Source organism: Dermacentor albipictus, chromosome 10 (assembly GCF_038994185.2).
Source record: "Dermacentor albipictus isolate Rhodes 1998 colony chromosome 10, USDA_Dalb.pri_finalv2, whole genome shotgun sequence".
Lineage (NCBI taxonomy): Eukaryota > Metazoa > Arthropoda > Arachnida > Ixodida > Ixodidae > Dermacentor > Dermacentor albipictus.
In genome coordinates this window covers 96,681,514-96,821,695 of record NC_091830.1, presented here as the reverse complement: position 1 = coordinate 96,821,695, position 140,182 = coordinate 96,681,514, and the positions used below count along the sequence as shown (strand labels likewise).

At 48.0% G+C, this 140,182-nt stretch overlaps 3 protein-coding genes and 46 non-coding genes across 49 annotated transcripts; 32 read left to right on the top strand and 17 right to left on the bottom strand.

Moving 5' to 3' along the window:
* The first annotated feature begins 446 nt into the window (after positions 1-446).
* Positions 447-518, top strand: TRNAG-UCC (transfer RNA glycine (anticodon UCC)). Its single transcript has one exon. It is a non-coding gene; the product is annotated as a tRNA-Gly (tRNA).
* Positions 519-18,763: 18,245 nt separating this feature from the next.
* Positions 18,764-18,835, bottom strand: TRNAD-GUC (transfer RNA aspartic acid (anticodon GUC)). The gene has a single exon. It is a non-coding gene; the product is annotated as a tRNA-Asp (tRNA).
* A 5,086-nt stretch (positions 18,836-23,921) lies between these two features.
* Positions 23,922-23,993, bottom strand: TRNAD-GUC (transfer RNA aspartic acid (anticodon GUC)). The gene has a single exon. It is a non-coding gene; the product is annotated as a tRNA-Asp (tRNA).
* Positions 23,994-24,162: 169 nt separating this feature from the next.
* On the bottom strand, positions 24,163-24,234 carry TRNAD-GUC (transfer RNA aspartic acid (anticodon GUC)). Its single transcript has one exon. It is a non-coding gene; the product is annotated as a tRNA-Asp (tRNA).
* Positions 24,235-24,650: 416 nt separating this feature from the next.
* Positions 24,651-24,722, bottom strand: TRNAD-GUC (transfer RNA aspartic acid (anticodon GUC)). The gene has a single exon. It is a non-coding gene; the product is annotated as a tRNA-Asp (tRNA).
* A 413-nt stretch (positions 24,723-25,135) lies between these two features.
* On the bottom strand, positions 25,136-25,207 carry TRNAD-GUC (transfer RNA aspartic acid (anticodon GUC)). The gene has a single exon. It is a non-coding gene; the product is annotated as a tRNA-Asp (tRNA).
* A 409-nt stretch (positions 25,208-25,616) lies between these two features.
* TRNAD-GUC (transfer RNA aspartic acid (anticodon GUC)) lies at positions 25,617-25,688 on the bottom strand. The gene has a single exon. It is a non-coding gene; the product is annotated as a tRNA-Asp (tRNA).
* A 170-nt stretch (positions 25,689-25,858) lies between these two features.
* On the bottom strand, positions 25,859-25,930 carry TRNAD-GUC (transfer RNA aspartic acid (anticodon GUC)). Its single transcript has one exon. It is a non-coding gene; the product is annotated as a tRNA-Asp (tRNA).
* A 168-nt stretch (positions 25,931-26,098) lies between these two features.
* Positions 26,099-26,170, bottom strand: TRNAD-GUC (transfer RNA aspartic acid (anticodon GUC)). Its single transcript has one exon. It is a non-coding gene; the product is annotated as a tRNA-Asp (tRNA).
* A 10,529-nt stretch (positions 26,171-36,699) lies between these two features.
* On the bottom strand, positions 36,700-36,771 carry TRNAD-GUC (transfer RNA aspartic acid (anticodon GUC)). The gene has a single exon. It is a non-coding gene; the product is annotated as a tRNA-Asp (tRNA).
* Positions 36,772-36,949: 178 nt separating this feature from the next.
* On the top strand, positions 36,950-38,166 carry LOC135921440 (uncharacterized). The gene has a single exon (XM_065455803.2). The coding sequence runs from the start codon at positions 36,961-36,963 to the stop codon at positions 38,164-38,166; it is 1,206 nt and encodes a 401-aa protein (XP_065311875.2). The 5' UTR covers positions 36,950-36,960.
* Positions 38,167-40,634: 2,468 nt separating this feature from the next.
* Positions 40,635-41,868, top strand: LOC135921446 (uncharacterized). The gene has a single exon (XM_065455808.2). The coding sequence runs from the start codon at positions 40,727-40,729 to the stop codon at positions 41,774-41,776; it is 1,050 nt and encodes a 349-aa protein (XP_065311880.2). The 5' UTR covers positions 40,635-40,726; the 3' UTR covers positions 41,777-41,868.
* A 10,263-nt stretch (positions 41,869-52,131) lies between these two features.
* On the bottom strand, positions 52,132-52,203 carry TRNAD-GUC (transfer RNA aspartic acid (anticodon GUC)). Its single transcript has one exon. It is a non-coding gene; the product is annotated as a tRNA-Asp (tRNA).
* A 169-nt stretch (positions 52,204-52,372) lies between these two features.
* Positions 52,373-52,444, bottom strand: TRNAD-GUC (transfer RNA aspartic acid (anticodon GUC)). The gene has a single exon. It is a non-coding gene; the product is annotated as a tRNA-Asp (tRNA).
* Positions 52,445-56,341: 3,897 nt separating this feature from the next.
* On the bottom strand, positions 56,342-57,597 carry LOC135921444 (uncharacterized). The gene has a single exon (XM_065455807.2). The coding sequence runs from the start codon at positions 57,587-57,589 to the stop codon at positions 56,384-56,386; it is 1,206 nt and encodes a 401-aa protein (XP_065311879.1). The 5' UTR covers positions 57,590-57,597; the 3' UTR covers positions 56,342-56,383.
* Positions 57,598-57,814: 217 nt separating this feature from the next.
* On the bottom strand, positions 57,815-57,886 carry TRNAD-GUC (transfer RNA aspartic acid (anticodon GUC)). The gene has a single exon. It is a non-coding gene; the product is annotated as a tRNA-Asp (tRNA).
* Positions 57,887-58,053: 167 nt separating this feature from the next.
* Positions 58,054-58,125, bottom strand: TRNAD-GUC (transfer RNA aspartic acid (anticodon GUC)). Its single transcript has one exon. It is a non-coding gene; the product is annotated as a tRNA-Asp (tRNA).
* A 5,610-nt stretch (positions 58,126-63,735) lies between these two features.
* On the bottom strand, positions 63,736-63,807 carry TRNAD-GUC (transfer RNA aspartic acid (anticodon GUC)). The gene has a single exon. It is a non-coding gene; the product is annotated as a tRNA-Asp (tRNA).
* A 167-nt stretch (positions 63,808-63,974) lies between these two features.
* On the bottom strand, positions 63,975-64,046 carry TRNAD-GUC (transfer RNA aspartic acid (anticodon GUC)). The gene has a single exon. It is a non-coding gene; the product is annotated as a tRNA-Asp (tRNA).
* Positions 64,047-67,702: 3,656 nt separating this feature from the next.
* TRNAD-GUC (transfer RNA aspartic acid (anticodon GUC)) lies at positions 67,703-67,774 on the bottom strand. Its single transcript has one exon. It is a non-coding gene; the product is annotated as a tRNA-Asp (tRNA).
* Positions 67,775-72,938: 5,164 nt separating this feature from the next.
* On the top strand, positions 72,939-73,010 carry TRNAG-UCC (transfer RNA glycine (anticodon UCC)). Its single transcript has one exon. It is a non-coding gene; the product is annotated as a tRNA-Gly (tRNA).
* A 10,697-nt stretch (positions 73,011-83,707) lies between these two features.
* On the top strand, positions 83,708-83,779 carry TRNAG-UCC (transfer RNA glycine (anticodon UCC)). The gene has a single exon. It is a non-coding gene; the product is annotated as a tRNA-Gly (tRNA).
* A 275-nt stretch (positions 83,780-84,054) lies between these two features.
* Positions 84,055-84,126, top strand: TRNAG-UCC (transfer RNA glycine (anticodon UCC)). The gene has a single exon. It is a non-coding gene; the product is annotated as a tRNA-Gly (tRNA).
* A 276-nt stretch (positions 84,127-84,402) lies between these two features.
* Positions 84,403-84,474, top strand: TRNAG-UCC (transfer RNA glycine (anticodon UCC)). The gene has a single exon. It is a non-coding gene; the product is annotated as a tRNA-Gly (tRNA).
* Positions 84,475-84,750: 276 nt separating this feature from the next.
* On the top strand, positions 84,751-84,822 carry TRNAG-UCC (transfer RNA glycine (anticodon UCC)). Its single transcript has one exon. It is a non-coding gene; the product is annotated as a tRNA-Gly (tRNA).
* Positions 84,823-85,098: 276 nt separating this feature from the next.
* On the top strand, positions 85,099-85,170 carry TRNAG-UCC (transfer RNA glycine (anticodon UCC)). The gene has a single exon. It is a non-coding gene; the product is annotated as a tRNA-Gly (tRNA).
* Positions 85,171-85,446: 276 nt separating this feature from the next.
* On the top strand, positions 85,447-85,518 carry TRNAG-UCC (transfer RNA glycine (anticodon UCC)). The gene has a single exon. It is a non-coding gene; the product is annotated as a tRNA-Gly (tRNA).
* Positions 85,519-85,794: 276 nt separating this feature from the next.
* TRNAG-UCC (transfer RNA glycine (anticodon UCC)) lies at positions 85,795-85,866 on the top strand. The gene has a single exon. It is a non-coding gene; the product is annotated as a tRNA-Gly (tRNA).
* A 278-nt stretch (positions 85,867-86,144) lies between these two features.
* Positions 86,145-86,216, top strand: TRNAG-UCC (transfer RNA glycine (anticodon UCC)). The gene has a single exon. It is a non-coding gene; the product is annotated as a tRNA-Gly (tRNA).
* A 626-nt stretch (positions 86,217-86,842) lies between these two features.
* TRNAG-UCC (transfer RNA glycine (anticodon UCC)) lies at positions 86,843-86,914 on the top strand. Its single transcript has one exon. It is a non-coding gene; the product is annotated as a tRNA-Gly (tRNA).
* A 276-nt stretch (positions 86,915-87,190) lies between these two features.
* TRNAG-UCC (transfer RNA glycine (anticodon UCC)) lies at positions 87,191-87,262 on the top strand. Its single transcript has one exon. It is a non-coding gene; the product is annotated as a tRNA-Gly (tRNA).
* A 278-nt stretch (positions 87,263-87,540) lies between these two features.
* On the top strand, positions 87,541-87,612 carry TRNAG-UCC (transfer RNA glycine (anticodon UCC)). The gene has a single exon. It is a non-coding gene; the product is annotated as a tRNA-Gly (tRNA).
* A 276-nt stretch (positions 87,613-87,888) lies between these two features.
* TRNAG-UCC (transfer RNA glycine (anticodon UCC)) lies at positions 87,889-87,960 on the top strand. Its single transcript has one exon. It is a non-coding gene; the product is annotated as a tRNA-Gly (tRNA).
* Positions 87,961-88,236: 276 nt separating this feature from the next.
* Positions 88,237-88,308, top strand: TRNAG-UCC (transfer RNA glycine (anticodon UCC)). The gene has a single exon. It is a non-coding gene; the product is annotated as a tRNA-Gly (tRNA).
* Positions 88,309-88,586: 278 nt separating this feature from the next.
* On the top strand, positions 88,587-88,658 carry TRNAG-UCC (transfer RNA glycine (anticodon UCC)). Its single transcript has one exon. It is a non-coding gene; the product is annotated as a tRNA-Gly (tRNA).
* Positions 88,659-88,936: 278 nt separating this feature from the next.
* TRNAG-UCC (transfer RNA glycine (anticodon UCC)) lies at positions 88,937-89,008 on the top strand. The gene has a single exon. It is a non-coding gene; the product is annotated as a tRNA-Gly (tRNA).
* Positions 89,009-89,284: 276 nt separating this feature from the next.
* On the top strand, positions 89,285-89,356 carry TRNAG-UCC (transfer RNA glycine (anticodon UCC)). Its single transcript has one exon. It is a non-coding gene; the product is annotated as a tRNA-Gly (tRNA).
* Positions 89,357-89,631: 275 nt separating this feature from the next.
* Positions 89,632-89,703, top strand: TRNAG-UCC (transfer RNA glycine (anticodon UCC)). Its single transcript has one exon. It is a non-coding gene; the product is annotated as a tRNA-Gly (tRNA).
* Positions 89,704-94,882: 5,179 nt separating this feature from the next.
* Positions 94,883-94,954, top strand: TRNAG-UCC (transfer RNA glycine (anticodon UCC)). The gene has a single exon. It is a non-coding gene; the product is annotated as a tRNA-Gly (tRNA).
* A 278-nt stretch (positions 94,955-95,232) lies between these two features.
* On the top strand, positions 95,233-95,304 carry TRNAG-UCC (transfer RNA glycine (anticodon UCC)). The gene has a single exon. It is a non-coding gene; the product is annotated as a tRNA-Gly (tRNA).
* A 276-nt stretch (positions 95,305-95,580) lies between these two features.
* TRNAG-UCC (transfer RNA glycine (anticodon UCC)) lies at positions 95,581-95,652 on the top strand. The gene has a single exon. It is a non-coding gene; the product is annotated as a tRNA-Gly (tRNA).
* A 6,606-nt stretch (positions 95,653-102,258) lies between these two features.
* On the top strand, positions 102,259-102,330 carry TRNAG-UCC (transfer RNA glycine (anticodon UCC)). Its single transcript has one exon. It is a non-coding gene; the product is annotated as a tRNA-Gly (tRNA).
* A 278-nt stretch (positions 102,331-102,608) lies between these two features.
* TRNAG-UCC (transfer RNA glycine (anticodon UCC)) lies at positions 102,609-102,680 on the top strand. Its single transcript has one exon. It is a non-coding gene; the product is annotated as a tRNA-Gly (tRNA).
* Positions 102,681-102,955: 275 nt separating this feature from the next.
* On the top strand, positions 102,956-103,027 carry TRNAG-UCC (transfer RNA glycine (anticodon UCC)). Its single transcript has one exon. It is a non-coding gene; the product is annotated as a tRNA-Gly (tRNA).
* Positions 103,028-112,158: 9,131 nt separating this feature from the next.
* Positions 112,159-112,230, top strand: TRNAG-UCC (transfer RNA glycine (anticodon UCC)). The gene has a single exon. It is a non-coding gene; the product is annotated as a tRNA-Gly (tRNA).
* Positions 112,231-112,510: 280 nt separating this feature from the next.
* On the top strand, positions 112,511-112,582 carry TRNAG-UCC (transfer RNA glycine (anticodon UCC)). Its single transcript has one exon. It is a non-coding gene; the product is annotated as a tRNA-Gly (tRNA).
* A 279-nt stretch (positions 112,583-112,861) lies between these two features.
* On the top strand, positions 112,862-112,933 carry TRNAG-UCC (transfer RNA glycine (anticodon UCC)). The gene has a single exon. It is a non-coding gene; the product is annotated as a tRNA-Gly (tRNA).
* A 279-nt stretch (positions 112,934-113,212) lies between these two features.
* On the top strand, positions 113,213-113,284 carry TRNAG-UCC (transfer RNA glycine (anticodon UCC)). The gene has a single exon. It is a non-coding gene; the product is annotated as a tRNA-Gly (tRNA).
* A 278-nt stretch (positions 113,285-113,562) lies between these two features.
* On the top strand, positions 113,563-113,634 carry TRNAR-UCU (transfer RNA arginine (anticodon UCU)). The gene has a single exon. It is a non-coding gene; the product is annotated as a tRNA-Arg (tRNA).
* The last annotated feature ends 26,548 nt before the right edge of the window (positions 113,635-140,182 follow it).

Here is a 140,182-nt window from a genome sequence, read left to right as displayed (position 1 = left end):
TATGATCACATTTTTTTGGACTGTTGGGATGCCGTATTCTACTGGGACATCCTTCAGCGAACATTAAAGAAAGACCTCCCTATAACACCATACGATATTCGTTTCCTACCGGTTCAGTGTAAAAGTGAGATACCGTATGATATGTTTATGTTGTTGGGTATGCACGCAATTTGGAAGACACGTATGGCGGGACGCATGCGAATGCAAACGCACGCCCACCCAGAGAATACTTCATAGCAAGAATAGCTCACACCAGGGATGTATATTGTGCAGGCGAAGATCAGCCGGAATGGCTACCCGTTCTGAATGACCTCATTTCATTATAATCATCGCATGCCAAACAGTGTTTGACATTTCTAAACATTACTCAGTGCCATTTTTTCTGTGAATGAGTTTGGTTCTTCCGTTGTTCTTTGCACGTGATGTGCCATTCAGCGAAAAAAAAAGTGTCGGTGGTGTAGTGGTTAGCATAGCTGCCTTCCAAGCAGTTCACCCGGGTTCGATTCCCGGCCGACGCAAGCAATTTTTGCACCTACCCATATGCCGGCTCCCCGCATCTCTATAGATAATCAGTGGAAAAATGTGAAATCGGCCTTTTCTTTTATTCCTGCTGTGCGGAACATTCTTCCATGAAAATGAAGAAAAACACACCTATTTTACTATACTGCGAAATCACTACATCTGACTATTAAGAGCACTCCATGCGCTGGGCGTCGTTACATTGTAGCAGTCTCGGCTCTCTGGTTGCAATTAACAACTGAAGTAGGACTGGTTTAAGCACCTGGAAACACGCGTCGGTGGTATAGTGGTTAGCATCGCTGCATTCTGCATCCGGCAGCCGAGCTGTTCGGATCGTAGGGTCATGGCCTCTTCCGGGGCAGTGACAGCGGCCACTTTTGGTCGCGGAAACAGGATCACCGACGACCATAAGGATTATCCGTTTATTTTGCCTCAGCTGCCGAAAGGACGAGTTGCATTTAACACCGTGTTTTTACACGGTGATTTTCGCACCAGACCTTACAAGGAAGAAGATTTTAGAGACGCCCTACAGCCGACGGGACTGCTGCCGGACGTGGTATGCATAGGGGCGTACCAGATAAACCACGTCTGGGCGGTGACCCTGTCTGACGCCACTGCGACGAAGCGCCTCATGGCCCTTAAAGAACTGCAAGAGAAGGGAAGACGGTGTGTCATCGTGGACCCGCAAGACCAGTAGGTGAAGCTTAGGCTTCACTGGCTGCTCTATGGCGTTGCAGACGAGGACATACGGACGGCATTCATGGCTTTCGGCAAGGTGGAGGAGGTAAGCCGGCAAAGGTGGCGCGTCCATGGCCTGGGCGACAAGACGTCGACAACCAGGACTGTGCTTCTAAAGATGAAAAGCGGCGTGAAAATGGAAGACCTTCCTTATCAGGTCCGCGTCGGCGGAGAGCTGGCCTTGGTGGTCGTCCCTGGTCGACCCATGCAATGTCTGCGCTGCCAAGGCACAGGGCACGTCCGGCGGGAGTGTAAAGTTCCGCGCTGCTCTCGCTGCAGACGGTTCGGTCATGTTGACGACGACTGCGTCAAATCCTACGCCGCCGTGACAGGCCCAGCAGTGAACGACGTGGCCGCAGAGCACGTCATGGACGTGGTCGAGACGGAGGACGCCGCTACAGGCATCGGAGACCTGGTAGCGACAGCGGCAGTCAGCGAGACGTCGACCGTCGGCGCAGAAGGCACGGTTGCTCAAGGTACTGAGAAGCGGAGTGGGAATGCGCAGGGCGCGACTGTTGTGGGCCCCGCGACGGGAACCATTAGTGAAGACCCGCCCGACAAAGGTATGACGACAATGTAGCAGGACGAGGCCGTGAAAGACGGCGACCGGACTGAGACTCTCGGCGGCCCGGTCAAACGCCCCCACGACCAGACCAAGGACCAGGGCGAGGGTGCGACCAGCACCACCGAGGGACCACCGACAAAGACGCCCCAGGGAAGGCGGATGGGCTTCAAACCAAAGCCGAATGTGCCGCCTGAAAGAAAGCCTGTGATCAAAGTGGCGACGACAAACAATGCCGGGAAGCCGGATGGCCCCAGAGGCGGCTAGCCAAGGGCTGGCCGTGAAGGGTAAGCACCATGCTCCGGGCCTACTTTTCTCGCTAGATGAAGATGGCTGAAATACCGTCTCTTAGTATTGCCACACTAAATGTGCTAGGGTTGGCGGCTAGTCGTTGGCAATGTCAGGTCCTACGGTTGGTAACGGACCATGAGATAGACGTACTAGCCGTCCAGGAAACCAAGGTTGACGGAAAGGAAGAGACCGGGAGCATGGTGCGACGATTCACGACTAGGTATATTGTGGTGGTCAGTCATGCGGTAGGCACCTCCGGGGGGTGCATTCTTTCGGTGAAGAAGCTGCCGGGTTTACCTATGCAAAGTGTGTGGTCCTGTCTGGCTGGAAGGATTGTTTTATGTGACTTTACGATCTCTGACTTTGAGTTTCGCGTCATTCGCGTCTATGCGCCGAATTCTGTAGACGAGCGTGTCCTCTTTTTTTCGACCGACCGACCAAACAATGCCGGCGTGCGTGATAGAAGTAGTGACGTTTTATCAAAATTAGTTAATGAAAATGAACTTGATGATGTTTTTCAATGTCTGGAAGGGGGGCGTCAAGTGACATTTACGCGTTTTCAAGGCAGTTTTCATGCGCGACTGGATCGCATGTACATTTCGTTGGACATGATTCCAAGATGCCATGGTTATGGGCACGTTGCAAGTGCTAGGCGGTGCCCTGTCTTTCCGACCCCTAGCGCCATCTGACGAATAGTTGCACGAATGTGGTAGGATTACTCGCGGCGTCAGTAGCCCACGCTGCGTGTTTGGCGCCTTGTCAAACGGTAGCGATGGCGCGAAACAGCGTGCCGATATTAACTTTAACCGGGTTTCCAGAATTACAAGATGTCCACAGCTTTTTTCGTGAAAAGAATTTAGCGAAAGAAGTCGCCTATTTGAAGTGGGGCACGTCTACGACGTGAGAGAAGTGTTGAACTCGCACTGATCGGAAGTGACTGCTTGGTGTAGTCCGCAAACGAAAAATAACGCACCAGCGAGATGCGTGCAGCTCAGCGTGAGTTACTTCGTTATCTACGGTGTGGACGCATGAAATTATAGGCGACATTGATTCTTGGAGATCAGCGACAGCAGAGAAATCCTATCGGGGAGCTGCGATTGCCGTGCTGGCATCGCAGGGAAGTGCAAGGACGCCGCGGTAGTTTCCCTATACATACTAGGACGGCAAATACAAATCCAAAACATCTCATCCAAGAACGTGGGGCGTACGAACGACTCGTAATACCTACCCGAGGTATCCTACCGTTACTCTCCCCGAGCACACAAAAAAGGGGAGGACCTTACCAGTTGTGTTAGACTACATTGGGAAAATATTTTCGCCCAAGTTACTGCAAGTGCGATACTTTTATGTTGCGATTTTCCAGTGCGTGCAAAGGAGGCTCCAATAAACCACGCCGTTAAAAATTTTGGTGATCTCAACTGCCCCTTAGATGATATGCTGGTTGGAGAAGGGTTTATGCCAGCTCAAACAGCTGCAACCCCTCCTCAAATCTCTCGGCAAGCCCCAGCGCTCTTTGAATGGGAGAGGATTGGGAAAGAGTTCCACTGCTTTACTGCCGTACAGTGTGGGCACAAACTACTTTGTTTGCTGTATATCCTGGTACGCACTGCAGGTGTCCCGTTGCTGCCATCATTGCTGTAGAAGCAAAGAATTCAGCGTTAACGCGCTTGGTATAACGCCGGAACATAAAACGGCTTATGCCGTCGGATGAGCGCTATCCAGTGTTGACGCCCTTCTGCTTCATACGGTCGGCTTACAAACCTGTAAAACTTTGTTCCTCGTGAGTTGGTGTACGTGCTGTTGCAGCCCACTACGCAACACATCGTGTTGCGCTTCACCATTGCTCCGAAAAGGCAACAGCTACGTGCGAAACAGTGCGCAGACAGGCTTTCCGAACGCAAGCGGGCCGGTCGTATCCTGCCGGTTCCGCGCTCGTCGCCGCGAGGGGCGCCCTTGTAGGCGTGGGAACTACGTTCGCAACCTGCCTATTGCGTTGAACCCGTTTCAATTTCGGATCACTGCCTGGTAAAATGTAACGTAGGTATAAGGAAAAGGGAACATGCTTTTAATTGGCATCTATGGAAACTCAATGACTTGTTATTAAATGATGTATCTTTTGTAAAGGCAGTACGGGATGCGGTTAATGAAATACGCGAACACGCGGCTGATACAACAGCAGAAAAGTGGGAATGTTTTAAACAAAAAGTTAAAATGATAGCCTTAGAAAGGTCAAGCTGCCTCAAATTTGAGAGAGAATATAAAGAAAAGGGTTTGCAAACACTACTTCAGCAGCTGATAACGCTTGAGTGCAGAGAGTCTGGTCTGTGCAAAGACGATGTGCGGAGCGTCAAGGAAAAGCTTGAACAGTTCGACTAAGAACGTTACCAAGGTGTCATCGTGCGAGCAAGAGCAGATGCACTAGCGGCAGGGGAGACGCCCACTAAAAGGGCGCTCGGTTTAGAGAAGGCACACGGACGACGAAACCATGTGGATCACCTTTTAATGAAGGGAGCTGTTGTTGACGACAACGAGAGCATAGCACACGCCTTTTTCCAGTACTATCAGTCGCTCTTTGCATTTCAGGAAGCAAATTTAGAGGGTTTCAAAGCAGACTTACCGAATGCCGCGTTTGAGTGATGAAGCTAAGGAGCGATTAGAAGGGAAAATAACGGAGAGGGAAGTCGAAAAGGCAATCGACGATTTAAACTTGGGCAAGTCACCGGGACCAGATGGACTCAGCGCCGCCTTATATAAGACATTGAAAAGAGAACTGGCCCCTTTATTAGTAGAAGTATTTAATGAAGCGTACGAGCACAAATCATTGCCACCTTCTTTTGGGAAAGCGCACACCATTCTAATTCCGAAAAACGATAAATTAGATAAACTGAGATTCGTATCATCCTATAGGCCCATATCACTAATAAATGTGGATTACAAGATATTTATGAAGATTTTAGTGACCAGACTTCAAAGCGTCATAAAGGAAATCGTCGCAGACCATCAAACTTGTGGAATCAAAGGGCGAACAATTTTTTCTAACATCCATAAGATGAGGTGTGTGCTCGAATGCTGTGACGTCACCAGTGGCGGCGTTGCAGTTCTTCAGCTTGATCTTGAGAAAGCGTTCGATTGCGTCGCTCATGTTATTTTGTTCTCCATATGGGATCATGTTAATGTAGGTACCATCATCACTGAGGGTGTGGCCTTGGCGTACCAGAACTGCACTACGAGGTTAATTGTTAATAAGTCACGGGGGGCCCCCATTAACAACATGCGGTCAGTGCGCCAAGGCTGCCCCCTCAGTCCTCTGTTATTTGCTATCTACATAGAAGCAATGTGTGTGGCCATTACCGCAAATAACAATATACGTGGTTTTAAATTAGCAGAATCCAAAGTGAAGCTGCTAGCGTATGCGGATGACGTTGCAGTGTGTTGCACAGACGAACCAAGTGTGACTGAAACAATTGCAGTAGTAAAACATTTCTGTGATGTCACGGGCAGCAAAGTCAATTGGGGCAAATCCCTCGGGCTGTGGCACGGGGAGTGGTTTTCGGCACCGGAATACTTCGCGAATGTCAACTGGGTGAAAACTCCGACGAAGTATCTGGGTGTTCCCCTCGACAGGTACAAGAGCAGCGAGGAGTACTGGAGGAACCGAACTAATGAAACGAAAGAAAAAGTGGACAGATGGACAAGCACTAACCAGTCTATTTTTTCAAGGGCAACAACTTGTAATATGTTTTTTATAGCGAAGTTATATTATATTATGCAAGTGTTGCATTGTTCCAGGGCAAATGTGCAAAGGCTGCACGGAGTGTTTGCGGTCTTCATCCGGGGATCAGCATGGGAGAGAGCTAGCCGAACCAATTTGTTTAGAAAAGTGAAGGACGGGGGTGTTGGCTTGGCACATCTTCTTGTTCGACAACTTGTCAACCGCTTTTTTTTTACCCGCCGTGGTTGCTCGGTGGCTATGGTGTTAGGCTGCTGAGCACGATGTCGTGGGATCGAATCCCGGCCACGGCGGCCACATTTCGATGGGGGCGAAATGCGAAAACACCCGTGTACTTAGATTTAGGTGCACGTTGAAGAACCCCAGGTGGTCGAAATTTCCGGAGTCTTCCACTGCGGCGTGCCTCATAATCAGAAAGTGGTTTTGGCACGTAAAACCCCATAATTCATTCATTCAACCGCTTTTTGTTTTTTCGAGATGTGCGCGATCCTTTTCTGCGCACCGTATGTCAACTCAGGTTGAGCGACGCATTGCCGGCGCATATTGTTAGTACGGCAAGCATGACCGGAAAACTTCGGGGTTACCTTAAAGAAGTGGTCGACAGTGTGCGATTCCTTTCAGTTCGTTTTTCAAACGATTATCTGTGTCAAGTGAAAAGGAAAACACTGTATAATGATGTTTGCAACATTGTGTTCGCAGTGCCGTTATACAGAGCCATATACAGTGGAGGGCCAGGACAAGACGTCCTTAAACGGGTGAAACGCATGCAGGTGCCACCAGGGGTTAAAACCTTCTTTTTTAAGCTCCACACTGGAACACTTTCCGTGAAGACGTTTATGGAAGAGCGAGGCTGTCTTGTGTTGTGGGGATCACACTGCTTGATCTGCAAGAAGCCCGAAACCATCGATCACGTGTTCTTGCACTGCTGGGCGGCTGTGTTCTTATGGGACGTTTTGAAGCGTCTTGGGACGTCTTGAAAAAACTGTGTTTAACACGATGCGTCCGGTAGGTAGCCGAGGCAAAATAATCTGGAAATCCTTATCTTCCTCCGTCGAAAGCCTGTTGCCGCGGCTAACAGCCGGATATGCCGCTCCATTGGAGCCCATGATCCCGCGATCCGTTTAGCTCGGGAGCCGGAAGCAGAATGTCACTATACCACCGACGCGTGTTTCCAGTTGCTTAAAAAGTCCTACTTCAGTTGTTACTTGCAACCAGAGAGGCGACACTGCTACAATGTAACGACGCCCAGAGCACGGAGTGCTCTTAATAGTCAGATGTAGTGATTTCGCATTACAGTAAAAAAGGTGTGTTTTTCTTCATATTCATGGAAGAATGTTCCGCATGGCAGGAATAAAAGAAAAGGCCAATTTCACACTTGCACACCGATTATCTATAGAGATGCGGGGAGCCAGCATGTGGGCAGGTGCAAAAATTGCGTGCGTCGGCCGGGAATCGAACCCGGGTCAACTGCTTGGAAGGCAGCTATGCTAACCACTTTTTTTTATTTAATGCCGGTCTTCGACACAACACTGAATATACAAATACTACACACATGGCAGGAATACACGCTTGCGGGGAAGAAAATAAAAGGAGAAAAAAAATTGCAATAATGCCGACTGTCCGTATGGGACCGGCGTCGTCAAATTAAAATTCCTTCATGGCTGTCAGAGCTTCTAGCCTCGACAGCCAATCCGGTGCACATTCTTGCAATTTCTGTACATAAACGAACCGCGACATACATTCTCTAAAATATATGTGAACCGGGCGGGCGTCGGCATCGCAATGGTACCCTGCCATGCGAGCCCGCCATATACAGTGGAGTGCATTCAACATAATAAAGTCGTATGGAACTCCCTCTTCATCCTTAATTGGCAGATACCGGATTCCTTGGGGGTCTACAGGTAATTATTTTTTCAGGGTTCGCTTCAAGACGTCCCATAAGAACACAGCCGCCCAGCAGTGCAAGAACACGTGATCGATGGTTTCGGGCTTCTTGCAGATCAAGCAGTGTGATCCCCAAAACACAAGACAGCCTCGCTCTTCCATAAACGTCTTCACGGAAAGTGTTCCAGTGTGGAGCTTAAAAAAGAAGGTTTTAACCCCTGGTGGCACCTGCATGCGTTTCACCCGTTTAAGGACGTCTTGTCCTGGCCCTCCACTGTATATGGCTCTGTATAACGGCACTGGGAACACAATGTCGCAAACATCATTAAACAGTGTTATCCTTTTCACTTGACACAGATAATCGTTTGAAAAACGAACTGAAAGGAATCGCACACTGTCAACCACTTCTTTAAGATAACCCCGAAGTTTTCCGGTCATGCTTGCCGTACTAACAATATGCGCCGGCAATGCGTCGCTAAACCTGAGTTGACATACGGTGCGCAGAAAAGGATCGCGCACATCTCGAAAAAACAAAAAGCGGTTGAATGAATGAATTATGGGGTTTTACGTGCCAAAACCACTTTCTGATTATGAGGCACGCCGCAGTGGAAGACTCCGGAAATTTCGACCACCTGGGGTTCTTCAACGTGCACCTAAATCTAAGTACACGGGTGTTTTCGCATTTCGCCCCCATCGAAATGCGGCCGCCGTGGCCGGGATTCGATCCCGTGACATCGTGCTCAGCAGCCTAACACCATAGCCACCGAGCAACCACGGCGGGTAAAAAAAAAGCGGTTGACAAGTTGTCGAACAAGAAGATGTGCCAAGCCAACACCCCCGTCCTTCACTTTTCTCAACAAATTGGTACGGCTAGCTCTCTCCCATGCTGATCCCCGGATGAAGACCGCAAACACTCTGTGCAGCCTTTGCACATTTGCCCTGGAACAATGCAACACTTGCATAATATAATATAACTTCGCTATAAAAAACATATTACAAGTTGTTGCCCTTGAAAAAATAGACTGGTTAGTGCTTGTCCATCTGTCCACTTTTTCTTTCGTTTCATTAGTTCGGTTCCTCCAGTACTCCTCGCTGCTCTTGTACCTGTCGAGGGGAACACCCAGTTACTTCGTCGGAGTTTTCACCCAGTTGACATTCGCGAAGTATTCCGGTGCCGAAAACCACTCCCCGTGCCACAGCCCGAGGGATTTGCCCCAATTGACTTTGCTGCCCGTGACGTCACAGAAATGTTTTACTACAGCAATTGTTTCAGTCACACTTGGTTCGTCTGTGCAACACACTACAACGTCATCCGCATACGCTAGCAGCTTCACTTTGGATTCTGCTTATTTAAAACCACGTATATTGTTATTTGCGGTAATGGCCACACACATTGCTTCTATGTAGATAGCAAATAACAGAGGACTGAGGGGGCAGCTTTGGCGCACTGACCGCATGATGTTAATGGGGGCCCCCAGTGACTTATTAACAATTAACCTTGTAGTGCAGTTCTGGTACGCCAAGGCCACACCCTCAGTGATGATGGTACCTACATTAACATGATCCCATATGGAGAACAAAATAACATGAGCGACGCAATCGAACGCTTTCTCAAGATCAAGCTGAAGAACTGCAACGCCGCCACTGGTAACGTCAAAGCATTCGAGCACACACCTCATCTTATGGATGTTAGAAAAAATTGTTCGCCCTTTGATTCCACAAGTTTGATGGTCTGCGACGATTTCCTTTATGACGCTTTGAAGTCTGGTCACTAAAATCTTCATAAATATCTTGTAATCCACATTTGTTAGTGATATGGGCCTATAGGATGATACGAATCTCAGTTTATCTAATTTATCGTTTTTCGGAATTAGAATGGTGTGCGCTTTCCCAAAAGAAGGTGGCAATGATTTGTGCTCGTACGCTTCATTAAATACTTCTACTAATAAAGGGGCCAGTTCTCTTTTCAATGTCTTATATAAGGCGGCGCTGAGTCCATCTGGTCCCGGTGACTTGCCCAAGTTTAAATCGTCGATTGCCTTTTCGACTTCCCTCTCCGTTATTTTCCCTTCTAATCGCTCCTTAGCTTCATCACTCAAACGCGGCATTCGGTAAGTCTGCTTTGAAACCCTCTAAATTTGCTTCCTGAAATGCAAAGAGCGACTGATAGTACTGGAAAAAGGCGTGTGCTATGCTCTCGTTGTCGTCAACAACAGCTCCCTTCATTAAAAGGTGATCCACATGGTTTCGTCGTCCGTGTGCCTTCTCTAAACCGGGCGCCCTTTTAGTGGGCGTCTCCCCTGCCGCTAGTGCATCTGCTCTTGCTCGCACGATGACACCTTGGTAACGTTCTTTGTCGAACTGTTCAAGCTTTTCCTTGACGCTCCGCACATCGTCTTTGCACAGACCAGACTCTCTGCACTCAAGCGTTATCAGCTGCTGAAGTAGTGTTTGCAAACCCTTTTCTTTATATTCCCTCTCAAATTTGAGGCAGCTTGACCTTTCTAAGGCTATCATTTTAACTTTTTGTTTAAAACATTCCCACTTTTCTGCTGTTGTATCAGCCGCGTGTTCGCGTATTTCATTAACCGCATCCCGTACTGCCTTTACAAAAGATACATCATTTAATAACAAGTCATTGAGTTTCCATAGATGCCAATTAAAAGCATGTTCCCTTTTCCTTATACCTACGTTACATTTTACCAGGCAGTGATCCGAAATTGAAACGGGTTCAACGCAATAGGCAGGTTGCGAACGTAGTTCCCACGCCTACAAGGGCGCCCCTCGCGGCGACGAGCGCGGAACCGGCAGGATACGACCGGCCCGCTTGCGTTCGGAAAGCCTGTCTGCGCACTGTTTCGCACGTAGCGGTTGCCTTTTCTGAGCAATGGTGAAGCGCAACACGATGTGTTGCGTAGTGGGCTGCAACAGCACGTACACCAACTCACGAGGAACAAAGTTTTACAGGTTTGTAAGCCGACCGTATGAAGCAGAAGGGCGTCAACACTGGATAGCGCTCGTCCGACGGCATAAGCCGTTTTATGTTCCGGCGTTATACCAAGCGCGTTAACGCTGAATTCTTTGCTTCTACAGCAATGATGGCAGCAACGGGACACCTGCAGTGCGTACCAGGATATACAGCAAACAAAGTAGTTTGTGCCCACACTGTACCGCAGTAAAGCAGTGGAACTCTTTCCCAATCCTCTCCCATTCAAAGAGCGCTGGGGCTTGCTGAGAGATTTGAGGAGGGGTTGCAGCTGTTTGAGCTGGCATAAACCCTTCTCCGCCCAGCATATCATCTAAGGGGCAGTTGAGATCACCAAAATTTTTAACGGCGTGGTTTATTGGAGCCTCCTTTGCACGCACTGGAAAATCGCAACATAAAAGTATCGCACTTGCAGTAACTTGGGCGAAAATATTTTCCCAATGTAGTCTAACACAACTGGTAAGGTCCTCCCCTTTTTTGTGTGCTCGGGGAGAGTAACGGTAGAATACCTCGGGTAGGTATTACGAGTCGTTCGTACGCCCCACGTTCTTGGATGGGATGTTTTGGATTTGTATTTGCCATCCTGTATGTATAGGGAAACTACCGCGGCGTCCTTGCACTTCCCTGCGATGCCAGCACGGCAATCGCAGCTCCCCGCTATGATTTGTCTGCTGTCGCCGATCTCCAAGAATCAATGTCGCCTATAATTTCATGCGTCCACACCGTAGATAACGAAGTAACTTACGCTGAGCTTCACGCATCTCGCTGGTGCGTTATTTTTCGTTTGCGGACTACGCCAAGCAGTCACTTCCGATCAGTGCGAGTTCAACACTTCTCTCACGTCGTAGACGTGCCCCACTTCAAATAGGCGACTTCCTTTCGCTAAATTCTTTTCACGAAAAAAGCTGTGGAGATCTTGTAATTCCGGAAACCCGGTTAAAATTAATATCGGCACGCTGTTTCGCGCCATCGCTACCGTTTGACAGGGCGCCAAACACGCAGCGTGGGCTACTGACGCCGCGAGTAATCCTACCACATTCGTGCAACTATTCGTCAGATGGCGCTAGGGGTCGGAAAGACAGGGCGCCGCCTAGCACTTGCAACGTGCCCATAACCGTGGCATCTTGGAATCATGTCCAACGAAATGTACATGCGATCCAGTCGCGCATGAAAACTGCCTTGAAAACGCGTAAATGTCACTTGACGCCCCCCTTCCAGACATTGAAAAACATCATCAAGTTCATTTTCATTAACTAATTTTGATAAAACGTCACTACTTCTATCACGCACGCCGGCATTGTTTGCTCGGTCGGTCGAAAAAAAGAGGACACGCTCGTCTACAGAATTCGGCGCATAGACGCATATGACGCGAAACTCAAAGTCAGAGATCGTAAAGTCACATAAAACAATCCTTCCAGCCAGACAGGACCACACACTTTGAATATGTAAACCCGGCAGCTTCTTCACCAAAAGAATGCACCCCCCGGAGGTGCCTACCGCATGACTGACCACCACAAAATACCTAGTCGTGAAACGTCGCATCATGCTCCCGGTCTCCTCCTCTCCGTCAACCTTGGTTTCCTGGACGGCTAGTACGTCTATCTCATGGTCCGTTACCAACCGTAGGACCTGACATTGCCAACGACTAGCCGCCAACCCTCGCACATTTAGTGTGGCAATACTAAGAGACGGTATTTCAGCCATCTTCATCTAGCGAGAAAAGTAGGCCAGGAGCATGGTGCTTACCCTTCACGACCAGCCCTTGGCTAGCCGCCTCCGGGGCCATCCGGCTTCCCGGCATTGTTTGTCGTCGCCACTTTGATCACAGGCTTTCTTTCAGGCGGCACATTCAGCTTTGGTTTGAAGCCCATCCGCCTCCCCTGGGGCGTCTTTGTCCGTGGTCCCTCGGTGGTGCTGGTCGCACCCTCAACCTGGTCCTTGGTCTGGCCGTGGGGGCGTTTGACCGGGCCGCCAAGAGTCTCAGTCCGGTCGCCGTCTTTCACGGCCTCGTCCTGCTGCATTGTCGTCATATCATTGTCGGGCGGGTCTTCACTAATGGCTCCCGTCGCGGGGTCCACAGCAGTCGCGCGCTGCGCATTTCCACTCCGCTTCTCAGTACCTTGACCAACCGTGCCTTCTGCGCCGACGGTCGACGTTTCGCTGACTGCCGCTGTCGGTACCAGGTCTCCGGTGCCTGTAGCGGCGTCCTCCGTCTCGACCACGTCCATGACATGCTCTGCGGCCACGTCGTTCACTGCTGGGCCTGTCACGGCGGCGTAGGATTTGACGCAGTCGGCGTCAACATGACCGAACCGTCTGCAGCGAGAACAGCACGGAACTTTACACTCCCGCCGGACGTGCCCTGTGCCTTGGCAGCGCAGACATTGCATGGGTCGACCAGGGACGACCACCAAGGCCAGCTCTCCGCCGACGCGGACCTGATGAGGAAGGTCTTCCATTTTCACGCCGCTTTTCAGCTTTAGAAGCACAGTCCTGGTTGTCGACGTCTTGTCGCCCAGGCCATGGACGCGCCACCTTTCCCGGCTTACCTCCTCCACCTTGCCGAAAGCCATGAATGCCGTCCGTATGTCCTCGTCTGCAACGCCTTAGAGCAGCCAGTGAAGCCTAAGCTTCACCTGCTGGTCTTGCGGGTCCACGATGACACACCGTCTTCCCTTCACTTGCAGTTCTTTAAGGGCTATGAGGCGCTTCGTCGCAGTGGCGACAGACAGGGTCACCTCCCAGACCTGGTTTATCTGGTACTCCACTATGCATACCACGTCCGGCAGCAGTCCCGTCGGCTGTAGGGCGTCTCTAAAATCTTCTTCCTTGTAAGGTCTGGCGCGTACATCACCGTGTAAAAACACGGTGTTAAATGCAACTCGTCCTTTCGGCAGCTGAGGCAAAATAAACGGATAATCCTTATCGTCGTCGGTGATCCTGTTTCCGCGACCAAAAGTGGCCGCTGTCACTGCCCCGGAAGAGGCCATGACCCTACGATCCGAACAGTTCGGCTGCCGGATGCAGAATGCAGCTATGCTAACCACTATACCACCGACGCGTGTTTCCAGGTGCTTAAACCAGTCCAACTTCAGTTGTTAATTGCAACCAGAGAGCCGACACTGCTACAATGTAAAGACGCCCAGTGCACGGAGTGCTCCTAATAGTCAGATGTAGTGATTTCGCAGTATAGTAAAATAGGTGTGTTTTTCTTCATTTTCATGGAAGAATGTTCCGCACAGCAGGAATAAAAGAAAAGGCCGATTTCACACTTGCCCACTGATTATCTATAGAGATGCGGGGAGCCGGCATATGGGTAGGTGCAAAAATTGCTTGCGTCGGCCGCGAATTGAACCCGGGTCAATTGCTTGGAAGGCAGCTATGCTAACCACTACACCACCGACACTTTTTTTTCGCTGAATGGCACATCACGTGCAAAGAACAACGGAAGAACCAAACTCATTCACAGAAAAAAATGGCACTGAGTAATGTTTAGAAATGTCAAACACTGTTTGGCATGCGATGATTATAATGAAATGAGGTCATTCAGAACGGGTAGCCATTCCGGCTGGTCTTCGCCTGCACAATATACGTCCCTGGTGTGAGCTATACTTGCTATAAAGTATTCTCTGGGATGGCGTGCGTTTACATGCGCATGCCTCCCGCCATACGTGTCTTCCGAATTGCGTGCATACTCAACAACATAAACATATCATACGGTATCTCACTTTCACACTGAACCGGTAGGAAACGAATACCGTATGGTGTTATAGGGAGGTCTTTCTTTAATGTTCGCTGAAGGATGTCCCAGTAGAATACGGCATCCCAACAGTCCAAAAAAAATGTGATCATACTTTCCGGCTTGCGGCACAAGATGCAATTAGTGCTCCACGGAGCAAATAGGCCCTTTTCCTCTAGCCATGGCTTCACGGGCAACGTACCAGTGCGTAGTTGAAAAAAAAAAGGTCTTGGCTGATGGTCGTACTAACATTCTTTTGATTCTTTTATAGGCATCTTTTCTGGGCCGGATTGCATACAAGGTGCGATACAAGGGCTCTGGCATCGTTACGTCGATAAAATCTTTATACAGCCGTTTTTTCTTAACTTCGCACAACTACTGCAGAGGAAAACGAACGTTTATTATACCGAAAGCCGATACTACTTCGCGAAGATAACCACATATACCCATTCGCCCTGCGCGAGAAGTTGATACGATGAATTCAGGTAAATAACAGCATAATCTAACTTGTAACATGGTGCGCAAGAATGGATGACTCTGATCTCGCAGAAAAATAGGCCTCGACACGATCTGTCGTAAAAAAAAATGGGCCAATCCCAGCCCACCAGCTTCGACTGATCGAAAAAGATTTGTACGACTCGTACGTTCCCATTGGGATCCCCAAATAAAAGTGGGAAAGATTCTGTGTATCATCTGAATGTTTAGCCCATTCATGCAAAGCACCTGAAGCCAGTACCAAGCTTTCGCTACTAAGAAGTATTTAAGAAGTTTTTACCTCCCCACTTATTCACTTTCTCTCTCAACATTTCTCTTTTGTCCTTCCAATATTCGTATCTTTATATCCCCCTAGTGGCACACCCAGATATTTTGTGGGCACCGTGCCTCCATTTTATATACTCGAAAAACTCTGGCATTGCCTCCCAGGTGCCATGCCACAGACCTACACACTTATCCCAGTTTATTGCACTACCGGACCACTTGCAGTACTTGTCGGCTACTCTCGCAGCTTCACTAATATTTTCTCTGTTCACAGAAAACGGCAATTACAGTCTGCAGCCTTTTGGCTAGCACTTTCATGAACACCTTGTAATCTACATTGGTGAGGCTTATAGGACGATAAGCACTCACCGATAAAACCTTCACTGGATCATCGCTTTTGCGTATCAATACAACATTCGACCTTCTAAAGGTTGACGGTGCATCCTTTATTTCGTACGCTTCAGCGAAGAGCCGCGAAAGAGCCTTCGAGAGGTCATGCTTAAACGCCTTGTAAAAAGCAGCACAAAGTTCATCTGGGCCCAGCGTTTTCCCTTCACTTAGATCTTATATTGAGCTTTCTATTTCAGTTAAGCCAATTGGCATTTCAAGGCGTACTTTGGTTTCGTAATCTAATTTAGGCATTAGCATAAAAAATTCGTCTAAAGAGGCCTGCCTTTTACCGCTGCATCACAGCAATCCTTTGTAGTATTCGGCAAACGCCTGTTGGATCATCAATTTGTACCTTGTAATCTCTTCACCGTACGTTATCTGTGTTATTTCCTTACGTGAAGCGTACCGCTTGTCCTCGCTCAAGGATCGTTTCGTCGGTGTTTCGCCGAGCCAGAGGTGTTCTGCGCGTGCGCGTATAACTGCGCCTCTGTATTTTTCTATATCCAATATTTCAAGTTGACTCTTTATTTTTCTTATTTCTTCATGGAAAGTGCCTGACTGCGTGGTCTCGACTGTCAACAAGAATTCCAACTGACACTGTAGTTCCCTTTCTTTTCTTTTTTTCATTCTGGTGTAAAATGGAAGATCTCTCGATAGCGCTAATTTTTACTTCTTCCTTAAACCGCTCCCACGCATCAACAAATCTCCCCGATTCAAACAAGTGCATTCTTTCTATAGGCAATTTCACATTGTCTACAAAGCCTTTATCATTAAGTAATTTGTTGTTGAGATTCCACAACTTCCACGAAAAATTTGACCTAATTTTTTTCACGCCTATTGAAAACATTACGACACTGTGGTTAGTAAACGCTACCAGTTTAACCTCATAACTGTTGCAAAGTGGTACGAGCACATCTGCCGTGCATGCTCTGTCTAAACGGGAGTGGCAGTCACGTTGGAAATGTGTATAGACAGTGCCACTTCCGTTTTGCAGTACATTTCCGACATCATCTAGGCCACACTCTTGCGTAATCGCTGATAAAAACAAAGCACTTTGATCCCGAACTGGCAGTCGCTTGCTCCTATCTTCCTTCAGGCATACGCAGTTAAAATCCCCGAGCAGTATCACTTTTCTTCCACATTTTAAATACGGTCCAACACTTGCAAAAAACCTAAGACGATCTTTAACGCTATTTGGTGCATATGCAGAAATGACGCGCCATTTCTGAAACGTAAACAGAAAATCACAAACGACAATTCCGCCGCCTTCACTATTATAAACATATTCTTCCAGAAGGCCTAAAGAACTACGCAATAAATTGCACATCCTCCACAAGTGCCAAGGGAATGACATACGCAAACGTTGTACAAAAACCTAAAAGGTTCGACCATGCGATCCGTTTGCTCCTGACTTTCTACTTAGTCTCCTGAACAGCTATGAAATCAAGGTCATACTCGCAGAAGAGACGACTGACCTGATATTGCCGTCGTCTAGACCGTAGGCCCCGAACGTTCAATGTGGCAACCCGTAACGCGGTTCTAGATTGCGAAGTCCGCGTACCAGTAGGAAGGGACCGAATGGTTCCTACCTCACACATTGGCTGGCGTCGCCGGTGCAAAACCTTGAAGGACTTGCGGGTATACACGCACGCGGCGTGCGCCCGCCACACACGTCACACAATGCTGAAGCCATTCTAGCTGTGTGCTTTTGCGTGTATGGTTTTAAGGCCCTTGGGTGTAGTACAACCTTCGTTGCTACGAGGGTGGCTTCGCGGGCGGTCGAGTGCCCGCTCCGATGTTAGGTATGGGCTCAGTGCTAGGTCGCCTGGCCGAGGCCACCTTCGTCACCGGCTCACCCCCTGCCCCGTTGCCTGGTCGGCCGCCGTCACGAGCGACCTCTTCAATCGGTCCCTTTGGAGTTGCGCCACTTACGCCTGCACTCACGACGTGCATGTCTTCTGGCTGGCTGTTTGACGCGCTCTTGACCTTTCTTTGGTCCTTGTTGTTTTCTTCCACTGGAGCATCGTTGACCGCTTTGGCTGGCTCGATATAATGCCTGAAATCTTCCGCGTTTCCCACATTCTTTTTTTTTTCTCCGTCGACAATTTACAAAGGGGCGTCTGCACGGGCTCCCCCATTCTGCTGCTAGCTGCTTCCTCTGCGTCAACGTGGTCCATGATGTGCTTCGAGACTCGGTCCGCTCTAACAGTACCTGCCACATTGGCATATGTCTGAGTGCATTCGTTGTCTTTATGACCACAGCGCCTACACTGAACTATCAGCGGTATTTGAGAGTCACGTTTAATATGCCCCGTTCGGCGACACCGCAAGCACAGTGGCGCTCGGCCTGGCACAACCAGAAGTGTTGTCACACCACCCACTCGAAGCTGATGTGGTAGGCCCTCTATAGTCACTCCGGTTTTCAGTTCCAGTGCTACGGTACGAGTCGAAGTTCCCTTGTCCGTGATATCATTGACGTGCCATCGCTCCTTCTATACTTGTGTCAACTTCCCGTAGGCCGCAAACGCGGTGCGTACATATTCATCTGGTACATAATGCAAAAGCCAATGTAGCTTTAGCCGAACGTCTTGCTTATTTGGGTCGATAACGAGGCATCGCCTCTCCTTTATCTTGACGTTACCAATCGCGAGCATCTTCTTCATTCCTTCTGCTGTGCTGAAGGTCACCGCCCATACGTGGTTCATCTGGAAAGCCACCAAAGCAAGCACCTCGGGCAGCATTCCCAGACGAACCATCGTGTCGCGGACATCTTCCACACGATAAGGTCGTGCCCTGATATCTCCGTGTAGAAAAAGAGTATTTGTAATACACGCACCTTTAGGTAACTGTGGCAGAGCGACTTCATATCCTTGGTTTTCTTCGGCAAAAAACCTGTTTCCAAGACCCATATGGGCCGCTGTATCCGCTCCATCGGAGCTCATGGTGACACAACCCTTCGCTAGCGCGTCCGGAAGTGGAATCCACTATACTAACGAGGAGACATGCGAGGTGTCAGCTAAAGCGGTATATCCATGATTTGAAAAAAATCGCAAAACCGTTGGCGCAATCATGCCCGCAAGTGGGAAAAAATAGAGACAGCTAATTGGGGGGATCGCCCAGTGTACCACCGCCGTGCTCCTGCAAACAAGAAGGAAAAAAAAACCACTCCCCGTCGGGGAATCGAACCCCGGTCGCCCGCGTGACAGGCGGGGATACTGGCCACTATACTAACGAGGAGTTTTTTTTTTCTTTATTGCCTGTTTACACAATACAGAAAACAACAGAAGGATCTCAAAACCTTTTGAAATTAATCAACTCATCAAACAGTGTAACCCAATCAGGTGTTTCTGGCTGGGCTCGGTAAAGCTCTCGCATATACGCTACATGTTCAATAAAATTTTCCCTTACAGGCCGAGCGTTAGTGTCGGCATGTCTTACCGACATTCGGGTTTTCCATATACTATGGAGGCTGAGTACCATTATCATGTCGCAGGGAATGTCGCCGTGATTCTCAACTGGTAAATATCGGATTCCATGTGGTGTAATAGGTAAGTCCTTTTTGATAGTTCGCTGAAGGATGTCCCAGTGAAAAATGGGATCCCAGCATTCAATAAATACATGTTCTATTGTCTCTGGTTTTTGGCATAGTATGCAGTTGACTGTCCACGGTACAATTATTCCTTCATCTTGTAGCCACGTTTTTACAGGTAGAGTGTTTGTATGGAGCTTGAAGAAAAAGGTTTTTACATGTGGTCTTATCGGCATTGCTTTAACCCGTTTTAAAACGTCTTGTCCACAGCCTCCAGTGTATATGCTTCTGTACACTGGCAGAGGTAACATCACATCCAGTAAATCCTTGTAGAGCTTTTTCTTTTTTACCGTACTCAAGTATTCTATGGAGAACCTTACTTTAAGCATGCGAAAGGCTACTACAACCTCGCGCCAATAACCTTTTATACGGTGCATCGCAGTCTTATTTGTAGAGACGATGAATTCAGGTAGTGCATTGTGTAAACGAACTTGCATAACTGTACGCAGAAATGGGTCACACTGATCTCTTAAAAATATAAAACGCGACACAATCTGTCTGATAAACAGGTGCGACAGGGCAAGGCCTCCTTTTCTGACGGACAAAAACAGATTAGTTCGACTCGTTCGTTCCCAACTTCCTCCCCAAATAAACACTGCAAATACTCTATTAATTTTTTGTAGGTTAGCACGCGACATGAACAATACTTGCATAACATACCACAACTTGGCAACTAAGAATAGATTACAAGTAGTTGCACGGGCAAACATTGACAAATTTCGACCTTGCCATCCCTGCGTCTTCTCTTTCAAGCGATCTGTTTCCTCGTTCCAATACGATTCGGTGTCTTCATAACATTGTAATGGGACACCTAAGTACGTTGTTGGCATTGCTGTCCATTGGATGCCAGCAAATAATTCAGGCCTCTCGCTCCACTCTCCATGCCAGAAACCTACGGTCTTTTCCCAATTGATCTTGCAGCCAGATTCCTTGCAAAACTTGCCAGTCAACCTAACCACCTCTTTGATGCTTTCGGCATCTTTGCAAAAGACAGCAATGTCATCAGCGTATGCGAGGACCTTGACTTCCGTCGTTTCAAGCATAAAACCGCGTACACTTTGACTATTTATTAAACTCAAGCAGAAAGGTTCTAAGTAAATATCAAAAAGTAATGACGAAATTGCACATCCCTGCCTCACACTGGAGAGAAGCTGGATTGGTTCACTTAACTTCTTGTTTATAATGATGCGTGTGCTGCACTCTGAGTACTGCATTTTTACTCCTAATATCAGTCCGCCGACATTAACATATTCTAATATTGAAAATAGTACTTCATGTGACACATTGTCAAACGCTTTCTCCAAATCTAGTTGCAACACTGCAACCTGACATGAGAGAGCATCACAGCACTCAAGGACACAGCGAGCTACATGAGTATTGGTGGAAATTGTTCTGCCCTTGATTCCACATGTTTGATGCGGTCCCACTAGTCGCGTTACAACACTTTCAAGTCTCTTTGCTAACACTTTCGTGAATATTTTGTAATCACAGTTCGTGAGGCTTATTGGTCGATAAGACTTTACTGACAACAGTTTAACCGGGTCCTCGCACTTAGGGATTAGCACTGTATGAGCGGTTCGGAACGATGGCGGCATTCGCTGTGTTGCATACATTTCCTTGAAGACATTATGCAATAATTGGCTGAGTTGACATTTGAAAGCCTTATAAAAGGGCGCACCTAAACCATCAGGCCCGGGAGCCTTTCCTGCACCAAGTCCATCTATGGCGTCTTCAATTTCTCGCAATCTGATTGGAAATTCCAGGCTTGCTTTAATGTCATCTTCGAGACGTGGCATTAAATGAAGAAAATCTCGCTCAAATCCTTCTATTATTTTTTTCTTGTTCCCAAGCAGTTCACGATAATAATCTACGAATGCTTGCTCTATCATTGTGGGTTCGGACGTTTCCTCGTTTTGATATATTATTGCTTGTATTTCATTTTTTGTCGCGTATCTCTTTTCGTCACTTAGCGCCCGTTTAGTAGGCGTTTCCCCATTCCACAGTCGTTCCGCTCGCGCTCGTACCATCGCTCCCTTGTATCGTTCTTGGTCGATAAGTTCGAGCTTACTTTTTATTTCCTTTATCTGCTTCATGCAAGATCCAGCGTTCTGACATTCTGTAGACATGAGAAATTCTAGTTCGCTGGTTAGTTCTTTTTCTTCTTGTTTTTCCTTGCGGCGTAGTGCAGTTGCTTTTCCAATCGCTTTTATTTTAACATCAGTTTTGAGAGTTTCCCATGTTTCAATACAGTGATTAGGTTGCGCTGTCATAGAGGAATTATTCATTTCACTTATATCTCTGATAAAGCTTCCATCATCGAGCAGTTTGGCATTAAACTTCCAAAGATCCCAATTAAATTTCGTTTCTTTTCGTTTTTGCCCTAAATCAAACGTCACTAGACCATGATCAGAAAAGGATACATGTTTTACCTCGTAACTTTGACACAATGGCACGAGCTGCATTGCAATATAAGCTCGGTCTAATCGCGCATGACTTTCACCTTGATAGTGCGTATAAGTGGAAGCTTTGCCTGTCGATAACAGAATACCGACATCTTCAAATTCATAATCATTCACAAGTATGTTTAAAAACTGTGCGCTCGTATCCATTCGTTTCATTTGTTTAGCTCGGTCTTGTGCTCTGCACACACAGTTGAAATCCCCCATCAATATAAGGTACCGCTCGCACTTCAGGTATTCTTCTAGCTGTTCAAAAAAAATTCTACGTGCACATTCATCATTTGGAGCATACACGCACAAAATACGCCACTTAAAGCCAGAAAAGGAACAATCAAGTATGACAAATCGGCCAGTTCCACATATAATAACTTGTTCCTCTACAATACCAGCACTGTTACGAATAAAGAGTGCGCAGCCTCCAGAAGTTCCCACCGCATGACATACGCAGACGTTATACATTGCTCTAAATGGCTGCACCATGCGGTCCGTCTGTTCCTGACCTTCCACCTTTGTCTCTTGCACGGCGACAATATCTAAATCATTTTCTTGAAAAAGCCGGCTTAATTGGTACTGGCGTCTCTTGCAAGCCAAACCGCGAACGTTTAAAGTGCCTAGACGAAGGGGCCTTTTAAGGTTAAGTGTCATGGTTCATCTGAAACAGGTGGACGGCATGGAGTTTACCTCGATCTTTTATGTTGCCACACGGTCGATTCTTTCCGGCGACGGACAACGTCGCGTCCAGCCAGCAGTCCTCGGGTGGATGCTGCTGTGGCTCTGTAGCTAGGTGACTTGACGCCATGGTAGGTGCTCGGTGTTCAGAAGTGGTGGAATCGCTGCTCTATGCGTTGACCCTCGTTGTTACGAGGGTTTATTTCCCTCAGTTTTCCGGTCAGGAGGGAGGCTGGGTTTCGGTTTGAAGCTGGGCCGTCTGCCCATTTGAAGGCCGGTCTTCACGACTGTCTTGGTGGGCGGTTCTTCTCCGCTGCTTGCACTGGGCTTGCCCATTTCGTTGCCTGCATCGTCGCGCGGTCTCTTGGTAGAAGCACCAGGCTCAAGTTCCATGGGCTGTGCGACGGCTTCTGCTTCCTCACTCAACGCTGCTTCAACGGGTTTGACTTTGTCCGCCTCTTCTGTTTCCGGCGTCACAGGGACTCCATTTGTCTGGGGTGTGGTGTTATCAGCGAAAACACCTTTCCACGCGTCGGTAGGGGCAACTTTTTCATTTGCGCTCTTTGTGTCGACCTGCTTTCGCCCACCAGCGGCTTCTTCGGCGTCTGCTGCATCCATTAAGAGCTCTGCATCCGCGTCCTTCGTTGCTTTTCCGGTGATGCTCGCATATGTGGTCACGCAGTCTAGTTCCGTGTGGCCGAAACGCCTACACTGGGAACAGCGAGGTACACGGCAGTCACGTCGAATGTGGCCAGTGGTGTTGCAACGAAGGCATAATGGTGCTCGGTTCGGCACAACAACTAGGGCGAGTTCGCTTCCTACACGCAACTGGTGGGGTACGTCGTCGATAGTGACTCCGGCTCCCAGTTTCATGGTCACTAGGCGGGTTGTCGATGCTCTTTCTGTGATACCTCTTACGCGCCATTTTTCCTTCGTTACTTCCGTAACCTTTCCATACGGAGCCAAGGCCGCACGCACTTCATCATCGCTGACCCCGTAAAGAAGCCAGTGCAGCTTCATTCGTAAGCCTTGGTCGTTGGGGTTAACTACCAGGCACCGACGACTCTTCACTCGGAATTCACCTTTTGACAACATTTTCTTCGTTGCTTCAGCGCTCTTGAATGTCACGGCCCAAACGTGATTCATCCTGTACGCCCCCAGAGCGATAACGTCGGGAAGCGCTCCAAGATTTTCCAAGGCATCGCGAAAATCTTCCACTCGGTATGGGCGCGCACGTAAATCCGCGTGAAGGAAAATGGTATCCGTAACAACCTGACCTGTTGGCAGTTGAGGCAATACAACTTGGTAGTCCTGGTCGACCGAAGCAAAAGACCTGTTTCCGCGGCTTGAAAAGGCCGCTGAATCCGCTCCTTGGGAGCCCATGTTACCCACGTCCGAACACAACGGTGGCCGGAAGTGGACTCATACTAACGAGGAGACGTGCGAGGTGTCAGCTAAAGCAGTATATACACGATTGGAAAAAAAATCGCAAAACCGTTGGCGCAATCATGCCCACAAGTGGGAAAAAATAGATACAGCTACTTGGGGGGGATCGCCCAGTGTACCACCGCCGTGCTCCTGCAAACAAGAAGGAAAAAAAAAACCACTCCCCGTCGGGGATTCGAACCCCGGTCTCCCGCGTGACAGGCGGGGATACTGGCCACTATACTAACGAGGAGACGTGCGAGGTGTCAGCTAAAGCAGTATATACACGATTGGAAAAAAAAATCGCAAAACCGTTGGCGCAATCATGCCCACAAGTGGGAAAAAATAGATACAGCTACTTGGGGGGGATCGCCCAGTGTACCACCGCCGTGCTCCTGCAAACAAGAAGGAAAAAAAAACCACTCCCCGTCGGGGAATCGAACCCCGGTCTCCCGCGTGACAGGCGGGGATACTGGCCACTATACTAACGAGGAGACGTGCGAGGTGTCAGCTAAAGCAGTATATACACGATTGGAAAAAAAATCGCAAAGCCGTTGGCGCAATCATGCCCACAAGTGGGAAAAAAATAGATACAGCTACTTGGGGGGGATCGCCCAGTGTACCACCGCCGTGCTCCTGCAAATAAGAAGGAAAAAAGAAACACTCTCTGTCGGGGAATCGAACCCCGGTCTCCCGCGTGACAGGCGGGGATACTGGCCACTATACTAACGAGGAGACGTGCGAGGTGTCAGCTAAAGCAGTATATACACGATTGAAAAAAAAAATCGCAAAGCCGTTGGCGCAATCATGCCCACAAGTGGGAAAAAATAGATACAGCTACTTGGGGGGGATCGCCCAGTGTACCACCGCCGTGCTCCTGCAAACAAGAAGGAAAAAAAAAAAAAAAACACTCCCCGTCGGGGAATCGAACCCCGGTCTCCCGCGTGACAGGCGGGGATACTGGCCACTATACTAACGAGGAGACGTGCGAGCTGTCAGCTAAAGCAGTATATACACGATTGGAAAAAAAATCGCAAAACCGTTGGCGCAATCATGCCCACAAGTGGGAAAAAAATAGATACAGCTACTTGGGGGGGATCGCCCAGTGTACCACCGCCGTGCTGCTGCAAACAAGAAGGAAAAAAGAAACACTCTCCGTCGGGGAATCGAACCCCGGTCTCCCGCGTGACAGGCGGGGATACTGGCCACTATACTAACGAGGAGACGTGCGAGGTGTCAGCTAAAGCAGTATATACACGATTGGAAAAAAAATCGCAAAACCGTTGGCGCAATCATGCCCACAAGTGGGAAAAAATAGATACAGCTACTTGGGGGGGATCGCCCAGTGTACCACCGCCGTGCTCCTGCAAACAAGAAGGAAAAAAAAAAAAAACACTCCCCGTCGGGGAATCGAACCCCGGTCTCCCGCGTGACAGGCGGGGATACTGGCCACTATACTAACGAGGAGACGTGCGAGCTGTCAGCTAAAGCAGTATATACACGATTGGAAAAAAAATCGCAAAACCGTTGGCGCAATCATGCCCACAAGTGGGAAAAAATAGATACAGCTACTTGGGGGGGATCGCCCAGTGTACCACCGCCGTGCTGCTGCAAACAAGAAGGAAAAAAGAAACACTCTCCGTCGGGGAATCGAACCCCGGTCTCCCGCGTGACAGGCGGGGATACTGGCCACTATACTAACGAGGAGACGTGCGAGGTGTCAGCTAAAGCAGTATATACACGATTGGAAAAAAAATCGCAAAACCGTTGGCGCAATCATGCCCACAAGTGGGAAAAAATAGATACAGCTACTTGGGGGGGATCGCCCAGTGTACCACCGCCGTGCTCCTGCAAACAAGAAGGAAAAAAAAAACTACTCCCCGTCGGGGAATCGAACCCCGGTCTCCCGCGTGACAGGCGGGGATACTGGCCACTATACTAACGAGGAGACGTGCGAGGTTTCAGCTAAAGCAGTATATACACGATTGGAAAAAAAATCGCAAAGCCGTTGGCGCAATCATGCCCACAAGTGGGAAAAAATAGATACAGCTACTTGGGGGGGATCGCCCAGTGTACCACCGCCGTGCTCCTGCAAACAAGAAGGAAAAAAAAGAAACACTCCCCGTCGGGGAATCGAACCCCGGTCTCCCGCGTGACAGGCGGGGATACTGGCCACTATACTAACGAGGAGACGTGCGAGGTGTCAGCTAAAGCAGTATATACACGATTGGAAAAAAAATCGCAAAACCGTTGGCGCAATCATGCCCACAAGTGGGAAAAAATAGATACAGCTACTTGGGGGGGATCGCCCAGTGTACCACCGCCGTGCTCCTGCAAACAAGAAGGAAAAAAAAACCACTCCCCGTCGGGGAATCGAACCCCGGTCTCCCGCGTGACAGGCGGGGATACTGGCCACTATACTAACGAGGATTTTTTTTTTATTTATTGCCTGTTAGCGATACAATACGAAAAAACATGGAATGACTCAATTCACAATTTTGAATTCAAAGGAAAAGCACATTCACAATGAAATGAGGCGATAAAAACATCGGCTGTATTACACATTATACAGCTTGGTTAAAGGTATTTTGCTGTCGTGAGATGGTCAAAGATCCATAGCCATTCTGGGGGCTCGCATAAAGACTTATATGCGTCACGCACATATACAATATTTTCAACAAAATACTCTTTTGCTGGTCGTGCAACTTGGTCTGCATTTCTGACCGCCATTCGCGTCCTCCAGAGACTGTGCATGCACAACAACATTATTAGGTCATACGGCACCATCTCTGTTTGCTGAACAGGCAGAAACCTTATCCCGAAAGGCGTTAATGGGAAATCTTTTCTGAGAGTTCTCTGTAGGATGTCCCATAAGAATATGGAATCCCAGCAATTCAAGAAAATATGCTCTAGTGTCTCTGGCTTTTTACAAATGATGCAGTTCACGCTCCCAGGCACAAAGATACCTTTTTCCTGGAGCCAAGGTTTGACAGGTAGTGTGCCGCAGTGTAACATAAAGAAGAAAGTTTTTGTAGAAGCCTTCACAGGGAAACCTTTTACACGCTTCAGCACATTCCGCTCTTGTCCTAAATGATATGCTGAACGATAAATTGGTGTAGGGCACATGACATAAATAAGGTCCTTGTAAAGCTTCTTTCTGGAAACATCTGACAGATAATCTACTGAAAAATGCGCTCTCAGAAAACGGACACTATCAACAACTTCACGCATAAATCCTTTCACAGCTACATTAGATAGCGTGTGTGACGTAACAATAAAATCAGGCAATGCATCACACAATCGCAGTTGAATAACAGTGCGCAAGAACGCGTCACTTTGGTCGCGAAAGAACACAAATCTCGACACGACCTGTTTCAAGAACAAATGAGATAAACCTACACCTCCATTCCCCACCGCATGAAATAAGTTTACACGACTCATCCTTTCCCAACCAGATGCCCACAAAAAAACAGCAAATATTCTGTGCAATTTCTGCACACAAATCCTTGATATACACAACACTTGTAACATATAAAACACTTTCGCTACCAAAAACAAGTTACACACAGTCGCACGGGTGAAAATAGACATACTTCGTCCGCCCCACTTTGATGTCTGCGCTTTCATTTTTTCAGTTGGCTCTGCCCACTGGCTCGTTGCATCTTTATAATATTGAAGCGGAACACCAAGGTAGCTGGATGGCACAGTTGTGAACTTTATGCTTTCATAGAATTCTGGCTTATCTTCCCATTCTCCGTGCCAGAAACCTAAACACTTCTGCCAGTTTATGGCACTGCCAGTAAAGCTACAAAATTCTTTGGCATCTTTTACTGCTTCTGTAATGCTTGTTTTGTCTCCACAAAAAATTGCAATGTCATCTGCGTAAGACAAGATTTTAATTTCATGCGTGAAGAAACGGAAACCACGTATATTCTGGTTGTTCTGCACTTTAAGACAAAAAGGTTCCAAGAACATTGCAAATAATAATGCTGAAATCGGATCTCCCTGTTTCACACCAGTTACAACGGATATTCGATCACTTAATGTCTTATTAATTATTAGATTAGTAGTACAATCAGTGTAAGCCATTTTTACCCCTTCTAGGACCACCTTGCCAACGTTAGTATATTCCAGTAATCTAAAGATCGCCTCGTGCGCTACCCTATCAAAGGCTTTCTCAAGGTCCAGCTGTACCATCGCCACGTGCCCGCGTACCATATCACAGCACTCCAGTACACTTCGAGCTGTATGAACATTCGTAAAAATTGTCCTCCCCTTTATGCCACATGTTTGGTGTTTACCAACTACCAACGTTATTACGCTTTGCAGTCTTTTAGCTAATACTTTCATGAATATCCTGTAATCAACATTTGCAAGACTTATCGGCCGATATGCTTCCACCGAAAGTAATTTCGAGGGGTCATCTGTTTTAGGTATTCCTACAATATGGCTTGTTTTAAAAGATGGAGGCATTCCACGGCTGTCATACGCTTCATTAATAACATGGTAGAGTATTTCAGCCAATTCCTGTTTAAAAGCTTTGTAGAATGACGCGCCAAGGCCATCAGGCCCAGGCGACTTTCCTACACTTAACTCTTTTATTGCTGTTTCGATTTCATTTACACTAATGGGAGCTTCCAGTGTCTTTTTCGCATCGTCGTCTAACCTCGGCATTAGTGGCATAAAATCTGTAAAGAAGCCTTCGTGTACAGGTATCTTACACCCCAGCAAACCCGTGTATCTTTCAACAAATGCTTTTTGAATTACATTTTGATCAGTCGTGACTTCATCACGATAGCAAATTCTTTTGATTTCGTTCTTTGCGCCGTAGCATCTTTCGTCTCCCAGTGCACGCTTGGTTGGGGTTTCCCCCAGCCAGAGCCGTTCAGCCCGCGCTCTTATCACGGCCCCTCTATATTTTTCAGCTTCCATGGCTTCCATCTTTCTTTTAACTTCTTTAATCTCTTTTGAGAACAGCCCAGGTATTGTGGTTTCAGCGTTTAAAAGATAGTCTAGAGTATTTCGCAGTTCTTTTTCTTCTTGTTTAGATTTTTGCCGCAGTGCGCATGCTCTATCAATTGCAGTAATTTTAACATCGATTTTAAATTCCTCCCACAACGCACCAATCCTGTCAGACTTATCAGAGTTAACAGCTTCAATTCTTTCTGTCACTGCCCGCATAAAAGTTTCATCATGTAGCAACTTTTCGTTAAGCTTCCAAAGATTCCAATTAAACTGTGAAGTTTTTCGTTTCGTGCCTATTTCAAACATGACCAGACTATGGTCGCTGAAGCTTACATGCTTTACCATGTATTTGAAGCATAATGGCATAAGGCTTGCTGAAATGTATGCGCGATCTAACCTGGCATGACTCGCACCTTGGAAATGCGTATACTGCACACAATTACCACGGAGTACATCCCCCACATCAAACATGTATTTTTCTTGTGTAATTGTGTTCAATAGATCAGCGCTCACATCTCTGATAGGTACATTTTTGACTGTGTCCTCAGGCAAGCATACACAATTGAAATCGCCAAGAAGCACAACTTTCCTTTCACAAGACAAAAACGGTTCAACATACTCGAAGAAAACCTTGCGCTCCCTCTCTCTATTCGAGGCGTAGATGCGCAAAAGGCGCCACTCAGCTTCATAAAAAGAAAAATCACACAGGACTAGCCGACCATTTTCACTGGTGAGGACTGCTTCCTCTAATATTCCTATACTATTGCGCAAAAAAAGGGCACATCCTCCGGACTTGCCAGCAGCATGACACACACAAACGTTATATCTTGCTTTAAAGGTCTCGACCATCCGGTCTGTTGCTTCCTGACTCTCGATTTTTGTCTCCTGAATAGCCAAAATATCTATGTCATTATCGAGCATTAGGCGACTAACTTGCACTTGCCGTCGTCTTGCTGTCAATCCCCGTACATTCAACGTTGCAATACGAAGTGCAGAAAGATTTGGGAACATTGTCGTATTTTTTTTTCCACAATACCTAATACGCTACGCAAAAACAGGCGAGGGAGACTTACATCACTGGTCAGTGAGCACAGCAGGCGGATTCGTCCACACTGGTAATTAGCCCGGCTTCTACCTTGAAGACACTCGACTCAATCCGTCTCAACATGATTGTCCTCGTACATACAGTTCAACAAGAAGGCAAAAAAGTACCCCCCGCTAACGCTGAGGCACTCGCGGCCCTTGCAACCGGTCTGGTGGGACCGTCGGCTTGGGCTTGAAGCTGCTCCTACGAGTGGTCGTTGACTTTAGCGGCGGTGGTCCCACAGCGCTCGTTGGGTCGGAGCAATCCTCGTCGCTAGCCACCTTCTCATGAGGTCTCTTAGTAACGGCTGTTGCAGGTTGACTTCCTCTTTCACTTTTCGGTAGTGCCTCGTTCTCCGAGTCATTCTGCGAAGCCGATGCGCTACCTCCGAGATTTGTTTCCATCTCGGGAGTACTTTCGGGTGTGCTTGGGTGGGCCGGCTGTCGTTTTTCGTCCTCCGTTCTTACTTCATTGTCCTTTTCAGAAGACGATACAGGCGGGTTCTCTTGCCTGCTCGCCTGATGCCCACTTCCCACAGAAGCTTCTTCCGCGTCGGCCTGGTCCATAAGGTGCTCTTGCACAATGTCGCTTCCGCCTGTTCCGGTTACATTGGCGTAGCTGCGTACACACTGGCTCTCCTCGTGGCCATAGCGACGGCAGGCACCGCAGCGCGGTACCCGGCACTCGCGCCGTGTGTGGCCGGTGCCGTGGCACCGGAGGCAGAGCGGCGCTCTACCAGATACGAATACAAGTGCGTTGTCTTCGCCTATGCGCAACTGGTGCGGCAGGTCTTCGACCGTCAAACCGGACTTCAGGCGCAAGGACACCAAACGTGTGTGCGAGCCCTTCTCGTAACAGCCTGATACACGCCACTTCTCTTTCGAAATTTCCATAACTTTGCCAAAAGGTGCCAAAGCCGTTCGAACTTCGTCGTCGGGCGTGGTGTGCAGGAGCCAGTGAAGCTTCATCCGCACATCCTGTTTGCACGGGTCAATAACGACGCACCGGTGCTCCTTGACGCTGAACGCCTCGAGTGAAAGTATCTTTTTCTTTGTGTGTTCATCCTTGAAGGTTATCGCCCACACATGATTCATTTGATAGGCCCCAAGGGCCAGCACTTCCGGCATAAGCTGTACTCTGACAAGCGCATCGCGAAAATGTTCTACGCGATACGGTCTTGCTTTTAAGTCTCCGTGCAAAAACACTGTCTTAGAAACCGTCATACCTGAAGGCAGATGAGGCAAAACAAGCTGGTATTCCTGTGTAGTCGACTCCGTAAACCTGATTCCACGGCCCTGCTGGGTCGCTTCAACCGCCCCAACGGAGCAAGACATTCTGCGACCGTACCGTACGGTAGCCGGAAGTAGAAAGCCTATACTAACGAGGAGACGTGCGAGGTGTCAGCTAAAGCAGTATATACACGATTGGAAAAAAAATCGCAAAGCCGTTGGCGCAATCATGCCCACAAGTGGGAAAAAATAGATACAGCTACTTGGGGGGGATCGCCCAGTGTACCACCGCCGTGCTCCTGCAAACAAGAAGGAAAAAAAAAACATTCCCCGTCGGGGAACCGAACCCCGGTCTCCTGCGTGACAGGCGGGGATACTGGCCACTATACTAACGAGGAGACGTGCGAGGTGTCAGCTAAAGCAGTATATACACGATTGGAAAAAAAAATCGCAAAACCGTTGGCGCAATCATGCCCACAAGTGGGAAAAAAATAGATACAGCTACTTGGGGGGGATCGCCCAGTGTACCACCGCCGTGCTGCTGCAAACAAGAAGGAAAAAAGAAACACTCTCCGTCGGGGAATCGAACCCCGGTCTCCCGCGTGACAGGCGGGGATACTGGCCACTATACTAACGAGGAGACGTGCGAGGTGTCAGCTAAAGCAGTATATACACGGTTGGAAAAAAAATCGCAAAACCGTTGGCGCAATCATGCCCACAAGTGGGAAAAAAATAGATACAGCTACTTGGGGGGGATCGCCCAGTGTACCACCGCCGTGCTGCTGCAAACAAGAAGGAAAAAAGAAACACTCTCCGACGGGGAATCGAACCGCGGTCTCCCGCGTGACAGGCGGGGATACTGGCCACTATACTAACGAGGAGACGTGCGAGGTGTCAGCTAAAGCAGTATATACACGATTGGAAAAAACATCGTAAAACCGTTGGCGCAATCATGCCCACAAGTGGGAAAAAAATAAATACAGCTACTTGGGGGGGATCGCCCAGTGTACCACCGCCGTGCTCCTGCAAACAAGAAGGAAAAAAGAAACACTCTCCGTCGGGGATTCGAACCCCGGTCTCCCGCGTGACAGGCGGGGATACTGGCCACTATACTAACGAGGAGACGTGCGAGGTGTCAGCTAAAGCAGTATATACACGATTGGAAAAAAAATCGTAAAATCGTTGGCGCAATCATGCCCACAAGTGGGAAAAAATAGATACAGCTACTTGGGGGGGATCGCCCAGTGCACCGCCGCCGTGCTCCTGCAAACAAGAAGGAAAAAAGAAACACTCTCCGACGGGGAATCGAACCCCGGTCTCCCGCGTGACAGGCGGGGATACTGGCCACTATACTAACGAGGATTTTTTTTCTTTATTGCCAGTTCTCAAAGCTTTCACATACTCGTACATCTTATGAGCAACACAACCAAAACAAACAAAATAAATAAAATATTCCACGCTTCATGTAGAAAATGAAACATTCTGTAATAAAGCGACCAGCACAACTTGGCTGACTTTGCCTATTAAAATTCTTTGAGGAATGCCAATACTTCAATCCTGGGTAACCAGTCAGGTACAACAACTTCGCCTTTTTTTACTTCAATAAAGCGTGACATGTGTTCACGGAAATGCAGGCGCGCAGGCCGTGCGTCTGGGTCACAATAGAAGCCCTCCATTCGGGCTCGCTATATACAGTAGAGGCCTGTGAGCATGATGAGGTCAAATGGGACGCCGTCCTCATTGTCTAATGGCAGATATCTGATGCCGTACGGATCCAACGGAAAATCTTTCATTATGGTTTTTGGAGGACATCCCAAAAGAACACACCCGCCCAACAATGCAGGAACACATGGTGTACTGTTTCTGTTTTTTTGCAAATCAGGCAGTTGGAACCCCACGGCATGTAAAAACCGCGTTCTTCCAAAAACGTTCTCACTGTCAGAGTGCCCGTGTGAAGCTTGAAGAAAAAAGATTTCACTCCTGGCTGCACATCCATTCTTTTTACGCGTTTTAAAACATTGTTACCTTGACCTCTACTGTATATGGATCTATACATAGGCACCGGAAAAATAACATCACACAGGTCACTGTACAATTTCTTTCTTTTTACACTGAACAGATAGTCATTCGTGAACCGTACTATCAAAAAGCGGACACTCACTACTATCTCTTTAAAAAAACCGAATAGAGTACCAGGCATTATTTGACTGCTGATAACAAACTCTGGTAACGCATTACAAAGTCGCACTTGACACACCGCTCTTAAGAACGGGTCGTTGACGTCACGAAAGAAAAAAAAATCTATTTACAAGCTGTCGCACGAAAAGGTGTGCCAGACCCAAGCCCCCATCTTTCACCCGCCGAAAAATATTCGTACGGCTGCAGCGTTCCCAGCTGGACGCCCAAATAAAGACAGCAAAAACTCGATGGAACTTCTGCACATACACTCGCGAACAATACAACACTTGCATAATATACCATACTTTACTAAAAAAAAATAAATTGCACACTGTCGCTATGGCGAAAATTGAGAGATGAGCCCCTTTCCACCTCTCCGCCTTTTCTCGTGTTTCTTTCACGTTTTCTAACCATAAATCATCTGTTTTCTTATAATTTTCAAGTGGAACGCCGAGGTACTTTACTGGTGTTTCAACCCATGTCACGTTAGCAAATCTGTTGGGGGGTGACGGCCACTCGCCATGCCAGAACCCCAGGCACTTTTTCCCAATTCACAAGGCTCCCCGTCACTTCCCCAAACCTTCTTACTACCGCAACAGCCTCCAGAAGACTCTCTTTTTCCGTACAACACACAGCTATATCATCAGCATACGCCAAGAGCTTTACCTCCGACGCATGTAATCGGAAACCATGAACCCGGTCATTTTCAATAATTACTAGACATAAAGTTTTAATATAAATACAAAATAAGAGCGGACTCGCTGGGCACCCTTGACGCACACTCCGCTGGACCTCAACTGGGCCCCCAAATCTGTTGTTGACTATGAGGCGCGTTTTGCAGTTTCGATACGCTATGGATATACCGTCTGTGATGATTGAGCCTAAATTAACATGTTCAAGTATGGCAAACAAAATGGCATGAGGTACACAATCGAATGCCTTATCTAGGTCAAGCTGAAGGATTGCGACAGCCGACCGATAGGCATCACAACACTCAAGTACACACCTCATAGAATGAATATTAGTAAAGATAGAGCGACCCTTAATACCACAGGTTTGATGGGATCCTACAATCTGCGTTATAACTGTCTGAAGTCTGCCAGCCAATATTTTCATAAGTATTTTATAATCACAGTTAGTTAGTGAAATTGGTCTGTATGAGGTCACAAGTCTTAGCTTATCCTTTTGTTCTGTTTTTGGAATGAGCGCAGTATGTGCTTGGGAGAATGACAGAGGCAACGTTCCCAACTCAAATGCCTCATCAAAGACATCTTTCAACTCAGAGGAAAGGTCATGTTTGAATGCTTTGTAAAATGCCGCGCTCAGACCATCAGGCCCGGGCGACTTGCCAGGGTTAAGATCATCTATCGCCTTTTCTATTTCTGCTATTGATATCGGTGCTTCGAGAACTGCTTTTCTTTCTTCTGACAGCCGCGGCATGCGTTCTAAGAATGTTGTTTTAAAACCTTCCACATCTACTGATTTATTGGCAAACAGCCTTTCATAGAATCGAAAAAACGCTTCGCCTATTCCCTCTGTATCGGTTATCTCAACACCGTTTTCCTCTATCACGTCGATGTGCTTGCGGCGAGCATGGTCCTTTTCGATTCCCAGCGCTCGCTTTGTGGGCGTCTCCCCGGCAGCCCAAGCCTCGGCTCTGGCCCGCACGAGCGCTCCCCGATAGCGTTCTTCGTCCATCACTTCGAGTTTCTGTATTATGCTACGGATGTCGTCTTTAAACTTGCCCGGCTCTCGACACTCAACCTTAACGAGCCTTTCGAGCATCGTTCTTAAATTTCTTTCTTGGACTTTTTCCTCATACTTAAGGCAGCTAGATCGCTCTATGGCTTTCATTTTGACATGTTGCTTTAATAAGTCCCATTGTGCGCCAACACTGGGCATCCGTTCTGTTTTCATATCGTCTATCGCCTCTTTCACAGCTTGAATAAAACATTCGTCGCTCAGGAGCTTTACGTTTATTTTCCACAAATCCCATGAAATTGTGTTTTGTTTTTCCTTGCTTCCCATCAGACATTTAACTAGACAGTGGTCCGAGAACGACACGGGTTCTACATGATACTGGGTGCACAATGGTAATATCTCGATCGACGCATAAATACGGTCAAGGCGAGCGTGACTCAGTCCTTGAAAATGCGTAAACTGCACTTCTCTCGCTCCTTCAAGGCATTCTTCTACATCGTCTACATCATGTTCTGCAATTATCCGTGACAATAGCTGGCTGCTTCTATCTTTATACCCATGCTCGTTGCTTCGGTCTCGAGTGTTCAAAACGCAGTTAAAATCTCCCAGCATAAGAACATGTTTGCCTTCAAATCACCGTGCAAAAACACGGTATTACACACGGTCATACCTGATGGCAGATGCGGCAAAACAAGCTGGTAATCCTGTGAAGACGTTTCCGTAAGCCTGATACCGCGGCCCGGCTGGGCCGCATGAACCGCCCCTATGGAGCACAACATTCCGTGACCGTCCGCTGTGGTGGCCGGAAATGGAATCACTATACTAACGAGGAGACATGCGAGGTGTCAGCTAAAGCAGTATATACAAGATTGGGAAAAAAATCGCAAAACCGTTGGCGCAATCATGCCCACAAGTGGGGAAAAATAGATACAGCTACTTGAGGGGGATCACCCAGTGCACCGCCGCGTGCTCCTGCAAACAAGAAGGAAAAAAATTACCGACGATTACGTTACTTCCTAATGCGAAATTTGAGCGCAGCAAATAAGCTGTTTCACCTTTTCGATAGATTGAGGCAAAGAAATCGAGCAACACATGTATGCGCTATCACAGAATTTTTTTTTTATTTTTCACACGTATTCCTTTAACAAAGACTCCATTAACAGTTCTTGACAGTCATGAAGGAAGCTTTGTGGTCGGAGAAATAGACTGATATATGTTCGACTTGGTACACCAATGCTTGATTCTCAAAGACGAGATCTATACAAGTGCCTCGCGAGGTTGTCACAGCCGTGGGACGCGTTACGAGCGAGAGGAACGGGATGTTCTCCCGCATAAGTGTTAGGAAATTGCTGTTTGTCTTTATGTCAACATTAAAGTCCCGCACTACTAACATCGGTGTGGATCGATGGACGGTTAATGCGAGTTGCAGGAAGTGCACGACGTCTTTCGTGAGTGCGGTAGCGGACTCACGAAAGCGGTATCAGTCGGTCGCTGCTAGCGCTGGGGGGATGAAAGGGGGGCGGAGCTGGTTATGAGGCCGACGACAACGCGAAACCCAGGAACGGACGCCAAAGAGCCATTTGTGTAGCCAGCCCTCCTCCACAGTCTCTCCTCCTCCCTTCCATCATCCTCCCTCGCCCGGAGAGCCGACAGCGCGCATGCGCGGCGGCGGAGCAGCGGCGCATGCGCGGCGGCGGAGCGCGGCGGCGGAGGCGAGCTGGTTACGAGGCCGACGACGACGACGCCGACGACGACGCGAAACCCAGGAACGGACGCCAAAGAGCTGCGCTCTAAAAAAAACACTCCCCGTCGGGGAATCGAACCCAGGTCTCCCGCGTGACAGGCGGGGATACTGGCCACTATACTAACGAGGATTTTTTTTTCTTTATTGCCTGTTTTATAACAAATACACGATTCACAGCTATTCTCCGCTGCGATTACAAAACAAAAATGTCAGTTCAATGTGCGGGTGCACCTTGTCGTTTAATTTTGGTTTAAAAAGGCTGAATGTTTGCAAGCAGGGATTCGGCTTTCTGCCGCGCTAGCGAGCGGACGTGCCGATCATGAGCTCCGTAGGAGCGGCTTCAGCGGCCCAGCAGGGCCGCGGTACCAGGATTTTTGCCTCAGAAGACCCGGAATACCAAGTTTTGCTGCCTCAATTGCCGACAGGTCGGATAGTTTTAAATACAGTTTTTCTGCATGCGGATGTGCGTGCCAGGCCGTATCGTGTGGAACATTTCCGAGATGCGTTGGCTAGCTTAGGCCTACTTGCTGATGTCATCGCACTAGGGGCGTATCAGATGAGCCACGTTTGGGCGGTTACTTTCAAGAGCGACGAAGGCGTGAAAAGGCTTTCAAGCGCCAAGAACCTCAAGGTGAATGTACATCGGTGCATTGTCGTTGATCCAGCCAATCAGGCCGTGCGGCTGAAGCTGCATTGGATGCTTCATAACGTGTCGGACGAGGATATACGGACAGCTCTGTTACCGTTCGGAAAGGTCACGGACGTTTTCCATGAAAAGTGGCGTGTTCAAGGAGTTCAAGATAAAGCATCGTCGACACGGGCGGTGTCCCTGGTTCTGAAGACGGGTATGACCATAGAAGACCTGCCCCATCAACTTCGTGTAGCTGGTGAGCAGACCCTAGTTGTGGTACCGGGCAGAGCACCCCTTTGCCTGAAGTGCCGAAACACCGGACATGTCCGACGTGACTGCCGCGTCCCGAGATGTGCAGTATGCCGTCGCTACGGCCACCAGGATACGGAATGTGTTAAGACTTACGCATCCGTCGCAGGACCTGCGCTTCGAGAGGACGTGGCTGACCTGTTAATGGACGAGGCTGACGTTGATGAGGCTTCCCGCGTGCTAGTACCACCGGCGGACACAGTTGCAACACCTTCTGTGCCGGCGGCTAAATCCACGAAGGTGGTAAAAGTGCTGCCTACGGGCCCGAAAGATGCAGTGCAAAGGGCATGCGACGAAGGAGCCAAAGAAGAATCGGCCGCAAAATCCGCCACTGCCGAGGAGGCCGCCACGGAGCACGGACCGGCAACTCCCCTGATGGACGTCGAAGAATCGAGTGCAAGCAATGCGGCTATGAAAAGAGCGAGGGACTCGACCGGCAGCCTGGACGGCAACCTGGACGGCAACCTTGACAACGAGGCCAAAGACGAGCCGCCGCCAAAAGCGCAGGCGGGTCGTCGTGCGACCGTGCGCCCGAAGCCAAACATCCCGCCGGACAGACGACCGGCGGCAAAACCGCCTAAGTAGGACCCGGCGCCTACTGGGGCGCCCGGACTAACGACGTGAAGACATGGCGTCCTTTTTGGAATCGGGCTCCGCGTACGCTCTAAAGGTACGCGTGTGGATCGAGCGGTTTTCAGTGCAAAAGCTATGCATGCAATTTTTTTCTACAGTGTGTCCGGATCGCTTGTTCTTTAGCGGCACCGTGCGATCGGCTTGCTTTTGCAGATAAATGGCGGGGAAACTAGAGAGAGCACTGAGAGTTGCCACGTTAAATGTTCGTGGCCTTGGAGCGCGAAGGAGGCAATATCAACTTAGCCGCTTGTGTATGGAGAAGGAACTCGATGTAGTTGCCTTACAAGAAACTAAAGTCGAAACCCAAGAGCAGACCGATCGCATGGTGACGCCTTTCACGGCGCATTACAATGTGTGCGTGTGCCATGCGAATGGCACATCAGGCGGATGTGCGTTGTTAATACGGAAGAGTGCTGGTATCATTGAAGAAAGTGTAACTGTTTCTGAAACTGGCCGCTTGCTTATTGTAGATTTTTCTTTTTCTCACGATTTGTGGCGGCTGGTATGCGTTTATGCGCCAAACAATGTGAATGATCGATTTTTGTTTTTTGAATCTATCGAGCAATATCTAAAATGTGATCGCTTCGTCATATTTCTTGGTGACTTTAACTGTGTGTGTTCTCCGGAAGACCGACTAAAAAGGGATAGGGTTCGGGATAAAAGTGCTCTCCTTTTGAGCAGACTAATTGAAAACCACAACTTAGAAGATGTGGGCCTAGTCCTCACTGATGGTATCATTCCGCAGTACACGCACATTCAGCGAAATAGCCGAGCAAGGCTGGACAGAGTGTATGTTTCTGACGTCTTGATCACCCTTTGTAATAGTTATAACGTCGCACCGCAATCGTTCACGGACCATAGCTTGGTAAGCTTCTCGATTGGGGAAAAAGTTAAAAGAACACGATTCAACTGGAACATGTGGAAATTCAACGAAAAGCTGCTTGATGATGAACCATTTGTGCGAAGAGTTAAGGAAAAGATAACAGAGTTGATGACAAATGAGGATGAATATTTTACTGCCACATGGGAGGAATTTATGATTCAAGTTAAGTTCATTGCAATAGAAAGAGGAAGCAGCCTTCAGCACGATAAATTACAGAAACAAAGAGAGCTGCAAAGACAGCTAGAATATCTGTCAAGCGCAGAAAATGCGGGTCACGATCTATTAGCTGAAAACGTAAAGAAAGTAAGACGCGAGCTTGAAGTTATCGACGAAGAGCGATACAAAGCAGCAGTTATACGCGCTAGAAGCGAACGCCTATGGATGGGTGAGATACCAAACAAACGGGCAATGAGCGATGAAAAGCGTCACGCGTCAAGAAATGAGATCCAACAGATACGTCTTCAAAACGAGGTGACGTCAGACGCTTCGTCGATTGAGAAAGCTTTTGTGGAGCACTATCGCGAATTGTTCGGCAATGTGACGCGTTCTGGACTGGTCTTCGAGAGTGAATTCATGAGCGAGATGCCAAGGTTGGATGACGACGTTAGAGAAAGTCTTGAGAGACCAATAGCTGTATCCGAGATCGAAAGGGCGATGGAAGAACTGCCATCAGGCAAATCCCCAGGGCCGCACGGCCTAGGCGCCGCTTTTTACAAGGCATTCAGTCAGGAGTTTGCGTGTATATTGCACCGACTACTCTCAGAGGCGTATGAATTTAAAGAAGTACCACCCTCATTCCGGACTTCACACATAGTATTAATTCCGAAAACCGATGACCGGGAAAAGCTCCTTTCAGTAGGTTCATACAGACCGATAAGTCTGACCAACACAGATTACAAAATATTTATGAAAGTACTGGCTCGACGATTTCAAAGCGTGATTCAGCAGCTTGTAGGGCCACACCAGACGTGTGGCATTAAAGGCCGCACCATTTTCACGAACACCCACGTTGCAAGGAATGTGCTCGAATGTTGTGATGCCATTGGGGGTCGGGTGGCCATGTTGCAGCTAGACCTTGCGAAGGCGTTCGACCGGGTGTCACATGAGGTGCTTTTCGCTATACTGCAGTACTGTAATGTTGGGAGCGTCATTGTAGATGGCGTTAAAATGGCTTATGAAGACTGTTACACGCAGCTTATAGTTAATAAGTGTCTTAGTTCGCGGGTGCCAGTCCGCTCGTCTGTACGGCAAGGCTGTCCCTTGTCTCCTTTGCTTTTTGCCCTGTACCTCGAACCCTTTTGTATGGCAGTCAAACGGGATGAAAACATTCGTGGTTTTAGGCTGCACGCCGCAGAAGTTAAAATGCTAGCTTATGCAGATGACGTCGCCGTCTTTTGTGAAGACAGGGAAAGCGTGGTCGAGGCTGTCCGCCTTGCAAGATCCTTTTGTAGGTACACTGGTGCCCAGATAAACTTCGGAAAAAGTGTTGGGATATGGCATGGAAGCTGGGACGCGACACCCACAAAATTCGCCGGTATGCAGTGGACTACAGTGCCTTCACTGTATCTAGGAGTGCCCCTTGAGTGCTATCGGGACTCGACACAGTTGTGGACCGGACAAATAGAATCAATGAAAGAAAAGATAAAAGGATGGCAGGGCCGGGGATTGTCAGTGTTTGCACGTGCTTCAGCTTGCAATGTTTTTTTGATTGCCAAAGTTTGGTACATACTGCAAGTAATGTTCATGTCCCGTGTAAACGTTCAAAAAATGCATCGAGTGTTTGCTATCTTCATCTGGAACTCCACTTGGGAGCGATCCAGTCGAACAAATCTTTTTCGTACAGTTCGAAATGGGGGCCTTGGGCTCTCACACTTGTTTATTAGACAGATCGTATCGCGGTTCTTCTTCCTGCGAGATGAAAGAAATGTTTTTCTCCGTACAGTCATTCAGGCGAAAATGGCAACAGAACTGCCTGAATTTGTTGTGTCCACATCTAGTGCTATCACTAGAAGAGCGACTGGTTACTATCGTGAAGTCGTTGCATCTTTTAGAATACTCTGCGCACGTTTTTCGCTGGAGTATTTGTGTTCAGTGAGAAAAAAGAAACTATACGCAGATTTAGTTGACAGCATGTTACCTATTCCACTGTATAGGAGTGTTCACTGTGGAGGCCCAGGAAAAGATGTGCTGAAACGAGTCAAAAGGATGCCTGTGAGACCTGCTGCGAAAACTTTCTTTTTCCACCTACACACGAACACCCTCCCCGTTAAAGTATGGCTAGAACAGAGAGGAATATTCGTACCCTGGACTACCAATTGCCTGCTGTGTAAAAAGCCAGAAACAATTGAACACGCCTTCATTGAGTGTTGGGACGCTGTCTTTCACTGGGACATCTTGCAGCGCACTCTTAAAAAAGAACTCCCCATAAACCCCTATGGAATTCGGTTCCTTCCAGTTGAAAGTGATGACGGGCCACCGTTCGACATGTTCATGTTGCTGGGCCTCCACAGTTTGTGGAAAACCAGAATGGCTGTACGTCATGCTGATGTGAATGTGTGCTCTGCGCGAGAGAACTTCATTGAAAGTATGTCACTATTACGAGAAGTGTATCGTGCACAAGGCGAAACCCCAGACTGGGTTAGCATCCTTGATGAGCTGGTGTGCCTCAAGAAATTTTAGCGACCATCCCACCTGATTTGATGTGGGTGCACTGTGTATATGAATTTTTTTTGTGTGTGTTAATGTCTAAGCAGGCAATAAAGAAAAAAAAGAATGTTTGCAAGCTGTTCAAATGCCGTTAACCACTCGGGTGGTTCGCTGAGCGCTTTAAACGCTTCGCGAATGTACAATACATTTTCAGCAAAATATTCTTTGGCCGGTTTTGCGTCAACATCCTCATTACGCACCGCCATTCGTGTTTTCCACACGCTGTGCATGCAGAGTAACATCACCATATCACATGGCACGCCTTCTGTCTCTTCTAACGGTAAAAAACGGATTCCAAAAGGTGTTAAAGGAAATTCTTTTTTTAGTGTCCTTTGTAGAATGTCCCAAAGGAAGACTGAGTCATTGCACTCCAGAAAAATATGCTCCATTGTCTCCGGTTTCTGACATATCTGGCAATTCACACTCCAGGGTACAAAGATCCCCTTCTCCTGCAGCCATGGCTTGACAGGAAGCGTGCCAGTGTGTAGCATGAAAAAAAAGTTTTTGTTGTTGCTCTTACAGGCATTTTCTTAACTCTTTTTAAGACATTCTGCTCACGCCCCAGTGCATATACTGCACGGTATATTGGTACTGGACACATGATATTAACTAAATCTCGGTATAATCGCTTTCTTGCGACTGTGTTCAGGTATTCCAAAGAAAAGTGCACTTTTAGAAAACGGAAAGAGCTTATCACTTCAAACAAAAAACCTCGGACAACCACTTGACGTATGCCATACGACGTCACAACATATTCTGGCAGTGCGTCACCTAATCGCGTCTGGATAACGCACCGCAAAAAACAATCGCTTTCGTCGCGCAAGAACATGAAGCGCGACACAACTTGTTTCAAAAATAAATGCGACAAACCCAACCCTCCTTTCTGCACAGCGTGAAACAGATTCAGACGACTCATGCGCTCCCATCCTGATCCCCACACGAACATAGCAAAAACTCTGTGCAACTTTTGTACACACACTCGGGATATACATAAAACTTGCAACATATAAAACACTTTAGCGACAAGAAATAAATTGCAGACAGTGGCTCTCGTGAATATTGACAGATTCTTGCCTCCCCACTTCGTTGTTTGTGCTTTAGCCCGCTCAGTTTGTTCAGTCCATTGCGTCGTGGTATCACGATAGTACTCCAAAGGAACACCTAGATAACTGGTTGGCGTATCTGTGAACGGTACTGTCTCTAACACTGCAGGCCGGCTGTCCCATTCACCGTGCCAGAAGCCTAAGCTTTTTGGCCAGCTTATGGCACTCCCCGTTAGACTGCAAAACTTTCTTGCATCCTTGACTGCCTCCCGAATGCTCTCTTGGTCAATGCAAAAAAGTGCGATGTCATCTGCGTAAGCTAGTATTTTTACTTCCCGAGTTAAAAGGCGGTAGCCGCGAATGTTTTCGTTTTCTCGTACCTTCAAACAGAAAGGTTCAAGAAAAATCGCAAAAAGTAAGGGCGACAAAGGGCACCCCTGGCGCACACTGGATAATACTGGTATATTTTCGCTGAGTCTTTTATTGATTATTAGATGAGCGGAACAGTTCTCATAAGCCATGGCTACTCCGTCCTGAATCACTTCACCTACATTAATGTGTTTTAGCAGGGCAAGAAGTATGCTATGAGCAACCCTGTCAAAAGCTTTTTCTAGGTCTAACTGAACCATTGCTACACATTCAAGGTTCGCAGCACAGCATTCCAATATACTCCTAGCGATGTGAATATTCGACAATATTGTTCTATTCCTGATACCGCATGTTTGGTGTGGGCCTACTATGGATTTAATAACTGACTGCATCCTTTTTCCGAGCACCTTCATGTAGATTTTATAATCCGAATTCGTAAGACTTATGGGCCTGTATCCAGCGACAGATTTCAGCTTTACCGTATCGGTGGTTTTCGGTATAAGCACTACATGACTTTTTCTGAATGATGGCGGCAAGTGCTTAGTTTCATGAGCTTCTGATATTACACAGTGCAGTATCTCGCTTATTTCGGCCTTGAAAGTTTTATAGAAGGCTGCTCCTAGGCCGTCTGGTCCAGGCGCCTTTCCTTTACCCAAGTCTTCTATGGCTGCTGTAATTTCTTTCGCAGAGATCGGTCTCTCGAGTCCCTCTTTTATTTCGTCTTGTAATTTTGGCAGAAGTGTTAGAAAGGAGTTCACAAACTCTTCTGTTACGGGCACCTGCCTACCGAGCAACGCTCGGTAGTGTTCAACGAAAGCTATTTCATTTACTTCTGGGTCTTTTGACATTGTGTTGTTAAAACAAATTTCTTTTATTATGTTTTTGGATGCGTAACCCTTTTCGTCACTGAGCGCGCGCTTAGTTGGCGCCTCTCCCAGCCACAGCCTCTCGGATCGTGCTCTTATCGCGGCTCCTTGGTAAATTTGAGCGTCCACCCGTTCAAGTTCGCGTTTAATTTCTCTAATCTGCTTCGAAAACAATCCCGGTATTGTGCACTCCGCGTTTAGAAAATAATCGAGCATGCTTTGCAGTTCTTTCTCTCTTTGTTTAGCTTTATGACGCATCACACAAGCCCTCTCGATCGCACTCATTTTCACTTCAATTTTAAACTGCTCCCACAGCTCAGCCCAATTTGTTGTAGCATCTATTTCCATTACGTCAATTTTTCCTTTTACCGTTTTGACAAACCATTCATCACTTCAGATCGTTTCGTTCATTTTCCACAGTTCCCAGTTAAAGTGAGACCCTCTATGTTTCGTGCCCAATGTGCACATTACTAGGCTGTGATCACTGAAGCTCACGTGCTTTACCGCGTAGCTAGTGACCGTTCGCGCAAGGTTTGCTGATACGTACAAACGATCTAGTCGAGCGTGACTCTGCCCTTGGAAATGAGTAAAAACAACACTGTTACCGCTTAATATACTTCCAACGTCTACTAAATCATAGTCTGCCACGATTGCGCAGAGTTGATGCGCACTTGCATCCCGTATTATTTTACTGGGCACCCTATCTTCGGACATGCAAACACAATTGAAGTCACCAAGAAGAACAACATTTCTTTCACACGTCAGGTGTGACTCAACAAAGTTAAAAAAAAATTTCCTATCACTAATTTTGTTTGGAGCGTACACACAGACAATTCGCCAATCAATATTATTGAAAGAGAAATCACATAGGACCAATCGCCCATCTTGGGCCGACATTACACTCTGCGCAACAATACCTATTGAATTACGCAGAAATAAAAGACAGCCACCGGCCTTACTTACACCATGAAAAACACAAGTGTTGTAACGGGATTTAAAAACCTGAACCATTTTGTCCGTTTGCTCTTCGCTTTCAATTTTAGTTTCTTGAACAGCAAGAATATCTATGTCGTTTTCCAGCATCAGGCGACTTAATTGTACTTGTCGCCGTCTAGCCGTTAACCCTCGTACGTTAAGCGTGCCAATACGTATTGCTATTCCATGATTATTTGCCATTGAAAGAGAAGAGCAAGCACAAACTACAATACATTTCGGAAATCAAAGACCGCCACACTTACAAAAAACAAAACCCTGCTCCATCATAAGCTCCGTCTCATACGGCGAAGGCATGACGTTACCAAATGCGCTACTCATCATTCACTTAAAGGTTCCGCAGCACCTAGTCCTTACTGAGCCTTCTACCGAACAGCACCCCGCTACCGCGGGGGAACTGTCGGCGTTGTCCGCTTATCTGGTGGGACAGTCGGCGTCTGTCGCCCGTCTGGTGGGACGGTCGGCGTCTGCCGACCACCTGGCGGATTGGTCGGCGTCTGGCGCCCCTCAGGTGGATGTTCTCGCGTCGGCCTCCTCTCGAGCGGAACGTTCGGCTTGGGCTTGAGTGTAGACCGCCAGAAAGAGGAAGCCTTCGCGGGTGGCCCTTCGCTGCTGACACCGTCGTCTTGCTCAAGCCTGACATCTTGATCGAGTATTTCGCGAGGTCTCTTTGAAACGGCGCTGGCCTGGTCCATTTTCTCGCCGGATTCTTCGATGAAGGCAGCGCCATAGTTGCCCTGTCGCAGAACGCCCTCGGCAGCCTCCGCGTCCCCCTCACTTTCACGCACCGTAGAATTTTCTGCAGACTGTTCCCTTTGCACTTCATTCTTGGCCACTGTCTCGCTACTGCCCTTTCTGGGTTGGCACTTGACGCTTGCCATGACCACTGGCTTCTCTTCCGTGCCTCGTGGGTCTCCGCCCACTCCAGCAGTCTCTTCCGCGTCCGCTTGATCCATCAAGTGCTCGTCTAACGCGTCGCCCCAGCCAGACCCGGTCACGTTAGCGTAGCTTCTCACGCACTGGGTCTCGTCGTGGCCGAAACGACGACAGAGTCCACAGCGTGGCACACGGCACTCGCGCCGTATATGGCCGGTGCCGTGGCATCGGAGGCAGAGCGGAGCTCTGCCTGGAACGATCACGAGCGCATGGTCCTCTGATACTCGTAGCTGATGCGGGATGTCTTCCATGGTCATACCAGCCTTCAGCCGTAACGATACCAGACGCGTGTGAGAACCTTTGTCGCCGCACCCTGGTACTCGCCACCGCTCCCTGGAAATTTCGGTCACCGTTCCGAACGGCGCCAAGGCTGCTCTGACGTCCTCGTCGGGAGTCGTGTGAAGCAGCCAGAACAGCTGCATTCTAATATCCTGGTTGCAAGGGTCAATGGCGACGCAGCGGTGTTCTTTGACACTAAAGGCCTTCGCTGACAGCAGCTTCTTTTTTCCGACTTCGTCCTTGAATGTTATAGCCCAGACATGGTTCATCTGGTAGGCCCCGAGGGCCACCACCTCCGGCAACAGCTTATGACGGTCAAGCGCATCGCGAAAATGTTCGACTCGATAGGGCCTGGCCTTCAAATCACCGTGCAAAAACACGGTATTACACACGGTCATACCTGATGGCAGATGCGGCAAAACAAGCTGGTAATCCTGTGAAGACATTTCCGTAAGACTGATACCGCGGCCCGGCTGGGCCGCATGAACCGCCCCTACGGAGCATAACATTCCGTGACCGTCCGCTGTGGTGGCCGGAAAAGGAATCACTATACTAACGAGGAGACATGCGAGGTGTCAGCTAAAGCAGTATATACACGATTGGAAAAAAAATCGCAAAACCGTTGGCGCAATCATGCCCACAAGTGGGGAAAAATAGATACAGCTACTTGAGGGGGATCACCCAGTGCACCGCCGCGTGCTCCTGCAAACAAGAAGGAAAAAAAAACACTCCCCGTCGGGGAATCGAACCCCGGTCTCCCGCGTGACAGGCGGGGATACTTTTTTTTTTATTTAATGCCGGTCTTTGACATAACACAGAAAATACAAATATTACACGCATCGCAGAAATCCAAAAAGGCGAAAAAAAATTACAATAATGCCATCGGTCCGTATAGGACCGTCGTTGTCAAATTAAAATTCCTTCATGGCTGTGAGAGCTTCTAGCCTCGACAGCCAATCCGGTGGACATTCTTGCATTTTCTGTAGATCAACAAACCGCGACATAGATTCTCTGAAATATATATGAACCGGCCGTGCGTCGGGATCACAGTGGTACCCAGCCATTCGTGCCCGCCATATACAGTGGAGAGCATTCAACATAATGAAGTCATATGGGACCCCGTCTTCATCCTTAATAGGCAGATACCTGATCCCTTGGGGGTTTACAGGTAATTCTTTTTTCAGGGTTCGCTTCAAGACGTCCCAGAAGAACACAGCAGCCCAACAGTGCAAGAACACATGATCTATGGTTTCGGGCTTCTTGCAGATCAAGCAGTGAGAACCCCAGGGTACGAGACAGCCTCGTTCTTCCATAAACGTCTTCACGGACAGGGTTCCAGTGTGGAGCCTAAAAAAGAAGGATTTTACCCCTGGTGGCACCTGCATGCGTTTAACCCGTTTAAGGACGTCCTGTCCTTGCCCTCCACTGTACATGGCTCTGTATAACGGCACTGGGAAAACAATGTCACACACATCTTTATACAGCGTTTTCCTTTTCACTTGACACAGGTAATCACTTGAAAAACGAACAGTAAGAAAACGCACACTGTCTACCACTTCCTTAAAATAGCCACGAAGTCTTCCGGTCATGCCGGCCGTACTGACAACATGTGCCGGCAATGCGTCGGTCAATCTGAGTTGACATACTGTGCGCAGAAAAGGATCGCGCACATCGCGGAAAAACAAAAATCGGTTTACTAGTTGTCGAACAAAAAGATGCGCCAAACCCACACCCCCGTCCTTCACTCTTCTGAACAGATTTGTTCGAGTGCACCTTTCCCAGGTTGAACCCCAGATGAAGACCGCAAACACTCTGTGCAGCTTTTGCACATTTACTCTAGAACAATATAACGCTTGTATAACGTAGTATAACTTGGCGACTAAAAAGACGTTACAAACTGTCGCTCTTGCAAAAACAGACAGGTTAGTAGCTTTCCATTTTTCTACTTTTTCTTTAATTTCACTTGTTTGGTTCCTCCAATATTCATCACTGCTATTGTAACTGTCTAAAGGAATTCCGAGATACGTCTTGGGAGTTTTCACCCAGGTCACATTCGCAAAATAGTCTGGTGCGGACAGCCAATCCCCATGCCACAGCCCGAGAGATTTGCCCCAATTTATTCTGCTACCCGTGACTTCACAGAAGTGTTTGACTATAGATATTGCTTCGGTTACACTTGGTTTATCTATGCAACACACTGCGATGTCATCTGCATACGCAAGTAGTTTGACTTCTGTCGCTGCTAATCTAAAACCACGTATTATGTCATTTTCATTTATTGCCACACACATGGCCTCTATATAAATAGCAAACAGAAGTGGACTGAGGGGACAGCCTTGGCGCACTGAACGCATAATGTTAATGGGGGCCCCCAGTGCCTTGTTTACAATTAATCTGGTTGTGCAATTCTTGTACGCCAAGGCCACGCCCTCAGTGATGATGGACCCGACATTAACGTGATCCAAGATGGCAAACAAAATAACATGCGCGACACAATCGAAAGCTTTCTCGAGATCGAGCTGAAGAACTGCAACGCCACCTCCGGTGACGTCACAGCACTCAAGTACACATCGCATCTTATGAATGTTAGAAAAAATAGTTCGCCCTCTGATGCCACAGGTTTGATGGTCTCCTACTATTTCTTTGATGACGCCTTGGAGTCTGGTAGCTAAAATCTTCATAAATATCTTGTAATCAACATTTGTTAGGGATATTGGCCTATAGAATGACACTAATTTTAGTTTATCTATTTCATCACTCTTGGGTATTAGTATGGTGTGCGCTTTTCCGAAGGAAGGGGGCAAACATTTCTGCTGATACGCGCCATTGAATACATCTGCCAACAATGGAGCCAATTCTCTCTTAAATGCCTTATACCACCCAGCGCAGAGACCATCAGGTCCAGGCGACTTTCCCGGGTTCAAATCGTCGATTGCCTTTTCGACTTCCCCCTCAGTTATTTTGGCTTCTAATCCTTCTTTGAAATCATCACTTATTCGCGGCATGCGAGTAAGAAAATGCGCTTTAAAACCATCTACATTCGCTTCCTGATATGCAAAGAGCGACTGGTAATACTCGAAAAAGGCACTCCCAATGCTCTCATTGTCTTCAACGACAGTCCCGTTCATTAGAATTTCATCGATGTGGTTTCGCCGTCCGTGCGCCTTCTCAAGACCCAGTGCCCTTTTAGTGGGCGTCTGCCCTGCCGCTAGTGCATGTGCTCGCGCACGCACGATGGCGCCTTGATAACGCTCTTTGTCGAACTGTTCAAGTTTTTCCTTGATGTTTCGCACGTCGTCTTTATATGTACCAGCCTCTCTACACTCGAGCGTTATCAGCTGCTCCAACAGTCTTCTTAAGCCCTTTTCTTTCATTTCCCTCTCGAATTTTATGCAACTCGATCTTTCTATGGCTTTAATTTTAACCTTCTGTTTAAAACATTCCCACTTCTCTGTTATTGTTTCCGTTGCCTCATCGAATATTTCATTAACCGCATCCCTTACTGCTTTTACAAACCCCTGATCATTTAGTAACAAGGCATTCATTTTCCACAGATCCCAATTAAAAGCATGTTTCGTTTTCACTACACCTATGTGGCATTTTACAAGGCAGTGGTCCGAAAACGACACGGGCACAACACAATAACTATGGCATCTTGGAATCGTGTCCAATGACATGTACATTCGATCCAGTCGTGCGTTGCGTGACTACTGCCCTGAAAACGAGTAAAAGTCACTTCCCGCCCCCCTTCCAGGCACTCGTAAACATCGTCAAGTTCATTTTCCGCTATTACTTGTGATAATACGCTACAGCTTTTGTCTCGCACACCGGCATTATTCACTCTATCTCTGGCATTCAACACACAATTAAAGTCCCCTAACAACATAACGCGCTTCTCACAATGGACATACTTAGAAAGGTTCGAAAAAAAACAAGACACGCTCCTCCACTGAATTCGGAGCATACACGCATATGACACGGAATTCAATCTCGCATATCGAAACATCACAAAAAACAATCCTTCCAGATTCGCATGAAAATACACTTTGAATCTGCAGTCCAGGCAGTTTCTTAACTAACAGAATGCACCCCGCGGACGTGCCTACCGCATGGCTAACCACCGCAAAATATCTGTGCGTGAATCGTCGCACCATGCTCCCGGTCTGCTCCTCTCCGTCAACCTTAGTCTCTTGGACGCCTAGTACGTCTATGTTGTGGTCAGTGGCCAGCCGTAGGACCTGGCTTTGCCTACGACTAGCCGCCAACCCTCGCACGTTCAATGTGGCAATAATAAGGGACGGTATTTCAGCCATTTTCAACTAGCGGGAAAAGCAGGCCCGGAGCATGGTGCTTACCGTTCACGACTAGCCCTCGGCTAGCCGCCTCCGGGACCTCCCGGCTTCTTGGTGTCCTTAGGCGATGGCGTTCTGCCCGCAGGTTTCCTTTCGGGTGTTAGATTCGGCTTTGGCTTGTAGCCCATCCGCCTTCCTTGAGGCGCCTTGGGCGGCGGCCCCTCGCTTGTGCTCGTCGCACCGTCGTCCATTTCTTTGGTCTCGTCGTGGGGGCGCTTGACTGGGGCACCGAGAGTCGCAGTCCGCTCACCGTCGTTGACATCCATGTCCTGCAGCAATGCCGTCGTGTCGTTGTCGGGCGCCTCTTCGTTAACGCCCCCCGTAGGACGGCTCACTGCAGGGAGGTCCTGTACCGGCTTGCCCGCCTTATCGGCAGTCTCAGCTACTGAGCCTTCTGCGCTGGCAGTCGATGACCCACTGACTGTCCCTATCGGAACCACGTCTCCCGTTCCCTTGGCGGCGTCCTCCGTTTCGACCACGTCCATGACGTGCTCAGCCACAACGTCACTCGCTGCTGGTCCTGTCACGGCGGCGTAGGATTTGACGCAGTAAGCGTCAACGTGGCCGAAACGTCTGCACCTGGAACAGCGCGGGACTTTGCACTCCCGGCGGACGTGCCCCGTGCCTTGGCAGCGCAGTCACTGCATTGGTCGACCGGGCACGACCACCAAGGCCAACTCTCCACCGACGCGAACCTGATGAGGAAGGTCTTCCACCTTGACGCCGCTTTTCAGCTTGAGGAGCACAGTCCTGGTGGTCGAAGTCTTGTCGCCCATGCCATGGACGCGCCACCGTTCCCGGCTCACCTCCTCCACCTTGCCGAAAGCCGCGAATGCAGTCCGGACGTCCTCGTCGGCAACGCCGTACAGCAGCCAGTGAAGCCGAAGCTTCACCTGCTGGTCCTGTGGGTCCACGATGACGCACCGTCGTCCCTTCACTTGCAGTTCTTTGAAGGCCATAAGGCGTTTCGTCGCAGTGGCATCAGTCAGGGTCACCGCCCAGACGTGGTTAATCTGGTACGCCCCTATGCATACCACGTCCGGCATCAGTCCCGTCGGCAGTAGGGCATCTCTAAAATCTTCGACCTTGTATGGTCTGGCACGTACATCACCGTGTAAAAACACGGTGTTCAAAGTCACTCGTCCTTTTGGCAGCTGAGGCAGAATAAACGGATACTCATTATCGTTGTCGGTGATCCTGTTTCCGCGGCCAAAAGTGGCCGCTGTCGCCGCTCCACTGGAGCTCATGATTCTGCTGACCGCTCAGCTCGGCTGCCGGAAGCAGAATGAAAGGCGGGGATACTGGCCACTATACTAACGAGGAGATATGCGAGGTGTCAGCTAAAGCAGTATATACACGATTGGAAAAAAAAATCGCAAAACCGTTGGCGCAATCATGCCCACAAGTGGGGAAAAATAGATACAGCTACTTGAGGGGGATCACCCAGTGCACCGCCGCGTGCTCCTGCAAACAAGAAGGAAAAAAAAACACTCCCCGTCGGGGAATCGAACCCCGGTCTCCCGCGTGACAGGCGGGGATACTGGCCACTATACTAACAAGGAGACATGCGAGGTGTCAGCTAAAGCAGTATATACACGATTGGAAAAAAAAATCGCAAAACCGTTGGCGCAATCATGCCCACAAGTGGGGAAAAATAGATACAGCTACTTGAGGGGGATCACCCAGTGCACCGCCGCGTGCTCCTGCAAACAAGAAGGAAAAAAAAAAGCACTCCCCGTCGGGGAATCGAACCCCGGTCTCCCGCGTGACAGGCGGGGATACTGGCCACTATACTAACGAGGAGATATGCGAGGTGTCAGCTAAAGCAGTATATACACGATTGGAAAAAAAAAATCGCAAAACCGCTGGCGCAATCATGCCCACAAGTGGGGAAAAATAGAGACAGCTACTTGAGGGGGATCACCCAGTGCACCGCCGCGTGCTCCTGCAAACAAGAAGGAAAAAAAAAACACTCCCCGTCGGGGAATCGAACCCCGGTCTACCGCGTGACAGGCGGGGATACTGGCCACTATACTAACGAGTTTTTTTTTCCTTTTCTTTATTGCCTGCTTAGACATTAACACACACAAAAAAAATTCATATACACAGTGCACCCACATCAAATCAGGTGGGATGGTCGCTAAAATTTCTTGAGGCACACCAGCTCATCAAGGATGCTAACCCAGTCTGGGGTTTCGCTTTGTGCACGATACACTTCTCGTAATAGTGACATACTTTCAATGAAGTTCTCTCGCGCAGAGCACACATTCACATCAGCAAGACGTACAGCCATTCTGGTTTTCCACAAACTGTGGAGGCCCAGCAACATGAACATGTCGAACGGTGGCCCCTCATCACTTTCAACTGGAAGGAACCGAATTCCATAGGGGTTTATGGGGAGTTCTTTTTTAAGAGTGCGCTGCAAGATGTCCCAGTGAAAGACAGCGTCCCAACACTCAATGAAGGCGTGTTCAATTGTTTCAGGCTTTTTACACAGCAGGCAATTGGTAGTCCAGGGTACGAATATTCCTTTCTGTTCTAGCCATACTTTAACGGGGAGGGTGTTCGTGTGTAGGTGGAAAAAGAAAGTTTTCACAGCAGGTCTCACAGGCATCCTTTTGACTCGTTTCAGCACATCTTTTCCTGGGCCTCCACAGTGAACACTCCTATACAGTGGAATAGGTAACATGCTGTCAACTAAATCTGCGTATAGTTTCTTTTTTCTCACTGAACACAAATACTCCAGCGAAAAACGTGCGCAGAGTATTCTAAAAGATGCAACGACTTCACGATAGTAACCAGTCGCTCTTCTAGTGATAGCACTAGATGTGGACACAACAAATTCAGGCAGTTCTGTTGCCATTTTCGCCTGAATGACTGTACGGAGAAAAACATTTCTTTCATCTCGCAGGAAGAAGAACCGCGATACTATCTGTCTAATAAACAAGTGTGAGAGCCCAAGGCCCCCATTTCGAACTGTGCGAAAAAGATTTGTTCGACTGGATCGCTCCCAAGTGGAGTTCCAGATGAAGATAGCAAACACTCGATGCATTTTTTGAACGTTTACACGGGACATGAACATTACTTGCAGTATGTACCAAACTTTGGCAATCAAAAATTGCAAGCTGAAGCACGTGCAAACACTGACAATCCCCGGCCCTGCCATCCTTTTATCTTTTCTTTCATTGATTCTATTTGTCCGGTCCACAACTGTGTCGAGTCCCGATAGCACTCAAAGGGCACTCCTAGATACAGTGAAGGCACTGTAGTCCACTGCATACCGGCGAATTTTGTGGGTGTCGCGTCCCAGCTTCCATGCCATATCCCAACACTTTTTTCGAAGTTTATCTGGGCACCAGTGTACCTACAAAAGGATCTTGCAAGGCGGACAGCCTCGACCACGCTTTTCCTGTCTTCACAAAAGACGGCGACGCCATCTGCATAAGCTAGCATTTTAACTTCTGCGGCGTGCAGCCTAAAACCACGAATGTTTTCATCCCGTATGACTGCCATACAAAAGGGTTCGAGGTACAGGGCAAAAAGCAAAGGAGACAAGGGACAGCCTTGCCGTACAGACGAGCGGACTGGCACCCGCGAACTAAGACACTTATTAACTATAAGCTGCGTGTAAAAGTCTTCATAAGCCATTTTAACGCCATCTACAATGACGCTCCCAACATTACAGTACTGCAGTATAGCGAAAAGCACCTCATGTGACACCCGGTCGAACGCCTTCGCAAGGTCTAGCTGCAACATGGCCACCCGACCCCCAATGGCATCACAACATTCGAGCACATTCCTTGCAATGTGGGTGTTCGTGAAAATGGTGCGGCCTTTAATGCCACACGTCTGGTGTGGCCCTACAAGCTGCTGAATCACGCTTTGAAATCGTCGAGCCAGTACTTTCATAAATATTTTGTAATCTGTGTTGGTCAGACTTATCGGTCTGTATGAACCTACTGAAAGGAGCTTTTCCCGGTCATCGGTTTTCGGAATTAATACTATGTGTGAAGTCCGGAATGAGGGTAATACTTTTTTAAATTCATACGCCTCTGAGAGTAGTCGGTGCAATATACACGCAAACTCCTGACTGAATGCCTTGTAAAAAGCGGCGCTTAGGCCATCCGGCCCTGGCGATTTGCCTGATGGCAGTTCTTCCATCGCCCTTTCGATCTCGGATACAGCTATTGGTCTCTCAAGACTTTCTCTAACGTCGTCATCCAACCTTGGCATCTCGCTCATGAATTCACTCTCTAAGACCGGTCCAGAACGCGTCACATTGCCGAACAATTCGCGATAGTGCTCCACAAAAGCTTTCTCAATCGACGAAGCGTCTGACGTCACCTCGTTTTGAAGACGTATCTGTTGGATCTCATTTCTTGACGCGTGACGCTTTTCATCGCTCATTGCCCGTTTGTTTGGTATCTCACCCATCCATAGGCGTTCGCTTCTAGCGCGTATAACTGCTGCTTTGTATCGCTCTTCGTCGATAACTTCAAGCTCGCGTCTTACTTTACGTTTTCAGCTAATAGATCGTGACCCGCATTTTCTGCGCTTGACAGATATTCTAGCTGTCTTTGCAGCTCTCTTTGTTTCTGTAATTTATCGTGCTGAAGGCTGCTTCCTCTTTCTATTGCAATGAACTTAACTTGAATATTAAATTCCTCCCATGTGACAGTAAAATATTCATCCTCATTTGCCATCAACTCTGTTATCTTTTCCTTAACTCTTCGCACAAATGGTTCATCATCAAGCAGCTTTTCGTTGAATTTCCACATGTTCCAGTTGAATCGTGTTCTTTTAAATTTTTCCCCAATCGAGAAGCTTACCAAGCTATGGTCCGTGAACGATTGCGGTGCGACGTTATAACTATTACAAAGGGTGATCAAGACGTCAGAAACATACACTCTGTCCAGCCTTGCTCGGCTATTTCGCTGAATGTGCGTGTACTGCGGAATGATACCATCAGTGAGGACTAGGCCCACATCTTCTAAGTTGTGGTTTTCAATTAGTCTGCTCAAAAGGAGAGCACTTTTATCGCGAACCCTTTCCCTTTTTAGTCGGTCTTCCGGAGAACACACACAGTTAAAATCACCAAGAAATATGACGAAGCGATCACATTTTAGATATTGCTCGATAGATTCAAAAAACAAAAATCGATCATTCACATTGTTTGGCGCATAAACGCATACGAGCCGCCACAAATCGTGAGAAAAAGAAAAATCTACAATAAGCAAGCGGCCAGTTTCAGAAACAGTTACACTTTCTTCAATGATACCAGCACTCTTCCGTATTAACAACGCACATCCGCCTGATGTGCCATTCGCATGGCACACGCACACATTGTAATGCGCCGTGAAAGGCGTCACCATGCGATCGGTCTGCTCTTGGGTTTCTACCTTAGTTTCTTGTAAGGCAACTACATCGAGTTCCTTCTCCATACACAAGCGGCTAAGTTGATTTTGCCTCCTTCGCGCTCCAAGGCCACGAACATTTAACGTGGCAACTCTCAGTGCTCTCTCTAGTTTCCCCGCCATTTATCTGCAAAAGCAAGCCGATCGCACGGTGCCGCTAAAGAACAAGCGATCCGGACACACTGTAGAAAAAAATTGCATGCATAGCTTTTGCACTGAAAACCGCTCGATCCACACGCGTACCTTTAGAGCGTACGCGGAGCCCGATTCCAAAAAGGACGCCATGTCTTCACGTCGTTAGTCCGGGCGCCCCAGTAGGCGCCGGGTCCTACTTAGGCGGTTTTGCCGCCGGTCGTCTGTCCGGCGGGATGTTTGGCTTCAGGCGCACGGGCACACGACGACCCGCCTGCGCTTTTGGCGGCGGCTCGTCTTTGGCCCCGTTGTCAAGGTTGCTGTCCACGTTGCCGTCCAGGTTGCCGGTCGAGTCCCTCGCTCTTTTCATAGCCGCATTGCTTGCACTCGATTCTTCGACGTCCATCAAGGAAGTTACCGGTCCGTGCTCCGTGGCGGTCTCCTCGGCAGCGGTGGATTTTGCGGCCGATTCTTCTTTGGCTCCTTCGTCGCATGCCCTTTGCACTGCATCTTTCGGTCCCGTAGGCAGCACATTTACCACCTTCTTGGAATTAGCCGCCGGCACAGAAGGTGTTGCGACTGTGTCCGCCGGTGGTACTAGCACGCGGGAAGCCTCATCAACGTCAGCCTCGTCCATTAACAGGTCAGCCACGTCCTCTCGGAGAGCAGGTCCTGCGACGGATGCGTAAGTCTTAACACATTCCGTATCCTGGTGGCCGTAGCGACGGCATACTGCACATCTCGGGACGCGGCAGTCACGTCGGACATGTCCGGTGTTTCGGCACTTCAGGCAAAGGGGTGCTCTGCCCGGTACCACAACTAGGGTCTGCTCACCAGCTACACGAAGTTGATGGGGCAGGTCTTCTATGGTCATACCCGTGATCAGAACCAGGGACACCACCCGTGTCGACGATGCTTTATCTTGAACTCCTTGAACACGCCACTTTTCATGGACAACGTCCGTGACCTTTCCGAACGGTAACAGGGCTGTCCGTATATCATCGTCCGACACGTTATGAAGCATCCAATGCAGCTTCAGCCGCACGCCCTGATTGGCTGGATCAACGACAATGCACCGACGTTCATTCACCTTGAGGTTCTTGGTGCTTGAAAGCCTTTTCACGCCTTCGTCGCTCTTGAAAGTAACCGCCCAAACGTGGCTCATCTGATACGCCCCTAGTGCGATGACATCAGCAAGTAGGCCTAAGCTAGCCAACGCATCTCGGAAATGTTCCACACGATACGGCCTGGCACGCACATCCGCATGCAGAAAAACTGTATTTAAAACTATCCGACCTGTCGGCAATTGAGGCAGCAAAACTTGGTATTCCGGGTCTTCTGAGGCAAAACTCCTGGTACCGCGGCCCTGCTGGGCCGCTGAAGCCGCTCCTACGGAGCTCATGATCGGCACGTCCGCTCGCTAGCGCGGCAGAAAGCCGAATCCCCACTATACTAACGAGGAGACATGCGAGGTGTCAGATAAAGCAGTATATACACGATTGGAAAAAAAATCGCAAAACCGTTGGCGCAATCATGCCCACAAGTGGAGAAAAATAGATACAGCTACTTGAGGGGGATCACCCAGTGCACCGCCGCGTGCTCCTGCAAACAAGAAGGAAAAAAAACACTCCCCGTCGGGGAATCGAACCCCGGTCTCCCGCGTGACAGGCGGGGATACTGGCCACTATACTAACGAGGAGACATGCGAGGTGTCAGCTAAAGCAGTATATACACGATTGGAAAAAAAATCGCAAAACCGTTGGCGCAATCATGCCACAAGTGGGGAAAAATAGATACAGCTACTTGAGGGGGATCACCCAGTGCACCGCCGCGTGCTCCTGCAAACAAGAAGGAAAAAAAAAAACACTCCCCGTCGGGGAATCGAACCCCGGTCTCCCGCGTGACAGGCGGGGATACTGGCCACTATACTAACGAGGAGACATGCGAGGTGTCAGCTAAAGCAGTATATACACGATTGGAAAAAAAAATCGCAAAACCGTTGGCGCAATCATGCCCACAAGTGGGGACAAATAGATACAGCTACTTGGGGGGGGGATCACCCAGTGCACCGCCGCGTGCTCCTGCAAACAAGAAGGAAAAAAAAAACACTCCCCGTCGGGGAATCGAACCCCGGTCTCCCGCGTGACAGGCGGCGATACTGGCCATTATACTAACGAGGAGACATGCGAGGTGTCAGCTAAAGCAGTATATACACGATTGGAAGAAAAATCGCAAAACCGTTGGCGCAATCATGCCACAAGTGGGGAAAAATAGATACAGCTACTTGAGGGGGATCACCCAGTGCACCGCCGCGTGCTCCTGCAAACAAGAAGGAAAAAAAAACACTCCCCGTCGGGGAATCGAACCCCGGTCTCCCGCGTGACAGGCGGGGATAGTGGCCACTATACTAACGAGGAGATTTTTTTTCTTTATTACATGGAAAAGAAAAATGAAGGTGTAGTACAAAGTGGACACAACCACACATTTAAAACTCAGGCAAACACACACATGCATCCAACAAGTGCATCCAGTCTGGCGGAGGTTCCTGCACAGCGTACACACTTCTTACATACGCAGCACTTTCGCGAAAAAAGGATTTTGTAGTTCGCGGGCTTTCGGCATGGCGATCACAGAGTCTACTTCTCCACAGGCTATATAAACCAAGCACAATGAACATATCATAGGGAGGACCACCGGTAACCTGAAACGGTAGAAACCTAATTGAGTATGGCGTCATGTCAATGTCCTTTTTAAGTGTCCGTTGGAGAATGTCCCAAAAAAATACAGCGTCCCTACAGTCTATGAAACAATGATCTATGGTTTCGGCACGTGGACAGAGCCGACAGTTTGTTGACCACGGCACAAAGCAACCCCTCGAATTCAACCAAGTTTTAACAGGGAGTGTTTCCGAATGTAATTTAAAGAAAAATGTTTTTACTCCAGGAGGCACACACATTTTCCGGACGCGTTTAAGTACATCTTGATGAGGTCGATTTAAATAAGGTGCACGATACAAAGGATCTGGGAAAATAGAATCAACCAGTGCCGCAGAAATTGCTTTTCTGCTCGCTGTGAACACGTACTCCAGGCTGAATCTAACTTTCAAGAAAAGAAATGTATCAACAACCTCCTTGAGAAAGCCCCAAGGAGCCTGTGGGACATCTTTGACATTTGAAGACACTACTATGTTAGGAACATAATGAACTAAACGCAGTTGCAACATTTCACGCAAGAACGGATGGTCACTGTCTCGAAAGAAAAACAGGCGCGAAACAATTTGCCTGACGAAGAGGTGTACTAATCCTAGACCACCACGTTCAAGGGGGAGAAACAGATTGTCGCGCCGCATCCATTCACATCTCGAACTCCAAATGAATGTTGCAAATACGCGATGCAGTGCCTGAAGGCGAAGTCTTGAGCAGTGCAGTACTTGGAGCACATACATAAGACGGGAAGCTAAGAAAACGTTACACACTTCAGCACGAAAGAACACTGACAAATTCCGCCCTCGCCATGAATTCACTTTACGTTGAATTTTGCCAACTTCTCCCGACCAATGAGCGTTGCTATTTCTATACTGTGAGAGAGGCACACCTAAATAACGCAGATCTTCTTTCCATTGAATTCCTGCGTAATGTGATGGCATTGTGGCCCATAATCCAAACCAAAAACCGGAACTTTTTTCAAAGTTAACGCTTGCACCAGAAGCAGCACAAAATTCTTCTGTAATTGCAAGAGCAGTGTTTACGCTCTTTTTATCAGTACAGAAAAAGGCCACGTCGTCTGCATACGCAAGAACCCGAACCTCATTAGTAAGTAATTTAAACCCTTGGAAATCTTGTGCTTTAAGAATGCCCATACAAAGTGGCTCTAAATACAAGCAGAACAGAAGCGGTGACAAGGGGCATCCTTGTCGTACTGATGATAAAGGCCTAATCGGATCGGAGAGAGAGCCATTCACTATAAGCCGCGTTGAGCCATTAGCATAACATATCCTCACACCTCTAAGGAGCAGAGATCCGATATTTATATGCTCTAGTAAAGTAAACAGGAATGAGTGATGCACCCTATCGAACGCCTTAGCCAGATCTAGCTGTACCATTGCCACCTGTCCAATCCCCTCAGCTACACACTCTAGCACCGATCTCGCTACATGAATGTTCGTCTGAATGGACCGTCCTCTGATGCCACATGTTTGATGATCACCGACCACAGATCTTACTACAACTTGCAAACGGTTAGCTAATACCTTAGCAAAAATTTTATAATCCACATTGCATAAGGAGATAGGACGATATCCGTCAACTTTTTGCAATTTCTGTTCATCATCGGTTTTGGCTATAAGGACGGTGTGTCCTTCGTACATTGTGGCGGTTAGGTACCCTACTTCCAAGGCCTCTCGGTACACCTGAAGTAATAATGGCCACAAGAGGGAACGAAAACACTGATAAAATTCGGCAGTAAGGCCATCCGGGCCAGGCGTTTTGCCCTTCGCTAACGAATCGATGCATGAAGTTACCTCACTGATATCAATGTTTTCGTTGGTATAATCGTACTCATCCTGATTTAACTGGGGTAGCAACGATACAATCTTTTTGGCAGCATCTGTATCCAATTTCATATGGTCTCGGAATAGTTTTTGGTAATGTTCAAAAAATGCTTTAGTTATTAGAGTAGGCTCGTTAACAATGATTCCACCATACTCTATTTCTAGTATTTGTTTAGACAGCGCGTGTCGGCGCTCATCGCCAAGGGCCCTACTGCAAGGCTGTTCTTCCAGGAAACGCTGCTCTCGCGCCCGCACTAGTGCACCTCTGTATTTTTCTGCGTTCAAAGTTTGTAACTGTGCCTTGACCTTATGAATATCATCAATATATTGACCCGGATGTATGCATTCAAGCTCATGCAACTCACTCAAAAGTCTATACAATGCTTTGTAATTATTCTTTTTTTCAAAGGCTAATATTGATGATTCTTCGATAGCTATCATTTTAGCTTCCTGTTTAAAAAATTCCCACAAAGCAAAGAGTGGCAAGTCTTTGCGGCAAGACACATGAGCTATAAGCTCAGTAATACGATTTAAGAAACACTCACGCGAAAGTAACTGGTTATTAAACTTCCACAGCTCCCAGCACATACGCCGACTTTGGTACCGACGGCTGCCAAAAGATGCTGAGACTAGGCAATGGTCACTAAAGAATATAGGATGCACAGTGTAACCATGAATAAGAGGTAGCGCGCTAAGCGAAACGTACATTCGGTCAAGCCTCGCATGCGAGGTACCCTGGAAGTGCGTATATCGACATCCCGCCTTTTCATTTTCCCCAATGTCCACAAGCTGATAATCACATATCAGGCGTTGCAACGCATCACTACTTGGATCATGTCTCAGCTTCAGTGACGTACGATCTCGCGCGTTGCATACACAATTAAAGTCTCCAAAGAGGACCAATGCACGATCAGTACAGAAATTATTTTCTAGAGATAAGAAGAAACACTCGCGTTCACGTAACTTGTTCGGGGCATAAACACACACAAATCTAAAGCTCGTGCCACTGATATCAATATCGCAGCAGATTAGGCGCCCTTCCCTATCTGTAAACAAATGTAGGAAATCACACTGTAAATTTTTGCTAACAAATAACATACAGCCTGCGGAAACGCCTACTGCATGGCTGACACAAACATTATAGTCAGATATGAATAGAGATAGAGCTACTTCTGCGTTTTCGTCGGATTCAATCTTTGTTTCTTGGATAGCAGCAATATCTAATTTTCTATTACGTAGCAAATGAAGAAGCTGTACTTGCCGTCGCTTACTTCGTAAGCCACGGACATTTAAAGTGCCAAAATGGAAGGGAAGAGCGCCCGCCATGATTACCTATGTAGGTGCAGCGTCTAAACGCTGCTCCAGAGGTGCACCACTCCCTTCTTGATGAGGTGATGCACCATGGGCTTTTTGGTGCACGGTAACACAAGGGACATCAGCAGGTGTAGGTGTTCCCCGGAGCGGTTTTGTCAACTTTGACACCTTAGGAACGCGAGCCTCCTTTGCCGAGGGCGATGGATTGTCGGATGGCGCTGGACGTTTCTTGGCGGCCTAGCACATTGATCCAGATTCCACTGACAGTGGGCGATATTGAACTGGTGGAGATTCCGCCCAAGACACAGTTGGTTCGTCGTCAGGTGCCTTAGTCTCCTCCTCGATCGCAGGCTTCTGGCTGAGGCTAATGTCAGCCGATGACGGTTTAATCTGTTCTTGTCGATGAGTCTCAGGGAGTGTTTCTCCAGTTGCATCCACAACTTCGTTCACGTCCATGAGATGATCGGCGATGGTATCAGCCTCAGCCGGTCTACTTCCACGAAGCTTGTCAGCGTAGGTTCCGACGCATGCATCTGCAGGGTGACCGTAGCGGTGCAGTTACTGCAGCGTGGTGTTCGACATTGTCGCCGGATATGCCCAACTCTGTTGCACCGGAGGCAAAGTGGTGGTCGGCCAGGTACCAAGATAAGGCACTGGTGGCCATATATGCTCAACAGATGTGGCAGATTACCGGCAGAAACGCCATCTTTCAATGTGAACGCCACGTCTCGGTTAGTCATTTGCCAGCCCTCCATGCCGTCACACCGCCACATTTCTCTCGTGATCGACTGCACTGTGCCATATGGCTCTAGCGCTTCAACAATCCGTCTCTGTTCGAGGTGTGGGGGAAGCCAAAGAAGCTTCATCTTGATATTCTTGCATTCCGGGTCAATGACAAGGCACTTGAGGCCCTTCACCAACAACTCGCCTTTGTCGACAAGATTCTGTTTAGCGATGCTATTAACGCATGTCACCAACCACAAATGGCTCATCTGGTATTGTCCAGCGCCGAGTATGTCAGTTGCATTTAGCACTGACAGGAGAGCATCGCGAAAGTCCGGGGCTCGATACGGCCGCCCTGCCAGGTCAGCATGCAGGAAAACTGAATTGAGGACGGTGTTGCCAGTCGGTAGACGAGGAAGAACGACTTTATAATTACCGGAATCGGTAGATGACGGTGGGTGTGATCCTCGGCCAAGGGCCGATGCGCTGTTTCCAGCGGAGCTCATCGCAAACGTGGCCGTTCGAACAAGCCTCTTCTTCTTCTCATACTAACGAGGAGACATGCGAGGTGTCAGCTAAAGCAGTATATACACGATTGGAAAAAAAATCGCAAAACCGTTGGCGCAATCATGCCACAAGTGGGGAAAAATAGATACAGCTACTTGAGGGGGATCACCCAGTGCACCGCCGCGTGCTCCTGCAAACAAGAAGGAAAAAAAAAACACTCTCCGTCGGGGAATCGAACCCCGGTCTCCCGCGTGACAGGCGGGGATACTGGCCACTATACTAACGAGGAGACATGCGAGGTGTCAGCTAAAGCATATATACACGATTGGAAAAAAAATCTCAAAACCGTTGGCGCAATCATGCCCACAAGTGGGGAAAAATAGATACAGCTACTTGAGGGGGATCACCCAGTGCACCGCCGCGTGCTCCTGCAAACAAGAAGGAAAAAAAAAACACTCCACGTCGGGGAATCGAACCCCGGTCTCCCGCGTGACAGGCGGGGATACTGGCCACTATACTAACGAGGAGACGTGCGAGGTGTCAGCTAAAGCATATATACACGATTGGAAAAAAAAATCGCAAAACCGTTGGCGCAATCATGCCCACAAGTGGGGAAAAATAGATACAGCTACTTGAGGGTGATCACCCAGTGCACCGCCGCGTGCTCCTGCAAACAAGAAGGAAAAAAAAAACACTCCACGTCGGGGAATCGAACCCCGGTCTCCCGCGTGACAGGCGGGGATACTGGCCACTATACTAACGAGGATTTTTTTTTCTTTATTGCCTGTTTTGTTTTACAGGTGGTGGAAACAGAAAAACATGAATGATAAAAGGAAACACTTGGACCAAGTCTTGGTCCGATGCGCTCACATTAAAATTTCTTCAAGTTGCACAATTCGTCCAAGAGAGGTAGCCAGTCAGGAGGCTCTGGTTGCGCTTTATACAGTTCGCGTATATAATCCACGTTTACAATGAAATTTTCCCTGACAGTACGTGCGTGAAGGTCGGCATTGCGAACCGCTATTCTAGTCTGCCAGATGCTGTGAAGTGCTATCACCATGAACATGTCGTACGGGACGCCGTCTTCATTGTCCACACTCAGAAAACGAATGCCATAACTCGTGATGGGTAGGTCCTTTTTCAATGTGCGCTGCAGAATGTCCCAATGGAATACGGCGTCCCAGCAGTAAAGAAATACGTGTTCTACCGTTTCGGGCGTCTTATAAAGTAGACAGTTTGTCATCCATGGAACGTAGAGTCCCTTATCAGCTAACCATTGCTTTACTGGGAGCGTCCCAGAATGAAGTTTGAAGAAGAAAGTTTTTGTTCCCGGTTTTACGTTCATCTTTTTAACCCTTCTTAGCACGTCCTGTCCGGGTCCGACATTGAATAAAGTTCTGTACCGCGGTGTTGGCAAAAAACAGTCGACAAGGTCTTTGTAAAGTGTTTTCCGTTTTACAGAGGACAAATACTGTAGTGAAAAGCGCACTTTCAGAAATTGAAAAGACTGCACTACTTCACGCAAGAATCCAGTCACATAATGGTACATATTGTTATTCGATGACACAACAAATTCTGGAACGTGTGAACACAGCCTTAAATTGATTAGTTTGTAAAAAGCCATTTCTTTGGTCGCGGAGAAAAATAAAACGAGACACAACTTGCCTAATAAATAAATGACACAAACCCAATCCACCGTTTCGGACCGGTAAGAATAAATTTGAGCGACTTGTTCGTTCCCAGGTCGATCTCCACACAAACACGGCGAAAATCCTGTGAAATTTCTGCACATTCACCCGCGACATACAAAGGACTTGGAACACATACCATATTTTGGCTATTAAAAACAGGTTGCATACACACGCCCGTGCAAAAATAGAGAGCTCCCGCCCACCCCAGGCATTTGTTTTTTGCCTGATTGTTTCTGCTTCGTCCTTCCAGTACTTGTTGTCAAGATAAACCTCGAGTGGCACCCCTAGGTACTTCAGTGGCCGGGTTTCCCATTTTACATTTACGTATACATCAGGCTTCATATCCCAATTACCATACCAAAACGCAGTTGTTTTATCCCAGTTAATCATGCTACCTGTCATGGAACAAAATTGTTTGGCTGTGTGAACAACTTCACGTATGCTATGCCTGTCTTGACAGAGTACGGCCACATCGTCAGCATATGCAAGAATCTTTACTTCAGTACTCTGTAATCTAAATCCGTGCACGTTTGAATTTTGGATAATTGATAAGCAAAAGCGTTCTAGGTATATGGCAAAAAGTAAGGCTGAGGCCGGGCATCCTTGTCTGATAGAACTGAGTATGTCAATTTCTTCACTCAGCGCCCTATCAACTACCAGGCATGTTACACACTGCGAGTATGGCATCTTTAATCCATCAAGAAACACAGTTCCAACTTGCACATGTTCTAACACGTTGAACAACACTTCATGGGAGACACGGTCAAAAGCTTTTTGCAAGTCTATTTGCATCATTGCTATTCGGTCTCCAAAGTCATCGCAAATCTCTAAGACACTTCTTACTACATGTATATTTGTCGTAATACTACGACCTTTTATGCCACATGTCTGGTGCGGTCCTACAATGTTTTGAACTACATTCTGCATTCTTTTGGCCAACACCTTCATGAAAATTTTGTAATCCGTATTCAAGAGGCAAATGAATCATGTGTGGGCGGTCACCTGCAAGACTGCTGAAGGCGCCAAGAAGTTTTTGGCCGAACCGGAATTGACGGTCAAGGGTCGGAGATGCATCGTAATTGATCCAAGTCACCGCGACGTCCGTCTGAAGCTTCACTGGCTGCTCTACCATGTACGCGAAGAAGACGTGCGAAACGCCCTGAGCCCCTACGGAACCGTCTTGGAAATAGGACTGGATAAATGGCGCCTTGACGGCTACAGCCAACAGAGCACCATGACACGCACAGTTGTGGTGCGACTGAAGGCTGACGTTACGTTGGATGATATACCACATCAGCTGCGCGTCGGAGGTGAGCTAGCCCTTGTCGTAGCGCCCGGAAGAGCGCCAAGGTGCTTGCGCTGCCAACAGATTGGCCACATAAGAAAGGACTGCCGCGTGCCGCGGTGCAACGTCTGCAAACGCTTTGGACACGCCGTAGAAAACTGCTCGAGGACGTATGCGGCAGCTGCCATGGCCACGTTGAGCACGGAGAAATCCGAGCTCACCATGGACGAAGCGGAAGCAGAAGAATGTCTGCATTCTGCAACAAGATCAGGAGTACAAGGCACCAGCACCAAAGGAAGTAAGCAATTGGAAAACACTACTGCGGAAAATTTGACAGCCACTGTACAGGTAGATATTACAGCAGACGCAAAAGCCAAGATACAGGGCTCCGAATTCATCGAGGGTGGTGCCAACAACACAAGTGGAAATAAAGACACAGCGGGAGTTCACCACAAGAGTGACGAAGTGGACGCCATGGATTGCCGTGAAGCAGAAGACAGCAGTGCGCTGGGAAAGAGACCACGAGACGACGCCGGTGCAGAGACAAAGGACGCCAACAGCAGTGAACCGCCGACGAAAGCGTTCACCAGTCGCCGGCTGCGGCCCACCCCAAAGCCAAACGTTACGGAGGGGGAGAAGAGGGCGGCTACGCCGCCCACTTGACAGCACGGCTAACGCACCGGGGTTGTACCCCAATATCGGGACACAGACTGTTTGGTGAGCGCATCCTTTTTTAAAGATAAAGATGGCTGTTAGACTTGAGAGAGCAGTTCGTTTCGCCACTCTAAATGTGCGCGGGCTTTCGTCTAGGAGACGCCAATACCAATTAAGTAGGCTATTTGCGGAACATGATTTAGACGTGATCGCCGTGCAAGAAAAAAAAGTACACAGGGAGGACGAAACTGATCGAATGGTTGCGCCTTTCAGCGCAACGTATAATGTTTGTGTGTCACATGCTGATGGCTTATCGGGAGGGTGTGCAATTTTTATAAAAAGATCGATGGGTGCAGTTGAGACAAGTATAAGAAGCAGTGAGAGCGGGCGCTTCGTGGTTTGTGATTTGTCGTTAATGAATTTTGAATGGCGCGTGATTTGCTTGTACGCCCCAAATCGTGACAACGAAAGGAAAGCATTCTTTGAAGAGATTGGTGGTTTCCTTGATTGTAGTAAATATGTGAAATTAATTGGTGACTTCAACTGTGTGTGCGCGATTGAGGACCGCTCTAAACGTGTAAATTTGCGCGATCAAAGCGCACTGTTATTGACGGTATACTAACGAGGAGACATGCGAGGTGTCAGATAAAGCAGTATATACACGATTGGAAAAAAAAATCGCAAAACCGTTGGCGCAATCATGCCCACAAGTGGGGAAAAATAGATAAAGCTACTTGAGGGGGATCACCCAATGCACCGCCGCGTGCTCCTGCAAACAAGAAGGAAAAAACACTCCCCGTCGGGGAATCGAACCCCGGTCTCCCGCGTGACAGGCGGGGATACTGGCCACTATACTAACGAGGAGTTTTTTTTTTTCTTTATTGCCTGTTTACACAATACAGAAAACAACAGAAGGATCTCAAAATCTTTTGAAATTAATCAAACAGTGTAACCCAATCAGGTGTTTCTGGCTGGGCTCGGTAAAGCTCTCGCATATACGCTACATGTTCAATAAAATTTTCCCTTACAGGCCGAGCGTTAGTGTCGGCATGTCTTACCGACATTCGGGTTTTCCATATACTATGGAGGCTGAGTACCATTATCATGTCGTAGGGAATGTCGCCGTGATTCTCAACTGGTAAATATCGGATTCCATGCGGTGTAATAGGTAAGTGCTTTTTGATAGTTCGCTGAAGGATGTCCCAGTTAAAAATGGGATCCCAGCATTCAATAAATACATGTTCTATTGTCTCTGGTTTTCGGCATAGTATGCAGTTGAGTGTCCAGGGTATAATTATTCCTTTATCTTGTAGCCACGTTTTTACAGGTAGAGTGTTTGTATGGAGCTTGAAGAAAAAGGATTTTACATGTGGTCGTATCGGCATTCCTTTAACCCGTTTTAAGACGTCTTGTCCACAGCCTCCAGTGTATATGCTTCTGTACACTGGCAGAGGTAACACAACATCCAGTAAATCCTTGTAGAGCTTTTTCTTTTTTACCGTACTCAAGTATTCTATGGAAAACCTTACTTTAAGCATGCGAAAGGCTAGTACAACCTCGCGCCAATAACCTTTTATACAGTGCATCGCAGTCTTATTTGTAGAGACGATGAATTCAGGTAGTGCATTTTGTAAACAAACTTGCATAATTGTACGCAGAAATGGGTCACACTGATCTCTGAAAATATAAAACGCGACACAATCTGTCTGATAAACAGGTACGACAGGCCAAGGCCACCTTTTTTGACAAACAAAAACAGATTAGTTCGACTCGTTCGTTCCCATTTTCCTCCCCAAATAAACACTGCAAATACTCTATAACTTTTTTGTAGGTAAGTACGCGGCATGAACAATACTTGCATAACATACCACAAATTGGCAACTAAGAATAGATTGCAAGTAGTTGCACGGGCAAACATTGACAAATTTCGACCTTGCCATCTCTGCGTCTTCTCTTTCAAGCGGTCTGTTTCCTCGTTCCAATACGATTCGGTGTCTTCATAACATTGTAGTGGGACACCTAAGTACGTTGTTGGCATTGCTGTCCATTGGATGCCAGCAAATAATTCAGGCTTCTCGCTCCACTCTCCATGCCAGAAACCTACGGTCTTCTCCCAATTGATCTTGCAGCCAGATTCCTTGCAAAACTCGCCAGTCAACCTACCCACCTCTTTGATGCTTTCAACATCTTTGCAAAAGACAGCAATGTCATCAGCGTATGCGAGGACCTTGACTTCCGTCGTTTCAAGCATAAAACCGCGTACACTTTGACTATTAATTAAACTCAAGCAGGAAGGTTCTAAGTAAATATCAAAAGGTAGTGATGAAATTGAACATCCCTGCCTCACACTGGAGAGAAGCTGGATTGGTTCACTTAACTTCTTGTTTATAATGATGCGTGTGCTGCACTCTGAGTAGTGCATTTTTACTCCTAATATCAGTCCGCCGACATTAACATATTCTAATATTGAAAATAGTACTTCATGTGACACATTGTCAAACGCTTTCTCCAAATCTAGTTGCAACACTGCAACCTGAGATGAGAGAGCATCACAGCACTCAAGAACACAGCGAGCTACATGAGTATTGGTGGAAATTGTTCTGCCCTTGATTCCACATGTTTGATGCGGTCCCACTAGTCGCGTTACAACACTTTGAAGTCTCTTTGCTAACACTTTTGTGAATATTTTGTAATCACAGTACGTGAGGTCGATAAGACTTTACTGACAACAGTTTAACCGGGTCCTCGCACTTAGGGATTAGCACTGTATGAGCGGTTCCGAACGATGGCGGCATTCGCTGTGTTGCATACATTTCCTTGAAGACATTATGCAATAATTGGCTGAGCTGACATTTAAAAGCCTTATAAAAGGGCCCACCTAAACCATCAGGCCCGGGAGCCTTTCCTGCACCAAGTCCATCTATGGCGTCTTCAATTTCTCGCAATGTGATTGGAAATTCCAGGCTTGCTTTAATGTCATCTTCGAGACGTGGCATAAAATGAAGAAAATCTCGCTAAAATCCTTCTATTATTTTTTTCTTGTTCTCAAGCAGTTCACGATAATAATCTACGAATGCTTGCTCTATCATTGTGGGTTCGGACGTTTCCTTGTTTTGATATATTATTGCTTGTATTTCATTTTTTGTCGCGTATCTCTTTTCGTCACTTAGCGCCCGTTTAGTAGGCGTTTCCCCATTCCACAATCGTTCCGCTCGCGCTCGTACCATCGCTCCCTTGTATAGTTCTTGGTCGATAAGTTCGAGCTTACTTTTTGTTTCCTTTATCTGCTTCATGCAAGATCCAGTGTTCTGACATTCTGTAGACATGAGAAATTCTAGTTCGCTGGTTAATTCTTTTTCTTCTTGTTTTTCCTTACGGCGTAGCGCAGTTGCTTTTCCTATCGCTTTTATTTTAAGATCAGTTTTGAGAGCTTCCCATGTTTCAATACAGTGATTAGGTTGCGCTGTCATAGAGGAATTATTCATTTCACTTATATTTCTGATAAAGCTTTCATCATCGAGCAGTTTGGTATTAAACTTCCAAAGATCCCAATTAAATTTCGTTTCTTTTCGTTTTTGCCCTAAATCAAACGTCACTAGACTATGATCAGAAAAGGATACATGTTTTATCTCGTAACTTTGACACAATGGCACGAGCTGCATTGCAATATAAGCTCGGTCTAATCGCGCATGACTTTCACCTTGATAGTGCGTATAAGCGGAAGCTTTGCCTGTCCATAACAGAATACCGACATCTTCAAATTCATATTCATTCACAAATATGTTTAAAAACTGTGCGCTCGTATCCATTCGTTTCATTTGTTTAGCTCGGTCTTGTGCTCTGCACACACAGTTGAAATCCCCCATCAATATAAGGTATCGCTCGCACTTCAGGAATTCTTTTAGCTGTTGTAAAAAAATTCTACGTGCACATTCATCATTTGGAGCATACACGCACAAAATACGCCACTTAAAGCCAGAAAAAGAACAATCAAGTATGACAAATCGGCCAGTTCCACATATAATGACTTGTTCCTCTACAATAACAGCACTGTTACGAATAAAGAGTGCGCAGCCTCCAGAAGTTCCAACCGCATGACATACGCAGACGTTATACATTGCTCTAAGTGGCTGCACCATGCGGTCCGTCTGTTCCTGACCTTCCACCTTTGTCTCTTGCACGGCGACAATATCTAAATCATTTTCTTGAAAAAGCCTGCTTAATTGGTCCTGGCGTCTCCTGCTCGCCAAACCGCGAACGTTTAAAGTGCCTAGACGAAGGGGCCTTTTAAGGTTAAGTGTGATGGCTAACCTGAAACAGGTGGACCGCATGGAGTTTACCTCGATCTTTTATGGTGCCACACGGTCTATTCTTACCGGCGACGGGCAACGTCGCGTCGAGCCAGCAGTCCTCGGGTCGATGCTGCTGTGGCTCTGTAGCTAGGTGACTTGACACCATGGTAGGTGTTCGGTGTTCGGAAGTGGTGGAATCGCTGCTCTATGCGTTGACCCTCGTTGTTACGAGGGTTTATGTCCCTCAGTTTTCCGGTCAGGAGGGAGGCTGGGTTTCGGTTTGAAGCTGGGCCGTCTGCCCATTTGAAGGCCGGTCTTCACGACTGTCTTGGTGGGCGGTTCTTCTCCGCTACTTGCACTGGGCTTGCCCATTTCATCGCCTGCATCGTTGCGCGGTCTCTTGGTAGAAGCACCAGGCTCAAGTTCCATGGGCTGTGCGTCGGCTTCTGCTTCCTCACCCAACGCTGCTTCAACGCGTTTGACTTTGTCCGCCTCTTGTGCTTCCGGCGTCACAGGGACTCCATTTGTCTGGAGTGTGGTGTTATCAGCGAAAACACCTTTCCACGCGTCGGTAGGGGCAACTTTTTGATTTGCCCTCTTTGTGTCGGCCTGCTTTCGCCCACCAGCGGCTTCTTCGGCGTCTGCTTCATCCATTAAAAGCTCTGCATCCGCGTCCTTCGTTGCTTTTCCGGTGATGCTCGCATATGTGGTCACGCAGTCTAGGTCCGTGTGGCCGAAGCGCCTACACTGGGAACAGCGGGGCACACGGCAGTCACGTCGAATGTGGCCAGTGGTGTTGCAACGGAGGCATAATGGTGCTCGGTCCGGCACAACAACTTGGGTGAGTTCGCTTCCTACACGCAACTGGTGGGGTAGGTCGTCGATAGTGACTCCGGCTCCCAGTTTCATGGCCACTGGGCGGGTTGTCGATGCTCTTTCCGTGATACCTCGCACGTGCCATTTTTCCTTCGTTACTTCCGTAACCTTTCCATACAGAGCCAAGGCCGCACGCACTTCATCATGGCTGACCCCGTAAAGAAGCCAGTGCAGCTTCATTCGTAAGCCTTGGTCGTTGGGGTTAACTACGAGGCACCGGCGACTCTTCACTCGGAATTCCCCTTTTGACAACATCCTGTACGACCCCAGAGCGATAACGTCGGGAAGCGCTCCAAGATTTTCCAAGGCATCGCGAAAATCTTCCACTCGGTATGGGCGCTCACGTAAATCCGCACGAATGAAAATTTTATCCGTAACAACCTGACCTGTTGGCAGCTGAGGCAATACAACTTGGTAGTCCTGGTCGACCGAAGCAAAGGACCTGTTTCCGCGGCTTGAAAGGGCCGCTGAATCCGCTCCTTGGGAGCCCATGTTACCCACGTCCGAACACAACGGTGGCCGGAAGTGGACGTGTAGCCGCCTTTCAAGCAGTTGACTCGGGTTCGATTCCCGGCTGACGCAAACATTTTGTGCACATGCCCAAACGTCAGCACCCCGTATCTATACACATTATCAGTCGGCGCATGTGAAATTGACCTTTACTTTTACTCGTGGTAAGCGCGACGTTCTATCGTGAAAAAGAAAAAAAGAAATACACTCCTAGATTACCCTAATGCGAAGGCACTGCATCTGGCTATTCAATGCATTCCGTGCACTGGGCGTCATTTTATTCGGGCTGTGTCAACATTCTTGTTGTCATTAACAACTGAAGTAGGACTGCTTAGAACAACCGGAAACACGCGTCGGTGGTATAGTGGTTAGCATAGCTGCCTTCCAAGCAGTTGACCCGGGTTCGATTCCCGGCCGGCGCAAACATTTTGTGCACATGCCCACACGTCAGCACCCCGTACCTATACACATTATCAGTTGGCGCGTGTGAAATTGACCTTTACTTTTATTCGTGGTGAGCGACGTTCTATCGTGAAAGAGAAAACAAGAAATACACTCCTAGATTACCGTAATGCGAAGGCAATGCACCTGGCTTTTCAATGCACTCCGTGTACTTGGCGTCATTTTATTCGGCCTGTGTCGACGTTTTTGTTGCAATTAACAACTGAAGTAGGACTGCTTGGAACAACCGGAAACATGCGTCGGCGGTATCATTCTGCTTCCGGCAGCCGAGCTGAGCGGTCAGCAGAATCATGGGCTCCAGTGGAGCAGCGACAGCGGCCACTTTTGGCCGCGGAAACAGGCTGAGTGACGATAAGGAATATGCATTTATCTTGCCCCAACTGCCTAAAGGACAAGTGGTGATTAACAACGTATTTTTGCACGGTGATGTTCGCGCCAGACCTTACAAGGTCGAAGATTTTAGAGACGCCCTACTGTCGACGGGACCCCCGCAGGGGCGTCTGCGTGAGCAGGCGTTTGGTGTGTTGCGACACCACGTACCCGAGCACACGAGGGTTGCACCCTCCCGCGTGTAGCCGTGCGCGGCTTAGCCGTGTCTGGGGAAAAGGGGATCCTGGGGGTTGAGCCGATGCTGGGTGTTGGGACCTTTAAGGCCCCCCGGCGGAGGCAACACACCCCTTTGGCCTCTGCTTCACATAGACGGCACCCCCGGACTGACCCACCCGGGGGAAATCGGTAGTTGCCTTTTCCTGTCTCTCTCTACCTTTATCTTCGTCTTTCCCTTCCACTTTTTATCTTTCCTGTCTTCTCTTCACTTTTAATTACTTCCGTATTTCCTGGCGGCAAGGGTTAACCTGGTGTGGCTGTCCTACCTTGGGTATACCATATTGGGTTATAGTAACGGCATACTGCTGGCGCTGTGCAGACTTGTTTTCATGTTCTGCCACGTCCCCTTGTTGGGCTCCGTGTTGGGTGGAAGACGCCGTTGCCGAAAAACTCACTTTTTCCATGGGATCCTCCAACCCGTTTTCACCCGATCGTGCCTCGAAAAGGGTACGCACCGACGCAACCTCGCTGTTCTTACCCAGAAACAAAGAAACATTCCCGAAATTCCACGTCCTTCACTGTGAACAAACATCCACAAAAGCAAGAGCAATTTCCCCTTTCCTTGTGGCCAAGTGCCTAAAAGAGACCATTGGAGCTGGTTATAAAGTAACAAAGATGGCAAGTGGGGATTTGCTCCACGAACTAAAAGACAAAGAACAGTACATCAGACTCTCACATCTCGTAGCTTTTGGTAACATCCCTGTCTCTGTCAGCGCACATCGAACTATGAACGCAGTCAAAGGCGTAGTATCAGATGATGACTTAATGGCATTGAATGAAGAACTCCTGGATGGATGGAAAAACCAAGGCGTAATCCATGTGCAGCGCATCAAAATCAGACGTAATGACAATGAAATCGCAACAAAGCATTTAATACTCACTTTCAGTTCAACTACTTTACCCGAGAAACTTGAAACCGGCTATGTAAAGCTTCATGTTCGACCCTACATCCCGAACCCGCGACGTTGCTTCAAATGTCAGAGATTTGGTCACGCATCCCAGAGCTGCCGAGGACAGCTTATGTGCGCAAAGTGCGGCACAACCGGTCACTCTGCTGATGACTGCAAAAATGATGAGGTACATTGTCCGAACTGCGAAGGCAGTCACCCTGCATACTCCAGAGCTTGTTCAGCCTGGAAGAAAGAAAAGGAAATAATTACTATAAAATTTAAGGAGAACATTACATTCTGTGAAGCACGACAAAGGGTATCCTCGTTATTTACATTGAAAACATCTTTCGCTGAAGTGGTGCAACGGGGGGCGGCACCACAACGGCTTCTGGCGGCAGCCCGGTCCACGCCTAGCGTGCCGAGGCTTGCGCCACCCGCCCCTATGGTGGGAGCAGCCAACGCTTCCCTGCCCTCTCTCGAAGTGTCCACACCAGTGGCCTCTTCAAGCTCCGGCAGCAGCCAGGGCACCGCAGAGGCCACAGGGGTCTTGTCGACCTCCGGCCTGGTGGGGACGAAGACTTCGTCGCTTGAGATGAAGTCTACGCGACGCACACATCGCTCTTTGGAGCGGGTGTCCAGCGCCTTGCAAGAGGCTATGGACACCAATTCAAGCCAAATGGCGCAGTTAGCGTCGAAGGAGCGGCGAGGTTCTCTTGACCGCTCCAGAAAAGACAAAACACCAATTACAGGGCCTAACAAAGGCCCTGTAAAGTAACATCACTCTCCTCTCTCTCGAGACACACAGCACTTTTTTTTTCTCAACATGCATAACATCATACAGTGGAATGTTAGAGGACTATTAAGAAACCTAGATGATGTCCAAGAAATTATCTCTAAGTTTAATCCTAAAGTGCTGTGTGTGCAGGAAACCCATCTAACGTCCAAGCACACCAACTTCCTCCGACAATATATGACTTTCCGAAGAGACCGCGAGGATGCTCTTGCATCATCTGGTGGTGTAGCCATCATTGCTGACAGAAGTATAGCATGTCACCATTTCAAGCTCCAAACGCCCCTTGAGGCAGTGGCCATTCGAGCCGTACTTTTAAATAAACTCATAACCATCTGCTCCTTGTATATACCACCACATTATCACCTTCACAGACGCGATATAGAATCATTAATAGATGAGCTCCCGGAGCCCTATTTGATTCTTGGTGATTTTAATGCACACAGTAGTCTGTGGGGCGATTCACGTTGTGATGCGCGTGGTCGCGTCATCGAACAGCTGCTTTTTACTTCTGGAGCATGTCTCTTGAATACAAAGGAGCCCACGTATTTTAACCTGGCTAACAAGTCGTATTCTGCCATAGATCTTAGCATTTTATCGCCGACGCTTTTACCTTTTTTTAAATGGAGTGTGCTTAATAACCCGTATGGCAGTGACCACTTCCCAATAATCTTAAGTACCACGGAACAAGATCAACTTCTCCCGCAGGTCCCCCGGTGGAAGGTTGACTCAGCCGATTGGGAACGGTACCGAGCTCTTACTCACATGACGTGGACTGAGATGTCCGGTTTAACCATAGCTGATGCTGTCAGATATTTTACAGCTTTTATACTTGATGCCGCCTCTAAGTGTATTGCTCAAGCTAGCGGCACTGGTTCTAAGCGGCGTGTTCCCTGGTGGAACGATGCATGTAGGCAAGCGCGGAGGAACCAGAACAAAGCGTGGGCACTGCTTCGCGACTCGCCAACAGCAGAAAACCTGGAAAACTTTAAACATGTCAAATCCCAGGCAAGGAGAACGCGCCGACAAGCTAGACGAGAGAGTTGGGCACAGTTTATATCAAGCATTAACGCTTATACAGATGAGAGAAAAGTCTGGAATAGAGTTAAGAAAGTTAACGGGCAACAAACGTATTCCTTACCTTTAGTAAACAGCCACGGAGAAAGCCTGGAAGATGAAGCCAACTCTCTTGGTGCACATTTTGAACACATATCGAGCTCCTCGCACTACTCCGAAACCTTCCTAAAGAACAAAACGCCAATAGAACAGCAAAAGTTACAAAGAAAATGTGCTAAAAGTGTGGCGTACAACGAACCCTTCTCCATAGCAGAACTGCAGGCAGCACTGAACTGTTGTAATACATCTTCCCCAGGTTCAGACCGCATAATATATGAGATGTTGAAACAACTACCCCCCGAAACACAAAAAACCCTCCTTTACCTCTAAAACGTTATATGGTTTCCCGGCAAGATCCCCTCTGCTTGGACGGAGGCTATTGTAATCCCAATTCTAAAGCACGGAAAGGATCCTTCCTCCGTATCAAGTTACAGACCGATAGCATTAACAAATTGCCTCTGCAAAGTTTTCGAAAAAATGGTAAACTGTCGCTTACTATACTTCCTCGAAACAAACAAATTGCTCGACCCATACCAGTGCGGGTTTCGGGAGGGTCGATCCACCAATGACCATCTCATACGTATCGAGGCACGTATCCATGAAGCTTTTGTTCATAAGCAGTTTTTCGTATCAATATTCCTAGATATGGAGAAAGCATATGACACTACGTGGCGGTTTGGGATATTGAGAGACCTCTCACAGTTAGGTATACACGGTAATATGTTCCATGTTATCGAAAGTTATCTGTCCAAACGCACATTCTGTGTTCGATTGGGCAACGTTCTGTCACGAAAATTTGTACAGGAAACTGGAGTGCCGCAGGGCGGGGTGCTCAGCTGCACGCTCTTTATAGTAAAAATGAATTCTCTTCGTCTACACATACCACGTAACATCTTCTATTCAACATATGTTGACGATGTGCAGATAGGATTTCAATCAACTTCTCTCGCAATCTGCGAGCGACAGGTCCAGCTTGCTCTTAACAATGTCTCCAAATGGGCGGATGAGAACGGGTTCAGACTGAACCCACAAAAAAGCTCCTGTGTCGTTTTCTCTAGAAAAAGAGGCCTGCATCCTGATCCTGAAATTGTGTTGCATGATGAGCGTCTGCCTGTAAACAAGGAACATAAGATTTTAGGCAGAATTTTAGACGCGAAATTAACCTTTATACAGCACATAAAGTATCTTAAAAACAATAGTATGAAAACAATGAATATCTTAAAGGTGCTGTCACGCACAACCTGGGGCAGTGACAGAAAATGTCTCATGAACCTATATAAAAGCCTCATACGCACACGGCTAGACTATGGAGCCATAGTTTGCCAGTCGGCTACACCAACTGCTCTGAAGATGCTAGACCCTATCCACCACTTAGGAATTCGCCTGTCCACAGGCGCCTTCAGAACAAGCCCAGTGGAAAGCCTGTACGTTGAATCGGATGAATGGTCACTTCAACTGCAGAGAACATATTCGTCTTTTATGTATTTTCTGAGAGTGAACGCAAACAGTGAGCACCCCGCGTATTCCACTATAAATGATTTGTTCAGTTCTCAACTTTTCCGCAACCGGCCCACAGTGGCAAAGCCTTTCTCACTACGTATTAGAGACATAGCTGAAGAAACAAGGGTTGCACTGCTTGAATACCACCTTATGCCCCCGGTTATACAGCCGCCGCCCTGGCAGTGGCAACCTATACACTGCGATACAGCTTTCGTAGCTGTCACAAAGCGCGCGCCTGTCGCGCACATCCGAATGCACTTCCTCGAATTGCAGCACAAATACTCCTTTCCTGAATTCTTTACAGACGCATCGAAGTGTTATTCTGGCGTGTCTTACACAGCGGTCGGTCCATCCTTTTCGGATTCCGCTGTATTGAATCCTAGCACAAGTATTTTCACAGCAGAGGCCTACGCGATATTGGCTGCCGTTAAACACATTAAAGAATTTAATATCCAAAAGTCAGTTATATATACAGATTCTTTGAGCGTGGTAAACGCTTTGAAAAGTGTCAAAAAATATCAAAACCCTGTCATTGTATCTCTTTACTCAGCATTACTAACCACCTATGCGTCCAAGCAGCATATCGTCGTATGCTGGGTGCCGGGGCACCGAGAGATAGAGGGAAACGTGTTGGCTGACCAGCTAGCCACATCCGTCCACACGAACGCTTCCAACACTTCCACGACTGTCCCTGTAATGGACCTCAAGCCATCAATAAGAAAAAAGCTAAGGGCTTTCTGGCAGCGCTTGTGGGACAAGGAAACAGAAAATAAACTACACGTTATCAAGCCGTATCTTGGCAACTGGCCCCCGGTATCAAAGAACCGCCACACAGAAGTAACACTTTGCAGACTCAGGATAGTACACACATACAGCACACACGCATACCTCTTGTCCAGTGGCGATCCACCCACGTGTGATAAATGTGGTGAGCCACTTACCGTGCTTCACATCCTGATACAATGTAGGGAATTAGACACAAATAGGAAAAAGCATTTTCCATTCCCACATCGGCAGCGAATTCCACTTCATCCTCAAATGTTCATAGGTATAGAACCTCTTTTTAAATATCAGTCGTTGTTCGAATTTTTAAAAGTTGTACGTAGTTTTCATGTTATATCACCAGGAAATCCGTAGCACAGCCTCTTAACTGAGGTTACTGCTGCGGTAACTGCATTAATAGAAAGCGCCTGCGTCCCAGCCTTTGGGCTCAAAGGCCTTCCGGAGGCATAGGAGATATTTCCATGTTCTTGCATTTTAGCGTCATGATCACTTATCAAGCGTACTATACCCATAGACAACTACATATGTCACTATCATAATTTTATACTATATATCATTTTACGCTTCTATGATACGCATTGATTTTAGGCCACTTTACAGCCATGTTACATCCCACCATCTAAACTCACAAATCAGCGCTTAACAACACATAATTAGTCATGGCGCTCTTTGGCCATCCCTGGCCCTTGCGCCACTAAACAATACACATTAATTCATACTGTCGACGGGACTGTTGCCTGACGTGGTATGCATAGGGGCGTACCAGATCAACCACGTCTGGGCAGTGACCCTCAGCGACGCGACTGCTACAAGAAGGATGCTGGACCTTAAAGAACTACAAGTTAAGGGACGACGGTGCGTCATCGTTGACCCGCAGGACCAGCAAGTGAAGATTAGGCTTCATTGGTTGCTGTACGGCGTTGCCGACGAGGACGTCCGGACGGCGTTCGCGGCTTTCGGCAAAGTGGAGGAGGTGAGCCGTGAGCGGTGGCGCGTGGAAGGCATGGGGACCAAGGCCTCAACGACCAGGACCGTCCTCCTCAAACTGAAGGGCAGCGTGAAGGTTGAGGACCTTCCTCATCAGATCCGCGTCGGCGGTGAGTTGGCCTTGGTCGTCGTTCCTGGTCGACCGATGCAGTGCCTGCGCTGCCATGGCACAGGACACGTCCGCCGAGAGTGCAGAGTCCCCCGCTGTTCCCGGTGCAGACGCATCGGCCACGTCGAGGCTGACTGTGTCAAGTCTTATGCTGTGGTGACAGGCCCACCTGCTATTGACGTGGCGGCAGAGCACGTGATGGACGTGGCCGAGGCGGAGGACGCGGCTAAAGGAACCGGTGACGCGGTCTCGACAGCTACAACTAGTGGGTCGACGACTCTGGAGGTAGACGGAAAGGCGGCTGAGGCTACCCAGAAACCTTGTAGGGCGGAACAGGTCGCAACAACTGAGGGGCAGGCGACGGGAAGCGTCAGTGAAGACGCACCTGACGACGCGACCGCTATGCAGCAGGATGAGGGCGTCACCGACGACGACCGTGCAGGGGCTCTTGCTGCTTCCGTCAAGCGCACCCACGACCAGACGAAGGACCGCGAGGATCGGGCAACCAGTACCAGTGAGGGACCGCCGACGAAGACACCTCATGGGAGGCGGATGGCATACAAGCCAAAGCCCAACGTACCGCCTGAAAAGAAGGCTGTCGACAAAGCGCCCATGTCTAAGGACACCAACAAGCCGGGAGGTCCCGGAGGCGGCTAGCCGATGGCTAGTCGTGAGCGGTAAGCACCATGCTCTGGGCCTGCTTTTCTTTTAGATCAAGATGGCTCAAATACCGTCCCTTAGGATTGCCACATTAAACGTGAGAGGGCTGGCGGCTAGTCGTAGGCAAAGTCAGGTCCTACGGTTGGTCACTGACCACGACATAGACGTACTAGACGTCCAGGAAACTAAGGTTGAAGGAGAGGAGCCGACCGGGAGCATGGTGCGACGTTTCACGACTAGGTATTTTGTGGTGGTTAGCCATGCGGTAGGCACGACTGGAGGGTGCGTTCTTCTTGTGAAGAAGCTGCCTGGACTGCAGATTCAAAGCATTTTTTCGTGTCAGTCAGGAAGGATTGTTCTTTGTGATATTGTTATGGGTGATTCAGAGTTCCGCATCATATGCGTATATGCACCGAATTCAGTAGATGAGCGCGTCCGTTTTTTTTCGAACCTTACACAATACGTATGTTGTATTATGCGCGTGATGCTGTTAGGTGACTTTAATTGTGTGTTGAGTGCTGGAGACAGAGCCAATAATGCAGGTGTGCGTGACCGAAGCAGTGAAGTGTTATCAAATTTAATTAATGAAAATGAACTCGATGATGTTTATGATTGTCTGGAAAGGGGGCGTCAAGTGACTTTTACACGTTTTCAGGGCAGCAGCCATGCGCGTTTGGACAGAATGTACATTTCGTTGGATACAATTCCCACATGCCACGGTTACTGTGTAGTACCAGTGTCGTTTTCAGATCACTGCCTGGTGACATGTAACGTAGGTATAATGAAAAGTAGACGTGTATTTAACTGGGATATGTGGAAAATGAATGCCTTGATACTAAATGACCAGCCCTTTTTACAGGTAGTACGGGATGCGATTAATGAAGTTCAATGTGATGCTGGGGGAACAATCGTCGAGAAATGGGAATGTTTTAAGCAAAAGATTAAAATTAAAGCGATAGAATGATCCAGTTGTATAAAATTCGAGAAGGAAATGAAAGAAAAGGGTTTAAGAACACTGCTTCGGCAGCTGCTAACGCTTGAGTGCAAAGAGCCTGGTGCGTACAAAGACGATGTGCGCAATGTTAAAGAAAAACTTGAGCTATTTGACAAGGAACGCTATCAAGGAGCCATCGTGCGGGCACGAGCAGATGCTCTAGCGGCAGGGGAGACGCCCACTAAACGGGCGCTGGGTATTGAGAAGGCGTATGGAAGAAGAAACCATGTCGACCAGATTTTAGTGAATGGGAACGTCGTTGAAGACAGTGACTGCATTCAGCGCGCCTTCTTTGAGTACTATCAGTCGCTCTTCGCATTTCAGGAAGCGAATGTTGAGGGTTTTAAAGCAGGTTTTCTGCATCGCATGCCACGTTTGAGCGATGACGTAAAAAAGCGATTAGAGGAAAAAATTATGGAGAGAGAAGTCGAAAAGGCAATCGACGATTTGAACTTGGGTAAATCACCGGGACCTGATGGACTCAGCGCGGGTCTATATAAAGCTTTTAAAAGAGAGCTGGCGCCTTTGCTTGCACATGTATTTAATGACGCATACGAAAAGAAATCATTACCGCCTTCCTTTGGAAAACGCACACCATTCTAATACCGAAGAGCGATCAAATAGATAAACTCAGATTCGTCTCATCCTACAGACCGATTTCACTAACAAACATCGATTATATAATATTTATGAAGGTTTTAGCAAGCATGCTTCAAGGCGTCATCAAGGAAATAGTCGCAGACCATCAAACTTGTGGCATCAAAGGGCGATCTATTTTTTCAAACATCCATAAGATGCGATGTGTGCTTGAGTGCTGTGACGTCACCGGTGGCGGTGTTGCAGTACTTCAGCTCGACCTAGAGAAAGCGTTCGATTGTGTCGCTCACGTTATTTTGTTTGCCATCTTGGATCATGTTAATGTCGGTTCCATCATCACTGAGGGCGTGGCCTTGGCGTACCAGAACTGCACAACAAGATTAATTGTTAACAAGTCTCTGGGGGCCCCCATTACCATCATGCGTTCAGTGCGCCAAGGTTGCCCCCTCAGTCCGCTATTATTTGCTATCTACGTAGAAGCAATGTGTGTAGCAATTAATGAAAATGAGGGAATACGTGGTTTCAGATTGGCAGCGACTGAAGTGAAGTTGCTCTCATATGCAGATGACATTGCAGTGTGTTGCACTGACAAACCGAGTGTAACAGAAACAATATCTGTAGTAAAGCATTTCTGTGCCGTAACGGGTAGCAGAGTAAACTGGGGCAAGTCGCTAGGGCTGTGGCATGGGGACTGGTTTTCTACAGCCGACTATTTCGCGAACGTGAACTGGGTGAAAACTCCGACCAGGTATCTGGGTGTTCCCCTCGACAGGTATAATAGCAGTGACGAATACTGGAGGAACCAAACCAAGGAACTGAAAGAAAAAGTAGACAAATGGAAAGATACTAACCTGTCCATTTTTGCATGAGCCACAGTTTGTAACGTGTTTTTTATTACTAAGTTATATTACGTCTTGCAAACGCTGTATTGTTCTAGAGTAAATGTGCAAAGGCTGCACAGAGTGTTCGCAGTTTTCATCTGGGGATCGACATGGGAAAGGTGCAGCCGAACAAATTTGTTCAGAAGAGTGAATGATGGAGGTGTGGGCCTGGCGCAGCTTTTTGTTCGTCAAGTTGTAAACCGATTTTTGTTTTTTCGCGATGTTCGCGATCCTTTTCTGCGCGCCGTATATCAGCTAAGGTTTTTCTTCCCTGGTCAGTTGATTGCATTTTATGCCGCAAGCCAGAAACAGTAACACATATATTCCTAGACTGTTTAGATTCAATTTTTCATTGGGACGTCCTCCAGAAAACGCTGAAAAAAGATTTGCCCCTCACACCATATGGAATTACCTTCCTGCGGTTAACAATGACGGGGGCGTGCCCTATGACATGTTCATGGTATTAAGCATGCATAGGATGTGGAAAACCAGAATGGCTGTCAGACATGCAGATCCTATTGTAAGATCGGTAAGAGAAAACTTCATTGAAAGCATTGCCTATATCCGGGATGTGTACCAGTCCCAGGACGAACAGCCAACATGGTATCGTGTACTTAATGACCTAGTGTCATTAAAACGTTTTTAGCAATGTCGCGTCAACAAGCTACTGGTTGGCGCTTTTAACATTTTTGTGTTGGTTTCTCTGTTTTGTGTTGTCACATTGGAAATAAAGAAAGAAAAAAGAAGTCGGTGGTATAGTGGTTAGCATAGCTGCCTTCCAAGCAGTTGACCCGGGTTCGATTCCCGGCCGACGCAAACATTTTGTGCACATGCCCTAACGTCAGCACCCCGTATCTATACACATTATCAGTCGGCGCATGTGAAATTGACCTTTACTTTTACTCGTGGTAAGCGCGACGTTCTATCGTGAAAAAAAAAAGAAATACACTCCAAGATTACGGTAATGCGAAGGCACGGCATCTGGCTATTCAATGCATTCCGTGCACTGGGCGTCATTTTATTCCGGATGTGTCGACACTCTTGTTGCAATTAACAACTGAAGTAGGACTGCTTGGAACAACCGGAAACACGCGTCGGTGGTATAGTGGTTAGCATAGCTGCCTTCCAAGCAGTTGACCCGGGTTCGGTTCCCGGCTGACACAAACAGTTTGTGCACATGCCCACACGTCAGCACCCCGTATCTATACACATTATCAGAAGGCGCGTGTGAAATTGACCTTTACTTTTATTCGTGGTGAGCGACGTTCTATCGTGAAAAAGAAAACAAGAAATACACATCTAGATTACGGTAATGCGAAGGCAATGCACCTGGCTTTTCAATGCATTCCGTGCACTTGGCGTCATTTTATTCGGCCTGTGTCGACATTATTGTTGCAATTAACAACTGAAGTAGAACTGCTTGGAACAACCGGAAACATGCGTCGGTGGTATAGTGGTTAGCATAGCTGCCTTCCAAGCAGTTGACCCGGGTTCGGTTCCCGGCTGACGCAAACATTTTGTGCACATGCCCACACGTCAGCACCCCATTTCTATACACATTATCAGTTGGCACGTGTGAAATTGACCTTTACTTACATTCTTGGTAAGCGACATTCTATCGTGAAAAAGAAAACAAGAAATACACTCCTAGATTACCGTAATGCGAAGGCAATGCACCTGGCTTTTCAATGCATTCCGTGCACTTGGCGTCATTTTATTCGGCCTGTGTCGACATTCTTGTTGCAATTAACAACTGAAGTAGGACTGCTTGGAACAACCGGAAACATGCGTCGGTGGTATAGTGGTTAGCATAGCTGCCTTCCAAGCAGTTGACCCGGGTTCGGTTCCCGGCTGACGCAAACATTTTGTGCACATGCCCACACGTCAGCACCCCATTTCTATACACATTATCAGTTGGCACGTGTGAAATTGACCTTTACTTACATTCTTGGTAAGCGACATTCTATCGTGAAAAAGAAAACAAGAAATACACTCCTAGATTACCGTAAAGCGAAGGCAATGCACCTGGCTTTTCAATGCATTCCGTGCACTTGGCGTCATTTTATTCGGCCTGTGTCGACATTCTTGTTGCAATTGCCAACTGAAGTAGGTCTGCTTGGAACAACCGGAAACACGCGTCGGTGGTATAGTGGTTAGCATAGCTGCCTTCCAAGCAGTTGACCCGGGTTCGGTTCCCGGCTGACACAAACAGTTTGTGCACATGCCCACACGTCAGCACCCCGTATCTATACACATTATCAGAAGGCGCGTGTGAAATTGACCTTTACTTTTATTCGTTGTGAGCGACGTTCTATCGTGAAAAAGAAAACAAGAAATACACTCCTAGATTACGGTAATGCGAAGGCAATGCATCTGGCTATTCAATGCATTCCGTGCACTTGGCGTCATTTTATTCGGCCTGTGTCGACATTCTTGTTGCAATTAACAACTGAAGTAGAACTGCTTGGAACAACCGGAAACATGCGTCGGTGGTATAGTGGTTAGCATAGCTGCCTTCCAAGCAGTTGACCCGGGTTCGGTTCCCGGCTGACGCAAACATTTTGTGCACATGCCCACACGTCAGCACCCCATTTCTATACACATTATCAGTTGGCACGTGTGAAATTGACCTTTACTTACATTCTTGGTAAGCGACATTCTATCGTGAAAAAGAAAACAAGAAATACACTCCTAGATTACCGTAAAGCGAAGGCAATGCACCTGGCTTTTCAATGCATTCCGTGCACTTGGCGTCATTTTATTCGGCCTGTGTCGACATTCTTGTTGCAATTGCCAAATGAAGTAGGTCTGCTTGGAACAACCGGAAACACGCGTCGGTGGTATAGTGGTTAGCATAGCTGCCTTCCAAGCAGTTGACCCGGGTTCGATTCCCGGCCGGCGCAAACATTTTGTGCACATGCCCACACGTCAGCACCCCGTATCTATACACATTATCAGTTGGCACGTGTGAAATTGACCTTTACTTTTACTCGTGGTAAGCGCGACGTTCTATCGTGAAAAAGACAAAAAGAAATACGCTCCTAGATTACCCTAATGCGAAGGCACTGCATCTGGCTATTCAATGCATTCCGTGCACTCGGCGTCATTTTATTCGGCCTGTGTCGACACTCTTGTTGCAATCAACAACGGAAGTAGGACTGCTTGGAACAACCGGAAACATGCGTCGGTCGTATAGTGGTTAGCATAGCTGCCTTCCAAGCAGTTGACCCGGGTTCGATTCCCTGCCGACGCAAACATTTTGTGCACATGCCCACACGTCAGCACCTCATTTCGATACACATTATCAGTTGGCGCGTGTGAAATTTACCTTTACTTTTATTCTTGGTAAGCGCGACGTTCTATCGTGAAAAAGAAAAAAAGAAATACACTCCAAGATTACGGTAATGCGAAGGCACGGCATCTGGCTATTCAATGCATTCCGTGCACTGGGCGTCATTTTATTCCGGATGTGTCGACACTCTTGTTGCAATTAACAACTGAAGTAGGACTGCTTGGAACAACCGGAAACACGCGTCGGTGATATAGTGGTTAGCATAGCTGACTTCCAAGCAGTTGACCCGGGTTCGGTTCCCGGCTGATGCAAACATTTTGTGCACATGCCCACACGTCGGCACCCCGTATCTATACACATTATCAGAGGGCGCGTGTGAAATTGACCTTTACTTTTATTCGTGGTGAGCGACGTTCTATTGTGAAAAAGAAAACAAGAAATACATTCCTAGATTACCGTAATGCGAAGGCAATGCACCTGGCTTTTCAATGCATTCCGTGCACTTGGCGTCATTTTATTCGGCCTGTGTCGACATTCTTGTTGCAATGAACAACTGAAGTAGGACTGCTTGGAACAACCGGAAACATGCGTCGGTGGTATAGTGGTTAGCATAGCTGCCTTCCAGGCAGTTGACCCGGGTTCGATTCCCGGCCGACGCAAACATTTTGTGCACATGCCCACACGTCAGCTCCCCATTTCTATACACATTATCAGTTGGCACGTGTGAAATTGACCTTTACTTACTTTCTTGGTAAGCGACATTCTATCGTGAAAAAGAAAATAAGAAATACACTCCTAGATTACCGTAATGCGAAGGCAATGCACCTGGCTTTTCAATGCATTCCGTGCACTTGGCGTCATTTTATTCGGCCTGTGTCGACATTCTTGTTGCAATTACCAACTGAAGTAGGTCTGCTTGGAACAACCGGAAGCACGCGTCGGTGGTATAGTGGTTAGCATAGCTGCCTTCCAAGCAGTTGACCCGGGTTCGATTCCCGGCCGGCGCAAACATTTTGTGCACATGCCCACACGTCAGCACCCCGTATCTATACACATTATCAGTTGGCACGTGTGAAATTGACCTTTACTTTTACTCGTGGTAAGCGCGACGTTCTATCGTGAAAAAGACAAAAAGAAATACGCTCCTAGATTACCCTAATGCGAAGGCACGGCATCTGGCTATTCAATGCATTCCGTGCACTGGGCGTCATTTTATTCCGGATGTGTCGACACTCTTGTTGCAATTAACAACTGAAGTAGGACTGCTTGGAACAACCGGAAACACGCGTCGGTGGTATAGTGGTTAGCATAGCTGACTTCCAAGCAGTTGACCCGGGTTCGGTTCCCGGCTGATGCAAACATTTTGTGCACATGCCCACACGTCGGCACCCCGTATATATACACATTATCAGAGGGCGCGTGTGAAATTGACCTTTACTTTTATTCGTGGTGAGCGACGTTCTATTGTGAAAAAGAAAACAAGAAATACACTCCTAGATTACCGTAATGCGAAGGCAATGCACCTGGCTTTTCAATGCATTCCGTGCACTTGGCGTCATTTTATTCGGCCTGTGTCGACATTCTTGTTGCAATGAACAACTGAAGTAGGACTGCTTGGAACAACCGGAAACATGCGTCGGTGGTATAGTGGTTAGCACAGCTGCCTTCCAGGCAGTTGACCCGGGTTCGATTCCCGGCCGACGCAAACATTTTGTGCACATGCCCACACGTCAGCTCCCCATTTCTATACACATTATCAGTTGGCACGTGTGAAATTGACCTTTACTTACATTCTTGGTAAGCGACATTCTATCGTGAAAAAGAAAATAAGAAATACACTCCTAGATTACCGTAATGCGAAGGCAATGCACCTGGCTTTTCAATGCATTCCGTGCATTTGGCGTCATTTTATTCGGCCTGTGTCGACATTCTTGTTGCAATTACCGTCTGAAGTAGGTCTGCTTGGAACAACCGGAAACACGCGTCGGTGGTATAGTGGTTAGCATAGCTGCCTTCCAAGCAGTTGACCCGGGTTCGATTCCCGGCCGGCGCAAACATTTTGTGCACATGCCCACACGTCAGCACCCCGTATCTATACACATTATCAGTTGGCACGTGTGAAATTGACCTTTACTTTTACTCGTGGTAAGCGCGACGTTCTATCGTGAAAAAGACAAAAAGAAATACGCTCCTAGATTACCCTAATGCGAAGGCACTGCATCTGGCTATTCAATGCATTCCGTGCACTGGGCGTCATTTTATTCCGGATGTGTCGACACTCTTGTTGCAATTAACAACTGAAGTAGGACTGCTTGGAACAACCGGAAACATGCGTCGGTGGTATAGTGGTTAGCATAGCTGCCTTCCAAGCAGTTGACCCGGGTTCGATTCCCTGCCGACGCAAACATTTTGTGCACATGCCCACACGTCAGCACCTCATTGCGATACACATCATCAGTTGGCGCCTGTGAAATTTGCCTTTACTTTTATTCTTGGTAAGCGCGACGTTCTATCGTGAAAAAGAAAAAAAGAAATACACTCCAAGATTACGGTAATGCGAAGGCACGGCATCTGGCTATTCAATGCATTCCGTGCACTGGGCGTCATTTTATTCCGGATGTGTCGACACTCTTGTTGCAATTAACAACTGAAGTAGGACTGCTTGGAACAACCGGAAACACGCGTCGGTGGTATAGTGGTTAGCATAGCTGACTTCCAAGCAGTTGACCCGGGTTCGGTTCCCGGCTGATGCAAACATTTTGTGCACATGCCCACACGTCAGCACCCCGTATCTATACACATTATCAGAGGGCGCGTGTGAAATTGATCTTTACTTTTATTCGTGGTAAGCGACGTTCTATTGCGAAAAAGAAAACAAGAAATACACTCCTAGATTACCGTAATGCGAAGGCAATGCACCTGGCTTTTCAATGCATTCCGTGCACTTGGCGTCATTTTATTCGGCCTGTGTCGACATTCTTGTTGCAATCAACAACTGAAGTAGGCCTGCTTGGAACAACCGGAAACATGCGTCGGTGGTATAGTGGTTAGCATTGCTGCCTTCCAGGCAGTTGACCCGGGTTCGATTCCCGGCCGACGCAAACATTTTGTGCACATGCCCACACGTCAGCTCCCCATTTCTATACACATTATCAGTGGCGCATGTGAAATTGACCTTTACTTTTATTCGTGGTGAGCGGCGTTCTATCGTGAAAAAGAAAACAAGAAATACACTCCTAGATTGCCGTAATGCGAAGGCAATGCACCTGGCTTTTCAATGCATTCCGTGCACTTGGCGCAATTTTATTCGGCCTGTGTCGACATTCTTGTTGCAATTACCAACTGAAGTAGGTCTGCTTGGAACAACCGGAAACACGCGTCGGTGGTATAGTGGTTAGCATAGCTGCCTTCCAAGCAGTTGACCCGGGTTCGATTCCCGGCCGGCGCAAACATTTTGTGCACATGCCCACACGTCAGCACCCCGTATGTATACACATTATCAGTTGGCACGTATGAAATTGACCTTTACTTTTACTCGTGGTAAGCGCGACGTTCTATCGTGAAAAAGACAAAAAGAAATACGCTCCTAGATTACCCTAATGCGAAGGCACTGCATCTGGCTATTCAATGCATTCCGTGCACTGGGCGTCATTTTATTCCGGATGTGTCGACACTCTTGTTGCAATTAACAACTGAAGTAGGACTGCTTGGAACAACCGGAAACATGCGTCGGTGGTATAGTATTCTGCATCCGGCAGCCGAGCTGTTCGGATCGTAGGGTCATGGCCTCTTCCGGGGCAGCGACAGCGGCCACTTTTGGTCGCGGAAACAGGATTACGGAAGATGATAAGGAATACCCGTTCATTTTGCCTCAACTGCCTACGGGACGAGTTGCGATTAACACCGTGTTTTTGCACGGTGATGTGCGTGCGAGACCATACAAGGTCGAAGATTTCAGGGACGCCCTACTGCCGACTGGCCTCTTACCGGACGTGGTATGCATAGGGGCGTACCAGATAAACCACGTCTGGGCGGTGACCCTGAATGATGCGACTGCGACTAAAAGATTAGTTTCCCTCAAGGAACTGCAAGTGAAGGGACGACGGTGCGTCATCGTGGACCCGCAGGACCAGCAGGTGAAGCTTAGGCTTCACTGGCTGCTGTATGGCGTTGCCGACGAGGACGTCCGGACAGCGTTCGCGGCTTTCGGCAAGGTGGAAGAGGTGAGCCGGGAGCGGTGGCGAGTCGAAGGCATGGCAAGCAAGACGTCGACCACCCGGACGGTGCTCCTCAAGCTAAAGAACGGCGTCAAAGTTGAGGACCTTCCTCATCAGGTCCGCGTCGGCGGAGAGTTGGCCTTGGTGGTCGTGCCCGGTCGACCCATGCAGTGCCTGCGCTGCCAAGGCACGGGGCACGTCCGCCGAGAGTGCAAAGTCCCGCGCTGTTCCAGGTGCAAACGTTTCGGGCACGTTGACGCTGACTGCGTCAAATCCTACGCCGCCGTGACAGGACCAGCAGCGAGGGACGTTGCGGCTGAACACGTCATGGACGTGGTCGAGACGGAAGACGCCGCCAAAGGAACCGGAGACTCGGTTTCCACAGGGACACTCAGAGGGTCATCTACCGCCGGTGCTGAAGGCGTGGTGGCTGAGGCTGACGAAAAGACGGACAAACCGGTGCAGGTCCTGCCTGCAGTGAGCCTTGCTACGGGGGGCGTTAACGAAGACGCACCCGACAACGACAAGACGGCAATGCTGCAGGACAAGGAAGTCAACCACGATGAGCGGACTGGGACTCCTGGTGCCCCAGTCAAACGACCCCACGACAATACCAAGGACAAGGACGGTGGTGCCACCAGCACCAGCGAGGGGCCGCCGACGAAGACGCCACAAGGAAGACGGATGGGCTACAAGCCAAAGCCCAACGTACCACCTGAAAGGAAGCCTGTGGGCAAAACGGTCTCGCCTAACGACACGAACAAGCCGGGAGGTCCCGGAGGCGGCTAGCCGGGGGCTAGTCGTGAGGGGTAAGCACCATGCTCCAGGCCTACTTTTTTTCCTTAGTTAAGATGGCTCTCTTACCGTCAATTACTATCGCCACATTGAACGTGAGAGGGTTGGCGGCTAGTCGTAGGCAAAGTCAGGTCCTACGGTTGGTCACTGACCAAGACATAGACGTACTAGCCGTCCAGGAGACCAAGGTTGACGGAGAGGAGGAGACCGGGAGCATGGTGCGGCGTTTCACGACTAGATATTATGCGGTCGTGAGTCACGCGGTAGGGACGTCCGCCGGTTGTGTTCTGTTTGTAAAGAAGTTGCCTGATCTTGTTGTTCAAAGTGTATTTTCATGCCAGTCTGGAAGGATTGTTTTTTGTGATTTTGTTTATCGTGAAATTGAATTTCGAGTCATGTGCATATATGTGCCGAATTCTGTAGAAGAGCGCACCTTATTTTTCGAGAGCCTTTTTCAGTATATTTGCAGCGATAAGTGCATGATTTTGTTGGGGGATTTGAATTGTGTTTTGAGTGCTCGGGATAGAGCCAATAATGCCGGTATTCGTGATAGAAGCAGCAGTGTGTTGACTAAACTAATAAGTGAAAATGAATTGGACGATGTTTGCGAGTGTCTGGAGGGGGAGCGGGAAGTAATGTACACGCGATTTCAAGGTAACAGACACGCGAGGTTAGACCGCATGTACATATCGCAAGACATGATTCCAAAGTGCCATAGTTATTCTGTGCACCAGTATCGTTCTCAGATCACTGCTTGGTGAAATGTAACATAGGCACGGAGAAGAAGAGAGAATCTTTTAATTGGGACCTATGGAAAATGAACGCTTTACTACTAAAAGACCAACCACTTGTAGAGGCAGTACATGAGGCCGTAAGGGAGGTTTGTGAGGATAATAGTCAAACAACAGCAGAGAAATGGGAAGGGTTCAAACAAAACGTAAAAATGAAAGCCTGTGAAAGATCGAGCTGCTTAAAGTTTGAGAAGGAAATGAAAGAAAAGAGCTTGCGAAAGACACTTAAGCAGCTGATAGCGCTTGAGTGCGAAGAGCCAGGGGCGTATAAACAAGATGTGCGAACCATTAAAGAAAAAATCGAGCAGCTCGACAAAGAACGGTATCAAGGTGCGATGGTGCGCGCAAGAACAAATGCATTAGTAGCTGGAGAGACGCCCACTAAAAGGGCGCTTGGACTTGAAAAAGCTCACGGTCGAAGGAATCACGTCGATAAGATTCTATGGAATGGCACAACTGCCGACGACAGTAAGAGAATAGGCCAAGCGTTTTTAGAGTATTACCAGTCCCTCTTTGCGTTTCAAGAAGCGAATGTAGACGAGTTCAAAAAGGTCTTCCTCGGTCGCATGCCGCGATTGAGTGACGACACAAAAGAACGATTAGAAGTGAAAATAACAGAAAGCGAAGTTGAAAAGGCAATTGAGGATTTGAATCAAGGCAAATCACCTGGACCTGACGGCCTGGGCGCTTGTTTATATAAAGCTTTCAAGAAGGAACTGTCACCGTTGCTAGCACGGCTGTTTAATGATGCGTATGAGAACAAAGCTTTGCCACCTTGTTTTGGCAAAGCGCATACCATACTCCTCCCTAAGAGTGATCAAGTAGAGAAACTTAGGCTGGTGACATCTTACAGGCCGATATCTTTAACCAATGTAGATTATAAAATTTTCATGAAGGTTTTGGCAGCCAGACTTCAAAGTGTAATAAAGGAAATTGTCGCAGATCACCAAACATGTGGGATCAAAGGAAGGTAGATTTTTTCGAATATTCACACGATGCGGTGCGTGCTCGAGTGCTGCGACGTCACCTTGGGCGGAGTCGCAGTGCTTCAGCTCGACCTCGAGAAAGCCTTTGATTGTGTCTCGCATGGTATTTTGTTTGCCATTTTGAATCACGTTAATATTGGTTCCATCATCGCTGAGGGAGTGGCGTTGGCGTACCAGAACTGCACAACACGCTTAATTGTGAATAAATCATTGGGGGCCCCCATTAACGTCATGCGTTCTGTGCGTCAGGGCTGCCCCCTCAGTCCTCTTTTGTTTGGAATTTACATAGAAACTTTGTGTTTGGCCATAATTCAAAATGATCAAATATGCGGGTATAATTTGGCAGACACAGAAGTCAAGCTCTTGGCATATGCAGACGACATCGCAGTGTGTTGTACAAGCAAACAAAGTGTAACGGAAACGATAAGCGTAGTGAAAAGTTTTTGTGGTGTGACGGGCAGTAGAGTGAACTGGGGGAAGTCCCTCGGTTTGTGGCACGGAGTGTGGTCTTCCGCCCCGGACCATTTTGCAAATGTGAACTGGATGAAAACCCCGACCAAGTATCTAGGTGTTCCCATGGACAGTTACAAAAATAGCGACGAGTACTGGATGAACCAAACAAAAGAAACTAGAGAAAAAGCAGAAAGGTGGAAAGGCATCAACCTCTCCATTTTCGCTAAGGCAACGGTGTGTAACATGTTTTTTATTACGAAGTTGTGGTATGTCATGCAGACGTTGTACTGTTCAAGGGTAAACGTGCAAAAGCTGCACAGAGTGTTCGCGATTTTTATCTGGGGCTCTACCTGGGAAAGGTGTAGCCGAACAAATCTGTTCAGGCACGTGAAGGAAGGGGGGCTGGGCTTGGCACATCTTTTTGTTCGACAGCTTGTCAACCGCTTTCTGTTTTTTCGCGATGTGCGCGATCCTTTTTTGCGCACCGTATGTCAGCTCAGGTTGAGCGACGCATTGCCTGCATATGTTGTTAGTACGGCAAGCATGACCGGAAAACTTCGAGGTTATTTTAAGGAAGTGGTCGACAGCGTGCGTTTCCTGTCAGTACGTTTTTCCACTGATTATCTGTTTGAAGTTAAAAGGAAAAAACTGTATAATGATGTCTGCGACATTGTGTTCCCAGTGCCGTTATACAGAGCTATATACAGTGGAGGGCCAGGACAAGACGTCCTTAAACGGGTGAAACGAATGCAGGTACCACCAGGTGTTAAAACCTTCTTTTTTAAGCTCCACACAGGAACGCTCACTGTGAAGACTTTTGTCGAAGAACGAGGCTGTCTTGTGCCGTGGGGATCCCACTGCTTGATCTGTCAGAAGCCGGAGACCATTGATCATGTTTTCTTGCATTGCTGGGCGGCGGTTTTCTTATGGGACGTTTTAAAGCGAACGCTGAAAAAGGAGTTACCGGTGGACCCCCAAGGGATCAGGTATCTGCCAATTAAAGATGAAGACGGAGTGCCGTATGATCTTATTATGTTGAATGCCCTCCACTCTATATGGCGAGCTCGCATGGCCGGGTACCATTGCGACACCGACGCTCGGCCAGCGCGTATGTATTTCAGAGAGTGTATGTCCTCATTTATTGAAATGCACAAAATTCAAGAGTGTGTACCGGATTGGCTGTCGAGGCTCGAACCTCTGACAGTCATGAAGGACTTTTAATTTAACAACGTCAGTCCTATGAGGATGGACGGCTGTCTAGCGCCTTTTTGTTTCGTCTTCCTTTTTCTCTTACAAGAGGCTTGCATCTGTGTCATTAGTGTAAAATTCATATGTGCACTGTTATAATGAAAACCGGTAATAAATAAAAAAAATTTAAAAAAAAAGCGTCGGTGGTATAGTGGTTAGCATAGCTGCCTTCCAAGCAGTTGACCCGGGTTCGATTCCCTGCCGACGCAAACATATTGTGCACATGCCCACACGTCAGCACCTCATTTCGATACACATCATCAGTTGGCGCGTGTGAAATTTACCTTTACTTTTATTCTTGGTAAGCGCGACGTTCTATCGTGAAAAAGAAAAAAAGAAATACACTCCAAGATTACGGTAATGCGAAGGCACGGCATTTGGCTATTCAATGCATTCCGTGCACTGGGCGTCATTTTATTCCGGATGTGTCGACACTCTTGTTGCAATTAACAACTGAAGTAGGACTGCTTGGAACAACCGGAAACACGCGTCGGTGGTATAGTGGTTAGCATAGCTGACTTCCAAGCAGTTGACCCGGGTTCGGTTCCCGGCTGATGCAAACATTTTGTGCACATGCCCACACGTCAGCACCCCGTATCTATACACATTATCAGAGGGCGCGTGTGAAATTGATCTTTACTTTTATTCGTGGTAAGCGACGTTCTATTGTGAAAAAGAAAACAAGAAATACACTCCTAGATTACCGTAATGCGAAGGCAATGCACCTGGCTTTTCAATGCATTCCGTGCACTTGGCGTCATTTTATTCGGCCTGTGTCGACATTCTTGTTGCAATCAACAACTGAAGTAGGCCTGCTTGGAACAACCGGAAACATGCGTCGGTGGTATAGTGGTTAGCATAGCTGCCTTCCAGGCAGTTGACCCGGGTTCGATTCCCGGCCGACGCAAACATTTCGTGCACATGCCCACACGTCAGCTCCCCATTTCTATACACATTATCAGTGGCGCATGTGAAATTGACCTTTACTTTTATTCGTGGTGAGCGGCGTTCTATCGTGAAAAAGAAAACAAGAAATACACTCCTAGATTGCCGTAATGCGAAGGCAATGCACCTGGCTTTTCAATGCATTCCGTGCACTTGGCGTCATTTTATTCGGCCTGTGTCGACATTCTTGTTGCAATTAACAACTGAAATAGGACTGCTTGGAACAACCAGAAGCATGCGTCGGTGGTATAGTGGTCATTCTGCATCCGGCAACCGAGCTGTTCGGATCGTAGGGTCATGGCCTCTTCCGGGGTAGCGACAGCGGCCACTTTTGGTCGCGGAAACAGGATCACGGAAGATGATAAGGAATATCCGTTCATTTTGCCTCAACTGCCTAAAGGACGAGTTGCAATTAACACCGTGTTTTTGCACGGTGATGTGCGTGCGAGACCATACAAGGTCGAAGATTTCAGGGACGCCCTACTGCCGACTGGCCTCTTACCGGACGTGGTATGCATAGGGGCGTACCAGATAAACCACGTCTGGGCGGTGACCCTGAATGATGCGACTGCGACGAAAAGACTAGTTTCCCTAAAGGACCTGCAAGTGAAGGGACGACGGCGCGTCATCGTGGACCCGCAGGGCCAGCAGGTGAAGCTTAGGCTTCACTGGCTGCTGTATGGCGTTGCCGACGAGGACGTCCGGACAGCGTTCGCGGCTTTCGGCAAGGTGGAGGAGGGGAGCCGGGAGCGGTGGCGAGTCGAAGGCATGGGAAACAAGACGTCAACCACCCGGACGGTGCTCCTCAAGCTAAAGAACGGCGTCAAAGTTGAGGACCTTCCTCATCAGGTCCGCGTCGGCGGAGAGTTGGCCTTGGTGATCGTGCCCGGTCGACCCATGCAGTGCCTGCGCTGCCAAGGCACGGGGCACGTCCGCCGATAGTGCAAAGTACCGCGCTGTTCCAGGTGCAAACGTTTCGGGCACGGTGACGCTGACTGCGTCAAATCCTACGCCGCCGTGACAGGACCAGCAGCGAGGGACGTTGCGGCTGAACACGTCATGGACGTGGTCGAGACAGAAGAAGCCGCCAAAGGAACCGGAGACTCGGTTTCGACAGGGACACTCAGAGGGTCATCTACCGCCGGTGCTGAAGGCATGGTGGCTGAGGCTGACGAGAATACGGACAAACCGGTGCAGGTCCTGCCTGCAGTGAGCCTTGCTACGGGGGCCGTTAACGAAGATGCACCCGACAACGACACGACGGCAATGCTGCAGGACAAGGAAGTCAAAGACGATGAGCGGACTGGGACTCCTGGTGCCCCAGTCAAACGCCCCCACGACGATACCAAGGACAGGGACGGTGGTGCCACCAGCACCAGCGAGGGGCCGCTGACGAAGACGCCACAAGGAAGACGGATGGGCTACAAGCCAAAGCCTAATGTACCACCTGAAAGGAAGCCTTTGAGCAAAACGGTCACGCCTAACGACACGAACAAGCCGGGAGGTCCCGGAGGCGGCTAGCCGAGTGCTAGTCGTGAACGGTAAGCACCATGCTCCGGGCCTGCTTTTTCGCTAGCTTAAGATAGCTGAGATACCGTCCCTTATTATTGCAACATTGAACGTGCGAGGGCTGGCGGCTAGTCGTAGGCAAAGTCAGGTCCTACGGTTGAACACTGACCACAACCTAGACGTACTAGCCGTCCAAGAGACTAAGGTTGATGGAGAGGAGCAGACCGGGAGCATGGTGCGACGATTCACGCACAGATATTTTGCGGTGGTTAGCCATGCGGCAGGCACGTCCGGTGGTTGCATTCTGTTCGTCAAGAAGCTACCTGGACTGCAGATTCAAAGTGTATTTTCCTGCGAATCTGGAAGGATTGTTTTCTGCGATGTTTTGATAGGTAATGTTGAATTCCGCGTCATAGGCGTGAACGCTCCGAATTCAGTGGAGGAGCGTCTCTTGTTTTTCTCTAACCTTTCTAATCATGTCCATTGTGATAAGTGCGTTATTCTATTAGGGGATTTTAACTGTGTGTTGAATGCCAGAGACCGAGTGAATAATGCCGGTGTGCGGGACAAAAGTTGCAGCGTATTATCAAAACTAATAGGTGAAAATGAACTTCACGATGTTTTCGATTGTCTGCAAGGGGGGCGTGAGGTGTCTTTTACTCGTTTTCAAGGCAGTAGTCATGCAAGACTGGATCGAATGTACATATCGTTGGACACGATTCCAATATGCCACAGTTATTGTGTAGTGCCCGTGTCGTTTTCGGACCACTGCCTCATGAAATGTCACATAGGTATAGTGAAAACGAAACATGCTTTTAATTGGGATCTCTGGAAAATGAATGACTTGTTACTAAGTGATCAGTGCTTTGTAAAAGCAGTAATGGATGCGGTTAACGAAGTATTCGATGATGCAACGGAAACAATAACGGAGAAGTGGGAATGTTTTAAACGGAAGGGTAAAATTAAAGCCATAGAAAGATCGAGTTGCATAAAATTCGAGAAGGAAACGAAAGAAAAGGGCTTAAGAAGACTGCTTGAGCAGCTGATAACGCTTGAGTGTAGAGAGCCTGGTACATATAAAGACGACGTGCGAAACATCGAGGAAAAACTTGAACGGTTCGACAAAGAGCGTTATCAAGGCGCCATCGCGCGTGCGCGAGCACATGCACAACGGCAGGGGAGACGCCCACTAAAAGGGCGCTGGGTCTTGAGAAGGCGCACGGACGGCGAAACCACATCGATAAAATTCTGATGAACGGGACTGTCGTTGAAGACAGTGAGAGCATTGGGAGCGCCTTCTTCGAGTACTACCAGTCACTCTTTGCATTTCAGGCTGCGAATGTAGGGGGTTTCAAAGCGGATTTTCTTAATCTCATGCCGCGAATAAGTGATGATACCAAAGAACGATTAGAAGCCAAAATAACTGAGGGGGAAGTAGAAAAGGCAATCGACGATTTGAACCTTGGTAAGTCGCCTGGACCTGACGGCCTCTGCGCTGGGTGGTATAAGGCGTTTAAGAGAGAATTGGCTCCATTGTTGGCAGAGGTATTAAATGACGCGTATCAGCAGAAATGTTTGCCCCCTTCCTTTGGAAAAGCGCACACCATACTAATACCTAAGAGCGATCAAATAGATAAACTAAAATTAGTGTCGTGCTATAGGCCAATATCACTAACAAATGTTGATTACAAGATATTTATGAAGATTTTAGCTACCAGACTCCAAGGCGTCATCGAAGAAATAGTCGGAGACCATCAAACTTGTGGCATCAGAGGGCGAACTATTTTTTCTAACATTCATATCCTCCTGAGACCCCGCTATGGGGATTTGTCCAATATATTGGACATTAAGAAATAAGACAGTACTTCTGTCACAAGGCTTTCATCCTCATAAAACCGCACTGTCCAACTTATTGGACACCTGCTTGCGCCATCTATGCAGCATTGATGAAAATACATCGTTCAAATTCCTGCCGAAACAGTTCCACAATGGCGGCATTCAGCGGCGTGCCATTTTACGGCAGCTGCCGGAGAATTAAGCACTGTTTCTCGTATTCTACCTGCTTCAGGGCATATCTTTGATTTCATAATAAAGTTAATACAACAGCATAAGCGCAGAATACGAAATTTAAATTTTTGGCGCGCTTACTTTTCATTCACGCTTCCTTTGATTTCGCGTGTCCATTATGTTGGACGCTAGGACTCAGCCCGGTTATTTAGACCGCGCTTTTGAGATGGCCTTGTTATGAACAGCAGGCGAGTACTGTTGGCATTTAGCGGCTTGTGGACGAAATCGCGTCTCTTTTTTTTTCTTTAGGGGACCGGCCTCGCGTGTCTGATGAATTAAGCGGATAACTTTTCTTTTTTCAATACATGGCTAGAACCCGCAAGACACCTGTCGCAGGTGGTCTCGTAAGGAACAGAACATATCGATGTCCCTCGACCAGATATTGTGCGCATGTACAACGTCAACATGGGGGTTGTTGACAAGGCAGACCAAATGATAAGTTACTACAGGATAGAAGCACGCGTCAACAAGTGGACAGTCAGAGCCATCTTTCACCTCTTCTACATTGCCCTCAGCAACTCCTGGGTGCAGTACACGCGGGACATACGCTCCCTAAAGAAACAGCGGAAAGAAATACTCAAATCTATGCAGTGCCGCCAATCTGTTGCTGAGACTCTCGTGGCTCAAGGGAAGAAGCAGGATGAAACGAAGAGTGAGAACAAAGCCGAGTTGCATCCGCCATCAAGGCGGGCTCGACTGTCTCCTCGAGAACCCCCAAAAAAGAGGACTACCCACTGCTCAATGCTGGCTGACACTGCAAACGCTGCCCGTTGCAGACTACATGGCTGCGACATGGAAACAAATCTTTTTCACCAAATGTCGGCTCTTCTTCGGCATCACCCAGGAAAAACAAGTGTTTTGAAATTGCCCACAGGAAGTGAACACAAGAGCAAAATTTTTGTTGAGCAGAAGAATGCTCTTTTTTGTACTTTATTCACTACTTTGCATTTCGAGTTATTAAAATATTTTGCACACGAGTTTGAGCGAAATATCTGTGGTATGACATTACGTGCGCGCTGGGTGAAAAAGACCGGGTAGCATCCCAGTGTCCAATATATTGGACATCGCGCTGAGCTGAAACTATCAGGGCTGTTAAAAAAATATTTAACACTTTTCATCTTCATACACCTACTGACTTATTCTGAAAGTTTGGGAAAAATCTGTGCCCCCAAATGCATCCCGGTTCTCAGGAGGATAAGATGCGAAGTGTTCTCGAGTGCTGTGACGTCACCGGAGGTGGCGTTGCAGTTCTTCAGCTCGATCTCGAGAAAGCTTTCGATTGTGTCGCGCATGTTATTTTGTTTGCCATCTTGGATCACGTTAATGTCGGTTCCATCATCACTGAGGGCGTGGCCTTGGCGTACAAGAATTGCACAACCAGATTAATTGTTAATAAGTCACTGGGGGCCCCCATTAACATTATGCGTTCAGTGCGCCAAGGCTGTCCCCTCAGTCCAGTTCTGTTTGCTATTTATATAGAGGCCATGTGTCTGGCAAGAAATGAAAATGACAAAATACGTGGTTTTAGATTGGCAGCGACAGAAGTGAAGCTACTGGCGTATGCAGACGACATTGCAGTGTGTTGCACAGATAAACCAAGCGTAACCGAAGTAATCTGTAGTAAATCATTTCTGCGAAGTCACGGGTAGCAGAGTAAATTGGAGCAAATCCCTCGGGCTGTGGCACGGGGACTGGCTTTCCGCACCGGACTATTTCGCGAGTGTGAGCTGGGTGAAAACTCCGATGAGGTATCTCGGTGTTCCCCTAGACAGTTACAATAGCAGTGATGAATATTGGAGTAACCAAGCAAGTGACATGAAAGAAAAAGCAGACAAATGGAAAGGTACTAACCTGTCTGTTTTCGCAAGAGCGACAGTGTGTAACATCTTTTTAATTGCCAAGTTGTACTATGCTATGCAAGCGTTGTATTGTTCTACACTAAACGTGCAAAGGCTGCACAGAGTGTTTGCGGTTTTCATATGGGGTTCAACATGGGAAAGGTGAAGACGAACAAATTTGTTTAGAAGAGTGAAAGACGGAGGTGTGGGATTAGCCCATCTTTTTGTTCGACAACTGGTCAACCGATTTTTCTTTTTCCGCGATGTGCGCGATCCTTTTCTTTGCACCGTATGTCAGCTCAGATTAAGCAACACATTGCCGGCACATGTTGTCACAACGGCAAGCATGAATGGAACACTTCGTGGCTATCGTAAGGAAGTTGCCGACAGTGTACGTTTCCTTACTGTTCGGTTTTCAAATGCTTACCTATGTCAAGTGAAAAGGAAAACGCTTTATAAAGATGTGTGTGATATTGTATTCCCATTGCCGCTATACAGAGCCATATACAGTGGAGGGCAAGGACAGGACGTTCTTAAACGGGTGAAACGCATCCAGCTGCCACCAGGGGTAAAATCCTTTTTTTTTAAGCTCCACACTGGAACCCTGTCCGTGAAGACGTTTATGGAAGAACGAGGATGTCTCCTTCCGTGGGGTTCTCGCTGCTTGATCTGCAAGAAGCCCGAAACCATAGATCACGTGTTCTTGCACTGCTGGGCTGCTGTGTTCTTTTGGGATGTCTTGCAGCGAACCCTGAAGAAAGAATTACCTGTAAACCCCCAAGGGATCAGGTATCTGCATATTAGGGATGAAGACGGCGTCCCATATGACTTCATTATGTTGAATGCTCTCCACTGTATATGGCGGTCTCGAATGGCTGGGTACCACTGCGATCCCGACGCACGGCCGGTTCACATATATTTCAGAGAATGTATGTCGCGGTTTGTGGACGTACAGAAAATGCAAGAATGTGCACCGGATTGGCGGTCGAAGCTAGAAGCTCTGACAGCCATGAAGGAATTTTAATTTGACAACGCCGATCCTATACGGACGGATGGCTTTACTGTAATTTTTTTCCGCTCTTTTGCATTTCTGAGATGTGTGTAATATTTGTATTTTCTGTGTTATGTCAAAGACCGGCATTAAATAAAAAAAAAAGTCGGTGGTATAGTGGTTAGCATAGCTGCCTTCCAAGCAGTTGACCCGGGTTCGATTCCCGGCTGACGCGAACATTTTCTGCACATGCCCACACGTCAGCACCCCATTTCTATACACATTATCAGTTGGCGCGTGTGAAATTGACCTTTACTTATATTCTTGGTAAGCGCGACGTTCTATCGTGAAAAAGAAAAAAAGAAATACACTCCAAGATTACGGTAATGCGAAGGCACTGCACCTGGCTTTTCAATGCATTCCGTGCACTGGGCGTCATTTTATTCCGGATGTGTCGACACTCTTGTTGCAATTAACAACTGAAGTAGGACTGCTTGGAACAACCGGAGACACGCGTTGGTGGTATAGTGGTTAGCATAGCTGCCTTCCAAGCAGTTGACCCGGGTTCGGTTCCCGGCTGACGCAAACATTTTGTGCACATGCCCACACGTCAGCACCCCGTATCTATACACATTATCAGAGGGCGCGTGTGAAATTGACCTTTACTTTATTCGTGGTGAGCGACATTCTATCGTGAAAAAGAAAACATGAAATACACTCCTAGATTACCGTAATGCGAAGGCAATGCACCTGGCTTTTCAATGCATTCCGTGCACTTGGCGTCATTTTATTCGGCTTGTGTCCACATTCTTGTTGCAATTAACAACTGAAGTAGGACTGCTTGGAACAACCGGAAACATGCGTCGGTGGTATAGTGGTTAGCATAGCTGCCTTCCAAGCAGTTGACCCGGGTTCGATTCCCGGCCGACGCAAACATTTTGTGCACATGCCCACACGTCAGCTCCCCATTTCTATACACATTATCAGTTGGCGCATGTGAAATTGACCTTTACTTTTATTCCTGGTGCGCGGCGTTCTATCGTGAAAAAGAAAACAAGAAATACACTCCTAGATTATCCTAATGCGAAGGCAATGCACCTGGCTTTTCAATGCATTCCGTGCACTTGGCGTCATTTTATTCGGCCTGTGTCGACATTCTTGCTGCAATTAACAACTGAACTAGGACTGCTTGGAACAACCGGAAGCATGCGTCGGTGGTATTAGCCCCGAGAATTAGGAGTGGCGCCCTCTCGCGAGTGACGTCACGGCCAGGACGCCGCTCGCTCCGGCTCGCTCGGCTGCCGCGCGCGCTCGTTCCCTTCGTGTGTGCTTGCGGTATGGGTGGCTCGAGCCGTACGTATTGAAGGATACGTCGGCTACTTTCAGCTGCCATACCTTAACCACAGTTTCTTCTTCAAAAGCGTGTGAGTCGAGAAACTTTGCGGCTTGGATATCGCAAGCTAAGTAGCGTTAAAGGGGTCTGCTAGGTTTTGCAATGCATATATGCGCCGTGTCTATCGGTAAACGTTGACTAAAAAAAGAATATCTGCAAATTCAACGCGCGAAGTTGTGTATGATGCTTCGCTAAACATTTAACATAGCTTTAGTATTTAGCTATGAGAGGCATTGCATTTTACGTGGAAGAAAACTTTGGTAATTGGCGTCAATATGTTATCTGATTTTAGAAAGACACTGCCCAGCGAAGCTCTCATCATGATTCCTATTACTCTGGTGTGTTGTTCTATTCAAATATGGCCATTCATTAATGCGTAAAAAAATAGTTAGGCGCGCATTTCTTATGAAAAAGTTTGCTACTACTTTCATTCCCCTCTGAAACAGGCCTCCAAAAAACGAATTGCTCATGGCTGCTAACACGACGGGGCGTCATGCAGAGTATTTACATAGTTAATTCACAAACACCATAGTAGCAATCACCTGAGAGAAAAGTTTCGTTGTTATGATCGAGAGCCACTCAATTGAAAGTGATGAAATGTTTCATAGTGGCCCTGAGTAGCCTTTATCGACAATATGGCACACCCCTGATCACGTAACGGTAGCAATCGACTGTCCGTATGGCGAGGCACGCTATGTTCGCGAAACTCATCAGTTCACTACAACTTCGAACTAAAACCATAAAGCATGTTTTTTACAGCGCCAACTGGAATGGCTAAAGTATTCTCGAGCTACTACACCGCAGCTTAGATTTCCTGTATATAAAAGGAAAATTCAAGCACCTTCTGTCTCACCATGTCTCGATCCAGCGTTATTCAATTATACAAACGGATAACTATTCGCTTCGTCGGTACATAAAAGAGAACCTTGCAAGCAAATTAAGTTTGCTCCAATCCAATCGCAAACATTCATAAAGAAAGCACCACAAGCCTTGCATATACTTTCACTTGATTTCTGACCCTCCACCGGGGGAATTTCGATATCTTCAATATGTCCCATAATACTAATCATTGACGCTTCGACTTCTTTCTGGCTGCAGCTATGCGGTCCAGCAGGCATACTTCACTAAAAAAATTGGGCCGAGCAGCCTGTGTCAGTTCGCCAAACAGATTCGTCATGTATATTCCTCAAGCAGCAAGCACCAGTAAATTTCTCAAGTGAGTTTGATTTGGTTTATTAATTTCCATTTACACACACACATGTACAGAGGAGTGCTAAGTGGAGGTGGATGAGGGAAAAAAGTCGCACAGACGAGGCTTGAGGTAACCTCACCCCCTTAGGTACAATATGGCTGCATGGGGTAATACATCAAGCGCCATATAAATTACATTTATATAGTGACCATAAAACATTGCAGTTATACAATATATCAAAGAACAGTGAAATATTTCCACAATAACAATGCAAAACACACTGCGGCATTGAAATAAATAAATGATATACACTTGGTAATATAGACAAAAAAAGAGGAACATAACTTACATTATTAATCATTAACAAACGCGCCCTAAAGAGGTGAGTTGAACGTGTAACACGGAAAAGGAAATATATATTGGTACATTCCTATTTGTACTCTGTAAGTAGCTGTAAGCCTTCATTAACTTTACTTCAAATTTCCGCCGCTTAAAAAAAAATAAACACGTGAAGAACCGCCTAATGTTGACAGGCAGTTAAAGAAGCAAGTGAGGCGTGTAGAATCTAAGCTCCAGTATTAGTTAAGTCCCCGTGCTACTGCCGAGCGTTTCTGTGAGGAAATGCAAAAATTCGACATTATACCATTAACTACTCGTCGTGAGCAAACCTATTTTAGCGGAATAAAATCAACGTAATTGCTGTAGAAGTCATATATAGCCAGCTTTGTGACATACTTGTTGCACCGCGGCAGGTATGGTATCATAACTGGATTCCTGTAGGCTATGCTTTTGCGATTGTCTATCTGCGCATGAAAAACCCGCAATAGGCTGGTCTGCGTCGCTTCGGCTGGCACTGTAGCGTTGCCGTCGAGAGCTGCATTGTTGTCTAAGAAATTAGCTCTTTGAATAAATGTTCGCAAAGGAAGACGTCGTAAAAATATATTTGAGACGACCACCATAAGTATACAAGCAGAGAGAACGAGGGCGAACAAACGAAAACACCGCAGAAAGCGCCCAGACAACGCCCGAACTGTAGCAGACGACAGGCGCGAGTCCGTGCCCTGACGTCGCGCGAGCGGCGCTCGCAGCGCCGCTCGTGTTCGTTCTCGGGGCTAATAGTGGTTAGCATAGCTGCCTTCCAAGCAGTTGACCCGGGTTCGATTCCCGGCCGACGCAAACATTTTGTGCACATGCCCACACGTCAGCACCCCATTTCTATACACATTATCAGTTGGCGCGTTTGAAATTGACCTTTACTTTTATTCTTGGTAAGCGCGACGTTCTATCGTGAAAAAGAAAAAAAATGAAATACACTCCTAGAATACGGTAATGCGAAGGCACTGCATCTGGCTATTCAATGCATTCCGTGCACTGGGCGTCATTTTATTCCGGATGTGTCGACACTCTTGTTGCAATTAACAACTGAAGTAGGACTGCTTGGAACAACCGGAAACACGCGTCGGTGTTATAGTGGTTAGCATAGCTCCCTTCCAAGCAGTTGACCTAGGTTCGGTTCCCGGCTGACGCAAACATGTTGTGCACATGCCCACGCGTCAGCACCCCGTATCTATACACATTATCAGTTGGCGCGCGTGAAATTGACCTTTACTCTTACTCGTGGTGAGCGCGACGTTCTATCGGGAAAAAGAAAAAAATTGGAGGACGCTTAAGCTTCGCCTTCAAGAGTGGAACGCGACAGCGTTCCCATCGACCCGCCAAGGAGTGTAAGACAATGCGCTACGGCGCAGGGATCACTTACGAGGCGCCCCGCATCGGACTTTGCGGCCACCTATCACACGGGGAGCGTCGAGCAACGCAGCGTTCGGCGCGGCAACGAAACGTGCGCCTGAGCAAACGGAACGAACCAAACAACTCGGTGTCTCGGAGGCGGAAACGATCTACGCCTGGCAAACGTCCTGATCGGCACGGGCAGAGAGATAGATAGATTGTAATCTAAAGAAAGGAACGGCGCTTGATTCTGCAACCCGCGTGGGAGCACGGCGAAGCGTCGTCAGGGGAGAGGGAGTCGGGGCCGGTCCGCGCACAGCCCCAATGCGCGCATGGTGCGCCACCTGTCGGGGCAGCGCCGTACATTGACAGGAGGGGGTCTTCTGTGTTTGCCGCAAGATGGCTCTGCGTGTGCGGTAAGCGCAGAAGAAATTTAGCGGAAACGTACTTCGCTACTCGTGTAAATGCGACTTGTGTAAGCTACATGCTCATAATTACCGATATACACCGCAGTATAACTTTCTACGGCACGTTTTTAAGGCAACACCGCGTTCACTAGAAGCTGCTTTGTACCGCTTTCAAGCATCGAACTCGTGGCTGAGTCATTCTGCTTCCGGCAGCCGAGCTGCGCGGTCAGCGGAATCATGGGCTCCAGTGGAGCAGCGACAGCGGCCACTTTTGGCCGTGGAAACAGGTTTAGCAACGACGAAGAAACCGACTACCAGTTTATTTTGCCTCAGCTGCCAAAAGGACGAATTGTTAATAACACCGTGTTTCTACATGGTGACGTACGAGCGAGGCCGTATAAGGTCGAGGATTTTAGGGATGATCTAACGCCCACGGGCCTGCTACCGGAAGTTGTGTGCCTTGGGGCGTACCAAGTGAATCATGTCTGGGCAGTGACCCTCGGTGATGCTGCTGCAACAAAGCGACTGTTGGCTTTCAAAGAGATACAGGTTAAGGGGCGGCGATGTCTTATCGTCGACCCTCAGGACCAGCAGGTGAAGCTTCGGCTTCACTGGTTGCTACACGGCGTGGAAGACGAAGATGTGCGGACTGCGTTGGCGGCCTTCGGCAAGGTGGTTGAGGTGAGCCGGGAGAAGTGGCGTGTTCAAGGCGTTGAGGAGAAATGTTCGACCACGAGGACCGTTCTTCTCAAGCTGAAGGGCGGACTGAAAGTGGAAGATATTCCTCACCAGATACGCGTTGCAGGGGAGTTGGCCTTGGTGGTGGTACCCGGTCGTCCGATGCAATGCCTACGCTGCCAAGGCACGGGGCACGTCAGGCGGGACTGTAAGGTTCCGCGATGCTCGCGTTGCAGACGCTTCGGGCACGTCGACGCCGACTGCGTCAAGACTTTCGCTACTGCGACTAGCCCAGTCACGAGTGAAGAGGCGGCAGCACACGTCATGGATGCAGTTGAGACCGAAGACGCTGCCAAGGGAGCCGGAGAACAAGTGCCCCCAGCGAAGACAAGTACCACGACGGTGCCGGAGGTCGCTGACGCCAAGGTCGTCCAAGGCGCTGAGCAGGTTACTGGCCCGGCAAGTGTCGACAAGGACAAAGATCCTGCGAAGGCAGGCGCGAGTGAAGCTGAACGGGACGACGACGAGTCAGCGATGCAACAGGGCGAGTACGCTGACGGAGGGGACCGGGCCGCTGGTCTCGGTGCCTCATCCAAGCGCCCCCGTGACGAGGCCGGAGACAAGAACAACGCAGCATCCAGCACTAGTGACGGGCCGCCGGCGAAGGCGCCTCAAGGGAGGCGGTCGGTCTTCAAGCCTAAGCCAAATGTTCCGCTCGAGAGAAGGCCTGGTGAAAAAGTGCAGCAGACGAACACCACCGGGAAGACCGGCGGTCCCGGAGGCGGCTAGCCGAGGGCTGGTCGTGAAGGGTAAGCACCATGCTCCGGGCCTACCTTATACTTTAGTTCAGCATGGCTTCTAATCCGTCACTCGCTATTGCCACACTAAACGTAAGAGGGTTGGCGGCTAGGCGTAGGCAAAGTCAAGTCCTACGGCTGGCCACTGACCACGACCTAGACGTTCTAGCTGTCCAGGAGACAAAGGTTGACGGAGAGGACGAGACCGGGAGCATGGTGCGGCGTTTTACGACTAGATTTTATGCGGTCGTGAGCCACGCAGTAGGGACGTCCGCCGGTTGTGTTCTGTTTGTTAAGAAGTTGCCTGGCCTTGTTGTTAAAAATGTATTTTCATGTCAATCCGGAAGGATTGTTTTTTGTGATTTTTGTTTTCGTGACCTTGAATTCAGAGTCATGTGCATATATGCGCCGAATGCTGTGGAAGAGCGCGCCTCATTTTTTGCGAACCCTTTCCAGTATGTTAGCACTGATAAGTGCATGGCTTTGTTGGGGGATTTCCATTGTGTTTTGAGGGCTCGGGATAGAGTCAATAATGCTGGTATTCACGATAAAAGCAGTTGTGTGTTGACAAAGCTAATTAGGGATAATAAACTGGACGATGTCTGTGAGTGCCTGGAGGGGGAGCGTGAAGTCATGTACACGCGATTTCAAGGTAGTAGTCATGCGCGGTTAGACCGCATATACGTATCGCAAGGCATGATTCCAAAGTTCCATAGTTATTCTGTGACACCAGTATCGTTTACAGATCACTGCTTGGTGAAATGTCATATAGCCACGGAGAGGAAGAAAGAAGACTTTAATTGGGACCTATGGAAAATGAATGCCTTATTACTAAAAGACGAGCCATTTGTAGAGGCAGTGCATGAGGCCGTCAGGAAAGCAAGTGAGGAAAATAGTGAAACAGTAGCAGAGAAATGGGAATGCTTCAAACAAAACGTAAAAATGAAAGCTTTAGAAATATCGAGCTGCTTAAAGTATGAGAAGGAAATGAAAGAAAAGGGCTTACGAAAGACACTTAAGCAGCTGATAGTGCTTGAGTGCGAAGAGCCTGGGGCGTATAAAGAAGACGTGCGAAGCATTAAAGAAAAAATCGAGCAGCTTGACAAGGAACGGTATGAAGGAGCGATTGTGCGCGCAAGAGTAAATGCAATAGTAGCTGGGGAGACGCCCACGAAAAGGGCGCTTGGACTTGAAAAAGCGCATGGTCGAAGGATTCACGTCGATAAGATTCTATGGAACGGCACAATTGCTGGAGACAGTAAGAGCATAGGCCAAGCGTTTCTAGAGTATTATCAGTCGCTCTATGCGTTTCAAGAAGCGAATGTAGACGAGTATAAAAAGGTTTTTCTCGGTCGCATGCCGCGATTGAGTGACGACACGAAAGAACGAATAGAAGGGAAAATAACAGAAAGCGAAGTTCAAAAGGCGATTGATGGCTTGAACCAAGGCAAATCGCCTGGACCTGATGGCCTGGGCGCTTGTTTATATAAAGCTTTCAAGAAAGAACTGTCGCCGTTGCTAACAAACCTGTTTAATGATGCGTACGCTAACAAAGCTTTGCCACCTTCCTTTGGCAAAGCGCATACCATACTCATCCCTAAGAGTGATCAAGTGGACAAACTTAGGCTGGTGACATCTTACAGGCCCATATCGTTAACCAATATTGATTATAAGATTTTTATGAAGGTTTTGGCAGCCAGACTTCGAAGCGTCATAAAGGAAATAGTTGCTGGTCATCAAACGTGCGGTATCAAAGGAAGGTCGATTTTGTCAAATATTCACACGATGCGGTGCGTGCTCGAGTGCTGTGATGTCACATCGGGCGGAGTCGCAGTGCTCCAGCTCGACCTTGATAAAGCCTTTGATTGTGTCTCTCATGATATTTTGTTTGCCATGTTCGATCAAGTTAATGTTGGTTCCATAATCACTGAGGGAGTGGCGCTGGCGTACAAGAACTGCACAACACGCTTAATTGTGAATAAATCATTGGGGTCCCCCATTAACGTCATGCGTTCTGTGCGTCAGGGCTGCCCCCTCAGTCCTCTTTTGTTTGGGATGTACATAGAAATTAGGTGTTTGGCCATAATTGAAAATGATCAAATACGCGGTTACAGCTTGGCAGACACAGAAGTCAAGCTCTAGGCATATGCAGATGACATCGCAGTGTGTTGTACAAGCAAACAAAGTGTGACGGAAACGATAAGGGTAGTGAAAAATTTTTGCGATGTGACGGGCAGTAGAGTGAACTGGGGCAAGTCGCTTGGTTTGTGGCACGGAGAGTGGTCTTCGGCCCCGGACAATTTTGCAAATGTGAGCTGGATAAGAACCCCGACCAGATATGTAGGTGTTCCCATGGACAGTTACAAAAATAGCGATGAATACTGGACGAACCAAGCGAAAGAAACTAGAGAAAAAGCAGAAAGGTGGAACGGCATCAACCTGTCAATTTTTGCAAAGGTAACAGTTTGTAACATGTTTTTTATTACGAAGTTGTGGTACGTCATGCAAACGATGTACTGTTCAAGAGTAAACGTGCAAAAGCTGCACAGAGTGTTCGCGGTTTTTATCTGGGGCTCTACCTGGGAAAGGTGTAGCCGAACCAATCTGTTCAGGCAGGTGAAGGAAGGGGGGCTGGGCTTGGCGCATCTTTTTGTACGACAGCTCATCAACAGATTTTTGTTTTTTTGGGATGTGATTGATCCATTTCTGCGTACGGTATGCCAGCTAAGGTTGAGAGGCGCTTTGCCGGCACTTATCGTTAGTACTGGTTGTATGCCGGGAACGCTTCGGGGCTACCTTAAAGAAGTTGTGGATAGTGTGCGCTTTCTTTCTGTTCGTTTTTCGTTTGATTATTTAAGTGAAGTTAAAAGGAAAGCATTATATAAAGATGTTTGCGACATTGTATTTCCAGTGCCATTGTACAGAGTTCTATACACTGGAAGACCAGGACAGGATGTCCTTAAACGAGTGAAAAAAATGGAGGTGCCTACGGGGGAAAAAACATTCTTTTTTAAACTACACACAGGGACACTCTCGGTGAAGACATTCATGGAAGAACGTGGAACCATGTCTTCTTGCATTGCTGGGCCGGGGTGTTTTTTTGGGATGTCCTACAACGAACAATGAAGAAAGAGTTACGGTTAAACCCACATGGAATCAGGTATCTGGCGGTAAAGAATGAGGATGGGGTTCCCTTCGACTTAATAATGCTGAATGGCCTTCACAGTTTATGGCGTGCAAGGATGTCTGGGTACTACTGTGACCCGGACGCTAGGCCTGCGCATACGTATTTCAAAGAAAGCATGTCTAGATTCATTGAAATAAAGAAAAGAGAAGATTGTGTACCCGCGTGGCTGTCGAGGATAGAACCTCTGACAGCATTGAGAGAATTTTAATAAGACAACGCCAGTCCGTATGGGACTGATGGCATTAATCTTTTGTTCAAAATGTCTGTAGTTATGTAATTATGTTCTGTATTGTGTGCTCTGTACAACGTCGAAGACCGGCAATAAAAAAAAAAGTCGGTGGTATAGTGGTTAGCATACCTGCTTTCCAAGCAGTTGACCCGGGTCCAATTCCCGGCCGACGCAAACATTTTGTGCACATGCCCACACGTCTGCTTCCCGTATCTATACACATTATCAGTTGGCGTGTGTAAAATTGACCTTTACTTTTATTCGTGGTAAGCGCAACGTTCTAGCGTGAAAAATAAAAAAAGAAATACGCTCCTAGATTACCATAATGCCAAGGCACTGCACGTGGCCATTAAATGCATTCCATGCACTGGGCGTCATTTTATTCCGGCTGTGTCGACACTCTTGTTGCAATTAACAACTGAAGTAGGACTGCTTGGAACAACCGGAAACACGCGTCGGTGGTATAGTGGTTAGCATAGCTACCTTCCAAGCAGTTGACCCGGGTTCGATTCCCGGCCGACGCAAACATTTTGTACACATGCCCACACGTCAGCTCACCGTATCTATACACATTATCAGTTGGCGTGTGTAAAATTGACCTTTACTTTTATTCGTGGTATGCGCAACGTTCTATCGCGAAAACGAAAAAAAAAGGAATACACTCCTAGATTACCATAATGCCAAGGCACTGCACGTGGCCATTAAATGCATTCCATGCACTGGGCGTCATTTTATTCCGGCTGTGTCGACACTCTTGTTGCAATTAACAACTGAAGTAGGACTGCTTGGAACAACCGGAAACACGCGTCGGTGGTATAGTGGTTAGCATAGCTGCCTTCCAAGCAGTTGACCCGGGTTCGATTCCAGGCCGACGCAAACATTTTGTGCACATGCCCACACGTCAGCTCCCCGTATCTATACACATTATCAGTTGGCTGTGTAAAATTGACCTTTACTTTTATTCGTGGTAAGCGCAACGTTCTATCGCGAAAAAGAAAAAAAGAGAAATACACTCCTAGATTACCATAATGCCAAGGCACTGCACGTGGCCATTAAATGCATTCCACGCACTGGGCGTCATTTTATTCCGGCTGTGTCGACACTCTTGTTGCAATTAACAACTGAAGTAGGACTGCTTGGAACAACCGGAAACATGCGTCGGTGTTATAGTGGTTAGCATAGCTGCCTTCCAAGCAGTTGACCCGGGTTCGATTCCAGGCCGACGCAAACATTTTGTGCACATGCCCACACGTCAGCTCCCCGTATCTATACACATTATCAGTTGGCTGTGTAAAATTGACCTTTACTTTTATTCGTGGTAAGCGCAACGTTCTATCGCGAAAAAGAAAAAAAGAGAAATACACTCCTAGATTACCATAATGCCAAGGCACTGCACGTGGCCATTAAATGCATTCCACGCACTGGGCGTCATTTTATTCCGACTGTGTCGACACTCTTGTTGCAATTAACAACTGAAGTAGGACTGCTTGGAACAACCGGAAACATGCGTCGGTGTTATAGTGGTTAGCATAGCTGCCTTCCAAGCAGTTGACCCGGGTTCGATTCCAGGCCGACGCAAACATTTTGTGCACATGCCCACACGTCAGCTCCCCGTATCTATACACATTATCAGTTGGCTGTGTAAAATTGACCTTTACTTTTATTCGTGGTAAGCGCAACGTTCTATCGCGAAAAATAAAAAAGAGAAATACACTCCTAGATTACCATAATGCCAAGGCACTGCACGTGGCCATTAAATGCATTCCACGCACTGGGCGTCATTTTATTCCGGCTGTGTCGACACTCTTGTTGCAATTAACAACTGAAGTAGGACTCCTTGGAACAACCGGAAACATGCGTCGGTGTTATAGTGGTTAGCATAGCTGCCTTCTAAGCAGTTGACCCGGGTTCGATTCCCGGCCGACGCAAAGATTTTGCGCACAAACCCACGCGTCAGCTCCCTGTATCTATACACATTATCAGTTGGCATTTGTGAAATTGACCGTTACTTCTATTCGTTGTAAGCGCCACGTTCTAGCGTGAAAAAGTTAAACACCAAACTGCTCAATGATGTAGAATTCACTTGCGGGCGGAGGATGAAATGAGGTAATTTACTGGCGGTGGAATACATGAATAGGCCAAGAATGGGAACTGTGCAACCAGCATATCAAAGATGGCTCTCCGTGTGCGGAAAGCGCAGAAGAAATGCAGCGAAACGCACTTCGCTACTCGTGTAATTGCGACTTCTGTAAGTTACATGTTCATAATTACCGATATACACCACAGTATAACTTTCCACGGCTCGTTTCGAAGGCAACACCGCATTCACTAGAGGCGCGTTTGTACCTTTTGGAAGCATCGAAATCGTGGCTGAGTGGTAGCGTCTCCGTCTCACACTCCGGAGACCCTGGTTCGATTCCCACCCAGCCCATCTTGGAAGTTGCTTTTTATTTATGGAGTGCCTGCCGTGATTTATCGCTTACGGTCAACGCCGCAAAAACGCCGACACCGACGCCGACGACACCAGCTTTTCTGCGACACGAGCTCCTTAACGCTATCGCGTTAAAATAAAGGATATTGAAAGGGCGAGCGGCATACCGTACCAATAAAAACAAAATGAAACGCAGTTAAAATCTACGTTAGAAAAATTATTAGCTCTGGAGGGCAAGGCGCCGGGATTATACATGGGTGACGTTAGGAATATAAAAAACTAGAAATGAACGAATAAGAACGCTATCGCGTAGCGCTTGTGCGTGCGAGAGCTGAAGAACTAAACCTGAAGGAGACGCCCATAAAACGCATGAAGCGCACGCCAGACGGAACTCCGTCACAAAGATGCTATAGGTAGGTCGTACCGTGACAAATAATGTAGAAATTGGGCTGGCTTCCTTTGAGTATTATCACGGATTGTTTGACTTGCGTAATGTAGACCTGGACCGGTCTAAGGAATCTTTTCTGTGGGCGATACCACGACTAAACAAGGAACGAAAAGTAAGACTTGAAATGGTCATTAGCGAGCAAGAAGTACAGCGTGTAATGAATAACTTAAAACATACGAAATGGCCATGTCCTGATCGCTTGGCTGCAGCTTTCTATGAAGCCTTCAAGCAACAACTAGCTCCATTGTCGAGTGCGATATTAAATGAGGCATATGCAATAAATGCTTTGCCTGTGTCATTTGGGACGTCATATACTCAACTTATTCAGAAAACTGACAGGGCAGGCACACTTAAGCAGGTATCGTCGTAGAGATCAATCACCCTGGCAAACGTGGACGACAAAATTTATATGATGGTTTGTGCCGAAAAATTAGAGTGTTATACGCGAAATAGTCGGCCCTCATTAAACGTGTTCATCAAAGCTGTTCCATGGTTTACAACATTCCCAGGGCGAGGTGTGCACTCGAATGTTGTGACGCCCCGTATGCACGTGTGACATTACTACAATTACATATGGAAAAGCCTTTCATATTTTGTCACATTGTATTTTGTTTTGCATCTTGGACTACATCGACATCGGTTCGGTCATCCGGGAGGGAGTGAGTTTGGCCTTCTATAACAACCCGTTGAGGCAACTTCTTAATAATTTGCTGGGGGCCCCCCGTAAGTTTTCTACTTTCAGTACACCAAGGTTGCCCCATCAGCCCTCTGTGTTTGATATCTATATTTATGCAGGCATGTTGCCTGTTTCCTGTTGACGATGCACGCGGGCGCCCCGACGAAGTCGATGAATGCTGTCCTGCTCTGGAGCTGTCGGCTGAACTGTCCTCTTTGACACACGGTGCGCAGTACACACAGAACTGATTCTTTGTAAATGTTCTTTGCAAATAGTGTCCAGTTCTTAATCCTTCGTTTGCGTAACATTTTGGTGGAGGGCGCTGTTCCCCGTTCTCGCCACGGTGCTCCGCAGCGGCCGCACCGTCCTGCTATCCGCCATGGCTCCCGGTGACGGCACTCCGGCCAAGATAATGTTGACGTTGAGGAATGACTGGCTCAGCTTGTGTGAGCGTGTTAGCCGAAACAAGCTCTGGGACTTTATCATTACACTAGCCCATGACCTATTCTACTTGCGGAACTCTTCGTGTCTGGTTCCGGACACATGACGACGAGATCTCTGGCTGGAATAATTTCAAGGAGAAGCTCAGCGACCTTTTTGGAGATCCCATCGGTTGGCAGCTGGCTGCTAGAAAAGTGCTTCCTACCCCAGTTCAGTCTTCTACTGAATCGTATGTCTCGTACATACAAGACGTGCTCGCCCTTTGCTGGAAAGCCGACGAGAAAATGGCCGACGTTAACAAAGTCGTCCACGTAATCAAAGGGATCGCCGACGACGCGTTCAACTTGTTGGTCTTCAACAATGTGTCCACCATCGACGTCATTTTCAAGGAATTCCGCCGCTTTGAGCTCCCCAAAAGCCGCACCGTCATGCAACACTTCTACCGGCACCCTGAGACAGCTGCGACGTCGTCTTGCGTCGGCCTTACCGCTTCACTGCGCTTAAATGAGCACGTCAGACCTATTGTTCGCCGCAAGCTCAAGGTTACAAGTCCTGCGCCGTTCCATCCACGCCCACTTGACCCCACCATTGGCCAACCAGCCCCAACGATCACTCTCATTCCGGCAGTTGTGCTGCTAAGTTTTCATGCTGCCTGCTCCCACTCGCGGCGTGACGCCCGACCAGTGCCGGCAGCTACGCCCCACAGCGATCTGTATTCCCGTCCAAGACACCGCGACCTTTCTGAATGCAGAACTCCGGATGACAAGCTCATTTGCTTCCGTTGCCTCCCCATTGGCCACGTCGCTCGTCACTGCGGCACTTCTTGGACGTCGCCGTATTCGAGCTCCTTTTCCCCGTCTCTTTGCCCACATGCCAACCCACGCCGTTACTCGCCTCGCCGTATGCCACCCAGCGCTGACGTATCCGTTGATGATGACAGTCGTCCTGCTCGTTCACCGTCACCTAAGCACCGTGGTCCCCGTTGCCCCAGCCACGCCGCTATTCCTCGCCGACCAAATATGCACACTCGCGGACGGAAAACTAGAATACGCAGCTCTTGGATGCAGTGCTGCATTACCTTCGTCGTGTTGAAATCCTCCACTGACGCTCCCAACGAACCAGAACTTGATGTTCACGTCGACGGTGACCCTTTGACGGCGTTAACAGAAGCAGGAGCCCAGGTATCCATAATGAGTTGTAACCTCCGTCGACGATTGCGGAAGGTTCTCGCGCCTGCTACTACACCAGCCATACGCGTGGCCGATGGCAGCACTGTTGACGTCCCTGGAATGTGTACTTCCCGTATAAGTTTCGCCGACCGCCACAATCCTGTTCTTTTTACGGTTCTGACCAATTGTCCCTATGACCTAATTATCGGACTCGTCTTTCTTACCGCGCATTCAGCTTTGATCGACAGTTCTGCCGGTACCATTTGCCTCGAACTTCCTCTACTCGAGCATATCTGTACAACTTTAGTACAACCACCTTCGTCCGCCTGCAGCTTAAAGCCTTGACTTTCGTCCATTTACTATCATCTTTTCCTGTACTCGATCATGATTACGTCACCACACCTGAAGTACTTTTGATACGCAATATCAGTGTGCCCCACTCCGTCCTCACCGTCGCCGATAACCGGACATGCCTCCCCGTCGTCACTTTTGGCCTGACTAAGGAAGTTCTACCTCAAGGCGTATCGGTTGCAACGCTGCGTGCTACAGGAGATGACCACGTCATGACGTTGGCAGTAGACGTCTGCTCATATTCTTCACCATGTCCACAGGACGCTATTTGCCCTGATGCGACATTTGGTCCCATGATTGCTGCGGTCCTATCGCCTGAACAAGCAGCAGTTTTGTATCGCCTTTTGGTTTCCTACCACGATATCTTCGACCTCAACAATCGCCGATTGGGCCAGGCTTCAATTGTTAAGCATCACATAAACACTAGTGATGCCAGTCCTATTCATCGCCGGCCATCTCGACTTATCGTCATCTAAACTGCGTTACCAAGAAAGACGTCTACCCATTGCCTCGTATTGACGACACCCTCGATTGTCTCCATGGTCCCAACTACTTTTCATCAAGAGACGTTTGGTCTGGTTATTGGCAAATTCCCGTGGATGAAAAGGACCAAGACAAGACCGCGTTCGTCACCCCAGGGGTGCGATATTGTACGAATTCTATTCCTTTTTCTATGCCTTTTGCTGCCATCACTGCGCAGCCATTGGTCGAAAATGACCGGGCCGCGCCCATTTTGTCTGTCAATCACGCGACGTCATGAACCCGCAAAAACTGTAATCGTCATCGTGACGTTGACGCACTCATTATGCGGAGCAAAAGACATGGATTTTTGGCAAGGCAAGAGACAGGGTCGTTTCCGAAGGCATAAAAAAGCGGCCGCCCCTCTGATCGCTATGGCCGTGGCTCTTCGCCGTCGCCGACGTGAACACGTAGAGCAAGACGACGCGTTTGACATGCTGGATGACCATTTACGGCGGTGTTTTCGCCTCTCCAAGGGAACGGTGCGGTTGTTGTGCTTGGAACTGGCGGGGGAACTAGAAGCTGAGCGAGCGACGGGACTGTCGGTGGAGCGGAGTGTTGTGTGCGCTGCGCTTCTTTGCTACCGGGAGCTTCCAAGCGTCCGTTGGGAGCGAGGAGACGATCCGTGTATCGCAGTCGACGGTGAGCGAGTGCGTGCGACGTGTGGCAGAGGCTGTCGTGAACGCAGGGGCCCGCAACAAGTGGGTCCATTTTTTTCCAAAGACAGCCGAGGAAAAGGCAGCCGTGAAGGAGGGTTTCCTTCGGCGCGGCGTTATCCCCGGCGTCATCGGATGCGTAGACGGCAGCCTCATAGCCATTATCGCACTCCAAGGGCGAGCGCAAGGCTGTGTTCATGTGCCGCAAGGGATACTACGCCCTCGACTGCATGTTCGTAAGTAAAACTCAGGTTTTCTGCGATCCTTTTTCAAAGTTACGTTGCTCTCGCCAACGGGCACTTTCTCTGGTTTACGTTTTACCTCAGATCTGCGACGCGGACATGAAAATCTGGGCCTTCGACCCTCTGCGACGGGGGTCGGACCACGACGCTTTCGTCTTGCGGACGACATGGTTGCGCCGGCGGTTCCAAGCGGGGCGCATCGTGAATGCCGGGGAATACCCCCTCGGTGAGAAAAAACATTTTTTTTTTGGCGCAGTCACGCTTCAGGAGCGCAGAACGCGGTGTCCGCTCCAACCCAAACTTTTAACCAAACCACCAGAACATGAGTAAGTCGGGAGTAAAAAAAAAGAAAATGAAGACATTGACTGCCACCATTGGCAATGTTCGAAGTGTTAAGTTACAAGCACATTATGTGTCTTGCGAGGAGCTGACCAAAGCAACACATATTAGTGCTGACTGCACCTAGTGCCTGCCAGAAGCAGAAGAAATGAACACACATTAGTGCTACAGCTACTACTGTCATTGATAGCACCAACAAGTGTCGATTTCTTGTTTGTGGCGGCACCGAGTAGTGCACTTGTAAATTGGTTAAGAGTTTGTGTCGGGTATGGACATGCTCAACTCATGCTTTTCCTTGGGACCTGCAACCCTGAAGTCTACCTTTGTTGAATGATGCTGTAGCTTTCCTCAGTTGACAATTTGCCTCTCGTCGGCGAAGTACTCAATTTACTTTTTCCATCTTTGTGCAGGTGACAGTGGCTACCCCTTGGAGCCGTGGCTCCTGACCCAAGTTCCTGGCCATCCTCCAGTGCACACAGCCGAGGGGCAGTACAACACAGCACATGCCGCCATGCGTTACGTAGTGGAGAGGTGCATTGGGCTCTTAAAGAGCCGTTTCCGCTGTCTTCGGCGATATCGCACCCTCCTCTACGAGCCGGAACGTGCAGCCAACATTATCGCGGCATGTGCTGTATTGCACAACCTTCGCCTTTCTGAAGGCGACATAGAATCAGGCGATGACAGCGATGACGACAGCAGCAGCGGCAGTAGTAGTGAGCTTGACAATAACGGCGACCCCATGCCACACAGTCTGCCCCGAAACACGGGGTCTACAATGTACTACTTGAGAGGGCGGGCTGTTCGCGACAATGTGATTGGCATGTTCGGCACAACCCGTGCCCAGCACATGCGTTATCTGAGGAGTGTGCGGTGGCAGGGGCGACGTCAACAGCAGCATCGGCATCGCTAGGTGCATGCACACAGTTTTAAATAACTGCATTGTGCATTTTATGCTGTGGAATTGCAGATACATTTCCCGCGCTAAGTTGTAGTTGATGTCTGCGTAATGCAAAGCATTCATGATTTGTTGAGAAATGTAAAAGTTGTTAAAAAAATTTAATTATGGAGTTTTACGTGCCAAGACCACTTTCTGAATTAGAGGCACGTTGTAGTGGATGGCTCCGGAAATTTCGACCACCTGGGGTTCTTTGTCGTGCACCTAAATCTAAGTACACAGGTGTTTTCGCATTTCACCCCCATCGAAATGCGGCCGCCGTCGCCGGGATTCGATCCCTCGTGCTCAGCAGCCTAGCACCATAGCCACTGAGCAACCACCGTGGGTACATAAAAGTTGTGTAGTGAAGGGTTATGTAAAGCCTGCATTTATAGTAAGTAAAACAGTATCATTAGTGGTGACATATGAGATTGAAAGCAAGCTAAAAATAAGTGCATATTCAAAGTGTGTGCCACAATTTGCTTGTTGCTGCTGTCGTCATCTAGATGCATGTAGCCCGATTCTTACTCGTATCCCCTTACGCATTGATGGACATAAGCGCCTATCTCCTCACTTTCTACTAGCACAGAGAAGCTCACAGAAGCCAAGGTGTACAGTGCACGTGACAGTTTCCGCTCCATGGAACGTGCTGTTGCACGCGCAGCTTCTAGGTCCTCCACCATTTAGTCTCGCAACAACGGCAAAGTTCCTTTCGAGTGACGAAAATGCCGTCCAAATGGTCATTCGACATGTCAAACGCTGTGGCTCCCGCGAAGTGTGTGCACGCACGAGCAGTTGATAGATTTCAACAAAGTGACCTCACTTGTATATAGCAGAACTCAGCAATGTTCTACAGTAATATTTGTACAGTGCAAGCTAGCACTAGAAATAAGGTTGCGATGTGTAAATAAAAGCACTAGAGGAAAACTGCACCTTTCTGTATTTCAGCCTTCAACATACACTTGGTTATGTACACAGCACACGCGACATTCTCTACATTGAAGAAGTGTAAAAATCATGAGTACTCAGTAGTAGAGACATTATGCAGCATATCATAGACACGATGGAATAAATATTGGATCACATTGATGTTGCGTCATAATATATCACAGGTAACGGCATGCATCGTTTAAGAAAACTGTTGTACACTGCACAAGTACACAGTAATAACAACTTGCTAAAACTGCACCAGAAACAGAAATGAGCAGGTGCTTAAATCACACGCCAACCGAATATTTATCACAGCAAAATGTATAGGTACATCACTACATGTGAAAGGAACATGGTGTTGTGGCACTCTAAAACTGAAAGAGCCATAACGTCATACTTTGATATTCAGTAAGACAAACTGCATAAATATTGCACACAAATTGCACCACAAGGGCTAAACATACAATGTATCACAACCTGAAAGATTACTGAATGACAACAAAATGTTTGATAATGAGACAGATGTGCACAAAAAGAGACATTCCAGCTCAGTATGTAGTGACACAAACAAATAGGCAACAAACAAAAAATAAACATTACAAATGAAAAGAAGGAGCATAGGCAAGGAATTTCCTTAACTTTATTTTTCTTTTGTGCTGTGTATATTGACAGGTTGCTTTCGACATTATATTAAGGCCTGAAACTTTCACCATTCAATGACAAGGAATAAATTGTAGAACACTTGCAGTGTGTCGTCGTGCTTAAATTGACATGACAATAACTAGGCACCTCAAAACTGCAGTGCCACAGTCGGAATTCCCGCACACACCAGGCCTACTGGCATTTTTGCAGGTGAGCCTTATGGTGTGCACGCTCTTATTGTTGAAGTAAACCTTGAAGAAAAAATTCATGCTGCAATGGCTATGCTACTTATGGTTGCATTAAAGGGTGACTTCGGCAATTATTTATTTGCAAACTAGCAATATTTGCCCTTCATATCATTATACATCAGCAAATTTTAAGATAAGTTACAAATTCCTTGCCGATGCTACCTTTGCTTCCGTTAATTATGTGGGGCCTGAGAGGGGGAAGGGCTTGGCTGCCACCATGCCCCAGTGCAGCCAGCAGCAGCTGAAGCAGGCGCTCGTTGGTCTCGCGCGACCGACGCGCCACTTCGAGGCGCTGCCGCTGCACTTCGAGGCGCTGCGACTGCACTTGCCGCATTCCCGCCACCTCCTCCCCGAGGTGCAGCAGGTTCTCCATGTGGGCCTCGTGGTGCTGCCGCAGGCTCTGCATGTGGGCCTCGTGGTGCTTTTAGCAAATATGTGTAATTAGTTTAATTACAGAAGCTCAGTAACAAGGCCTTCGTGTGTTGAATTCATCCGCATTTGCAGGCTATTGTATTGTCATTGTATGTTCAAACACTGGAAATATCTTTCTGGCCCATCAAACTTGTGCCGTCGCATTCCATTAAGATGTGTTACATTGCTATACCTGCTTCCTTGAACTTAATGCTACTTTTTTTCTTTTTGCCACATAATTGCGTAGATATTTACACATATTATATCACGCGAATGTGTACAAGATATCACCACAGGACTACACGTATATGTTATGCTTGTTCACTGAGTAATATAATTTTTAGAGAGGTCATATGCTTATCAATTTCATACGCAGAAAAATATACATCCGTGGTCTTACACATACCTGCCGGTTTTGCTCCAGCAGTTGTTGACTGAAGCGGGCTTCCTCTTGAGCTGTGGCTTCCGCCAATTGGCTCTGGCGAACGTATTCGGATGTAGCCGTCCCCACGGCACCATCGAGTTCCTGCTGCCTGGGCTGTCTACGGGGTGCCCGTGGCTCTCGAGGGGTAGGCTGCGGCACTTGCGGGATTGGCTGCGGCACCTGCGGGGTTGGCTGCGGCACCTGGGTGGTAGGCCGTGACATCTCGGTGGTAGGCTGAGGTACCTGGGGGGTAGGCCGCAGCACCTGGAGGGTAGCCGGTGGCGCTTCATGCAAGGCAAAAGCAAAGACTGCTCATTCACTGTTATTCGACCTACACAGATCGATTGTCCTAACCAGTCACTTTGAAATGTCCTTGTAGCTGCGTAGCTACAATAATGATACACAAAACAGGTAGTTAGAGCAAAAGATGCCACAGAAAGTTGCTGGTAGCAGTAACCTATAAGAAGCACAAGGAATCTCTATTACAACATCATGCCATTTCTCGTCTTGCATTTCTCCTCCATGAATAAGAGCTGCATGCTGGACACAAAGGTAATAACAGTACAGTGACGTACTTTACTTCATAGCAAGATCATACAGCAACTGCAAACAACAATGCTACTACAAAAGCTAGGTCACTGCCTTACGTGTAAGGCCACTTGGCCCAGCAACAGCTGCAGGGCCCGACACCACGGAGGCACTTGTCGCTGGTGGATGTCTGGGGGAACCGCTGAGCCCTGCAGCTTCCTCTGAACTTGTGTCCTGCAGTCAGAGTAGAGCTCAGACATTGCGAGCAGTGTGTGCAATGCGCATCATGTACACAAGTTGCTGCTCAGAGTACATAACCTATATTGTCACTTGCACAAAAAAAGGGCTTAAAACATTTTGCAATATTGTGTTACAATGTAATGCTGAAAATTTGTGAGGCCACAGCAAGTCGCACAAACAACACTTTTTTAAATCCAATGTACGCACCTCGCTATCGGCGAAGAACTGAGGGGGTGAAACAAGGACCGCTCCTGTCCTCATCAGGACGTCGAGGACGCGGCCGTCGACGCCACCCACTTTGCCACCTCCAGTAGCCCTGCAAACACGGCAACAACGACAACGTGAAACGACGTTACTGTCAGCATCATTAGAAGCTCACCTTATCTCGCTCGCGGCCCTGGCCGCTTTTTGCGCTTTATGGGCCATCTTGGCCCAATTGTTGCGCCAACGGCTGGTGGTCGTTACGGCTGGCCCCTGTGCGTTAAGGACCGCCGCCACCTCCTCCCACAGTTCGTTTTTTCGAGCAGAAGTCATACGTGGCGAGAACTCTGTAGAAGCTCTCGATGGGTGCTGCTCGATGAACTGCACGGTAATAGTCGCCTGCTCTTTCGACATCCGCGGCCCTTTTGCTGCCATTTTCTCTTTGTAAACTTGGGAATTTCAGCCGGCCCGCAGCACAGTAAGAAATTTAGAGGCAAAGAGGTACAAAATGAAGATTGTACAGGTCTACGCCCCTACATCCAGTCATGATGACCAGGAAGTCGAAAGTCTCTATGAAGACGTGGAATCGGCGATGGGTAGCGTGAAAACGAAATATAATATACTAATGGGCGACTTTAATGCTAAGGTAGGCAAGAAGCAGGCTGGAGACAAGGCAGTGGGGGAATATGGCATAGGCACTAGGAATTGCAGGGGAGAGTTATTAGTAGAGTTTGCGGAACAGAATAATATGAGGATAATGAATACCTTCTTCCGCAAGCGGGATAGCCGAAAGTGGACATGGAGGATCCCGAACGGCGAGACTAGAAATGAAATAGACTTCATACTCTGCGCTAACCCTCGCATCATACAAGATGTGGACGTGCTCGGCAAGGTGCGCTGCAGTGACCACAGGATGGTAAGAAATCGAATAACCCTAGACCTGAGGAGGGAACGAAAGAAACTGGTACATAAGAAGCCGAATAATGAGTTAGCGGTAAGAGGGAAAATACAGGAATTCCAGATCAAGCTACAGAACAGGTATTCGGCTTTAACTCAGGAAGAGGACCTTGGTGCTGAATCAATGAACGACAATCTTGTGGGCATCATTAAGGAGTGTGCAATGGAAGTCGGTGGTAACTCCGTTAGGCAGGATACCAGCAAAGTATCGCAGGAGACGAAAGATCTGATCAAGAAACGCCAATGAATGAAAGCATCTAACCCTACAGCTAGAATAGAACTGGCAGAACTTTCGAAATTAATCAACAAGCGTAAGACAGCTGACATAAGGAAGTATAATATGGAGAGAATTAAACATGCTCTCAGAAACGGAGGAAGCCTAAAACAGTGAAGAAGAAACTAGGAATTGGCAAGAATCAGATGTATGCGTTAAGAGACAAAGCCGGCAATATCATTACTTATATGGATGAGATAGTTCAAGCGGCTGAGGAGTTCTATAGAGATTTATACAGTACCAGTGGCACCCACGACGATAATGGAAGAGAATATAATCTAGACGAATGCGACATCCCAATGGTAACGCAAGAAGAAGTAAAGAAAGCCTTGGGAGATATGCAAAGGGGGAAGGCAGCTGGGGAGGATCAGGTAACAGCAGATTTGTTGAAGGATGGTGGACAGGTTGTTCTAGAGAAACTGGCCACCCTGTATACGCAATGCCTCATGACCTCGAGCGTATCGGAATCTTGGAAGAACGCTAACATAATCCTAATCCATAAGAAAGGGAACGCCAAAGACTTGAAAAATTATCGACCGATCAGCTTACTGCCCGTTGCCTACAAACTGTTTTTTAAGGTAATCGCAAATAGAATCAGGAACACCTTAGACTTCTGTCAAGCAAAGGACCAGGCAGGATTTCGTAAAGGCTACTCAACAATAGATCATATTCCAACTATCAATCAGGGGATAGAGAAATGTGCGGAATATAACCAACACTTATATATAGCTTTCATTGATTACGAGAAAGCGTTTGATTCTGTCGAAATCTCAGCAGTCATGGAGACATTACGGAATCAGGGTGTAGACGAGCCGTATGTAAAAATACTGAAAGATATCTATAGCCGCTCCACAGCCACCGTAGTCCTCCATAAAGCAAGCAACAAAATCCCAATAAAGAAAGGCGTCAGGCAGGGAGATACGATATCTCCAATGCTATTCACAGCGTGTTTGCAGGAGGTATTCAGAGACCTGGATTGGGAAGAATTAGGGATAAAAGTTAATGGAGAATACCTTAGTAACTTGCGATTCACTGATCATATTGCCTTGCTTAAGAACTCAGGGGACCAATTGCAATGCATGCTCACTGACCTGGAGAGGCAAAGCAGAAGAGTGGGTCTAAAAATTAATCTGCACAAAACTAAAGTAATGCTTAACAGTCTCGCAAAGAGAACGGCAATTTACAATCGGCAGCGAGGCACTTGAAGTCGTAAGGGAATACATCTACTTAAGGCAGGTAGTGACGGCGGATCCGGATCATGAGACGGAAATAATCAGAAGAATAAGAATGGGCTGGGGTGCATTCGGCAGGCATTCTCAGATCATGAGCAGCAGGTTACCATTATCCCTCAAGAGAAAAGTATATAATAGCTGTGTTTTACCAGTACTCACCTTCGGGGCAGAAACCTGGAGGCTTACGAAAAGGGTTCTACTCAAATTGAGGACGACGCAACGAGCTATGGAAAGAAGAATGATAGGTGTAACGTTAAGGGATAAGAAAAGAGCAGATTGGGTGAGAGAACAAACGCGAGTTAATGACATCTCAGTTGAAATCAAGAAAACGAAATGGGCATCGGCAGGACATGTAAGGAGGAGGGAAGATAACCGATGGTCATTAAGGGTTACGGACTGGATCCCAAGGGAAGGGAAGCCTAGCAGCGGGCGGCAGAAAGTTAGGTGGGCGAATGAGATTAAGAAGTGTGCAGGCACGGCATGGCCACAATTAGTACATGACCGGGGTTGTTGGAGAAGTATGGGAGAGGCTTTTGCCCTGCTGTGGGCGTAACCAGGCTGATGATGGTGATGATGATGATTCTGTCTAAGCTAAGCGCCTGCATAAAGTGCCCACTACGACTTATTTCTGCCTTTTTATACCACTAATGTGAAAAAAGGTTAAGTCACTACTCACATTTAATGTTGTAGCAGCTTCTTTCTCGGAGCGTATCAGTGCAGGAAGTATTACCGATGCAGCGATAACTTTGACGAAGCTATCGTTATGTCATGGCGGTGCCCTATGGAGAATGCCTTGACAGTTCTCGATCCACTATGCTGCAAAGTTTGACCTCGGGGGCTACGGATATTTCGAACGACAGAAAGCTGAGCTAGTTGGTAAGGATTCATTATGCAAAATAGAAGTGAGGCGTGCAGACAGGACACAAGAGTAGAGAAGTTCGTGTTGTGCACTTCTCTACTCTTGTGTCGTGTGTGCACGCCTCACTTCTATTTTACCGATAATTTTTCTTGGCCCTTCCTAAAGAAGAAATTATCACACGTCAGACATGCAGCGAAAACCACGCGACAATGCAAGCACTACACGAGCAATAGTTACCTCAATCCTGATCTGACGGGGGCGGGGCCGAAATTACGGACACGCAAGGGGCTGTCAGCTGTTCAGACGGACACGCTAGGGGCTGTCAGCTGTTCACAGGTCAACTAAACAGAGGCTGCTATTTTGCGTGCGCTCAACGGCATGGATTGGATGCACATCCGACTGCTATGTGGCTACGCCTTCAAAAATTAAGCACTTGCGTTTGCATTTCTTTGGACTGCGGCAGCTTTTGCGTTGTAAGGTAACAAAATGAATTTGCTTTGCGCAGCAAGGAAGTCCGCTTTTATTAAGTGCTGTTTTACAAAACAAATTTGCTATACAGCCCCGGGAAAAGAGAAGAGAATACGAAAGAAACATCCGGCCAGTGAAGGGAGCTTCTGATTGGACGATCCAGAAACGTCGTGCCTACGTAACCGAAATTTCCAAAATCGATGACGTCACGCGAAAAGGCATTGGCATGAAAAAACGCATTCCTACAAAATCGCACCCCTGATGGTCTATATCAATTCAAAGTTATTCCATTCGGTCTATGTAACGTCCCAGCAACGTTTAAACGTATGATGGCCTCTGCTTCAAGGGTTCAAATGGTCAACAAGCCTCTGCTACCTAGACGACGGTCTCGTATTTTCGCCTACATTTGAGGCACACCTTGAGCGCTTGTCAGCTATTCATCAAGTTTTCCGCGGGGCTCGGATCCAACTAAATCCATCGAAGTGTCACTTCGGTCGTCGGCAGATTACAGTGCTCAGCCACCTCACCAACGCTTCCGGCATTCAACCAGACCCGGAGCAAATTTCGTGCTGTCACGTCTTTTCTGTACCTCAGTCTATCAAAGAAGCCTAAAATTATGTAGGACTCTACTCTTACTTCCAACGCTTCGTTAAAGACTTTGCAGCGATTGCCCGACCACTTACTGCTCTTCTGAAGAAGGGCGTACAGTTTACGCGCGGCCCCGCTCAAGTTGCCGCGTTTGCCCACCTCTCCAGCATTCTCACCACGCCTCCTATACTGGCCTACTTTGACCCGTCTTCTCCTACAAGAGATGCGCACCGATGAGAGTGGTCACGGTATCGAAGCCGTCTTAGCCCAGCGCCAACACGATTAAGATCGTGTGATCGCCTACGCTAGCTGCCTCCACAGAGCAGCGGGGCACAACCATTCGATTACTGATTGTCCATGCCTGGCTCTCATCTGGGCGATTTCCAAATTCTGCCCGTACTTCTATGGCATGCACTTCTCTGTAATCACGCAACACCAGGCGCACGGCTGGCTTTGCTCCCTCAAGGATCCTACCGGCCAGCTTGGTAGCTCGGCTTTACGGCTGCAAGAATGTTCCTATGCAGTAGTGTACAAGTCGGGAGCAATTACATCAAGACGCAAACTGTTTCTCACGCTATCCAGTGGGCGAACCACCAGCCAAGCCTGACCCCGATGCCGACGCTTGCGTTTTCACCGTTTCTCAGCTGCTACACCTTGCCGACGAGCAACGCCGTGATGCCAAATTGCGCGCCATCATTGATGGCTTGGAATTTTCGCCTTCTGATTCGTCCCTTCATTTGTTTGTCCTCAGGGATGGTGTATTATACAGCCACAATGTACGCCCCGACGGCCCAGCCCTGCTCCTCGTTATTCCAAAGCACGTCCGATTAGCTGTGCTCTAATAACTTCACGATTTACCAATGGCAGATCACCTTGGCGTCTCCCGCACCTACGACCGGATTTGCCGATGCTTCTTGTGGCCAGGCCTCACCCGCGTCGTCTGGAAATAGGTTTAGGCGTGTGAGAAATGGCAGCGTCGAAAGACATCATCAACGCTGACTGACGAGTGCCTTCAACCGCTCAACATTTCTTCAGAGCCGTTCTTTCTCGTAGGCTTTGACTTACTTGGCCCTTTCTCTCTGTCGACATCAGGCAACAAGTGGGTCGCTGTGACGACAGATTACGCCACGCGGTACGCCATCACCACAGCCCTTCCAATGAGCTGTGCCACAAATATCGCCGATTTTCTTTTACGCGACGTGATTCTGTAGCATGGCGCTGCACACCAAATCTCCACCCGTGGTCGGAGATTTCTTTCTGAAGTCATCGGCAACATCCTGCAGTCCTGCTCAACCAAGCAAAAGCTGACTACGTGTTACCATTGACAGACTAATGGTCTCACGAAACTTCTCAATTGTACCCTAGCACACATGCTTGCAAAGTATGCCCCGTCCGACCATACTGATTGGGAACTTACCCCACCCTATGTCACTTCTGCATATAATTCTTCGCGTCACGGCACTGCCGATTATTCTACGTTGTTTCCGTTGTGCGGCCGAAAATGCACATTGCCACTGGACGCATCCTTTCCATCTGCCGCAGCAGAGACCAGCGAGCATGCACTTGACGCCATCCTCTCGGAAGCCCAAGCACGCGAAATTTCCCGCGCTCACCTCCTGACCTCCTAAGAGAAGCAATGGCGTTTGTCCGATCGCCAACACAGAGACGTACACTTTTCGCGGGGATCTCTGGTACTCCTGCATTCCCCGACCCGTCGCGTTGGCCTGTCCTAAAAGCTCTTGTATCGGTACACAGGCCCATATCGAGTGCTGCGTGCCGTGACTCCAGTTACGCACTCGCCTCAGTCGGTACCAGTTCCTCTGCCCCGAATTACACTGACGTTGTGCATGTCGCACGCCTCAAACCATGTTACTCTCCATCTATCACCCATATTTAGACGCACCGAGATGGTGCTTCTGCCGCCCGGGATAATGATACATGCATATTGCGTGTTTCTTGTGGACGATGCATGCGGGCGCCCCGACGAAGACGACGAACGCTCTCTGGCTCTCGAGCTGTCGGCTGAACTGGCCAGCGCTGCAGTTATCCTTTGTAAATATACTTTGTAAATAGCCTCCAGCTCTTAATCCTTTGTTCGCGTAACAATATTGAAGCACTCTGTCATGAACATATTACAGAGCGATGAAATTCATGGATTTAGGCTACAGGCAACCGAAGTTAAGTTGCTTGCTTATGCAGACGATGTTGCGGTTCTTTGCAGAGACAAAGAATATGTTAGAACGGTGGAAGGAATGAAGCGCTTCAGTGAGGTAACCCGAAGTACGGTGAATTGGGATAAGTGCCTGGGATTTTGGCACGGCGATTGGCCATCAACCCCAGAAAATTTCATCAACGTAGTTTGTGTTACGGCACGTCCAAAGTACTTGTGGTTCCGCTTGAATTCTATGAAGACACTGATCAGTATTGGCGAGCGCAGGGGCAGGGACGCGAGAAAAAGCGGAACGATGGAAAAGCGCTCATCTATCAGTATTTGCAAGAGCTACAGTGTGCAACCTTTCTTTGATCAGTAAGTTGTGGTATGCAATGCAAGTGCTGCATTGTTCCCGAGTAAACGTGAAGAAGCTGCACCGTGTACTTGCTGTCTTTGTTTGGGCGTCCTCATGGGAGATCTGCAGCCACACGAACTTGTTTCGGCAGGTAAAGGCCGGTAAATTAGCACTGGAACATTTGTTTGTGTGACAGATTGCAAAGAAGTTTTTATTTTCCCGTGATGTTATAGAGACACCTTCCTGCGCACCGTGTGTCAAAATATACTCGGGGAAGCTTTGCCTGAGTATGTTGTTACAACGCCACGTATTTTAGGAGGTGTTTGTGGATTCTTTAGAAAAATTATTGTGGCTTGAATTTCTAAGCGTGCTTTTTTCGATGCAGTATTTGAGTAGCGTTGAAAGGAAAACATTGTACAGGGATGTTTGTGGTGCCCTTTTCCAGTGCCCTTGTACAGGGTCATATACACTGAAAGCCCAGGTGACAATGTTTTGAAAAGAGTTAAGAAAATGCATTTGTCGCCGGGAGCCAAAACGCCCTTTTCAAGTTGCACACTGGAGCTTTAACTGCTGCATATATGGGATAGGAAATGTTCTCTTTTTTCTACTGTGGGGTTCCCAGTGCCCTATATGCAAACAGCTTCAGGCAATAGATCATGTTTCCTTCACTGCTGGCAAAGGTTACTTTTATGGGACGTGCTACAGAGAATCATTATAAAAGAATTACTGTTCGACTCTCACGAGATCAGGTGCCTGCCAACCCATAATGTAGATGGTGTCCCGTTTGCCAGATTATGCTGATGGCCCTCCACTGTATATGGCGCTCCCGATTCGCCGGCTATTTTTGTGACTTAGACGCGCGACCAGCACGCATGTATTTTCGCGAACGCGCACACAGGTTCCTAGAGACTTTGAAAGCGCAAATACATGTTCCTGAGTGGCTGTCAAGGCTGGAGCCTTTGTTGAGGCTCCGACAATTTGAAAAAGAGAACGCCACGCCTAAGTGGCATTTATTCCACTTGTGCCATCTGGCACAAGTGGCATAAATGCCACATAGCATTTATACCACATCTGGCAAATGCCACAAATGCATGCCACAAATGCCACATCTGGCATTAATACCACTTGTGCCACTTATGCCACTTGTGCCATCACTACCTATCATGTCTTCTTTGTTGTATTTTGTCTAAGACCGGCAATAAAGAAAAAAAAACGCGTCGCTAGTAGAGTGGTTAGCATAGCTGCCTTTCAAGCAGTTGACCTGCGTCTGATTCCCGGCCGACACCAACATTTAGTGCGCGCGCCAAGTCACAGTATCTCCACACATTATCAGTTGGCAAGTGTCAGATTGACTATATTTATTTATTCTTGCGTTGCTCTTCATTCTGGAGAAAGAAAAACGCTCTCCTATTTTGCCATATTACGAAACCAATGCGTCCGTCTGTTTACATTACTCTCTCTATTGGGCATAATTTATTGTAGAAGTATGTACGATCTGGTTGAAAATAACAACTGAAATAGGATGGCTTCAAACAATCTGAAACAATAAAAAACGGGCATCTCGGTTAACACCGATTCTTCTCGTTCATTACATAACGAAGGTCTCGAAACCGGCAACATTGGTGCCTTCAGGTAGCCTGTGCGGGTTTATTGATCAGTTGCCTTCACCCAAAAAAGCACATGCTCGTGACGCCTGCGGCAGGAAGCATGTTCCACATGCGCCGCCAAGGTTCCTGAGTGGTGGCGCTGGCTAACACTCCGAACCTCAGTTCTAGTAGTAAAAGCTAAATACCGAAGAAAGTGGATGGGAGAACGACGCCGCGGTAGCTCAAGTGGTTACAGCACGCTCGCTTACCGCGGAGACGTGGGATCGTTCCCCACCTGCGACAACTTATTTTTTCACCCAGTTTCATTGTCATTATTTTTTCATTCCTTTAATTCCATTAGTAGGTACAAGTCATTTCCTCAATGTTGTCCTTGGTGCCTTCGGTAACTTCTTATGTTATGAGTAATAAAAATCGGGCTCCTTGGTTAACCCAGAAGCCCCAAAGCGGAAGTGGATTCTCGTTCTACAATCTAGATGATATTCAGAATTTCTGTAGCACTTTGTTGTTAGTGCTGTGTGCTGAGACGAAAAATTTCTCTCCTCCCCCCCCCCCCCCCGCTTTAATTGGTCTAGATGGACACGATCTAGAGACCCACTCAGCCCATTGAGGCACCCTAGCTATCTTGTCCATAAGCTCCGAAATTTTGCAGCCCGAGCGCTGCCAATCTTGGAGGCTATCATTTTCTCTCGCTGTCTTCGCCAGTTCCCGAAAGGCGGCAGTATCAGTCCGCGCGCGCTCTTTGCCCATCCGTAATGTGCCAAGTGCGCAACAGAAGATCTGCAGGAAAATCTCTGGGCTGATGTATACGCAAGAGATTGTGCTAACTATATAATATATCTCAACCTGCTTCAAAAGCTCGCATCTATCGGAATTCGAAATAGCTTGCTTAGCTCTTTTGAACACTTCTTAAAGGGGCGCACACAGTAGACCTCTGCAAATAACCATAATTCGTCCCTTTTAGCTGCGTGACATCGGGTGTGCCACAAGGCGCTGGTTTATCGCCTCTACTTATCCTCATCTACATCAATGACTTACCTGCTAACATTAGGAATAAATTATGTCTTTTCGCGGACGACTGTGCCCTATATTCCCCTATCAAAGGTTCGAATCACATCACCACACTACCACAGGATCTGGATTCCATCGCAGTATGGTCAGAGAAATGGTTCATGGCGCTTAACCTTACTAAATGCAAAGCTCTGTCATTCACCCGCTACCACAGCTTAACGAGTCACGCTTACGCAATGAATTCAGCTCATATCAATATTACCCCGTCTCACAGATACGTCGGCGTTCACATGACATCGTCCCTATCGTGGTCAGCTCATATTGACACCATCTGTTCTAGTGCGTCACCGACCCTTGGATATTTAAACCGTAAACTGAAAATCGCATCACCGAAAATAAAAAATAAGCATATCTAATATTCCTACGTCCGCAGATAGAATATGCGTCATCTATGTGGCACCCTTCCCAATCATATCTTACCTATGGCATAGAAGAAGTACAAAATCGCACGGCTCAGTTTATAACTTCCACTTACTCTCGTGAAACCAGCATAAGCGCACTAAAACGTGCACTTGAACTACCATCACTTGCTTCCCGTCTGATTATCTCTCGTCCCTGCTTGCTTCACACATTTTTTAACCATCCACACTCCAGGCATTCCCTGTTAAATCCACCCTTACGTACATCCCCTCGCTTAAGCCACAGTCGTCCTATAGCACACATTAACACCCGATCATCTGCCATGAACACTTCATTCTTCCCGGGCGCAATAACCTACTGGAACACCCTCCCAGAACATATCGTCTCATGCACTGACCGTAAATCGTTCCACGAAATTTGAAATAACCTCATTGCGTAATTACCGATCCTACCCACCCTTACTCCAACTCGACGTTCCCCTTTCTCCGCAATTGTTCCTGGCTTATTTTTGTTTATTGTTGTTTCATTACTGTTCTGTACATTTGTTTAAACATTCTCGCAAGGGTTAAAACCCTCCCTTATGTAAAGCCTCCGGACCTTTAGGGTGAAAATAAACGAAAAAATTGAAATATTTACACAGACTTGCGAATATATGTCACAATGCAGAGACAAATGTTAGCCATAAGTTTAGCACAGAGAAATCGCGAATTATGAACTTTATTGAAGAGGCGAGTAATTGCGTAGTATGAGTTCAAGGAAAAGTCATACCAATAGTCAAGCAATATAAAGCTCTAGGTCCGCACATGAACGACTGAAAGACATACTCAAGCATCTACCAACATAACCTAAACATAAAGGGGAAGTGGAGCGAAACAATAATGAAACATATAGCAATTTAGGGCTGCGTTAAATCTCAGGTGGTGCAACGAATCTGGAAACTGGTAATTGTGCCTTCTCTAACGACTCAAGTGGCATTCTGTGCTTCAAATGAGTTACTCTGGCGGATTTACAAGTTAACCAAAAGTCACTTGGCTGGTTGGCTTTGAGGTACCGCGGTAAAACCACAAATAAGGCAGAAGTGACGTGAGTTGGACCTCTTTTGAAGGCAGAGAAGCGCAGAGCAAACGTAGTTTTAATGAAAAAGTCAGGAACTTGGATGAAAATAAATGGCCGGCTTAAGGCGCAAATATTTTAACCATGAAAGTGTGAAAACAGAATGTAGGGAAAGGTCAGGAAAGCTGCAGGTAGAAGGTAACTGAAAATGTAAATAGCAACCGGAAATCGTCATCTGCTTTGCTCGCGTTTCCTATCTGAAAAACTCCGCGCTTGTTACTTTCCTGTCGAGAATGCAATGTTATGTTGATAATGCGCATGGCGTCCGTGTCCTCGAAGCACCGGGCTCGCAGCGTTGAAGAAAGGAAATCCGGGCAACATATATGACGATTATGGTTGTGGTACAAGGCAAGCCGGAATGGGTAGAAAAAATTTTAAGAGTGCATACACAAACTGCTAGACTTATATACATGTATAGATTGCTCCCTAGCTCAAGCAGTCTAGGGAATTGTTTGTGACCATCCCGTTTCGAAGCGTATGCAAAAAAATAGTAATATTCACGGTCATCATCTACACAGCTCACTTCTCTGATAGTACTGCAGTGCGTGAAATACCTGCATAACCAAGCGACCGCGAATTACGATGACAGATCAATCTGGGCTAGAAGGATACCTTGACCTCAGTTTGCCGGTTACATGTGCCCTCCTGGAGCAGTGCTTGCAACAAAAAAATGCAATCTATCGTCGCGACTAAAAGAGTGACCCGCGACTTATACAACACCAGTCAGAAACTTGCCCCTTCAGACACGGCGATCACCAAATGGGGCGTCTGTGCTAACTCCCTCACCGCGCGGGCAGCCAGCGGCGGAGCGTAAACAAACTGGACCGCACTCCGAGATGCCGGCATGCCCAGCGGACAAACGCATACAAGACGCCTTAAGAAACCTCTTCCGTTGTGCCTAGGCAGACTTACATATTTAAGGAGCAAGGGCCCCCAGATTTTATCTCTACCACCCGCTCTTACTCACGCCTGCACAGAAACATCGAACACCGCGAAAAGCGCCCCGCCCCGCCCCACCCCACTGTACCTACTAGCAATTCTAAAGACGCAGCCCGGGCAGCCCCGAACGAGAAACGACGCCGGACTCACAACGCAAAAAAAAATGACAACCACTCCAATCTGTGAAGACGGAACGGCAGCGAAAGCCCTCTGCATTTCGTTTGAGAACTTTGACTATCGTCAGCTTTCGCTGCCAATCCATCTTCACAGAATAGAATGGTTGTGATTTTTTTTCTTCTTTTTCTTTTTTCGGTTGCCATTGCACAATCATGCTCGTGCTTCCACGGTCGTCGCTGTAGCCATCGCCTTTCTTTTGTAACAGAGCACATGCACCTCATTACACAGGACATCTATTAATCCCTCAAGTTGTGTTCTGTACAGTAATTAATTAGGTGGTATGTAGAGAGAAGGAAGGGTAACTAGTTTTCCTTACATAAACATAACATAAACATGACCTTTCGGATATGGTTATGTACGGGTTCATTGACGTCATGAATGGTTTGGTGAAGACCTCCAACGTTCTAATGTAATATTTGTATACCCATACTGATAGTACACTCTTAAGCAAAATCACATCCTTTTGCCACACTACAATAATCATCTGTCTTGTCCGCATTTCCTTTCTTTATTGCAGCGAGCTCGGTACTTCCCAGTAACGAACGGCATGCGCGTTATCAGCATGACATACCATTCCCGACAGGAAAGTGGCGGGCGCGGCGTTTTCAAGAAAGGAAACGCAAGCAAGTCAGATGACGATTATCGTTGTGTGGAAGAGAAACACCCCAAAGGGGGTACTTTTGCCTTTCGCCTTCACTCTTAGAAAAATTTACACCCTTTGGGGCTTATCTTGTCCCACAATAATAATCGTCATCCGTCTTGCCCGCGTTTCCTTTCTCTAACGCGGCGAGCCCGGTACTTCCCAGTCACAAACGACATGCGCGTTATCAGTGTGACGCAGCATTCTCGACAGGAAAGTAGCGAGCGCCGAGTTTCAAGAAAGGAAACGCAAGCAAGGCAGATGACGATTATTGTTGTGGGACAAATATACACCCCAAAGGGTGCAAACAGTTTTTAGAGTGTGTGTTTAATATTGTCACGTCGTAGGGACGGTGAACAAAGCAGCAAACTTGGGAATGATGAAACTAGCGTTTTATTGGGCAAACTTTTGCCCTCAAAAACAGGCTGCACTCAAAGCATGGCGACAGTGACGAACGCTGTCGGCGATCGTCGAGAATCTGATTATCAAGTCAAGTGCGTCGGCTTTCATACATTTCATCGAAGCTTGCACAGTAATCGCTGGTGCCCGCGTGTATTGCAGAAACTTCTGCACCATTCCGCTGCGCATATATGAAATCAGGTCACACAAGGTTGGTGTCAAAAGACAGCAAAAAGAACGATCGATAACATTCGAGAAACTTCTGATACGTGCGGGTGCGTCCCGCGCTGAACGATAACAATTGTTAGACGGTGGGAAGCGGTCACCCCAAAAGACCAACAAGTACAGGTGCCACTATGTGGGTACCACATGCAGCCTTTCACCGAGTAGTTCAGATTGCTCATAGGTGCAACCTATCAACCACAATACTGTCTGGAACACTTCGCACTCCAGTTAGCAGCACCAGCTATCAAGAACAAGTCGACAGGCAGCCTTGCTGCAGTTAAAGCTGTGCATGTGCTAGCCGAGTTAACTGATGGTCATGCGGGCTCGTACCAACCTAGACATCTTTTCTGTGCATTTTTCATGGGAGCCCCGTAGCAGCACAATGTTATAAATAATATGCAATTGTGACTGTATATGAATGTCATGTACCCGCACTCTTACTCCATGCATAGTCATGTCGGCGTATTGCATTGTGGCCCTTGTTATACTGTTTCTAAATACTTTGCTATTCCGTATATCGCGCAGGATAGAAGAAGAAGTCGCCAGTGGGAGCGGAAGCTTCTCGGCTCCATCGATTTATGAGTGTTTCCGCAGTTTTTTTGCGTCCTACAACCGAAAGCGGCATATCATCTGAAAGATCAAGTCATCGCGAACCCAGGGATACCAACTTTTTGGGTGAGCGTGAACTTTGCGAGTTTTTACGGCACGAAAATCACACGAGTCCCGTGTGAGCGAGGCCAGGCCTAACGACGGTTGGGCCTGGCGCATCCTTCATTGGACTCGGGGTTTGAACGAAATACCACCGAGGAGATAGACGAGGCAGGAACTGGGGAGACCCCGGATAACGGGCCCAACGACGCAAAATGCGTTTCCGTGGGAGAAGACGCTGAACGCGTTGCGGACGGTTGGATCGAAGTTACACACAGAAGAAGGCACCGCACGAACGCTACCCAGATGGCGGGAAAGGACGACACCCGCTCGCGAAGACCGATGCCCCGAGGCGGCCGAAGCATAGTGAACAAAGTTCTACGAGCAAGTAGGATGCCCAGACTACCCAGGGATGATATCAAGATAATTGTTCGACCGAAAGACGGGCTGAACATAAGGAACACGTGCGGGACGAGTCTCGACGAGGCGATACGCAAAGAAGCTGTAGTGGGCGACGACGATATGATCACGATCTGTCCCAATGCCATGCAAAACATCCTGGTGATAAGCACACAGGACGAGACAACTGCGACGAAAATCACTAAGATCAAGGTTTTGACGATTAACGGGAAGAGGCACGAGACCAACGCGTACGTTTCGGCGCCCGAGCAAATGGCAAAAGGGATTATCCGCAACATTCCCCTGAAGTATACGCACGACCAGCTCATGCATGCTCTGGTGAATACGAGAAACCCCTCTTTAACATACGCCAAGCGGCTCGGCAGTACGACCACCGTGATATTGCTGTATGAGGGAAACAGAGTCCCCACATGGGCTTGATGGAGCATGCCTACCTTAACAGGGTGACGACGCTGCTCGAGAAGCAGGACGCCTTCGGCACCCACATCATCGGTTTCCGGAAGGGACTTCCAACGCAGGACGCCATGCTGCAGATCCCAGAACAGGTCGTGAACGCTCCGAGCACACACGTGCGCGCCCTACTCGGGCTAGACCTCAATAGCGCCTTCGACACTGTGAAGCACATGGCCATACTGGATAAGATCAGCCGACTTGATCTCGGGGCGAGGTTCCACCGATATGTCAGCAGCTTCCTGGATGGGCGCGAGGCAACAGTCAAGATCGACGGGGCTTCACCACGAACGGTCCGAATGGGTGGTGCGGGAACGCCGCAGGGCTCCGTACTCTCCCCCATGCTTTTCAACCTCGTCATGATCGGCCTGCCGGAGCGCCTTGACGCGATAGAGGGCATCAATCATACGATATACGCAGATGACGTGACGGTGTGGACCACGGAGAACACGAGCGTCGGCGAAATGGAAGACCGACTGCAGCGGGCCGTCCGGGAGGTGGAGCGGCACCTCGAAGTCACGGGACTCGTCTGCTCACCCGACAAGTTGGAGATCCTGCTCCACAGGCCGCGCAAGAAAGGGCCCCTTCCGCAGGCCGTGCTAGACACTCGTCGTTTGGACGTCCGCGTCACGACGAGGGAGGGGACCCGAATACCGACTGTGTCCAAGTTGCGAGTGCTTGGCCTCTGGCTGGAAGAGAACGGTGCCAACCGCGAGCTGGTTGCCCGACTGCAAAAGAAAGTGGCCGCCGCCACACACCTCGTGCGGCGGGTCGCGAACAAGAGGAAAGGAATGAAAGAACACAACGTTACGAGGCTGATACAGGCGTACGCGCTGAGCCACATAGCGTACGTCGCCGCATATGCCGACTGGAACAGGAGCGAAACCGACAGGCTCAACGTGGCGATCCGCAGGACGTTCAAGACCGCCCTGGGAGTACCCCAGTACACGCCAACCCACAGGCTCCTTGAGTTGGGCGTACACAACACGCTCGAGGAGATCGCCGAGGCGCAGAGAATCGCGCAGCTGGAGAGCCTGTCGAGCACCGTAACGGGAAGACGAATCCTAGACTTGCTCGGGATTCGATATCACGAGGCGCGTGGACTGAAAGAATCACTGCTACCGGAAGTCAGGGACGCCATACAGACGGAAAACATGCCGAAGAATATGCACCCGCTGCATGATGTGCAAAGACGTATACGCAGGGCGGTAGCGATCCTCGAGAAGCATGGAAGACAAGAAGGCGTCCTCTTCATCGATGCAGCCAGGTACCCGCGGCCAGTCGGTGATTCTGATGGCGACGAGGAACGTCGACCACCACCGCCGCAACAAGGGAATATGCGAGACGAACCGCCGTTAACAGTACCACCACCACTACTGATACTACGACAAAAACGGCAGCAGCAACAACGGCAACATCGACACGGCCGGCCGACGGCGGCGGCGCCCGCCTTCTCCATGGCAGTCGTAGATACAAAGGGAACGATCCGAGTCACGGCAACAGCGAGGCTGCCGTCGGCCGAAGCAGCGGAAGAGATGGTCATAGCCCTCGCGGTACTCCACGGAGGTGCGGAGGATAACCTGATCATCAGCGACTCCAAATGAGTGATTCCGAATTACACCAAAGGTTGGGTGTCCGCGGATGTGGCACGCATGTTCAACGCCCGTGCCGGGGACTTCGGAGCCGGCACGATTACAAACAAGTCCCTCAAGTGG

Coding starts and splice junctions, on each gene's coding strand:
- LOC135921444 (XM_065455807.2), bottom strand. CDS start 57,589: ATGAGCTCCGTAGGAGCGGCTTCAGCGGCCCAGCAGGGCCGCGGTACC.
- LOC135921446 (XM_065455808.2), top strand. CDS start 40,727: ATGAAAGAAAAGATAAAAGGATGGCAGGGCCGGGGATTGTCAGTGTTT.
- LOC135921440 (XM_065455803.2), top strand. CDS start 36,961: ATGAGCTCCGTAGGAGCGGCTTCAGCGGCCCAGCAGGGCCGCGGTACC.